Raw genomic sequence first — 142,411 nt, 5'->3', positions numbered from 1 at the left:
AACCACCAAACTGCTCCACACAGTCCTGGATTTGGGATTTGGGCTTGGGCATGTCACAGCTCTGCCAGGAGCAAAGCAGCTCTGGGGAGGGGATGGCACCCTGACCAGGCTGGGCAGATCCCTGCAGGAGCACATTCCTCTTTTCATAGGATTTGGGCTGAAGAGGGGAATGGATCCCAGGGAACAGGGCCAGGACAAGGGGAAATGACCTCAGGCTGGGCCAGGGCAGGCTCAGGGTGGGCACTGCAGGAATTTCCCCATGGAAAGGGGGCTCAGGCCTTGGAACTGCCCAGGGAGGTTTGCAGTGCCCAGCCCTGGGGGTGTCCCAGGAATTCCTGGAGGTGGCACTCAGGGCTCTGGGCTGGATTGGTCCCAGCTTGGACTCGATGATCCTGGAGCACTTTCCCAGCTTAAATAATTCCATAATAATAAATGATTCAATAAATGATTCTGTGCCTTCCATATCCAATATTTCATGATTCTGTGCCTTCCATGTCTCCCTGTTACCAAAACACCCCTGGGGGTCTCTTTGGATTTTATCTCATTGTCCAAACTTCCTGAACAAGCCAGGGATGTGTTCCTCCAGCCCACACAGAGTTAACCTGAGCCTCCCCCTGCATCCCGTCCTGCAGCATATGGAGAGACAATTCCAGGCCATCTGGATCATCAGCAGCCATCAGGAGCTGTGCCTGTTACACCTGTTAGGAAGCAGGATAATTAAAAGGGGGGGGGGTGAGACTTCACTCCCAGCTTTGCTGCATTTTATCAATCCCTGCTTGTCCCTTTTGGCTGCAGGACCAGAGCCCTGCTTTGCAATTTGTGAAACAAAACCCATTTGCATCAGGCAGAAATAAAGATGGGTGAACCTTCGTAGCCCGAGCAGATGTTTTTCATTAGAAAATAATTTGTCAAAAGGTAGAGAGACTCCTACTCATAATTTTCAGAGCAGCTTCTCTCACTTTGGAGGGTAACGAGACTCAATTTAATTGCAAATGGGCTGCACGGCCATGAGAACAAGGGGAGGGAAAGCAGTGAGAACATGTGCTGGGCTTTTAATCAAAATCTGTCCCCAGATAAAGAACCCAGACTCTGCTCTCCCTGGGACAAGGGCTGGTTTCTGATTGAATGTCAGAGCTGTGGGGTACCCCCCTTCAGAGAGGGAGCGCAGGGACAGCACAGGAGAACTTCCCTGCACCCATGAGTCCATGACTGAAAAATGGCTGTGAATGAATACCTGAGGATCCCAGAATCCTGAATATCCTGAGTAGGAGGGGAGGATCAGAAATCCAACCCCAAAAACCCCACCCTGTGCCTGAGGGTGCTGCCCCAGCCAGGTGTCTCAGGCTGGAAATGGGGCTGTGTGTCCTGTCCCCATGTGTCAGAGCTGGGGCAGTTCTCTGCTGTTCTTGGGGCAGTTTTCTTGATCTCTCCCCCAGCCAATCCTCCCTGCAGGAGATCTCTGCTGTCCATGGCCACTGAGTGTCCCTGCAGGGCTGATCCAATTCCAGCATCCCATGGGGAGATGCTGCGCCCAGGGCAGGAGCCAAGCATTCCTACCTGGATCCAATGTGAGCCTGGCACAGCACAGCAGCCTTTGCCCAGGGCATTGCCAGAGGAGCAGCTTCTGCTGCCCTGCATGGCCAGAGGGAGCCCAGGCCCATCTCCAGCAGCCCTGGAGCTGCAGAGGAAAACTCCCCCCTTGTGCAGGATCCCTGCTCCAGCAGAGCCACAGCTGGCACTGCAGGAGGGCTGAGCCCCCATGGGATGGGGCTGTGCCACCCCCTGACCCACAGCGTGCCAGGGCCTGCTCTCACTCTGCCAGGGTTGCTTTGTACTCTTGCATTTGGATTTTTAATTTTCCCTGTCACAGAACTGTTATTCCTGCTCCCATATCTTTGCCTGGGAGCCCCTTAATTTCAAAATTTTAATAATTCAGAGGGAGGGGGTTTGCATTTTCCATTTCAGAGGAGGCCCCTGCGCTCCTCAGCAGACACCTGGCTGTTCAAACCAAGACACCAGGCCAGGCTTTTCCCTCCTTCTGCAGCACCTTAGCAATCAAATTCTACCAAAAAGAGCCCAAATTGTGGAGCACAAGGAGGGGAACCCAAGGCATGAGGTGGTGATGGGAAGGACTAAGGAGCTGCTGGGGAGCTCAGTGCTCCCAGAGCCCCTGGGGATTTCTTATTATCTGCAGCCAAAATTCTGTGAGCTGCCCTTAACAAGAGCATTAAAATCCCTATCAATTCCTGGCTTGAGCTCTCAAAACCTCACTGTGCAGACTTCAAGGGATGATTCTTCCTTCCCTATTCCTGAAATCAGGAGATTTCCCACAGGGAATTCCTGGGGGGAATTTCAAGACTCCCACAGATTTCCAGGAGCCAGGATTCCCCTCCAGAGTGTTTCCAGGACATTTTCACAATGCAAACCAAGCAGAGCCCTCTTTCCAATAGAGACAGTGGCTCCAGTCCCATCCTAAGGAAATCCTTCTGCTCTTCCCATGGAAAATGAGGATAGTGTCATTAAAAACCAGGCAGGTGATCTGGGACATCCTTGCTGACCAAGGAAATGATGGATTTCTGAATGCAAAACACTGCTTGGACTTCCAGGGAATAATTCCAAATTTTCCCTGAAACTTTACATGGAAATAAATTGCCCTGGGTGCTTATTGTTCAAGTTTCGTGTGCTTTTTCCTTAAATTTTCAAAGGTTTTTCTTATCATTTCAGGATTTCTTCTGTTTTCTTATCTTATTTTCAGCACATGCAGATGCAGTTCAGGATATTCTGGGAATATATTTAAGGTGTGAGTTCTACTTCCAGAGCACCTGATTTGTAAGTAAAAATGTCTATTAAAGAAGAGAGACCTGAATTTTCTAAAGAAACAGATAAACAGGGGAAATGCAGCTTTGTGCATTTGCTGAGTCTCCCCAGGTCTGTAATGATGCAAACCAACATTTGGCTGCTTAATCAACCCAGGGAGACTTTGCAGGTCTGTAAAAATGGGGCAGAAATCCCAAGGGGAAATTATTCCTTATTGGCATTCCTGAGCCTGGTTTGATGAGAGAACAGAGCTGCTTAAAGGGGAGAAATGACAAGGGGAAAAAATACCCAAACATTTCCCAGCACTGCTGAAGTTTCACTTAGATCTCTGCCCAGATAGAAATTCCAAACTTCCTGAAAATCTGAGCTATTGAAATCACCTCATTAGATATTTAACTCTTCTGCCACAAAGAAGAGAATTTTCTGGAGAAAATCAGCCAAAGCCTCTCTTGAACATCTTGGGGCCTCCTTGGAACACAAAGCACCAAGAGCTCATCAGGAGTCTCATCCCAGCTCTGGGAATTTGAAGAACTCCTTCTCCAGCCTCAGCAGGCAGGTCTTCCCTTTCCAGTGTTAGGAAAATTAATCCACAGACATCAGAGGTTTATGTCCAAAAAGGAGACAGAGGAGTCCTTTTACTTTATTCCAATAAATGGAGAGGCCATGGGGCTTTCCCCTGGGGTCTCTCAAAGCTTTGGAGGATGCAGCCTCCTTTCCCTTCTCCTTCCCCATTGGCTGAGGTCCTTGAGTGTGGCATTCACATCCTCTGAAAAATCCCTTCAGCCAGGATTCTTCTCCTGGGATGCTGAGAAGCCTCAGAGAAAAGGAAAACAATTCTTCTCTCATTTGCTTCTCCTGTGCTGTGCTCAGTGGAATGTGTTTGGAGATTGTTCACCCACAGGTGATTGTTCCATTGGATTCTGCTGGGAGTTGTTTTCACTCTTTGGCCAATCAGGGCCAAGCTGTGCTGGGACTCTGGAGAGAGTCAGGAGTTTTCATTATTATCTTTTTAGCAGTTTGTAAGTATCCTTTAGTAAAGTATAACATAGTATTCTTTAATATAATATAGTAAAATAAAATAATAATTGAGCCTTCTGACAACATGGAGTCAGATGCATCATTCCTCCCCCTGTCAGGCATTCCCAGCAAATCCAACACTTGAGAGGTTCAGACTTCCTGGAAGGCCTGATACCAAAGATTTCCCCCTAATGTATAATATTCCCTTTTAATTTTTAGTTCTTATGGAATTTAGGGTTTTCCCCATTGTTTCTTTCATCTCTCAATGTCTAATTTCATTTATCAGCAAACCTAAAGTTTATTTGTAAAAGCAAATATCTTTTTCCATTCATCAATCAGTGGAATCCTCCCCATTGTTTCTTTTATCTCTCAGTGCTGGTTTTACCTACCAGCAGAACCATGGCTGGTTTGGAAAGACAAATCCCTCATTCCTCTCACCAGGAAGCCTTTGAGCCTAATTAGGGATTCAAAGAGGGAGTTTTGGGAGGAGAGGAGGATCCTGGCAGGGCTGGGCCCTCAGGTGTCACAGCTGGGCCACTTCAGCCCCCCCACTGCACCTGCCTGGCCCCACTGGCACCTCCATAACCCAGGGATTGCCCAGTTTTCCCATAAATACAGAAATAAATCCATCCAGGAGCGCTGCAGGTCCCAGACAACATTTACTGAAATAATTTCCCACCTGTTTCCCCTGGTTTTAAATTTGCATCCTCTGCTTCCCCTCTCCTGTGATGCTTTCCTTCCCCCATCCTGCACAACCTCCTCCCTCTGTCTCACCAGCTGCCCTTTATCTTCTCTTTTGGGGGGTTACTGAACTACTGGTGAATTAATAGCAATTAATTTGCAAGACAAATGGTTTTAGGGAGTTCAAGGCACCAAGCCCTTCTCTCCTCTGGGGCATGCAGAGTGGGGCATGTGCATTGTGCACTGCAGGATTTTAGGCACTTTGGGGTTTTTTTAAAGGAACCTACAGCCAAGCACCCAGATCCTGCTGGAATCCCATGGATTTGGGCTCCTGAGGCTGAGGCAATGTCAGAGCCTGGCAGTGAGGGAGCTGAGGCTCAGCCTGAGCAGCAGTGGCACACAGAGAGCAGTGTCCCCAGCCAGGGGTGATTCCTGCACATCCCCATCCCCCCTACACTCCTGCAATCCTCCCCAGCCCCTCCTGGCCTGCCCACCCTGGCACTGCATCTCACACTCACTGCCAGTGACATTTCTTATTGATTTCTAAAAAGCTTCTCCTTCCCCACGCTCTGGCACTTTCATAGTCCAGCCCTGCAACTTCTTCATCCAGTACTTGCTTTTTATTTTATTATTTTTATTTTTTTTGGCCAGGCTCTTTATGAGGCACATCCTTCTAATTTATAAGTTTTTTCCTCTGAAAAAATAAATCAGAATAAAACTGGAAGCACTTGTGGCTGGAGCTGTGGGTGTTTCTGCCTCCCAGCTGGCAGCACCCCCTTGCAGTTGCTGTTCAATGGGTGGAGTCTCTTCAGAGATGTGCAAGAGAATTTCAGTTTTAATCAGGTTGGAGCTGCAAAAGCATCCGAGGAGAGCCCTGGCCAGAGACCCCAGGGAAGTGTTTATGTGGTGGTCACACTGTAATCATCCATCAGATACTGGGTGGGAATGACACTGTTTAACTGGAGATGGAGTTTTGCTCTGCTTTGCTTTATTTCTGTGTTTATGTGAGGAGGAAAGGCCACTTGTGTCCCTTGGAGGTGAGACAGGGCAGGGATTTGGGGCTGAGTTGGGCTTGGGCCAGTTCTGGCAGAGCTGGACCTGATCCACACCTTCCCACAGGGAGTGGAGACCTCAGGTGGCACCAGGGGATGGGAAATCCCCCTCCCAATCCAGCTCCTGTGGGGTCCAAACCCCCCTGTGGCTTCCAAAACCCCCATCTCAGCCCAGCCCCTGTGGGGTCCAAATCCCCCCATCCCAGCCCCTGTGGCATTCAAACCAGCCCCTGTGGGTGAGGAGGGCACAGCAGGGAATGAAACCCCACACGTCATGCTCAAATCAGCTCCAGGACTGGCCCTCAAGCACAATTCCTGAATATTCCATTTATCTGTTCTCCCTCTTTGGATTTCTCCAAGGCCACACCAAAATCCCAAATTAAGCTGGAGTTCAGTGCCTGAGGCCTGGCATGGGATGGACAAACTCCTGGCACTGCTGAGGCTCTGGGGAAGGTGTTCCTTGTCTCCATGGTGAGGTTGGAACTGGAGGAGCTTTAAAATCCCAGCCCAAACCTGGATCCTGTGATTTTGTGGGGCTCTGAAATAAGAAGGTGAAATAAAAATGTATCAGACAATCCAGGCTCAGAGTTCTGTTTGGACAGACTGGCTCTGGATTGCAGAAATCCCTCCAGTGCATCTTTCCCTAAAATTCCTGCTGGAAACTCCTGAATTTATTAAACACTGTGATGATAAACAGGACAGATTCCTGTACCCGAGGAGAGAGTGGATTCCACAGGTCCCATGGCATTCTGGGGACACCTCCTTCAACTCCTGACTCTTCCCCTCCAACTCAAAACGCTCCTAAGCTGCTTTTCCCTCAGCAGCGAGGAGAAAGGGATTAGGATCATCTGGAGCAAGGAATGAATGCTCTCAAGGTTTTGTGGAGTGGCAGTGGCGGCAAAGCTGGATTAAAAAATCCTGGCAATTTGGATTTCAGCTCCTTTTAGACAGAGAGAGAGAAATAAAAAGCAGCATCCCAACAAGAAGGGAGCTTCTGAGGCTGTCCTGTGGCTGCACACTGGGAATTGGCTCCTGGAAAATCTGCCCTAAGACAGTTGTGCTGTTACAATGAGCATTAATTAACGAGGGCAAAGCTGACAGGGAGATATCCAGTGACAGATCCCTGCTTGAGAGGCATCCCTGTGTGCAGATCCACGGGGAAAGTGCCAGGCACGTGGGCAGCCAGCTGTGCTTGGGGTGTCTGAGGTTCAGCTGAGTGTGTGTGTGTCCTGTCCCCATGTGTCAGAGCTGGGCAGTTCTCTGCTGTTCTTGGGGCAGTTTTCTTGATCTCTCCCCCAGCCAATCCTCCCTGCAGGAGATCTCTGCTGTCCATGGCCACTGAGTGTCCCTGCAGGGCTGATCCAATTCCAGCATCCCACGGGGAGATGCTGCGCCCAGGGCAGGAGCCAAGCATTCCTACCTGGATCCAATGTGAGCCTGGCACAGCACAGCAGCCTTTGCCCAGGGCATTGCCAGAGGAGCAGCTTCTGCTGCCCTGCATGGCCAGAGGGAGCCCAGGCCCATCTCCAGCAGCCCTGGAGCTGCAGAGGAAAACTCCCCCCTTGTGCAGGATCCCTGCTCCAGCAGAGCCACAGCTGGCACTGCAGGAGGGCTGAGCCCCCATGGGATGGGGCTGTGCCACCCCCTGACCCACAGCGTGCCAGGGCCTGCTCTCACTCTGCCAGGGTTGCTTTGTATTACTGCATTTTTAGTTTCTTTTATTTTTTCCCTAATAAAGAACTGTTATTCCTATTCCCATATCTTTTCCTGAGAGCTTTTTAATTTCAAAATTACAATAATTCAGAGGGAGGGGGTTTGCATTTTCCATTTCAAGGGAGGCTCCTGCCTTCCTCAGCAGACACCTGGCTGTTCAAACCAAGACAGGGTTTTTCCATGTGCATTGGAAAAGAGATGGGATGGAGCCCTCCAGGGAATCCTCCTGGCCAGCAGCAGCAAGAGCCCTCGAGTTTTACTGGAGCACAAAATTATTTTTTTGTGATTTTGCAGCAGCTCTAAGTCCACATATAATATCCACCACTGCAACACTCATAGCACACTATAAAATAATACAATGTTGACGAAATACTGCCTTAAGTTTCTGTTCTGGCAAATGGCTAAAGTGTTACCAATTTGAATTTTAAAAAATACCTTGGTGATGTGTTTATTATATTAAAGAGAGACTTAAAATGAAGACAATATTGGGTCCTATCTAATTTCCTATCCTGGTTTGGTATATGACAGTGGAAAAGTCACTCAAAAGTGCATTTCCTTATTAACATGTTGGGGATAATATTACATGCTTTGCAAAGGTAAATATAAGACTCTTGGATGTGACACTTTGAAAAGCAGAAATATTAAAATGGATCTTGAATGTCTCAGTAGCAGCTTAGGATGCTAAGCCACAAGATAAAGATAGCAGATGTGCTTCATCTCTTCCTTTCTCAGCACCTAATAACACCTGCTCCTTCTTTCCCAACCCTTTTAGTGCCTTTTCCACAGGGGTTTGATGGGTTTCACTTGGATTTTCCCTGCTGCAGGCTTTGCCTGGGATTTCCTGCCCACAGCAGAGGAGCAGGAGGCACATTCCCATTCCTGCACACACCTTTGGGTTGTTACTGCTGTTATCCCTTCCTTTTCTCCTCCCGAAGCTACACAAGCCCATTATTCCCCTCTCCAGCTCTGCAGAGCTCTGGTCCTGCCCCCAGCCCTCCTCTGCTCTTCCCTCCTCTCACTGCTCTCCACCACTCTGGAGCTCATTCAGTGCCCCAGGCTGGACCCAGACAGAGCCGGGGTCCCCCAGAGCCGACCCTGCACCTCTTGGGTGCTGAAATCTGGGTTAGACCGGGCTGAAACTCTAAAATCTGGGTTAGACCGGGCTGAAACTCTGAAATCTGAGTTAGACTGGGCTGAAACTCTAAAATCTGGGTTAGACCGGGCTGAAACTCTGAAATCTGGGTTAGACCGGGCTGAAACTCTGAAATCTGGGTTAGACCGGGCTGAAACTCTGAAATCTGGGTTAGACTGGGCTGAAACTCTGAAATCTGAGTTAGACTGGGCTGAAACTCTAAAATCTGGGTTAGACCGGGCTGAAACTCTGGAATCTGAATTAGACTGGGCTGAAACTCTTGGGATGTGCCAGCAGCCACTGCCTGGCTCCAAACCCAGTCCTGGCGAGCCAGAACCATTCAGGACTGGCACCAGAGCAGAATTGCTGATAAGAGTTTGATAAGAGGCCTCACACAAGCTGTGGCTGCTCTGCACCAGATCCTGCCCAACACTTCAGGGAAATTCTCCTTTCCCAGGCTAATTTGGTGCTTCAAACAGAGAATCTCTGGGTTGGGATGGGAATTTGGGGATTCCTCCACTTCTGGAACTGCACTGTATTACCAGAGCTCACCCATCTTCCTGGGATCACCATTTCCCTTTTCCAGGAAAAACCCACAAATCTGGATAGAAACACCTGAGGGATTTGGCAGTGGGTCAGGCTGCCCTAATCAATTGTTTAATTAAGGAATAAAGGAAGACTTGAGCTGGTTTAAATGAGCTGCAGAGACCCCTGGCACTGCAGGCAGCTCTGGGTGCCACTGCCTTGTCCAGACACACTGGTTCATCATCCCCAAAAAGAAAAGGAACTCTTCAGTGATTTCTGCCCCCAAAATCTGCAAAGGAAATGTGCCTTGGAGGTGTTTGGATCACTCAGAGCAGCAAGGGACAAGCTTTGGGAGTGGATGGGCTGAGTTAATGAAGGGGTTTTCCTGTCTCCACTGGTCTCTGACCCCGGCTGATGAAAATAAAGGACATTTAAACTCACAGCCCTGTTTTGTTCAAATAGTGGCTCTGTTTAGTATTCCAGCCCTGGCTGAGGGAGAGTGTTTATTTTATTCTGGAGTTTAATTGAATCCCCACAAGGCTGTCCATGGGCAAAATCATTGGAGAGCAGGACTCTAAATATAGGAAGTGTGGGGACACGTCTGGGACAAGCATTGAGAGAAGGTGACTTTTCAGAGCCATAAACTCTCCCTCACACCCACCTGAGCTCCAGGCTCTGGCAGCTCCCTGTGAGTCAGAGCAGGATCCTTGTGTGCCTCTCTCCACACTGCCAGGCAGGCACAGCCTGAGCCAGAACCAGCTCCCACTGCATGCCCACGGTCAGTAACCCAGACTTGGCAGGGCTTGGTCTGGGTTGTATGAGCAGAAAAGAAGAATTGTTCCCACAGTGCTGCTCAGGATCAGGATCATTTTGGGGGAAAATCATTATCATGGTGTCATAATTATCGTCATGATCTCATAATCATTGGCATGATTTCATAATCCTTACCATGATGTCATAATCATTATCATGTGATCATAATCATGATTAGTCCATATGGAGGAATCATTGCCATGATATCATAATCATTGTCATGATTATTCCATGTGAGGGAATCATTGTTATGATATCATAATTGTTATCATGGTGTCATAATCATTGTCATGATGTCATAACATTATAATGAATATTCCATGTGAGGGAATGATTGTCATGATATCATAATCGTTATCATGATCTCATAATCAATACCATGATGTCATAATTATTATCATGAGATAATAATCATGATTATTTTATAGGGAGGAATCATTGTCGTGATGTCAAGATCATTATCATGATCTCATAATCATTACCATTATGCCATAATTATTATAATTAGATCATAATTGTGATTATTTCATAGGGAGGAATCATTGCCATGATGTCTTAACCATTGTCATGATCTCATAATCATTGTCATGATTATTCCATGTGAGGGAATCATCGTCATGATATCATAATTGTTACCATGGTGTCATAATCATTGTCATGATCTCATAATTGTTATGATGACCTCATAATCATTATAACGATATCACAATAATGATTAGTTTATGTGGAGGAATCATTCCCATAATGTCATAATTACTGTCATGATATCATAATAATGATTAGTCCATATGGAGTAATCATTGCCATGATATCATAATCATTACCGCGATGTCATAATAATTGCCATGATGTCATAATCATTGCCATGATCTCATAACCCTTACCATGATGATCATAATCATGATTATTCCATATGGAGGAATCATTGCCATGATACCATAATTGTTATAATGGTGTCATAATAATTTTCATGATGTCATAATCATTATAATGAATATTCCATGTGAGGGAATCATTACCATGATAACCTCAGCAGCAGCAGCAGCATCTCATAATCATTACCATGATTTCATAATTATCATGAGATAATAATTGTGATTATTCCATAGGGAGGAATCATGTTGTCATAATCATTATAATGAATATTCCATGTTAAAGAATCATAGTCATGATATCATAACTGTTATCATGGTGTCAATAATAATTGTCATGATCTCATAATCATTGCCATGATGTCAAATCATGGTCATGATCTCATAATCGTTACCATGATGTCATAATCATTATCATGAGATCATAATCATTATCATGATGTCATAATCATTATCATAATTATTCCATGTGAAGGAATCATTGTCATGATATCATAATTGTTATCATGGTGTCATAATCATTGTCATGATGTCATGATCATTGCCATGATGTCCTAATCATTGTCATGCTCTCATAATCACTACTGTGATGTCATAATCATTATCAAGATTATTCCATGTGAGGGAATCATTACCATGATATCATAATCATTATCATGATGCCATAATCATTATAATGATATCACAATAATGATTAGTCCATATGGAGGAATCAATACCATGATGTCATAATCATTGCCCCAATGTCATAATCATTACCATGATATCATAATAATGATTAGTCCTTATGGAGGAATCATTGCCATGATATCATAATCATTACCGTGATGTCATAAAAATGGCCATGATTTCATAATCATTGCCATGATCTCATAACCCTTATCATGATTTCATAATCATTATCATGAGATCAAAATCATGATTATTTCATGTGAGGGAATCATTGTCCTGATACCATAATTGTTATCATGGTGTCATAATCATTTTCATTATATCATAATCATTATAATGAATATTCCATGTGAGGGAATCATTACCATGATGTCATAATCATTATCATGATCTCATAATCATTACCATAATGGCATAATCATTATCATGAATATTCCATGTGAGAGCATGACTGTCATGATATCATAATTGTTGTCATGGCGTCATAATCATTATCATGATTTCACAATCATAGCCATGATGTCACAATCTCATAATCATTACCTTGACATCATAATCATTATCATGAGATCATAATCATGATTATTTCATAGGGAGGAATCTTTGTCATGATGTCAAAATCATTATCATGAATATTCCATGTGAGGGAATGATTGTCATGAAATCATAATTGTTATCATGGTGTCATACTCATTGTTATGATGTCATAATTTTTGTCATGAATATTCCATGTGAGGGAATCATTATCATGATATCATAATCGCTATAATGATATCATAATTATTGCCATGATGTTGTAATAATTATCACGAATATTCCATGTGAGGGAGTCATTACCATGATATCATCATTGTTATCATGATGGCATAATTATTATCATAATGAGATCATAATTATGATTATTCCATATGGAGGAATATATAATGATCATGACATCATGGTTCTGACTCTGATTTCAGAAGGTTGAACAATGCTTTATTGAGCTATTTTATATTACACTAATACTATACCATACTAAAGAGATACTATAGAAAAACCTGTGACTGTCTGTGACAGTCACAACATAGCTTTGACTTAATTGGCCAATCAATCTAAACAACTATTAGTAGAGTCTAATTTCCAAATCACTCTCAGTAAACAATCTCCAGAACACCTTCCACATGTGCCAAACAAGAGCAGTGAATAGAGATGAGAATTGTTTTCTCTTCTCTGAGCTTCCTATTGCCTTCCCCAAGAAAAATCCTGGGAGAGAGAATTTTGTCTCTCTCTGTTCAGAGAATGTGAATTCCACATCCTGAGGGCACCCAAAGCTCAGCTCAGCACTTGGGTCAGCTCCTGGCACACCAGGCTGGGCTTTCCCAGGAGAACAGAGGGGTTTGGGGGTTCAGAGGCAGCATCTCAGCCCCAAAATGCCCAAGGACAGGTGCCAGGCATGGGGAGGGTTTGGAACAGGCACAGAAACAGAAGGAGAGTCACTGGTGTAGTTGGGATGAATTTAGTGGGTTTTTTGGAGACGGGTTTAGCCCCACAGCAGATTTTGTTTGGTTTGGCCCAGCCGAGACAGGGGTTGGGTTGGTTTTGTTATTTGTTTTTAGGTTGGAAGGAACAAGAGGAAGTTTTTGGTTGTTTTTTTTCCTTTAACATGTGTTTCTCACAGAGGCATGTCTAGTTTTTTAGTGGTTGGAAGCTTTTTATTACTTCTTTAAATGTTTCTTATGTAAAACTATGATATTTTGCTCTTTGCCTCTGTGAAATACACATGTTCTCTCGTGTCTCCTCAGTCCTGAGGATCTGAGGGGTTTTCCATTCCCAGTGGGAGCTCTTGCTGACATACGGAGTGGGAAGAAAGGCTCCATCCACCTTTCCCTTGAGGTCACCTCTGACTCCAGCCTGAAGCCCTGACATGGCAGTGCCTGTGCTCCCTCTGCTCACAGAGGGTGACTCAGGGCTGAGCTTTCCTGCCTGGGGTGAACCCCCCAATAAGCTGGATTGATGCCAGGGACCCCAAATGTCCCTGTGTGCCCAGCACGAGGTGACACAGGTGTCGCAGGAGCAGGGACGAGAGGCGGGAGCTGTGCAGGACTCATCCCCAGGCAGGGTCTGAGTGGTCACAGCTCCCCACAGCCACACCTGTCCAGGGCCCCCAACCCCAGGGGCTGCTGTGCCCTGGGAGTGGGGACCCTGCTGCCACCCAGGGCTGTGCCACCACCCAGGGCTCAGACCTAGTGCCATCCAGGGCTCTGCCACCATGCAGGGGCCTGCTGCCACCACCAAGGGCTCTGTCACCATGCAGGGGACCTTCTGCCACCACCCAGGGGCTGTGCTGTCACCCAGGGGACCTGCTGCCATCACCCAGGGAACCTACTGCCACCCAGGGATCTGCCACCACCCAGGGCTGTGCCACCACCCAGGGGACTTGCTGCCACCACCCAGGGCTCTGCTGCCACCATCCAGAGGCCCTGCTGCCACCCGGCTCTGCCAGCACCCCGGGCTCTGCAGAGCTCCCAGCACTCTCCATCCTCCTCAGGGAAGCTGTCAGACACGAGTGAAAAGCCAATCAATTAAAATGCTGCCTGTTTCAGTCTCCTCTAATTGTTCTCATCGGCTGAGGTGACGGGTGGTGATTCATCTCCCTGGCAGCGAGAGGGATGCTGGGGATGCAGGAGGAGGTTTTGGATGAGTGATGGCTGCTGGGGCCGTGCTGCTCCTGCTCCCAGCCCTGGGGGCTCCTGCACCAGCACAGGAACGTTCAGCCTGAGCTGGTTCCTGAGCTGATTCCTGAGCTCACGGGCTCAGCTCAGTGCTGGGCTGTGCCCAGGAGCTGCTGCACAGCCACATCCAGGCTGGGCTCAGGGTTCAGCCACATTCCCATGTCCTGGGCTGTACCAGGATTAGAATTGACATCACATGAGGACCCAGCAGGATCAAAGCTGCCTGTGCCAAATTCTCTCTGCATTGACACCCTGGGGCTGAATAATCCCCACCTGAAGGGTGGAGAGGACAGTGGGATCTTAAAAAGGACATTCCTGCATGTGAGGCACCTGTAAGGAGCACGGCTGGAAGAAAAACTGGAGAGGAAGGAACATGTCAGTCCATGGGTGAAAAATGGAGAATTCTCCAGGATGAATGGAAATGGAGAAAGGCCAGGGCAGAGAGAGACCTGGGAAGTGCTCGGGATAATCTCAGTGACTGTGTGAAGGCAGTGCAGCCCTGTTTCAGAGAGGAAACAGTCCTGGGGGGAGGGAGCATCATCCACCTGCTGTGCTGTCCAAGGGTCCTGCCAAGGCCTCCTGGAAACACTCACAGGGAAACTCAGTGGGATAAAAACCAGGCCATGGATGGACACCTGGCTAAAGGTGGGAAAGAGCAGGACAAGGGCTCTGCTCCTGCAAAGAACCCAGCCCTGGGGAGTTCCTACAGCTCCCAGAGGGTTTGCTGCCTTCCTGATGATCAGGAATCACCCTGAGCCAGGGGATCCTGGTGTCCCACCAGGCTGGGCAGGGCTGTGTCACATCCCAGGACAGGGCTGTGTCACACCAGACTGGCAGGGCTGTGTCACATCTCCAGCTTGGGCAGGGCTGTGTCCCACCAGGCTGGCAGGGCTGTGTCACATCTCCAGCTTGGGCAGGGCTGTGTCACAGCAGGCTGGCAGGGCTGTGTCACATCTCCAGCTTGGGCAGGGCTGTGTCACAGCAGGCTGGCAGGGCTGTGTCACATCTCCAGCTTGGGCAGGGCTGTGTCACAGCAGGCTGGCAGGGCTGTGTCACATCTCCAGCTTGGGCAGGGCTGTGTCACAGCAGGCTGGCAGGGCTGTGTCCCACCAGGCTGGCAGGGCTGTGTCCCACCAGGCTCCACAGAAGGTGACAATTGTGCCCAGGCAGTGCCAGCCTAGCCCCATCTGAGTGAGAACTTCCCAAACGTGAGGAGCTGGTTGGAAGCAGAGGCCCTTCCTCGTCTGTCTGGGAATTGTCCTGTCCTGGCACTGCCAGGGGGGATCCCCTTTCCCATATGGAGAAGTGTCCCTGGAAGCTGCAGGAAGGCCCCACCATCCCCATCGTGCAGCTCGGAGCTCCTGCCCCGGGGCAGGGGTGCAGAGCACTGGGAAAATCCCCCAGGACTGGGGATGAGGGAAGAGGAGCCCCTGCTCCCTTTCCTTCTGCATCCCACAGGAAGGTGGAGAAGGCCTGGCAAAGGATGGGCCTGTTCTGGTGGGCTGGGAGCAGCGTCTGTGCCTGTGGGAGGGCTGGGCCTGTCCATGGCTGTCACTGCCACCCCCGCACCCCCGAGCTCGGATCGCTGAGGAGTTGAGAGTTCAGCCGAGCACAGATTGACTGCGGGGATCAGCAGTTCCTGAGCTCCATTCGTGCCTCATGACCTCAGATCTCCCTCTGCAGCCTCGGGGTGCAGCGAGCCCGGGGTGACCGCGCTGGGAATGTGCAGGACAGGGAGGAGAAAAGCAGCAAAGGGCCGAGGGGAGGGAGGGCTTTAATTAACTTAATTAGCTTAATTTGCGGTGCAGCACCTGCCCCAGCCTCCAGCCTGCGCTTCCCTGGCCCGGGGCCGGGTTTATCTGGGAGTAAATTCAGGATTTAGTGATGACCTGGGCGCTGCCATGATGCTGATGGGGAGCAGCGCCCGGAGCACCTCCCTTACCTGGGCATCTCCCGACAGCTCCATGTGGCTGTGTCACGAACTGCCAGGTGGTGACAGCGCCATCCCTTCCTCCTGGAGCCTCCCCTCACTCCCATCCCTCCCTCCCGGGGCTTCCCCTCATTCCCATCCCTCCCTCCTGGAGCCTCCCCTCACTCCCATCCCTCCCTCCTGGAGCCTCCCCTCATTCCCATCCCTCCCTCCCGGGGCTTCCCCTCATTCCCATCCCTCCCTCCCGGGCCTTCCCTTCATTCCCATCCCTCCCTCCCGGGCCTTCCCCTCATTCCCATCCTTCCCTCCCGGGGCCTTTCCTCCCTCCCTCCCTCCCTCCCTCCCTCCCTTCCTCCCTCCCTCCCTCCCTTCCTCCCTCCCTTCCTCCCTTCCCTCCACTCCCTCCCCTCACTCCCTTTCATCCCTCCATCCCCTCCCCTCACTCCCATCCCTCCCTTCCTCACTCCCATCCCTTCCTCTCGGGGTCTCCCCTCACTCCCGTCCCTCCATCCCCTCTCCCGGGGCTCCCCGAGTGAGGAGGGGGAGCTCCCCAGCCCGGGGGGGACAGGGATGTGTTCTTCATTAGCGTGGTGCTCTTACTCAGAAAATGGGTTTGTGTATTTCCTCCTCGTTTCAATTAAAAAAAAAAAAAAAAAGAAAAAAAAAAGGAAAAAAAAAAGAAAAGAAAAACAACAAGTTGTGGAAGGCTGGTTTGGAATAAAAGAGGCAGCAGCGAATCTTGGAAATGATTCTGCAGGAGCTGCAGCCCTCCCTGGCCAGGAGGCGCCAGTGTCCCCTGGTTTGCAGGGATTCCCATTCCCTGTCTGTTGGTTTTTGATGTGAAGACGGCGCTTCGAGGCACCCAGAAAAGCTGAAATATTTGCTAGATTTTGAGGGAAGATGTGGAATATCCCTGCAATCCTAGCGCCAGCCAGCAGCAGGGAAGGGAACATTCCCAAAGCGCTCCTGGGCTGAAGCTGTCCCGGTGCTGATGCTGCCTCAGGCCAGGTGGGAGTTCTGGATTTGGGATCCTGGGAAGGAAGACACAACCCCGCTGTGCAGAGGTGCTGGGCAAGCATGGAAATTTCACCAAGAATGTCCCCCCGAGCTTGTGAGACCCCCCAGCCCAGAGGCTTTGTGTGACCCAGCTCATCCCTGGGCCCTTTGTGTGGCCCAGCTCATCCTTGGCTGGGCTGGTTCAGAGCCCGTGTCCTGAGCACCAGCAGAGCACTGAGGGTTTTACCCAGAGCAAAACCAAAATGTGTAACTGAGATTTTGCCTCTTGGGAATTCTGCTGAGTGGTTTTTGGCTGGGTTTCATGAACACTTTTTCTTTTAGGGCTACAAAGCCCCCAGGGTGATGTGGCTGTCCAGGCTGGAGCTGTCCCTCAGTGTGATGGGACACTGATCCCTGCCCTGCCCTGGCAGCACCAAGAATGGCCTCATCTGGCAGAGCCAGGAGTGCAGCAGAGCCCTGGTTCCAGCAGCAATCAAAAAAGGGGGAGAAGGAAGGGAAAAAGCCAATTACGTGTAATTGGATTCAGTAAACTGAATTATCTCCCCATTAAAGCCGGGCTTGTTTTTAGATAGTGGGACATTCAAACTATCAAAGGCATTAATTGATTCATCCCCCTTTTCAAGTGCTTTCTCAACAGTGCCTCTATTCAGGAGCTGCAACCTTTTGTTCCCGGGGGGAATGGGAATTATCCAGCCCGTGTTTATATCTTGGGAGCTCTATTCACTCCGGCTTTTTCGTCCTGGTGCTGTTTTAACTCAAAAAACCGAGGCGAGACTTCTGCAAAACATAATGGAAGGTTTATTTCTTCTTTTGTGCTGCCTTCAGTGCTGCTGGAAGTGTAATTGAACCGGGGAGACAGGCAGAGGGGAGTTTGGGGGCTGGTTTGGAGGCAGAGGGGAGTTTGGGGGCTGGTTTGGAGGCAGAGGGGAATTTGGGGGCTGGTTTGGAGGCAGAGGGGAATTTGGGGGCTGGTTTGGAGGCAGAGGGGAGTTTGGAGGCTGGTTTGGAGGCAGGCAGAGGTTGGAGGCTGGTTTGGAGGCAGAAGGGAATTTGGGGGCTGGTTTGGAGGCAGAGGAGTGTTTGAAGGCTGGTTTGGAGGCAGAGGGGAGTTTGGAGGCTGGTTTGGAGGCAGGCAGAGGTTGGAGGCTGGTTTGGAGGCAGAGGGGAGGTTGGAGGCTGGTTTGGAGGCAGGCAGAGGTTGGAGGCTGGTTTGGAGGCAGAGGGGAGGTTGGAGGCTGGTTTGGAGGCAGAGGGGAGGTTGGAGGCTGGTTTGGAGGCAGGCAGAGGATGGAGGATGGTTTGGAGGCAGGCAGAGGTTGGAGGCTGGTTTGGAGGCAGGCAGATCCCAGATGTGGGATGAGAAGGAAGCCAAGGAGCACCAGGAGCTCCTGGTGGTGCTGGGCTGGACGTTCTCCACAGCTCCAGGCTGCACCGAGGCACTTCCTCAATTCCTGTGCCCTCTGCAGCTGCAGGAAACACCGAATAAAGGATGTTCCACACCCAGAGAGCATCCCAAAGGACTCCTGGGCTGCTGCTGACCCCAAGGCTCGTGCAGTGCCATAAATAAACATTTCTGCACTGCTGCCAGGGCGTTTCCAAAGGCAGGGGTGGCCAGGAATTGTCCTGTGCCTCTGCCCCTGTGCAGGACTGGGCATGAGGCCCCTCATGTCCCTGTGCCTGCCCAAGTGGCTGCTGGGTGCTGGGAGAGCCTGGGGAATCAGTCAGCTCCCAGGAGTTATTTAGGCAAATTGAAGCATTATGTCAATTCGATGGGCAACATTTCAGGCCTGAATGGTCCTATTGGCATTTCCCTCCTTTGTAATCAATAACTCCTAAAGGATTACAATTTAATTTTTAAAGGGTAATTCAATCAAGAATTTGAAAACAGAGGACATTCTTAAAATTAAACTTTAATCCAATTTAGTTCTTTTAAAAATTATACTTGCAGAAGAAAGGAGAGCAATTTCCAAACTACCCCTCACCTTGGACTGAAAGGGGAAACTTCTTCTGTACTCCTGGTAGGAATCTGTCCTTTGCTTACCTTGAGTTGCTCTTGCCTTTAATTCTTCAAGGAATTAGTGTTTCCATTAATTCCTTGAAGAAACATCTTCCCAAAATCCCAAGGATCTGGCTGAGTTTGTCACTGGTGACACCACCAGCACCCACTGATTCCTGTGAGGCTCCCCACAGCAGAGGCTGACAGGGAAAAGCTGATTTTTTCCATGAAAATATTCCTGCTCTTTTCCATCTTTTTGCCTCTTTGGGCCAGTCCCAGGCTGCTCTGAAGGGGTTAAAAGAATGGATGGCACAGAAATGACACAGAAATGGCAAAGACCAACTGTGAAACTTCCCCGATTAACTTGCTCATCTTCTCTCCAAGAAGAGAAACTTCATTACTATTTCTTCTCCTGTTTTTCATCCCTTGTTTCCCAGGCCCCAGTCCTGCTGCCCTTTGGGATGAGGAACCTCTGTCCAGTTGGGGACAGCAAATCCCAAATCAAACCATGGGTGACCACAGCAGATCCCACTCTGCAGCACCACTGCAGAAAGCAGAGGGTGACAAAGGGGGACAGAGGGTGACAAAGAGCTGCTGCAGCCCAGGAGAGCAAGAGGGGTGATCCAAAACCCACAATTCCTTTGGATTTCCTTAGGAAAACCCATTAAGCAAAGCCTCCCCTAAATAACCCTGGCTGTCGAGGACACTCCAGGTGGAGCAGGTGACACCTGGCCCAGGCTGACAAGAATGAGGAGGATGATGATCAGGACAAAGCCCCACTGTGCTCAGAGCTTCCCAAAGCTGTCCCAGCAGAGCTGTCCCCATGAGGACACTGCTCTGGAAGAAGTTCTCCCCCTCCAGAACGCTGAGGTCAAAACATTTCCTGCTCATTATTGAAGATAATGCTTTTCTGTAGAGCGCTGGTTTCTGATCCCAGCTGGGTTGTGGGATCTCAGCACATCGTTCCCGATGTCCAGAGATGCCAGGAGAACCCTTGGGGGTCTCGGAAATCCTGGAATGTTTCCAGAAGTGTTTGGTGGCTTGATTTTGATCCATCCACAGAAGTGACAAGAGTTTGAGGACATGAGAATCACTTTAGGGTGAAGGGTGTAAAAGGGACACATTTAGAGGGTGAAATATAGACTTTAAGGTTTTTGGTACAGGGGGGTTATGGAGACAAGATGGAGGGATCAGGGCGTGTCTCGTCCTTCTTTCTTCTTCTTGTCCTCCATCTCCTGTGCTGATGTTGGCACTTGGGGATTGGTTTATGGTGAAGGTGCACTTGCTAACATGGGTGAAAAGCATTGGAAAATAAAGGTAAATATTATGTACGTAGATTTTAGTATAAAAAGACATGACCGCCCCGTGGGTGGTCAGAGAGTGCCTGTGGCTGCTTGCAGATCAGACCTCTGTTGGGCAGACAGAAAATTTTGTAGATAAGAAACAATAAACAATCTGAAGATCGAAAAGCTGAAGAGTCCAGACTCGTCCTTTGAAACGCGTGCCACCCAAGAACCACCCTACCCGTGTCGGGGCAGAGACAGACAGCCGAACCCGACACTGGGTGTCTTGGTTTGAGCAGCCAGGTGTCTGCTGAGGAGGGCAGGAACCTCCCTTGAAATGGAAAATGCAAACCCCCTCCCTCTGAATTATTATTATTTTGAAGTTAAAAAGCTCTCAGGCAAAGATATGGGAGCAGGAATAACAGTTCTGTAACAGGGAAAATTAAAAATCCAAATGCAAGAGTACAAACGAACCCTGGCAGAGCGAGAGCAGGCCCTGGCACGCTGTGGGTCAGGGGGTGGCACAGCCCCATCCCATGGGGGCTCAGCCCTCCTGCAGTGCCAGCTGTGGCTCTGCTGGAGCAGGGATCCTGCACAAGGGGGGAGTTTTCCTCTGCAGCTCCAGGGCTGCTGGAGATGGGCCTGGGCTCCCTCTGGCCATGCAGGGCAGCAGAAGCTGCTCCTCTGGCAATGCCCTGGGCAAAGGCTGCTGTGCTGTGCCAGGCTCACATTGGATCCAGGTAGGAATGCTTGGCTCCTGCCCTGGGCGCAGCATCTCCCCATGGGATGCTGGAATTGGATCAGCCCTGCAGGGACACTCAGTGGCCATGGACAGCAGAGATCTCCTGCAGGGAGGATTGGCTGTGGCAGAGATCAAGAAAACTGCCCCAAGAACAGCAGAGAACTGCCCAGCTCTGACACATGGGGACAGGACACACAGCCCCATTTCCAGCCTAAAGCACAGCTGGCCATGGATGCTCTGAGGGAATTGTGAAGGAAAATGCACAAGAGGCCCCAAAGAGCTTGGAGGGAAACGGCCAGCAAGGGGTTTGTGGAGGTGCCATCTCAAGCCTGATGAATTAATTGCTGTAATTAACCATGGAGGGAATCAAACACAAGGACCCTGCAGAGATTTTGTGTAGGATCTGAAGCTCCTGCAGCCTGAATTAAAGCAGAGCACAAGAAATGCAGGGTAGGGAGTTCTGCTGAACCAGGGGGTGACAGGGGCCAAGAGAGGATTTGCCATGATGAAGAAATTTAAGGAAATATCATCATATCCATAGGGGCGATAAAGCCTTGAAGCAAAATCCAAGGAGAGAGGCACAAGTTTAGGTGGAAAACAGTCTGGGACAGTGAGCAGGTGATGCCCATCCCTCAGTCCTTCATCCCTGAATATTTCCTTGCTCTCCACTGAGCTGAGTGCTCTTCAGTCAGAGGGGTTTGGGTGTCTGCACCTCCTTGTATGAATATATCCAGAATTGCTGTTTTAAATGTAAAAATAATTAATTAAATCATTAATTAGTTAAAAACTATATGTATAAAAGAATGAGAGTAGAGGTAGAGAGAGATGGGTTTGTGGTTTTCTCAAATTATCAAGAAATGAATTTTTATAGTTCTCCTTTTGCTTTATGTGCCTGGCACTTTTCATCTACCAAAAACACCCCCCAAACCCAAAAAATTACTTAAATTTTTTATACATTTCTCTTTCTTGCTGATTATCTGAGTGTGCTGTCAGTTCTTGGCTGCAAACACAGTTTTGTCATAATCCCTTCAGAATAAAAACCACCCAAAAGCCCCAGGAAAGCACAATATGAATTCCAATGATTTCTTCTTTACAATTCATGGCTCAAACAAGCATTTGATTTACAGTCATGGAGACACTTGCTGCAGGCTAATTAAAACCAACGTATTGTTGGCAGATCATTTATTGAGGGAAAACAAATTGACAAAGGATAAATTAAGTTGCCACGCAATTAACTGGGAAAAAAAAAATAAAAATATGCCCAGCTGAAATAGGAAATGAATCCAAACATTTATCAATATCTCAGCCAGGGCTGAATGAAGTTTCAAGTTGCCTGGAGAGAAAAGGAAGAAGATGGTGCTGAAATAATCTTGGAAGAATTCTGGGACTTGAATTTGCAGGGATGGTGGTGAGGGACACCAGAGCAGGTTCCATGAACTTGGCAGTCCAGGGATTTTGTTGGTGCAAGGACAAGAAGGAATTCCTGCCTGAGAGGGTGGGGAGGGGCTGGGCTGGAATTGCCAGAGCAGCTGTGGCTGCCCCTGGAGCCCTGGCAGTGCCCAAGGCCAGGCTGGAGCACCTGGCACAGTGGAGCTGTCCCTGGATGGGCTTTGAGGTCCCTCCTCAAAATACAGTAAAACAGGTGACCCCCAGCTTGGGGGATCATTGGCATCTGACTCCATTGATTCAGAAGGCTGAACAATTGCTTTGTTAAACTCTATTACATTATACTATACTATATTAAAGAGATACTATACTACAAAGAATACTAAAAAATACTAAAAGATACTAAAGAAAATTGTGACAGACAGCCAGGACACAACTTTGAGTGACTGGCCAAGGAAACAAAACAATCCTCAGCAGAATCCAGCTGACAAATCCCTTCAGATAAACAATCTCCATAACACATTCCACACGTGCAAAACAACAGGAGCAGCGAGTACAGATAAGAATTGTTTTTCTCTTCTTCTCTCTGTGCTTCTCCAGAAAAAAACCCTGAGAGAGAGAATTATGTCTCTCATGTGAATGCCACATCCCAACCCATGGTTCCATGATCTGTGTGATCCCAAGCCATTAAAATCACAGATTTGACCAGGGAACCTGTCCCAGGCTCTGAATTGTCCTGAAATTTCACTCTCAGACACATTCCCAGCAGAAATCCTCAGTGTAGGGTTGCTCTGGGCTGGGGAAGGAGGAGCTGCCCAGGCAGGGACTCCTGTGGAACACCAGAAATCCCTTCCAGGTGAAAGCTCTCCTCCCTCTGGAGATTTGAGCTCAGCTGGTGGGAGCTCCTGGGAATGGCAGCCCCATTTCCCCTTCCTGATCCACAGCCCTGGGGGGAATTTGTGTTCAACACCTGCTGGGAGGAGCTGCTGGAGTTCAATGAACAACCTGGAATTCCCTGGCTCCAAAAGCAGAAAATGTTCTCTGCACCAGGAGGGGACCAGCCCTGGGTTTGGGTGGAACACACTGGTTTGTGGTGGGATGCACTGGTTTAGGGTGGGATGCACTGGTTTAGGGTGGGATGCACTGGGTTTTGGGTGGGTTACACTGCTTTTGGGTGGGATGCACTGGGTTTTGTGTGGAATACACTGGTTTTGGGTGGGACACACTAGTTTTGTTTGGGATGCACTGGTTTTCTTTGGGATGCACTGGTTTGGGGTAGGACACACTGATTTTTGGGTGGGATGTACTGGTTTTATTTAGGATACACTGGGTTTGGGGTGGGATGCACTGGTTTGGGGTGGGATGCACTGGTTTTGGGGTGGGACACGCTGGTTTTGTTTAGGATGCACTGGATTTGGGTGGGATACACAGGTTTTTAGGTGAGTCACGCTGGGTTTTGGGTGGATATTCTCCCACCTTGCCCAGAGAGCAGAACCTGAGCTGTGACCTCTGAATCCAACCTTTCCTCCAAATCCAACCTTTTCTGCCTTGCAGAGCTGCTCTTTCCTGCTCTGCTGCTTTCCCTTGGCTTTTCCAGGTGTGACCATGAATGAAATAACAAAACCAGCACCAGGATCGTGCAGCTGCAGCCACTGCAATGCTGTGGGCAATTCTGGATCATTTGGGAAAAACAACTTCAAAAAAAGAAGAAGAAAATTTAAAAAAAAAAATTGTTTTATTTCACCAGGAAAATGAGAATGCCTGAATGAGAGTGGCTTCCAAACATGGAAACTCCTCAGGAAGCCACCTGGGATGTTGTGTGCTGACCTCAGCCCTGCAGCTGGCAGAACTATATTCTGAACTCAATGGGAATGGAAATGATATTCCAAATTATGGAATTGCAGCCAGCAGAGCCCCTCTGCATCAGCAGCCCAGCTCTGGAATAATTTGGGTGGGAATTCAAGGAGTTCCATGGGAGCACCAAGCCCATTCCTGCTTTCAGCTGCAAATGAGAAGGAAATTCAGGGAAACAGTAAAAATATGTGAGTGCAAGGAGGGTGTGAAGGGAGATGAAGCTCTCTGAGATTCTGCCCTGCATTAAAAATTCATCCAGGACGTGACCTGAGAGCAAAGCCCTGAGCCCCCCACACACCTGCAAGGGGAAGTTTGGAGTTCTCTCTCCCACCTGGGACACCCAAAACGCCCCCAAATCCCAGCACCCCCCTGGCATCTGCCCCAGGAGAGTGTGGAGTTTGCTCTGCCTCTGCTCCTCATGCATTTTTTCTGAAGATGAAACAATTTTGAATTATTCTTTCCCTTCTGCTTTTGATCTCTGGAGGTCTTGGTGGAGCTTTTTGCTCAGGCTGGGAGGGCTCACCAGGGGCTGAGTGATTGCAATGATCTGGAGGAGGAGAAGTGGTTGAATATTGCAAAAACCCCGAGTCTGAAGGATTTTTTAACAAGAAGAGTCCTGGTTTTAATGGATTCAACAAGAAAATACCTGATTCTGCAAGTCTGACATCATTTTTTTGCATCAGAACTCCTCCACCATCTCCACTGGAACTGTCTCTGCACATGAGAGGAAAATTAAAGCCCAGATTACCTGAGAGACAGAACCTGAGCCCACAGGTGAGGTGTTCCCCAGGTGGGTTTCTTGGTTAGTTGAATTTCTCTATTTGTGCCTTCAGCCTCTGTTGAAAACTGCAAACAGAATTTGGGGCAGAAAGGTTTGGGTTTATCAGAAAGAAAAAATGGATTTTATCGTTTCAAAGCAGCTTTTCTACTAAAAAATAAAAAGTTTGGAGTAGTGAAAGAAAAGTTTTTTTGTTTGGTTTTTTCAGGACTAAAGGTGCTTCAGAAAAATGGCTGTTCTGCATGAAAATGCAATTCTTATCAAAATAAAGAGATTCTGTAAAGAATGACAAAAAGAGATTCAATAAAGAATTAAAACCAGAGACTCAATAAAGAATTAAAACCAGAGATTCAATAAAGAATTAAAACCAGAGATTCAAGGGGGTCCCTTTGCCCTGATCCTGCCTGGCAGGGGCTGACAGACCCAGGGTTTGCTTCCCTCTATTCCCAACCTCTGTACCTGGACTTTCCTTCTGGCCATGCCTATGTGAAGGTTGAGAAACACCAAAAATCAGACAGCTCAAACCCGATCTGAGCCTTGCAGCTCCGATCTAATGGTGCCAGGAGTCCCTGGGAATTTAAATCATCTTTATTCCCTCCCATGACTCATTCCTGGGCCTGACTCAGCGTCCTCATTAGGATTTTTTCCCCTGTGGAAAACCCAGCCGGGTTTGATCCAGAGCTCTGCCTTCCATTTGATTTAAGGTCACTATCAGGGTTTTTCTCTGCAGCTGCTCTGGCAGCTGTCCCTGCCCTGGCACAGCTGTGCCACTGCCCTGGGCACAGCTGGAGCCAAATGTCACCAAACCCTGCACTGGTGTCCCCAGGCCCTTCCCCTTCCCGAGCCCTGCCACCATTCCTGCAGCTCCTGCTGCTCAGAGCCTTCATCCACACCCACAGGGACGTTTGGGAGCAGAGAGGGGAGAGGGGAGAGCCCAGCCAGGGGACAGCAGAGCCTGGGCTGCTCCTGTGCCCTGCTGGTGACACACTGGTGGCCACAGCCTGGGCATGCTGGACACTGTGCTGGGATCCAGCTGGGGATGGAGCAGAGGGGTCATTCCAGAGCCTGGACCCTGTGCTGGGATCTGACTGACCAGAGGGGTCATTCCAGGGCCTGGACACTGTGCTGGGATCAGACTGACCAGAGGGGTCATTCCAGAGCCTGGACACTGTGCTGGGATCAGACTGACCAGAGCCTGGACACTGTGCTGGGATCAGACTGACCAGAGGGGTCATTCCAGAGCCTGGACCCTGTGCTGGGATCTGACTGACCAGAGGGGTCATTCCCTGGACACTGTGCTGGGATCAGACTGACCAGAGGGGTCATTCCCTGGACCCTGTGCTGGGATCAGACTGACCAGAGAGGGTCCCACAGCCAGGGCCCAGGTGGGCTCTGAGGCCACCAGGAAAAGGAAAGGATCAATGGCAGTCCTGTCAGAGTCACTCAGGTTGGAAAAGCCTCTGAGATCAGTGAGTGCAGCCACCCCCAGCACTGCCAGGGCCACCTCCGGCCATGTCCCCAGTGCCAGGGCTGGGGACTCCCCACTGCCCTGGGCAGCTGTGCCAGGGCTGGATCAACCTTTCAGTGAAGGAATTGTCCCCAGTATCCAACCTGAGCCTCCTTTCCTCCAGGCTGAGCCCCTTTCCCAGCTCCCTCTGGAGCTCTCCAGCCCCTTCCCAGCCCTGCTGCCCAAGGAACAATGGGGATGAATCCCCTGAGCCCAAAAATTCACCAAAATTTGACTCTGCTGCTCAGAGCTGAGAGCGGCATCCCTGAGTCACACAGGTGAGCGAGGCTGGAGCCACCCCCAGGTTCACCTGCAGGGAACCTCCCCCAGGGACTTCTGACCTCTGGGATGGCACTGGCAGCGATCAGGGAAACCCAGTGACCCAACACCAATGGAAAACCTGCTGGCTTCTAATTGGAATATTCCCAATATTGGGGACAGGATGTGCCTTGGCTTGTCTGGCCCTTGCTGCTGACCCAAACAGCAGCACTGTGGTGTTTCACCCCAGGGACACTTTTGCCTGCCTGGGTGTGTGGTGTTTCACCCCACAGACACTTTTGCCTGGCTGGGTGTGTGGTGTTTCACCCCACAGACACTTTTGCCTGGCTGGGTGTGTGGTGTTTCACCCCACAGACACTTTTGCCTGCCTGGGTGTGTGGTGTTTCACCCCACAGACACTTTTGCCTGCCTGGGTGCTGCAGTTGGCACATGGGGACAAGTCCAGGCCTGCAGGAGCTCTGGTGGTGCTGGGATGGAGCTTCCCCCCATAACAGGGGCTGCTCCTGGGGTTTCCCTTTGGCAGAGAAGCTTTAAGGGGATGGTGAAGGAAAGGAGTCGGTTCTGATGGAGGGTTTGGATCCAGAGCTTTATTCTGGCCCTCAGGCCTCTGAATGCAGCACCAGCTCCAACAGAACTCCCTGAGCCTGTGCTGCTGCTCCTTTAACCCCGGGGAGAGGGGCAGGGAAGGGGCAGGGAGGCACCAAGCAGGGACAGGAGGGGAGGGACAAAGGGACAAAGGACACCTGGATGGCCCAATGCCCCCCAGGGGTAGAGGGCATCCTTTGAATCTGCCAATCACTCGATCCCTTCTGGAATGCCAGGAGTGCCAGACAGTGCTGGGAGGGGAGAGGAGAGGTGACTGACACAGCTGGGAGGGAATCCTCAGGGGAGGGACCCGGGGTTCTGAGCTAAACCCTGGAATCACACTGCAACAGGCTTTGGTACTGATAATATTTATTCCTTACTTCATCCTGGCAACCTTCTCTCCTGGAGTATTTCTGGGGGAGAGAGGAACCCGTGGCTGCGAGCAGAGTGGTGAGCATCAGGACAGCGTTTCATTAGCATGGTGATCAGATCTGAGCCCTGATAAACCCGAGCAGAGAACAGCTCCAAATGAAATCCCCGCAGCAGTTCAGGAGTGCGAGCGTTTGAGGAGAGCAAGCAGCTCCAGGCAGCACAGGCCTGGCTCTGATGAATTTAATCAGCAGTGGGAACTTTGTGTGAGACAGAAGGAACTGCCCAGAGCCAGTTGCTGGAGCATATTGTGCTGGAACATATTTTATTTATTACCGAGTGCTGTATCAGAAAGAATTTTCATCAGATCCTCCCTTTGCTCCTTGTTTTTATTTTGTTTCTCTCATCTGTTCATCTCTCCTCAATGTTTGATGCATTTTTCATCCTCTGCCTTCACTGGGCTTTGCCTCTCTCACTCTTTCCCAAAGTTTTCCTGTGTGGCTGTGGTGCCTGGAATTTGGGGTTCTCATGGGGGCTTTTTTAGGGAAAACTCCTCATCAGGGAATTCCTCCCAGAGCAGACCAGTGGGACCAGTGGGACTCTGAGGGTGCACCTGCCTTGAGCTGCATTTCCATGAGAGACCAGCTCCACCCAGCCCAGAGCTCCATGGACGCTCCAGGCATTGGTTCCATGAGGCAGAAGAAGCAGTGAAGGAGACACGAGGGGAGCTCAGCTGCAGCAGAACTCGAGCCAGGTCCAGCCATTCCTCCTCAGGACCCCAGCAGGGCAGAGGAAACATTTGGGCTTTAGGATGGGTCTTTCTAGAGTCAGTTCTGTGGCTGTGTTGGGAAACCCCCAGAAATTGTGGATATTTCCCTTCACTCCAGGCACTTCTAGGGAGCACAGACACCTGCTGAGCCCTGTTTGTGTTTTATCCCAAGGCTGTGGAGGCCTCCTGAGCCCTGGATTTTGGAAAAGCATCTCCTGCTCAGGCTGGGCTGCCCATGGAGAGCTGAGCACTCTGGAGAGGTTTTTCCTTCCACCATGGATGGCCAGAGATTTGGAGATGTTAAAATATCACAACAATTCAACACCAAAAAAAAAAAATCTTCATGATGAAGCAGCCAAAGTCTTTATCCAAGTCACTCCAGAGCCTGTGAGAGAGTCTGTGCACAGGAAAAGTCCAGCCTGGATCTCCTGGGGAGGGTCTGGGACTGAATTTCCTGTGCTCAGGTTGGGAAAAGTCCAGCCTGGATCTCCTGGGGAGGGTCTGGGTCTGCCCTTCCCATGCTGAGCCTGGCAGGAGCTGCACAAGCAGCACCTTTGGGTGGCCTCAGCTCTGCCCTCCCCAGGCTCCTTCCCGGGGCTCCCCAGCCTGAGGCAGCTCCAGAGCAGGTCTGTGAAGGAGCAGGGGCTGAATTAAATGGGGCTTGAGTGGGTTGGGCTTGCACTCAATTAGCACTGTTAATGAGTGTGACCAGCTCATGGCCTCCCTCCATCCCCGGGGTTTCCCTGCACAGGAGCCTCAGGTGCTGGACCAGGCACCCCTGGAGGGTTCCATGGAGCCTCTGGAGCAGGAGGTGCTCAGGCTGTGGCTGTTCCTGATCCAGCTGCAGCATTCCCAGAGCTGGGAGGGAAGCAGAGGAGGCTGCAGCATTCCCAGAGCTGGGAGGGAAGCAGAGGAGGCTGCAGCATTCCCAGGACTGAGGGGGAAGGAGAGGAGGGTGCAGCATTCCCAGGACTGAGAGGGAAGGAGAGGAGGGTGCAGCATTCCCAGGACTGAGAGGGAAGCAGAGGAGGGTGCAGCATTCCCAGGATTGAGGGGGAAGGAGAGGAGGGTGCAGCATTCCCAGGATTGAGGGGGAAGCAGAGGAGGGTGCAGCATTCTTCCCAGGACTGAGAGGGAAGCAGAGGAGGGTGCAGCATTCCCCGAGCTGGTAGGAAGCAGAGGAGCCCAGCCCCAGAGGTCACACCAGGCTGGGTCCAGCCCCTGGGGCTGACTCAGGCTCAGGGAACAAACCCCGGAGCACTGGGGATCCTGACCTGAACCCTCCTGCACAGGGCAGCTGCCTGAGGAGAGGAAGGAAGAGCAGAGGAGATTTGTTCTTGTTTTGAAAGCGTTTGTTCCGAGGGCACAGCAGCCTGCTGAGCAGCTCCTGCCCTGCTGGAGGATATAAATAGGGGCTGCTCCTCAGCTCCTGACAGGACCCAGCGCTGCCGCCTCTTCCTCCTCAGGCCTGGCCACCGCAGAGATGAGGTGACTCTGCCTGGCTTTCATCCTGTTTCTGTTTCATTTCTCTGTTCAGACATTGACTCTGCATCCACGGGGGTCCGGCTTCAGTTGCTTAAATCTTGTTTTTGGTACAGGGATGGTCCTGCATCCCCTCAAGAGTCCTTCTGATTGGATTTCTTCATCCAAGTCCTTCCCCACCCCAGATTTCCATCCCAATCCCTGCTTTCCCCCAGCCAGGGGGGAGTGAAGGTCATTTGGGTGGAATTTTAAAATCTTGGTGTGATGTGGGGAGAAATGACTGGCAGGGAATCAGCTCTGAAAGCTCAAAGTGCTTTATGGGAGCAAAGCTTGCTCTCATTAGGAAAATCCAGATTTGTTGTGGCACTGCGAGGCTGAGCTGGGATGCACACAATATTTCCTTGGGATATCTGGCAGCTGGATCAGTGTTTAATATATCCATTAAATGCTACATCGAGATGTAAGAGCAGCCAATAAAACTTGTTTATTTACCTCTGAAACCTCTGGCAGAGCAGAGCCCATCACTCCCTGGATATATTTCCCCGTTCCCATCTCCCAGCTATTGGGAATGACAGCAATAAAAGGAAGAGCCATAGATTTTCTCTCCTAGACTGCATTTACCGTGGACAAAACAAATCCTATCAAAATGCATTTATTTATTTATCTCTCCCTGGAACGCACCCAGAGTGCAACTCCTGATGTGTTTCTACAATTGCCTGGAATATCCAGGAGGGACCAATCACCCCCATCCTCACAAGTCCTTCCCTGGGATCCATCTCCAGGAAAAATGGAGCATTTTGGCTTTATTGACGTTTATGGCCGTGTTTATTGTCCCCATGCTGGGACAGCCAAGGGTTTCCTTGGCTGGCACCTGCACAGTCCCCCACTTCCAGCACCTCCCAACTATCAATTCCCCAAAATTTCCTCCAATTCCAAACCTGTAACATTTCAAACGGGAGGGGTGGTGAATAAAACCAAGCCCTAAATCAGGCTGGTGGGTTCAGACAAGTGCACAGCCAGCAGAAAAATCTGGAATAAAATATTTCTCTGCTTTCCCTCTTGATGAAGGTGTTAAGAAAATTAATCCACAAACACCAGAGGTTTATGTCCGAAAAGGAGACAGAGGAGTCCTTTTACTTTATTCCAATAAAGAGAGAGGCCATGGGGCATCCCCTGGGGTCTCTCCAATTTTTGGAGGGTGCAGCCCCCTTTTTATCCCAATTTCCAGCTGCATTTCCCTTCTCTCTTTCCCCATTTCTGAGGGACTTGAGAGGTTCAGACTTCCCAGAACACCTGATGCCAAAATTTCCCTCTAATGTAGAACCCTCCCTTTTCATTTTTATTTCTTATGGAATTTAGGGGTTTTCCCCATTGTTTCTTTCATCTTTCAATGTCTAATTTCATTTCTCAGCAAACCTAAAGTTTATTTGTAAAAGCAAATATCTTTTTCCATTCACCAATCAGTGGAAACCTCCCCATTGTTTCTTTTGTCTCCCAATGCTGGTTTTATCCACCAGCAGACCCACAGCTTGTTTGGAAAGACAAATCTGACATTCCTCTCAAAGGTGACAGTCTGCCAGCGCCTTGTTTCAGAGTTTTAACACCTTCTGATATTTTCCCAGTGCTGTCTCAGGCTCTGGACACAGGGAATGGGCTGTGGGTGAGGAGGAGCAGAGGGCAGCTCGACCTTGGTGTAAAATCCCCAAATCCCCACAATTTGTAGGGAGCTGGATCCTGCTGGGGGCTGGCAGAGGGAATGCGGGCAGGGGCTCCTGGTGATTGCCTCCATCTCTCCCAAGAATTAAAGTGCAGTAATTACAGATCCTGTGAACAGAGAGAGACATGGTTCTCCCAGGAAAATCCCAGGAAGCTCTGTGGAAGCTGTGGGAAACTTAGGTGAAAGAATTCAAACAATTATTATCTCTCTTTCTGTAACCATTGTTTGCAGCTATGGTTCTCCAGAGTGTGCTATTCATAGTCACCAACAGTGTGAGAGGTTTCTACTTTGAGACCAATCAAGTCTCGCCTTAGTGAGTCACATTATAAAAAACCTGCTGCTTTCATTAAACAAAACCCTGCTACTTTCATTAAATGCCTTTGCCTTCTGATCCTCCTCAAGACTGGAGCCTTCTCTCCATCCCTGACTCAACAGCATCACTGAAGGAACACTGGGACAAGGGGATGTTTTGTCAGTTTTTTCCATGGCAGAGGGACAGGGCTGTGATCTTCCCTGGCTGATGCTGCTGATCCAGAGCCCAGCTAGGCTGAGCTGGGCCCATTCTGATCTGAACCACTGACAAAACAGATTTTATGAAGACCTGAAACGCTTCCTCCTTTATTTTCCCTGCTCCTGTTTGTTTGTGTGGCTTTACAGGGTCACTGCTCACCCAGGGAAGGAGGGGGACAGGGCAAGGTGCTGATCACCCTCCCGGTGTCTCTCCAGCTAATTAGACAGGTGTTAATTACCAGCTCAGGGCTTGGAGCTGCTAAATGTGCTTATGAAAATGAGGGCAGGGTAAACGCAGACTGGCTCTGCACAGGGGTTCTGTCAGGGGGAGGGAGGGAGGGGGATTTGGGTGGATGCAGGAGGGGTCCTGCATGTGTTTCCATTTCCATGTGTTCCCTGGGGTGCTCAGCACGGAGTTCCCAGTGTGGGAACATTTTCCATCTCACAGCTCCTGACATTGCAGGATCCATACCTGGGCAGCATTTAGCAAAGCTTTGGGATGGTTCCTGCTCTGGAATTTCCTGATGGGAATGGTGGTGGAGACAAAGGCATGGAGGGAGTGAGGCTGAGGGGACACCGAGACGAGCAAACTCCAAAGGTTTGTCCATAACCAGGCCAGGCCAGAGCCAGGGATGAGCCAATAAAACCCATGGTCAGGAGAACTGGGACATTCCTGTCCCCCTGTTCCTCTAAGTTCTTCAAAGCCTTCTGATGTTTACACTCTTGTAATGGAGTTTCTTGTCGCAGACATCTTTCATGAAAAATCCTTTCTTAGGATTTTTCCTTGTGACAAGCTGCAGTTCAGCAACCAAAGTAAACAATGGTTATCTGCTGCTGTGGAATGCAACAGGTGATTGGTCTCCTGTGGGTGTTTGGATTTCTTGACCACTCATGGCAGAGCTGGCTCTTGCTCTGTCTGAGACACAGATCTTTGTTATTCATTCTTTTCTATTCTTAGCTTAGCTAGCTTCTCAAGAAACCTTTTCCTTTCTATTGCTTTTTAGTATAGTCTTAATGTAACATATATCATAAAATAATAAATCAAGCCTTCTGATCATGGAGTCAACATTCTCGTGTCTTCTTCATCCTGAAAACCCTTGTGACCACGGTCACAGTTTCTCATGCACTTTTATGTAAATAATTACTGTTTTTATTATGTAAATAACTATTGTTTTAAAATAATTATTGTTTTTTCTTTATGTAAATAATTATTGTTTTATTGTTTTTCTTCTCCTCTCTGGAGGAGAAGACATTTGATGGACTGTTGGTTTGTCCAGTGTCATTGGAGTGGCGGCACTTTCATCCTCTAATCCACTGTCACTTTTGAAAGCATATAAATATTGGAGTCAGGAAATAAACTTCCCTTCTTCTTACCTTGGAATTCCAGTGTCCCTGTTGTTTTATTTCGTGTCCTATTGTGACACATTCACTGCAGGAGCATCCATTGTTCAGGAATGGGGAATGCATTCCACCAGCCCCAGGTATTCCAGTGGTTATCCCAGGATTCTTAATCCTGCTGGAGCTGCACATCTGGACAGGGTTTGTCTCTGTGGGAGCCCTCAGATCCCACTGAGCCCCTGGAAAATCCAGCTGCTGATTGTGCTGCAGAAATAACAATTCTGGGATGGTGCCGTTTGAAGGAGAAGGATGTTCCTGACTCCTGGGCCTGACAGTGGATTTATCACCTCTCCACATCCCCTGTGAGGCCACATCCACATGGGAAAATCCTTGGGAACAATTAACCCACCCAAACCGTGCCTCCCTTCCCTGCTTCCCAGCTCACCCGGGGGTTCCTTTTCCATGTAAAACATTCCCGGTGCTGACAAGGCTTCTGTCACTGATGAGGTGGAAAATGGCCCCTGCCAGCAGCAGGGAATCATCAGAGGGATGAAAAATGAGCCGTGGAGAGCAGGGCCCGGCCAGGACTGTGCTAATTGCTGTGCTAATTACAGCCACAGCACGTGGAGGTGAATTCCTGGTGGGAAGGGGGATGCTCTGAGCGTTCCTCGCTGCAGGGAGGGAGGGATCAGCTCTGGCTGCTCTCCTGGAGCAGCTGGGTGAGTGAACAGGCAGGAGGAATCACCTGCCACGCTTCAACCATCACCTTCCACCCTGCCAGGAGCTCAAAGAGCTGAGAGGGGCAAACTGGAGGAAAATCCCCCTTTTGAACCACCCTGTGTCCATCCTGCTGCTGTTCCAAGGCTCGAATTCCACATGGCTCCAAGCCCTGAGGAGATGGGGGATGAGGGCAGCTCTGCTCTCTCTGTTCCTGCCCAGGTTATAAATCACTATTCATATAATTAACTATATAAATATAGTTATTTGTAACTATATATAGTATATTAGTATCTATATATAGTATATATATAATTATATCAATAACTATAAATAACTATTTATGAGTCTGAGGTTTCCAAGCAGAAAGGAGAGAAAGAGGCAAAGAGAGACAACAACACATAAAAATGTGAAAAGTCCCTTTCTACCCTGGCAAAATGAACACTTGGCCTTGGTGTGGTGCAAGGGGGTTTGGCTTTGATAGTGACCAAAATTTAACTTTTCTAAAGGTTCAAAGAAACCTCAACCCTGAACTGATTCCTCTCAGTTTAAACCCAGAGTGCTCTGCTGGCTCTTGATGCTTTTCTCATCAGCACCAAACCTGAAACTGTCAAACCTGGAATTGTCAAACCTGGAATTGTCAAACCTGGAATTGTCACACCTGGATTGTCAGACCTGGAATTGTCAAACCTGGAACTGTCAAACCTGGAATTGTCAAACCTGGAATTGCCACACCTGGATTGTCAGACCTGGAATTGTCAAACCTGGAACTGTCAAACCTGGAATTGCCACACCTGGAATTGTCAAACCTGGAACTGTCAAACCTGGAATTGTCACACCTGGATTGTCAGACCTGGAATTGTCAAACCTGGAACTGTCAAACCTGGAATTGCCACACCTGGAATTGTCAAACCTGGAATTGTCACACCTGGATTGTCAGACCTGGAATTGTCAAACCTGGAATTGCCACACCTGGAACTGTCAAACCTGGAACTGTCACACCTGGATTGTCAGACCTGGTGTCACATGAGTCACATTATAAAAAACCTGCTGGGTTTTTTATAATGTTTTTTATACCTGGAACTGTCACACCTGGAATTGTCAAACCTGGAATTGTCAAACCTGGAATTCTGGGGGTGCTTTGGGTGAGGGGAGGATTCCTCAGGGCTGACCAAGGAGCCAAACCCTTGATTGATCATTGTCACTTTTTCCAAGTGGGGTTGGCATTCATTGCACCTCCAGGGAGACTCCCAGGTTCTGCCTGTCTCCCTCCACCTCAAGGAAAAATGGAACCATTAATTCCCTTCAGAGTTAATGGTTAACCAGAATTCCCTTCAGAGGTCTTTCATGAGGATGGGAACAAGAGACAGGAATGGTTTTCCATGGGAATATGGAAAACCTCACTGAGGGCTGAAGGGCTGGGTGCATATCCAATAACAAATACCCCAAACCCCTGAATTTGACCTCATGAATGACTTTCTAGGGAGTGATAAGAGCAAAGCAGGAGGAGAGAGAGGGAAATGGCACCGAGGAGAGCTGGGGCAGGTTTCCCTTCAGCTCCAGGGAACCAGACCTTCCCTCAGAGGTGTTTCCTCTGGGATGTTCACCTGGAAACGCCTCCCAGCTCGGGACATCCTGCAGGAGCAGAACCATCCCTTCCTCCTCTTCCCCCGGGATGCAGGAATGTGGCTCTGATGGAATGAGAATCTCAACTCCCACCAAAAAAAAACCCAATAAAAACCCAACCTCTCCTCAGTACATGCTCGAGCAGCTCCGGGAGCACGGCACAAACTCCTCATGAATATTCTGGCAAGCGGCAGAAGGGCGAGATCGCTGCCTCATCAGCCGGGTAATTAACAGGGGCACAGCGCTAAGTGGGGGCAAATCCCGAGCACGGAGCAGAGAGGAGAGGGACAGGTCCTTCCTGTCCCAAACTCTCCTGCCTGAGGTGTTCTCTGCTGGGCTGGAGCCAGGGACAGGGTGTGAGGGGTGGTTGAGCCTCCCTCACCCAGCTATGCCCACAGAGCTCCAGGTCCCATCCCCAGGTGTGGAATGAAGACAAAACCCAGCAGGAATTCCCTGCAGACACCTTGGGTCAACCCCAGCCAGGAATCTGCAGGAATATTTGCAGTGAAAGGAAGCAGAGGTGGCCAAGCCCCTCAGGGATGGAGAGGGAAGGGCAGGACAGGGCTCCCCTCCCATGCCCCTGGGGCAGGACAGGGGTTCCAGGAAGGTTTTGGGGTCACAGTGTGGAACAGGCTCAGTGTGGGGTGGCCCTGAAGCTCTGCAGGGTTTGGAACTGAGCCATGGAACAAAGGGGTCAGAGGGCAGCGCTTTGGGCCAGTTTCCACTTTTTGTTCTTTTTCTCTTTTTCTTTTCTGCGAACATTTCAGCCCAGTTCTAAGATCTAATCAGGTGATAAAGGTAAAAACCTCGAGGTGAGTTGATCTCAGACTCCTCCAGGCTGCTCCAAGCTCTGTCCACCCTGGCCTTGAACACTCCCAGGGGTGGGATGGAATGGAATCCCATGGAATCCCATGGAATCCCCTGTGCCAGGGCCTCCCCACCCTCACAGGGAGCAGTTTGTCCCCAGTATCCCCTCCAAATTCACTTTTGGTCAGTTTAAAACCATCCCACTCACCCTGTCACTCCATCTATTGTAAAAAACTCAATTTTTAGCAGTTTCCAATAAAAATATGGCAGATCTGGGGGTTGTTGGTCAAACATCTGCTGGGTGCCCGTTTTTTGCCCCAGATCAGAGCTGCACAGAGCTCAGAGCTCCTTCCAAGCCTGGGGTGTAAAGAAATATTTATGCTTTACATGGCAGGGCTGTGCCCTCACCCTGCCCCTCCCACAAAATCCCCCAAACCTCCCCAGAACCCCCCAGAACCCTGCAAAATCACTGTTCTACAGGCAGAGTCACAAATCCCCCCATTTATACTTTATATATTTCCCATTTCCCCCCCTTTCCCCTCCTTTCCCCCATTTCTTGTGTTTTCCTTCATTTTTCCTCTTCTCTCCCTGTTTTTCCCTTCCCTCCCATTTTTCTCTCTTCTCTCTTCTCTGTTTTTCTGCTTCAGTTCAGTCTAGCAGGGAACTCTCAGGGGATGCCAGCAGGAAATTCTGAGTGATTTTGGAGACAGGAGCACCTAAAAAAGGGAATGGAGTTGTTCCCCCAGCCCTGCTCCTCCCTCTGGGCTGTCCCTGTGGGGCCCAGGCCTCGTGTCCTGTGCCACCACGGCTGCCAGGTGACAAATCTGACTCAAGCTCTTGTTGCTCCTCCAAGACAGATTTTTTTTTTTTTTTACTCAGGTTTTTTGTTTTATTTTGGTATTTTGGGGTTTTTTGGGTTTTGTTTTTTTCTGGTGGAGCTGCAGCAAATCCCAGGAAACGTGGAGCAGATGTGAACATCTGGGGGCTCCCCCTGAAGGAATCCCAAACTGCTGCATCTGCATTGAAATGTCAGCCCCGTGGTGTGGAGAGGCCTGGCACCATTTATGTTTAACAATTTTGCAAATGTGTTAGGTTGGCAATCACCCTGTTCTGGGTTTAAATTCCAATTTCACCTTTTTTATTTTTTTTCCTCTTTTCCTGCCATCTGCTGGATGCAATATTCATGTACTGTTAAATCAAACACTCCATTAACAGCAGCAGAGATAAATATTGAATTAATGGAATTATTCAGGTTGATGGGAGATTCATGGGATGATGCTGGAGAGCGTTGGGTGTGAGCTCTGCCAGCAGCTGAATCCCTGCCCTGCCTGGGCTCTGCCTGCAGGAGCCACAAAACCAGACCCAAATGCTGAGATCGAACTGGGGGAGTGTTCCAGGTTGCAAAAAAGGCAAGATGTTTTCCATCACCATCTGTATGGCAGTTGTCTTTTGTCAAGTGGGCAGTTTGCCTTTTCTCTCTCTGAGTGACCACACCCACTCCTCCCTCCAGGGACACACCTGCTGATAACAGCTATGGAATGTCCCTGCATGGCTGATAAGAACTACAGCATCCCATTGGCAGATGGGAGCCCAGAGGGAGGAGCCAAGCATTCCTACCCGGATAGAATCTGGAGATTCTGGAACACCAGCACGGCTTCTGCACTGGATTGCCCAGAGGAACAGCAGCTGCCTCTTGCCCTGGATCTGCAGAGGCAGAGACTGCACCTTTCTCCAGGATCCCTGCTCCAGCAGAACCAGCCCTGGCACTGCAGGAGGGCTGAGCCACAATTCCAATGGTTCTGCTGCCACCAGCCTGACCCACAGGGTGTCAGGCTGGGCTCTGACTCTGGCACTGTTGCTTTAGTTCACTGCATTGTTCATTTTATCCTTTTATTTTCTTCCCTATTAAAGAACTGCTGTTCCTGCTCCCATATTTTTTGCCTGAGAGCCCCTTAGTTTAAAATTTATAGCAATTCAGAGGGGTGGGGTTTGCATTCTCCATTTCAGGGGAGGCTCCTGCCTTCCTCAGCAGACTCCTGGCTTTCCAAACCAAGACAAGGAGATTTCAGCATTCACTGGGAATGCGTTGAGGGCGTGGATGTGAGCAGATGAAGACAGGACAAGCCCTGAGCATTGAATATTTGAGGCTGTCCCGTCCTTCTGAGGAGGAGCAGAATCTACTGGTTCCTGCTGTGGAACAAATTCCCATTTTCGAACCCCAAAATCCATCATCAGCTCCTCCAGCCCTTGGCCCTGCCTGCGGCTGGGCAGGGACCCTGGGCAGGCAGGGATCACTCCAAAGGAGTGGGAAGGGAAACAATCCTGGAATGGTTGGGGTTGGGACGGAATTCAGACTCCAGTTCCATGGCAGGGCCACCTCCCACTGTGCCAGGTGCTGCCAGCCCCAATGCCCAGCCTGGCCTTGGGCACTGCCAGGGCTCCAGGGGCAGCCCCAGCTGCTCTGGCAATTCCAGCCCAGCCCCTGCCCACCCTGCCAGGGAACAATTCCCAATTGCCAAGATCCCATCCAGCCCTGCCCTCTGCCACTGGCAGCCATTCCCTGCCTCCTGTCCCTCCATCCTTGGCCCCAGTCCCTCTGCAGCTCTCCTGGAGCCCCTGCAGGCCCTGCAAGGGCTCTGAGCTCTCCCTGGAGCCTTCTCCTCTCCAGGGGAGCACCCCCAGCTCTCCCAGCCTTACCCAGGACATGTTTATGAACCACCTCTGTGTCCCTAATTTTATGTTTTGACAACACTCTCCAGTCACTTTCCATATTTTTATGCCTCACTTCATGAATATTCTGAGCTGGAAACTCATCCTGAAATTGTTTCCTTTTTGTCTTCTCTTCGAGGAAACATTTGTGTGCAAAGTCTCCCTAATTTATGTAAATACGGAGGCGGCAGAGTTTTCATTTCACTGTTACAAATTAAAAGTTCCCCAACATTTCCAATTAGCTGGAGAGAAAAGCACCTCTAACAGCATCCCAAAGCCAGCAAGGCTGGAGCAAAGGGAGCGTTCCCATCGTGACACCAACGGAGGAGGCTCCAGGGGAAGGGAATGAGGATTCCTGCCAAGGGGTGGCTGAAAACTTGGGGACAAGGGCAAGGAAATTTCTGTCAGGGTTAAACCCAGCTCAGCATTGCCCCTCATAGAACCCTGGAATGTCCTGAGTAGGAAGGGACCCACAGGGATGATCAATCCCAAATCCAAATCGTGCTCAGATCCCCACCAACCCCACCCTGGGCATCCCTGGAGCTCTGGCAGCCTCGGGGCCGTGCCCATTCCCTGGGCAGCCTGGGCAGTGCCCAGCACCCTCTGGGGGAAGAACCTTGCCCTGAGCTCCAGCCTGAGCTGCCCTGGCTCCTACCCTGGCCGTCTCCAGGAATGTCCTTTTCCACTCCCTGGCTGCAGACAGCAGCAGTGCACATGTTCAGACACCCAGGGCAGCAGAACTCTTCTGACAGGGATGATTTTATTGCCTTCACACCCCAGAGCTCGGCCCTCTCCTCCCCAGGGCCAGATAAGAGCTCAGTACTGCTGTTTAAGAAAAAAATCCCATTTTGGCACCGTGGCTGGCAGAAATATTGAGAGCTTCATTCCTTCCCTCCTCCCTCCCTCTCTCCCTCCTCTTTTAATCTTTGATAAAGAAAAAAGTGTTCTCCCAGAAAGGGATGCTAATTAACAATTAATTCTTTTATCTTCCAGCGCCGAGACTGGGAGACCTGAAGAAGATGTAGAATAAAATTAGTGGTAATTAGCTTTTTAGAGCATTAAATAAACAGCGACATGAACGATGGAGAATTAATGTTATGCATTTATTTTTAACAATATTTATCCAGGCGGTTTTTGAACAAGGCCCCGTGGCATTGGCTCCCTGTAACACAGGCAGCACCAAGGAATAATCACATTTTGGCTGCCTTCAGACAGCACCATGCAAATCAAAGAATAATGAAGAGGAGCCTCTTAATAGGGGCCTGGTGGCTGTGTGCTGGAATATCATATCAGGGTTTGCATTCCTCTGGAGAACTCAGGAATTGCCACTCTGCATCATTCCCAGCCACAGGCACTGCCCGGGAACCACAGCCCTGGGATGGGGGGAGCTGCCAGCACAGGAGGCTGCAGGGCTGGGGACACCATGGGGACATCCTGGGGACATCATGGGGACATCATGGGGACACCATGGGGACACCATGGGGACATCATGGGGACATCATGGGGACACCATGGGGACACCATGGGGACACCATGGGGACATCATGGGGACATCATGGGGACACCATGGGGACATCATGGGGACATCCTGGGGACACCCTGGGGACATCCTGGGGACACCATGGGGACACCATGGGGACATCATGGGGACATCATGGGGACACCATGGGGACATCATGGGGACACCATGGGGACATCATGGGGACATCCTGGGGACACCCTGGGGACATCCTGGGGACACCATGGGGACATCATGGGGACATCATGGGGACACCCTGGGGACATCCTGGGGACACCATGGGGACACCATGGGGACACCGTGGGGACATCATGGGGACATCCTGGGGACACCGTGGGGACATCATGGGGACATCATGGGGACACCCTGGGGACACCCTGGGGACACCATGGGGACATCATGGGGACACCATGGGGACACCCTGGGGACACCATGGGGACATCATGGGGACACCATGGGGACATCCTGGGGACATCATGGGGACATCATGGGGACACCCTGGGGACATCCTGGGGACATCCTGGGGACACCCTGGGGACATCCTGGGGACACCATGGGGACATCATGGGGACACCCTGGGGACACCGTGGGGACATCCTGGGGACACCCTGGGGACACCATGGGGACATCATGGGGACACCCTGGGGACATCATGGGGACATCATGGGGACATCCTGGGCACACCATGGGGACATCATGGGGACACCCTGGGGACACCATGGGGACATCATGGGGACATCATGGGGACACTGAGGGGACATCATGGGGACATCATGGGGACACCCTGGGGACATCCTGGGGACATCCTGGGGACACCCTGGGGACATCCTGGGGACACCATGGGGACATCATGGGGACACCCTGGGGACACCGTGGGGACATCCTGGGGACACCCTGGGGACACCATGGGGACATCCTGGGGACACCCTGGGGACACCCTGGGGACACCCTGGGGCCATCCTGGGGACCCAGCCCCACAAAGTCCATCCCCAGTGGGGCAGAGATCATGGGATAGCAGAATATTCCAGGCTGGAAGGGACCCACAGGGACCATGGAATCCAGCTCCTGGCCTTGCAGGACAGGGACAACCTTGGGGACTGTGGCTGGGGGTGACACACACAGGTCATAGGATACCAGAATATTCCAGGCTGGAAAAGGAGCCACAGGGATCATCCTGTCCAGTTCCTGGCCCTGCACAGTGAGGTGCATTATCACAGAATATCAGAATATCCCAAGCTGGATTTACAGGGATCATGGAATTCAGCTCCTGGCCTTGCACACAGGACAGGGACAACCTTGGGGACTGTGGCTGGGGGTGACACACACAGGTGACAGGATATCAGAATATTCCAGGCTGGAAGGGACCACAGGCACCATGGAATCCAGCTCCTGGCCCTGCACAGTGGAGTAGAGGTCACAGGATACCAGAATATTCCAGGCTGGAAAAGGACTCACAGGGACCATGGAATCCAGCTCCTGGCCCTGCACAGTGGGGTGGAGTATCCCAGAATATCCCAAACTGGGTTTACAGGGATCATGGAATCTAATCCCTGGCCCTGCACCCAGGACCTCAGGGACTGTGGCTGAGGGTGACACACACAGGTCACAGGATATCAGAATATTCCAGGCTGGAAAAGGACCCGCAGGGATCATCCAGTCCAGCCCCTGGCCCTGCCCAGTGAGGCAGAGATCACAGCATCACAGAATGTCCTGGGACAGAAAGGGACCCTCAGGGATCCTGAGATGGAAGAGGATCCACAGGGATCATGGAATCCAACCCCTGGCCCTGCGCAGGCACCCCAAAGTCCCACCCTATCCCTGAGAGCATTTTCCAGGCATAATTCCATGTTTCTGTCTCAAATCCCTGCTGGAACACCTGAATGTTGTGCCCTGATTCCCTGCGGGGTCCTGGCTGTCCCCTGGAGGTGATGGGTGCAGAGATCACAGATTTCAGCCCCAGCACATCCATCTCTGACTGACTGCATTCCTTCTTTTCCCTGCTGCTCTGGGCTTTTGGGGCCCCTCTGGAAAGGATTTCCCAGAGTTTCTGTGCCCAGCATGTGTCCACTGCCACCCCAGCCATTCCAGGGACACTGACACCCCTGGAATGTCCCCCATCCACACACTGGGGACACTCAGGCAGGAAGGGCTGTCCCAAAATCTCTGGCTCCAGTTCAGCTGAACACACCTGGGCTCCTCCCTGTCCCACAGCCAGGCTGGAGGGGTGGGAGGTGTCACACCCTGTCTGGGGACAGTTTTACTGCTCAGGGCTGTGCTAAGTAAAAAGGAGCCTCAGCTGATGAACCTCAGACACTATTCTTAATTAAGACTCTCTGCAAAGGTGGAATCAGAGGGGATGTATTGTAAATGCATGGCAGGCCCTGTGGCAGGGAAGAATGATCAATCTGACTCCGTGTTCTCAGAAGGCTAGAAGGCTCATTTATTACTTTATTATACTATATTATATTAAAGAATGCTATACTAAACTGTACTAAAGAATACAGAAAGGATGCTTACAGAATGCTAAAAAGATAACAGTGAAAACTCCTGACTCTGGAGAGAGTCCTGACACAGCTGGGCCCTGATTGGCCATTGAGTCAAAACAATTCACATGAATCCAATGGAACAATCACCTGTGGGTAAACAATCTCCAAACACATTCCTCATGAGCACAGCACAGGAGAAGCAAATGAGAGAAGAATTGTTTGCCTTTTCTCTGAGGCCTCTCTCGCTGCCTTTCAGCTTCCCAGGAGGAAAACCCTGGGCAGAGGAATCATGTTCAGAAAATGTGAATGCCACAGGGCCAGAGGGGACAGGGCAGGGTCCCCCAGCCCTACAGGGACCCGGAGCCTCCTGCTCCACATCCAGCTCCCACCATCCTGCCTTAATTAAGGGAAACCTCATCACTGACAGGCTTCAATCAGGCACCTAACGAGGAGCTGAGGGGTGCTAATGCCATCAGCCCATTGTCACCAGCTGAGGTGACAGCAGGAGGGTGGGAACAGCCCCGATTCCCTCCCAGGGTACCACAGGGAGTGGGAAACCTTCACTGGGATTTGGGAGAAGAGCCCTGCTCTGGGTCAGGGCGAACACAGGGGCGGGCAGGGCTGTGGCCTGGGAGGGACACGGGGACAGGGACAGCCCTGGAGACTGGGGGTGACACACAGAGGGCAGGGGCAGGCCTGGGGACTGCAGCTGGGGGTGACACACACAGGGACGGGGACATTGTGGCCATGAGTGACACACACAGGACAGGGACATCCCCATGGGACTGTGGCTGGGGGTGACACACACAGGACAGGGACATTGTGGCCATGAGTGACACACACAGGACAGGGACATTGTGGCTGTGGGAGACCCACGTGAGGCAGGGACATCCCCGTGGGACTGTGGCTGGGGGTGACCTTGATGGGACAGGTCTAAGGGACTGCAGGTGACCCTGGAGGGCAGGAACAGCCCAGAATTTCCTCCTGCCAGGTCACTGCAGAGAAAGCCCTGGGAGACAGCAGCACCTCCACTTGCTTTGCATGGATTTTCCAGTTTTAGATAAAACTTTACCCCAGCCATGGACTGAGCCCACAGCAGAGCCGGGAGGGGCTCAGTCACTGCAGAAACTCAGCAAATATTTCAACATTTGGGTCCTTGGTTCCTGTTTTGGGTGCCAGGGAGGGGTGTTTGGCTGACTCAGTAGTTATTTGTTTCATAGAGTTGATTTTTTCCCACTAAGAGAGCAGAAATTTGGGAATTCTGGGAAGAGGCATGGATAATGTGATAGGCTATTAACCCTGCAGGAGTTAATTGGCTGGGGATAAATGATGGACAGAGCAGGAGGCAGGGGAGGGCCCTGTTCCCCTCACAATATTAACCCCAACATGATTAAAGCCATTTTTATCCAATTCATGGCCCAGCTCTCTCCAAGGACAAGAGAAGTGAGGGGAATTGGCTGTGTCCACTCTCAATCTCGAGTATTTCCATCAAACTTGTAATTCCTTCCTGTCCTGATGAAGAAAGGCCAAAGCTTTCCCACTCCCACCTGAACCCAGCCATGGGTGGCCAGAGCAGCTGGAATCCACTGGGGAATTGGGGCTTTGTGGAAAGTTACTAAAATAATTTCTCTTAGGCAACCTGTTGTTATCAAAGCACAAGTAATAGGTCACAAAATTTCATGTTACATTTAAAAAAAATAAATTCTATAAAATTTTATAGAATATAAATTTAAAAATAAAGGGGTAAATAGAGGAGGGAAAAAAAAGAAAAGGCCGTTAAAACCAATCAAGCTGAGTTAAGGAGCACGGGTGAATAAAGCAGCGCCGGTGCTGTCTTACACCCGGAGCCGGCATTGAAATGCAAAATAACCCTCAGACAAACGAGCCCTCCCAGCTGCCCTGCTCGCTCAGAGAGGTCTGAGCCCTGCCCTGACATAACAGCTGTGATTCCGTTTGCAAACAAGCTGGAAAATCGGACAGGAAAGACCAAAGGGATGGCGGGGGAAGCCAAAAGCCACCAAAGAAAGCAATGTGTCCCCTGGGGGTGAACCGTCCCTAAACGGGGCCGGGAGGGAGGCTGGGGTTCGAGAATCTGGAAAATGAGAGGATGCTCAGGATTCCCAGAGGAATCTGTGGCAGCTGGAGCGGTGGAGGGGGTGAGGGACCCCCAGGGATGCAGCAGGGCCAGCGGTCCTTTCTCCTGGTGTGATTTATGAGAGAAATCCGGGACAAATTGCTGCAAATTCGGCTGAGGGAGCTGGGCAGGGTCTGGAGCCCCAGGAGAGGCTGAGGGAGCTGGGCAGGGGCTCAGCCTGGAGCAAAGGAGGCTCAGGGGGCCCTTGTGGCTCTGCACAGCTCCTGCCAGGAGGGCACAGCCGGGAACAGGGACAGGAGCAGAGGGAACGGCCTCAGGCTGGGCCAGGGCAGGCTCAGGGTGGATTTTGGGGAAATTCCTTCACTGAAAGGTCGGTTAAGCCTTGGAAGAGGCTGTCCTGGGCAGTGGTGGAGTCATCATCTATGGGAGGGCCCTTTTCCAGCCTTAATTAATTAATTAATCCCGTGGCCGTGGAATCCGGCAGCCCCGGTGTGTCGGTGCCATCCTCCAGGAGCTGCTCCCGCAAGGAAAACTCCTCCAGTCCGTGTTCTGTGAAGGGAATTTCCCTTTCCTCAGGGACAGAGAGAAGTGGCTTTCTCCCAGAGGATGTCCGGGCTGAAGTCAATCCATCCCTGCCCTGCAATATTCCAGAGTGCTGGTCCTGGAATATGTACCGGGAGTTGGGAGCAGGGATCCAGCTCCATCTGGCTGAGCCATCACCATTTCCACAGGAGAGTGAGGGAATGTGAGTCATTCCAGAGGGAATTGGGAGTTCTACCCTGCTGGTTTGAGCAGCCAGGTGTGTGCTGAGGAAGGCAGGAGCCTCCTCTGAAATGGAAAATGCAAACCCCCTCCCTCCAAATTATTAAAATTTTGAAATTAAGGGCCTCTCAGAAAAAGATGTGGGAATTGGAATAACAGTTCTTTACTAGGAAAATTAAAAATCCAAATGCAAGAGTACAAACCAACCGTGGCAGAGTGAGAGCAGGCCCTGTCCCCTGTGGGTCAGGGGGTGGCACAGCCCCATCCCATGGGGGCTCAGCCCTCCTGCAGTGCCAGCTGTGGCTCTGCTGGAGCAGGGATCCTGCACAAGGGGGGAGTTTTCCTCTGCAGCTCCAGGGCTGCTGGAGATGGGCCTGGGCTCCCTCTGGCCATGCAGGGCAGCAGAAGCTGCTCCTCTGGCAATGCCCTGGGCAAAGGCTGCTGTGCTGTGCCAGGCTCACATTGGATCCAGGTAGGAATGCTTGGCTCCTGCCCTGGGCGCAGCATCTCCCCATGGGATGCTGGAATTGGATCAGCCCTGCAGGGACACTCAGTGGCCATGGACAGCAGAGATCTCCTGCAGGGAGGATTGGCTGGGGGAGAGATCAAGAAAACTGCCCCAAGAACAGCAGAGAACTGCCCAGCTCTGACACACGGGGACAGGACACACAGCCCCAGACACATTTCCAACCTAAGACACTCACCTGTGATGGGAATGGCCCCGGGGCACCAGCCCTGCTGGCCTCAGCTTCTCCCTCCACTGCCCCAATCCTTCACCCCATTTCTGTCCCACCGCTCTGGCTGCTCCCAGCTGCTCATTTCCCTCACAGTGACACCAATTGCTCTGACAGGAGCTGTTCCCTCTCCAGGCAAACCTTGTCCCCGTGGAATTGTCAGAGCATCACTCTGAGTTTCCCCGCAGTGCCTCCATCTCATCCATCCTCCTCCAGGAGAACTCCGGCCTCTGCCAGGGCTCCCTGGGCCTGTCACACCTGGGATCATTCTCTGCCACATTCCCATCCCAGCAGCTCCTCAGAGGGGTCAGGGTCAGTGTAGGACCTTTTTTACAACACCTCATGCAAGAGTTTGAAGTCTCTCACCTCTCACTTGCAGTCTCCACCTTTCCCTCTCTTCCCTCTCCTTTCCCCCTGGTCTTCACAAACCCCCAGGGGTGAGGACCAGCACCAGATTCTCTGTCAAGGACCCAAGTGCAGCCAAATTTCTTTGGTTTTGTGTTTTCTTTCAGGTCCCACCAGCCAGGAATGAGCTTTGAGCCTGGAGATCCAAGCTCCAAGCACAGCCCCAGGAGCTGCTCCAGCGAATCCAAACCCTCCTGCCTGGGCTCATTTGTTCCACTTCCCTCTGAAGGCAGCAATCAGAGCGCTCCATCTTCCTCCAAATTGAAACTCAAGGGGAGATTGAAAAGGAGATGCTTGTACCACATAACCACTGACATTCCCCAGGAACTTTAATGCCTGAAACATCCTCGGATTTGTTTTGGCTCAATTCAATCTCACCTCAGCACAGGGCAATCTCTGCACCTGCAGAAGCTGCTCTGAGGCAGCCTGGCAGAGGGGCAGGCTTGATTCCACTTCTCCCTAATGGGATTGATTAAAAGCTTTGCTGCATTATCCCTGACACGGGGGCACTTTTATCCAGGGATGTGCTGGGTTTTATCCCCCTGGGGCTGCAGGTTCATCACTGGTGCTGCTGCTGCTGGGAATCCCAGGTCCTGGCTGGCACCACAGAGCTCCACAAATCCTTTTACCCTCGAGTCCAGCTGCAAATGGCTCAGTCCTCAGCAGCAGAGTGGATGTGGTGCCTCAGTCTGAGGAGTCCTTGCAGGATGCTGGAGGGAATCTGTGCCATGCAGCCCTGGGGGGGGTTGGGGTGAGTCTGGCCCTTTGCTGCAGATTTTTACCTGTAGAAGTGCTCAAACCCGCTTTCCCTGACCCTTTTTGCCTTCTTACCCTTCAGAATCAGCTCCTCCAGATGATTTGAGTGGTCCCTGGTGCTGGTCTGGGGCTCTCCTGCATCTCCGCCCTCCGAGGAGCAGCAGGACCTGAACTCCTGCTCCTTGTCCCCTCCCTGGATCCTGGGTGCTCCTGTGTCTGCTCCTGCTGCCCCCTGCAGTGCAGAAATTCCCATTCTGATCCCTGGATCGTCTCCAGCTGCCTCCTTTCTGAGGGGAAGGTTTTCCTCCCTGGCAGGCCTGGGAGAAGCTGCTGCTCTGCAGCTGAGCCCACTGGCTTGTCAAAGCAATCTCAAAAAAAAAAAGGAAAAAAGAGAGAAAAAATACAAAAGGGTGGGAATGATGAGGGATGGCAGCCTGGCAGTGAGCAGCAGCAGTGGAGTGAGCTCAGGGCCTGGGGTCACCGCGGGGTTGTGGGGGCACACTGTCCCCAGTGCCACCTCCAGGGTCACTGGGCAGGCAGCACAGTGCAGGCTCAGGGATCCCCTGGGTCAAACCCAGCCCCAGCTCGGTGCTGATGGGTTTGGGTGGTGCCAAAGCAGCGGGGTCACCTCCTCTGTGGCTGTGACAAGGACCTTCTGACAAGGCTGTGACAAGGCTGAGACTGGTCCTTACTGGTGCCAGCTACACCGCACGAGGAGCTCCTGGTGCTCTGAGTTCCCGGGATCAGGCTGATCCCTGCCCCAGCTCTGAGAGCAGCATCGCTGCCCTCATTCCTGCACAGACATCCTCATTTTATCCATTCCCTGGCAGGGAGCTGCAGCTGCTTTCCCAGCGCTGCCAGGGAGCATTAGGAGATCTTTGATTGCTGACCTTGCCCCTGCCTGGCTGATTTGCTCTTCCCTTGTACTTCCTGACAGCTGCCTCTTTTCCAGCCTGCTCCGCCCGGGGCTGCGCGCTGCCCTCGGGCAGCTCCGCTTCCTGGGAGCGCGGACGGCTCCGGAATCGCTGATGCTCCGAGAGCTCAGCGCTCCTCTATCCCTGTCCTGCTCACGGATCGTGGATCATCCCTGCGGGCATCCGGGCAGAGCTCTCCAGGAGCCGCCAGAGCCCTGGCATTGCCAAATTGAGTCCCTGGTCCCTGGGGCTGCTCCTCCAGCAGATTCCGGAGCCAGGGGAGCGGCGCCCGGCGCTTCCCGGCCCCTCCGGGCTGCAGGATGGCTGCGGAAGGGAGGGGGAATTTCATCAATAAAAGCGGCGATTTTGCCTCCCCCGCTCTCCTCCCTCACGCCTGGCGTTTGAAAGGCAGGATTGAGAGCTCGCAGCTCGGGGGCTGCTGCAGATGTGGAGCGGGGCCGCTCCCCGGGAGTGCTTCCAGCAGCAGAATTCCGATGGGAGGAAATGGGCCGGCGACACCCTGCAGACAATGCTCCATTGGAAGTCTCCTCTGCAGATGTGCTTCCTCCTCATCAGCACTCGCGATCAGCATTGAGGCTCCTTCCCTCCTGCCCCGCGCTCTAAAGGGGCTGAGATTTCATCTTGGGTTCCTTCCCAGAAGGATGAAAGAAAGGAGTGAAAGGGAAGAAAGGGAAAGCAGCCGCTCTGGGTGGGACCGGCTCCCGCTGAATGGGAATTCTGGGTCACACCGGTTCCACTGAAGGTTCGCCAGGCAGCCTCTGGAGCTCAGATGGAGCTGGGGTGGGTCTGGGCTGGGTTTTGTGCTCCCAATAAAAGGACAGAGCGTTTTTTCCCTTCAGAACTTCCTGTGAGTTGGTTTTCATTGCTTTCCCAAGCTGAGAGTAGCTTTGAGAATCCCAGAATCGCTGAGGTTGGAAAAAACCTCTGGGATCATCGAGTCCAAGCTGTGCCTGATCCCCTCCTTGTCCCCAGCCCAGAGCTCTGAGTGCCACCTCCAGGAATTCCTGGGACACCTCCAGGGATGGGCACTGCCAACCTCCCTGGGCAGCCCCTGCCAAGGCCTGACTAAAAGGAAATCTCCTCCAATCCTCCTTTATCCTGGAGCAAAGGAGGCTCAGGGGGCCCTTGTGGCTCTGCACAGCTCCTGCCAGGAGGGCACAGCCGGGGGGGCCGGGCTGTGCTCCAGGGAACAGGGACAGGAGCAGAGGGAACGGCCTCAGGCTGGGCCAGGGCAGGCTCAGGGTGGGCACTGCAGGAATTTCCCCATGGAAAGGGGGCTCAGGCCTTGGCAGGGGCTGCCCAGGGAGGTTTGCAGTGCCCAGCCCTGGGGGTGTCCCAGGAATGCCTGGAGGTGGCACTCAGAGCTCTGGGCTGGGGACAAGGTGGGGATCAGCTGGGACTCGATGTCCTTGCAGCTCTTTTCCCACCTCAGCTCTGGCATCCTGAACACCAGAATCCCAAAGGCTTTTCCCACAAGGGAATCTCCATCCAATGCAAGCCCCAGCAGCAGAGGTGGCCCTACCCCAGCCCCTTCTGGCAGGGAACATTTCCTGTTCCCCACAGCTCCAAACCCCTCACACCAACAACAGAAAAGGAGCCATGAAAGTCCTTAAAATCCCATTTTTGCATTTTGGGGGAAAATTTCCCCATAGAAAGGGGGCTCAGGCCTTGGCAGGGGCTGCCCAGGGAGGTTTGCAGTGCCCATCCCTGGAGGTGCCCAAGGAATTCCCGGATGTGGCACTCAGAGCTCTGGGCTGGGGACAAGGTGGGGATGGGGCACAGCCTGGACTCGATGGTCTCAGAGATCTTTTCCAGCCTCAGTGATCCCAGGATTCCGTGTTCCCATGAAAGGGATGGTGCCCTGGGGCACCTCCAGCATTTTGGGACCTGCAGCAGAGCAGGGCTGGAGGCAGAGCTGGTGCAGTGGGGATGGAGCTGCACTGGAGCAGTGCTGGAATGTGGGAAATGCTGATGGGTGGGATGAGGGGAACAGAAGGAAATCAGCAATTCCCAGCTCCTGCCAAGAGACCTTCAGGGAGTAGAAATTCCCATTGCTGGTGGTGGTCCCTGTAGGGGTGTGGATGGTCTGGAGCTGTGGAAGGCAGAGCCCCAGAGCCCATCCCAGAGCTTCCCAAGGAAATGAGGCAGGAAAACCTCACCTGCCTCTGGCTGGGCCAGTTCCAGGTGAGGGGAATACTTTGCTAACCTACAGCACCTTTTTAAGGGTGAGGAACAGGGAGCTTTGGAAAACCAAACACAAGGAACTCCCTTGGCTCTTCCAACACCTTGAATGGTGCTGGTTGTTTGTTTTCACCCAAATCTGTGCATTTTGATTTTTTGTTTGAAGCAAAAAGCATTTTTTAAATGTCTCTGTGCCCTTCTTCCCCATTGTCTGCAAACCCAGCTTCTTTTTCCCAAATAACATTATTTTCAGTCCCCAAATCCCAACCAAAACATGCTACATTAATTTGAATTCTGAGTTATTTTCTGATGGTTCTTTCTGGAAAGTGGTTTTTTGGGTTTTTTTTGTCTCTTTTGTACTGGAGTTCAAATATTTTCAGAGCAAAACAGTGGCTAAACATTTTTAATAGGGAGCTCTTTTATCCAAATCCTTCATTGAGGAAACAGCTCTGGTGTGGTTTTATTTCCCTGCATCTAATTTAATGTATTAAACCTTCTGAGCACTGGCTTTCATTTAAATGACCTTTTTTCTTTATTTGATTCAGGGAGGGTGAGTGGGGGGGAAAAAAATCCGATTCTTTTCTGATGAAACAACTGCAGGAAAAGGTTTCTGTCTTGAGCAGAATGAAAATGAGGATCTGAATGCTCTCTCCCACACTGGGACTGGTGAAGGAGCTTTAAAAAACACAAAACCAAAATAAAACAAAACAAAAAGAAGAGACGACCTCAAACAGTTGTTTCTGTTAGAAATGGTTTGGTTTGTTCTTCCCTGAAACAATCCCCAGCTTCTGAGTGCCCAGACTGCTGGGGAAATCATGGAATGAGAGAGCAGTTATGGCTGGAAAAGCCTCCAAGAGCATCAAGGCCAAACTTTGACTGAATCCCTCTGAACCAAATCTCCAAGTGCCACATCCACTCATTTTTGGGCACTTCCAGGGATGTGGCTCCAGCACGGCCCTGGGCAGTCCCTTCCTGTGATGAACTCCTCTTTCCATGAGGAAATTCCTGCTGATGTCCAGCCCAAAGCTCCCTGGCACAACCTGAGCCTGTTCCCCTCGTCCCACCCTCACCTTTGCAGCACACCAGGGCTGGCTCTGACTTTTGGGAGCTCCAGGGATCCAGGAAGGCCTTGGGATGCTCCAGGAAGATATCCAAGTGGTCCTGAAGGGATGCAGCTACTCCAGCTCCAGGGGCTGGATGGGGGCATCCTTTGGGTGCCATCATCCCTTGGACACCACATACCCTTGGATATTGGGTTCCCTTGGACACCTTGATCTCTTGGACACCACATTCCCTTGGATATTGGGTTCCCTTGGGTGCCACCATCCCATGGACACCACAATTGCTTGGATTTTGTGTTTCCTTGCATGTCATGATCCCTTGGACAGCAGAATCCCTTGGATTTTGTGTTTCCTTGCATGTCATGATCCCTTGGACAGCAGAATCCCTTGGATTTTGTGTTTCCTTGCATGTCATGATCCCTTGGACACAACATTTCCTTGGATATTGTGTTTCCTTGGATACCACGCTTCTAGCTGGGCAGAGGCTGGGCTTTAAACAGCCTCCAGGCTCTGGCTGCACAGCCCCAGCCCTTCCCAAGGGATTTTTCCTCCAGAGCAGCTCCCTGCAGGAGCCCTGGGTCTCTCCTGTCACAGCAGCCACCAGGATGGACCAGCTGGGATCCCTTGATGTGGGCAGAGAATGGAAGGCAGGAAAATTGGATTTGCTTTCCCTGCCTTTTTTCTCCTCCTGGGTGCAGATTTCCAGCCAGGACCAAGCAGATGATCCCTGGGATCTGAGCTCCAGCCTCACCCTGGTGATCCCAGAGTTCCAGCAGGCACGGGGGTGACCCAGAGCTGACTCTGCTCTCATCCCACCCTGCCCAGGAGCTCTCCTTGGATCCCTGTTTTCCTCCTTCTCCTGCTGCTCTGGACACAACAAAAACCAAAGCAAAACAAAAAAGAGCACACAGCTTCATTTTGCAATCTCCAGAGATGTCGGAGCAGAGGCAGCCATGGAATGAAGATCTCGCATTCCCCAGAAATAAATCAGATGTTGATTGGCAAGTGAAATCCTGCCCAGCCTGCCTGGAATCCCAGATGAGCCCACCTGCAGCACGGCTGGGGCCATTCCTGCTCTCCAAATGCATTTCTCAATCCTCTGAGCCTGCAGGACCAATCCCACTTCCCAATCCTCCTTTGGACAGAAGCACTGAGCTCCCCCTGGCACCTTGGGCTCGAGTCTGGGATTTCTGGGCAGATCAGAAGGGCCTGGGGGTTACCAGAGCCATTGGCAGCAGATATCTGCAGATATTTAATCTCTATTTTTTCCCCTCTGATGGCTGTGGGCCGTTTTCCTGTGATGTGGGAAACCATGTCATGTAGTTCCCAGACATTTTATGGGGTCAGACTTGTCACACAGCCCAAGCACCTCTGTGAGCTCCAAAGAGAGGGAGAAAGAAGCAAAATGTGCCCTGAGGACATCGAATGTGACAAAATCAGGCGCTGGAGAGGGAATAAAGCCTGAGCCCAAGGATCAGCAGCCCAAAAGACCGGGCATCCCAAAGACCAGCAACCCCAAGGAGGGCAGGAGCAGGAGGAGTATCTCCCATGGGATCATCCTCAGTTTCCCAGGAAAACTGAGCTCCCAGCCTGGAGAAATGAGAGCAGCAGCCCCAGCAGAGAAATGGGGAGTGCAAAGCCCGAGGATTGATCAGCTCCAGCCACAGCCTCCACTGTCCTCTCCTCAAGGAAATAAAGCAGCTTTAATGAGCTGGGACTTAATATCCCAGTATTAATATCCTGCTGCTGGACCCCTGAGCCCTGGAATTGTCACATCCAGGCAAAGCTGGACCCCTGAGCCCTGGAATTGTCCCATCCAGCCCTCACCTGTGCCCAGTTCATGCAGTTGGGTCCCTTTCCCTCCCAGCCTGTCCCTCTGCCCATCCTCATTCCCTGCCCCCAGGGCAGTCCCCTAACCCTGGGAATTCACATCCCTTCCTTCCCTGGCCTGCCCTGGTCACCTCAGGGTTCACGAATGCTCCAGGCACAGGCAGGGCCATGGGAGCTGTGGTTTGGGATCATTGAGTGCCACCTGAGACCCAACACCCCCTTGTCAGCAGCCCATGGCACCGAGTGCCACATCCAGGCTTTCCTCAAACACCTCCAGGCACGGGGACTCCACACCTCCCATCCCAGTGCCCAGTGTTCCCAGTGTTCCCATCCCAGTGCCCGGTGTTCCCAGTGTTCCCATCCCAATGCCCAGTGCTCCAATTCCAATGCACAGTGTTCCCATTCCAGTGCCCAGGGTTCCCAATGTTCCCATCCCAATGCCCAGTATTCCTATTCCCATGTTTCCCATGTTCCCATTCCAGTTCCCAGTGTTCCCATCCCAATGCTCCCCAATCCAATGCTCAACATTCCCATCCCAATGCCCAGTGTTCCCATTCCAGTGCCCAGTGTTCCCAGTGTTCCAAGTGTTCCCATTCCTATATCCAGTGTTCCCAGTGTTCCCAGTGCTCCCATTCCAGTGTTCCCAGTGGTCCCAGTGTTCCCATCCCAGTCCAGCCCATTTGGGCTCATTTCGGGAGGATCCAGCCCCATTTCCCAGCTCCCCGGGCAGGGCTGAGGAGGCGGCTCAGGGCAGGGCATTCCCGGGGCCCGACAGTGCCCGGGATGGCCGGGGAGCATCCCTGGATCCCGGCAGCGCCTCCAGCCTCCCGCAGCCTCCGCCGAGCTGCCTATTTCATTATTTATTTATTTCCTTATTTATTTATTTATTTCCGTATTTATTTATTTATCTGTCCGTTCCACTGTGTTTGCGGCGGGCTAAACGAATCAAAGCTCCGCGCTGCGGTGCCGATGAGGAGCGGCTAATTGCTGCTTTCATTAATTACCGTCAGAGTCACGGAGGAGCCGGGCGCGGGCTTTGGGGGATGCCAGCCGTGATTCGTATTCGCGTGGGGACATCTAGTGACAGCGGCGACAAGTGCGAGCATCCCGGGAGTGGCAAGCCTGGATCGCAGCCGCTCCGGCCTCCCGCGTTCCAGCTCTGGAATCCCTGCTGCTCCCGCACCCTGTCACCCCAGGGCAGCCTCGGGCCGTGTCCCCAGATGGGTTTGGTCTCGAGCAGGGCACCCCCAAGGCTGTGTCACCCCGCGGGATCCCTGCCAGGCTCCAGCCAGCGGGATGTGATGGGAGCAGGGATAAGCCTGGCACAGCTTTGGGCTCCTCTGGTACCCAGGGGCAGCCACAGGGACAGGGGACAGCCCTGCACCCCCACTGACCACAGCGGGGGTGACACCGGGCAACAGGAGGATTCCAGTGCTCCCAGTTCAACTCCTGCAGGTCCCAGTGCCCCTCAGCTCTGGATAAATCCCAACCCCATGGCAGAGTCAGCCTGGCTCCTGCTCCTGTGGCCTCCCTCAGGGCTGAGCCTCGTCCTGTGCATGGCCTGGGCTGTGGTGTCACCTGGAGCTGGTGTCACCTGGAGCTGGGTGTCCCCTGGAGCAAAGTGTTACCTGGAGCTGAGTGTCACCTGGACCTGGGTGTCACCTGGACCTGGGTGTCACCTGGAGCTGTGTCCCCTACAGCCAGGTGTCCCCTACAGCCAGGTATCCCCTACAGCCAGGTGTCCCCTACAGCCAGGTATCCCCTACAGCCAGGTATCCCCTACAGCCAGGTGTCACCTGCAGCCAGGTGTCCTGTGGGCACCTCTGACCCTGCAGCTGCTGCTCGGGGGCTCCCCCTGTCCCTGCTGTCCCAAATGTCCCCTGCTCACACAGACTCACCTGCACAGGACAAACCCAGCTCTTGTTTCATTTTTTGCTGCTCCAGGCCTGGCTCTTTTCCCCCCTGGATCTGTCACTGTCCCTGTCACTGCCCAGCTCCCTGTTCTCTGGGCATCTGCTGTCATCCCAGAATGGTTTGGGTGAGAAGGGACTTAAACCCCACCCAGTGCCACCCCAGCCATGGCAGGGCCACCTCCCACTGTGCCAGGTGCTGCCAGCCCCAATGCCCAGCCTGGCCTTGGGCACTGCCAGGGCTCCAGGGGCAGCCACAGCTGCTCTGGGAATCTGTGCCAGGGCCCAGAGAAATAGAGCAAAGTGTGCCAGGGTAAAAAATTCTTATCCCTAATAAGAAATGAGTCTTTGGCTCTTTGCAGAGCAGGCTGGTGTATGGACAACTGGAGGGTTTGGTGAAATGAATGTGCCCCATGACCCCACAGAGCAAGAGGTGGGAACAGAGCTGCCCTCCAAGCCCCAGTGCCCATCTGGAGCAGCACCTGGGGCTGTGACAAACCCACGTCCCTGTCACTGTCCCTGCCCTCTGGGAGCTCTCTCTTCACTCTCCCATTTCCAGCAGGAAAGGCTCTGTGGGCTGAGGATTTTCCATCTCTGCCCTAAGGGCTGCACTGAGCTCCAAAAGCACTTCCACCGTTACCATTTTATCTCCCTGCCCCAATTTACATCCACCTTAAATTTTTTCACTTGCACCTGCTGCAATCAAGATCTCCCCCATACAGGTCTGAAATTAATCCTTTATTTCCCAAAGCAGACCTTGCTATCAGTAATTAACTTTTTTCCAATTAGCTGCTGAGGCACAGTGGCTAATTTATGGGCACGGTGATAAAATCCCAAATCCAGGTGATTGCACTGGAGGTGCAGGAAAGGACAGGGAGTGATTTTCCCATGGGAATGATTAATTTTGTGCTGTTCTGGAAGGTCCAACAACAGAATCCCTGAGACTCCAGGGAGCCCAGGGGGAACCTCTGAGATCCCCCAGAGCTCTGGGCCAGGAGCTCCCTGTGCCACCTGAGCCCTGCCAGGCTGTGCTGAGGTGCCAAATTCCCTGTTCCCAGCTTGTGAAGAATGTGGAGTTCTGAGTTTCCAGCCCTGACAGCAGCTGGCTCTGGAAGGCAGGAGCAGCTTTTGCCCTGTTTTACACTCTCCAGAGTGGGAACTGCTTCACCAGAGTAAGGTCACACCAGGGGGCACAGGGAGGGGGGCACAGGGAGGGGGACATCCCTGCTGTCACCTCAGGGACATTCCTGCCACCTTAGGGACATCCCAGCTGTGACCCTAGGGACACCCTGTGACCTCAGGGCCATCCCTGCCACCTCAGGGCCACCCTGTGACCTCAGGGCCATCCCAGCTGTGACCCCAGGACCATCCCTGCCACCCCAGGCCGTGCCAAGAGCTGCTGCTGGGGTCATGTTCAGGTCTCAGCAGGCAGGATGGGGAACCAGAGGGTGCTCAGGAGCTGCCTCAGGACAGCCCTTGGTCCCCAGGGCAGGAATTCCTCGTTCCTGCCCATCCCTACAGCCCTTTGAGGATGCTCCCAGCACTTTCCCACACGCTTGGAATTCTTGGGATTCACTTCCTCCAGCCAGGATGGGGGAAAGCAACCTGATCCTGCCCAGGAAGCCCTGAGGGCAGGGAACTGCTCCTGTTTATTGGGATCCCAGCCTGATCCTGCAGGATGGTGGGAGGTGCCAAACACGACAACCACTGCAAACCCCACTGAACAGCTCCTGCCCTGAGCAGTGACTAAAACACCCATAAATCCCAGAGACTGCTTGCAGTACAGAGCCACTTCCAGTCTCTGGCCAGAGCTCTGATCCTTGGGAGGTTCCTCACTGCAGGAATTCCAGGGACTGTTCTTAGACCTGGTGAAGCTTCTTGCTGAGTGAGAAATAATAATTTGCACATGGCTTGGGTTGGAAATGCAAGATGTGGCTGGGGCTGTGTGTCCTGTCCCCATGTGTCAGAGCTGGGCAGTTCTCTGCTGTTCTTGGGGCAGTTTTCTTGATCTCTGCCACAGCCAATCCTCCCTGCAGGAGATCTCTGCTGTCCATGGCCACTGAGTGTCCCTGCAGGGCTGATCCAATTCCAGCATCCCATGGGAGATGCTGCGCCCAGGGCAGGAGCCAAGCATTCCTACCTGGATCCAATGTGAGCCTGGCACAGCACAGCAGCCTTTGCCCAGGGCATTGCCAGAGGAGCAGCTTCTGCTGCCCTGCATGGCCAGAGGGAGCCCAGGCCCATCTCCAGCAGCCCTGGAGCTGCAGAGGAAAACTCCCCCCTTGTGCAGGATCCCTGCTCCAGCAGAGCCACAGCTGGCACTGCAGGAGGGCTGAGCCCCCATGGGATGGGGCTGTGCCACCCCCTGACCCACAGCGTGCCAGGGCCTGCTCTCACTCTGCCAGGGGTGGTTTGTACTCTTGCGTTTGGATTTTTAATTTCCTAGTACAGAACTGTTATTCCTGTTCCCATATCTTTGCCTGAGAGCCCCTTAATTTCAAAATTACAATAATTCAGAGGGAGGGGGTTTGCATTTTCCATTTCAGAGGAGGCTCCTGCCCTCCTCAGCAGACACCTGGCTGCTCAAACCAGGACAGCACAACATAAATCCAGCAGCACCTTCAGCTGCATGATCACTGAATTCCCTCACAGGAGTGAGGAGAGGAGCTTCACTGCTGTTCCCAAAGAACAGGAATTCACTGCTGTTCCCAAAGAACAGGAAATTCCTCCAGCCTCAGACAGATTCCAGGCCCTGGAGAAAAACCTGGATGCTCCCAGCACTTCCTGATGCTCTGAATTCTTGGGGTTCACTTCCTCCACCCAGGAAAGGGGAAAACCAACCTGATCCTCCCCAGGAACCCTTGGGAACAGGGAACTGCTCCATTTATTGGGATCCCCGCCTGATTCCAGGGCCAGGAGGAAAGCCACAACAGTGCCTGGTGCTCCCTGCCCGTTCATTAGCAGCAATTACAGGGTGTGAGTGTTACAAATTTCTGCTGAAAGATGTCAGCGAGCTCCCAGCCCTGGGTTTAATTGAAAGCACTTTTTAATTTGATTACTAATGGCCCTGTGTTATGATATCAGTGCCCTGCAGGAGGAAATGGCTTCTCCAGAGGGAAAAGAGCTTCCCTGTGCCTTGGGGAGCTTCAGGCTTCCTGTGGCTTCAGCACCAATGGGAGGCAAGGGAAAAGCAGCCAAAGACTTTTCTTCCGTGCCCGAAGGACAATAATTTATAAATTATTTTTCCTGAAGACCGAAAGGAACTTGGGACTTTTGGTGGGACAACATTTTATAAATCATTTGGCCATGAGATCTAAAGGAGCTTGGGATTTTGGGGACAATATTTTATAAATCATTTGGCCATGAGATCTAAAGAACTTGGGATTCTGGGAACAACATTTCATGAATCATTTGGCCTGAAAATCTAAAGGAACTTGGACATGGTGGAAAAGTGAAAAGAAGGAGTGGGGCATGTGTAAGATCATGAAGTTATGGAATGGTTTGGATTGGAAAGGGCTTTTAAAGGACATCTGGTCAGTGAGCAGGGACATCCTCAAGGAGTTCAGTTTGCTTCCAACGCCACCCAAACTGGCCTGGAATATTTCCAGGAATGTGGCATCAGCCACATTTTTCTCTGGAAAATCTCCTTTAGGAATGAGGCAGGAAAGGGAAGGGAAAGGAGTTCCCTGTGTGCAGTGGGATCATCTCACTCTCCTGCACCCAGACCTCTCCCAGCCCATCCCACTGGGCTCTTGTAGGTACACATTATAATATTGGCTTTTCACAAATATTGAAGTGGATTTTATCTGTGTGGTGTTAAAATAACTTTGTTCTAAAGACAGAGATTTTGTTTCTGTTGTTCATTAAGCTCAGTGCAGTAGCTGATATCAGTGTGCTGTGTTAAAATGCCTGCTGGGATGGGATCACACCCAGTGCACACAGGATGAGCACACCTGGACAGATCTGCCAACCATCAGCACTCACCGGCTGAAGGCAGGGAGGGCCAGGGCCAGAACTGCAGGGGATGAGAATGGACTGAAACCACAGCCAAGGAATTCACAGGCTCTAAAAAGACAGATCCGAGGAGGAGCCAGGCTAAACAATTCTTGGAACATGTAAATTAATTTGGGGAAAAGTTTACCATGAATAATTGTTTATGAATATGGAACAGGCTGATGCAATAGAAATGGTAAATAAAGGGTTTCCAAAATAGCAGGGGGGCTCCTGGCTGAGTGCCAAGATGCACCCAACTGTAATCTTTGCTTTATTGTCTTTGTCTCCTATTTCACTTTATTAAACTTTTAAACTTTCTTTTACTTACTTTAGTTTTAACTTAAAAACTTTTAAAACTTCTAAATGTTAAACTTTGTAAATTTTCACAGGACAGTGAAGGTGTTTTCCACAGGGACATCAGGTTGGGTTTGGCTGTGCAGGATCCTTTGTTTCCCAGATCAGCCACACTGAGCTGAGGATTCTCCTCTGCCAGCTCCATCCCGCTGCCCTGGGCAATCCATTAATGACGCTAATTAGGACATCAGATCCCGGTGACTAATTGACTTCTAGGCTGGCTTTTGTTGTTTTAAGGGGATGGGAGAAGGGAGGAAGAAGGATTGTTAATTAGTTTAGTTCTGCTTTATCTGAACCACAATATTCCTCACAGAAACTGTTCTGGGCCTGACAATGGATCTTGGCCCTGGAGCACTGGGAGGAAAATTCGTTTAGTTTTTGTTATTTATGGCCAGTTCTGAGGTTGGGCTCCTTGAGGGGGATTTTCCTGGGGGAGGGGTGATCCAGAGTTTAGCTGGGATTGGGGTTTTAATGAGTAATAACCAGGGAAATCTGGAGATTGCTCCCTGATTGATGGAGGGGATGGATGGGCAGAGAAACTCTGGGGAAAATGCAGAGCAAAACATGGATAGAATGGTCTTCTCTCTGTAAAAAACCACAGGGAAGAAGATCTGCTGTGTCTGCACTCTTGAAACAAGGAACTGCAGGATTTAGGGAGGATCCAATGCCCCAGGTCCTGCCTGGAGGTGCCTTGAAGGAACAAAGCTCAGGATCAGGCCGAGAATTGGGATTGCAACCCCTGCCCCCAGGAATGGCCCTGCCTGGCTCAGCCTCCCCAGAAAGGGCTGGAAATTGCTTTCTTTCCCCAAAAAATGAGTTTCATGGAAGTGTTTGGGTTCAAAGTGGGCTGAGTGCTGGAGGCAAAGATCCAGCCAGGAATTTTTCCCATTTCCCAAAAAATCAGGGAAAAGGCTTCAGCTGCAGGATGGCAACAGTGAAACCCTCTAATGTGGGCACTTCCATGGTGCCAAGGCAAGAACTAAAATCAAATCCATCTTCCAGATCCTGAGGACGTTAAATTTTTACTTTTAGGGCATTTAAAGAATAAATAAATAAGCACATAAGGAAATTACTCACAGGAGCTCATTTCCATGATGGACAAAGGGGTAATAGCTGAAAATAAAAGAAAATTAATCAATGATTAACCTCATCAGGTGGGGATGAATTCTGATCAGCTGATTGAAGAGAGAGGAAAATGGAAGAGGAGAAAAACAGAGTGAAGGATAAGAAAAAAGCTGAGAGCCAGAACATGCAGAAACAACTCCTACTGTCCTGCAGGGGTTTTTCTGCTCCCGTTTTAAATATATTTAAGATGGAAAGTGATTCCACATGAGGAAAAGGATTCCTTGGGTGGCAGCAGGGGTGACTGGCTCCCGTGGGAGAGGGGTTCAGGAGGCACCTGCACATCTGAATTTGTTCTAATTTATCAAGAGAAGAGGCTCCGGGGCTCCCAAAGGTGCACTTGGAATAATCCCACAAATGATCACAACAGGATCTGCTCCTGTCAAGACACAAATGTGAAACATCTGCAATTCACGTGGAAAAATAGACAAGAACTCATCCCAAGGAGTTTAGGAGCTGGAGGGTTACCCTGGATCTGGGATATTCAGGATTTGCCTGCCAGGGTGAGGTTTGGCCATCAGGAGCTGCCTGCAGCCCTTGACTCAGGGCCTGACTCATCCCCGCATCTCCAGGAGTGAAAGAAATGATTTTTATTGTAGAAGAGGCTCTGTTGGGAGAGATAGGGCGTCACCCTGTTCTTCTAGAGTTCTTCTAAGCCTTCTGATGTTTACATTTTTGCAATGGAGTTTCTCACGCACTTTTCATGTAAATAATGATTGTTTTGCATTCCTTTCTGGAGGAGGAGAGAATTGATGGACTGTTGGTTTGACCAGTGTGGTTGGAGAGGTGGCAATTTCATCCTCCAATCCATGGTCACTTCTGGAATTCTATAAACATCGAGATTCAGAATAAACTGCCCCTTTTTTACCTCGAGCATCTCAGCGTGTGAGTGTCATTCCTTTCATGATGTATTGCAACAGAAGGGTCTGGACCCTTCTCTCTGGACCCATTTCTTCCCTTTCACAGAGAGAAGAGGAAGAGGATGTGACATGAGATAATTCCCTCCTGCTAATGTGTTGCAGTGTGATTCCAGGGTTTAGCTCAGAACCCCGGGTCCCTCCCCTGAGGATTCCCTCCCAGCTGTGTCAGTCACCTCTCCTCTCCCCTCCCAGCACTGTCTGGCACTCCTGGCATTCCAGAAGGGCCTCGAGTGATTGGCAGATTCAAAGGATGCCCTCTACCCCTGGGGGGCATTGGGCCATCCAGGTGTCCTTTGTCCCTTTGTCCCTCCCCTCCTGTCCCTGCTTGGTGCCTCCCTGCCCCTTCCCTGCCCCTCTCTCCGGGGTTAAAGGAGCAGCAGCCACGGGCTCAGGGAGTTCTGTTGGAGCTGGTGCTGCATTCAGAGGCCTGAGGGCCAGAATAAAGCTCTGGATCCAAACCCTCCATCAGAACCGACTCCTTTCCTTCACCATCCCCTTAAAGCTTCTCTGCCAAAGGGAAACCCCAGGAGCAGCCCCTGTTATGGGGGGAAGCTCCATCCCAGCACCACCAGAGCTCCTGCAGGCCTGGACTTGTCTGCACGTGCCAACTGCAGCACCCAGGCAGGAAAAAGTGTCTGTGGGGTGAAACACCACACACCCAGCCAGGCAAAAGTGTCTGTGGGGTGAAACACCACACACCCAGGCATGCAAAAGTGTCTGTGGGGTGAAACACCACACACCCAGCCAGCCAAAAGTGTCTGTGGGTGAAACACCACACACCCAGCCGGCCAAAAGTGTCTGTGGGTGAAACACCACACACCCAGCCAGGCAAAAGTGTCTGTGGGTGAAACACCACAGTGCTGCTGTTTGGTTCAGCAGCAGGGCCAGACAAGCCAAGGCACGTCCCGTCCCCAATATTGGTAAAATTATCAATACTAATGAGCCTTTGGGGAGGTGCTGTTGTGAGGCAACCTCCTCAGCACTCACACAAAGGATGACACTGGCTTCCCAAATTTCCAGCAAACTTTTAATATTCCCCCAAAACCAAAACACATCTGCTCTGGTGACACTTCAACAGGCCAAGTCACCCCAAAAAGCTTTTCTCACATAGTCTTAAGTATAAATATTTTGATACAAAAAATAAAACCCCGTAAAGAAACCCATAAACCCCATAAACCTCCCCCAAGGCATCCGTGGGGATCCATGGCCAGGTACAGCTGCAGGGACAGGCAGCCTGAGGTGCTCCCAGCCCACATTGCCAGGGAATCCAGGAGCAGCAGAGTCTGCAGGGTCTGGGCTGAGCCTGGGAGGGTGCAGGGACTGAGGCTCTGATGCCAGGGCAGCTCCAGCAGCATTCCCGGGGTGGGGAATGGCTTGGAGCTCCAGCTGAGGGTGTGGGGACACAGCAGGGCACATCTGGCTGGTGGCAGAGTCACACAGGGTCCCTGAGCCTTGTCAGGGTCACCCAGAGCAGGGGAATCTCCTGGCTGGTGGCACTCAGGGCCACAGAGGGTCCCCTGCACGTCACCCAGAGCAGGCTCAGCCCAGGCACTGGGACACTGCCACCATTCCCTGCTGGGAAAGCTTTTCCCATTGCAGTTCCACAGCTCAGGAGGAGCCCAGGCAGGAGCAGCCTGGCCCAGCCTGCCTGCAGAGCACGCTCAGGGTCAGGACTAAACCTCACCTAATTACTGACAACCACCAGGAGCTCAGCCTTGGCCTTTACACCCGGCAGCTGAGGGTGAGTCTAAGTCACTCTGACTTTTAAATTAAATTATCTCATGCATAGAAACAAAAGCTGCAGCAGAGGATTCACAGAACTCATCATCAAGTACTCAGTAACACACTGTATATATATTAAGCTTTAAATAAAAAATCTTTCAAGGTTTTTTTTCTTTGAATATATGCACTCTATAGGATGCAGCAAACTCGAGCCTGGTCTAACTCTCAGTCACATCCTGTGCTCTGCCCTTTATACAAAGTCTGCTCTACTGTAATAATTCTTCCTTTTAAACAAATGCAGGTAGCCTAGACCTTAATAAAAGCTGCCCAGAGCCCTGGGGCTGAGCTGCCCTCCCTGAAAAATGGAGCAGTTCTGGTTCTGTTACTTTGGGAAGGAGGTGAAAAACTGCTGGAGTGGGGTTTTAGATGATCTTGTTCTCCAGGGCTTCAATTCTTTTGGCCACAGCTTCCAGTGAGGAGGAGTTAAGGAGGAAAAGCAGCAATTTTTCTGGGATTGTTGGTAGGGAGACTTTTTATGTGGGCACAGAGTGATGGGCCAAGGTTTGAACTAAAAGAGGAAGATTTAGATGGGATTTGGCAATTGGGAATTGTTCCCTGGCAGGGTGGGCAGGGGCTGGGCTGGAATTGCCAGAGCAGCTGTGGCTGCCCCTGGAGCCCTGGCAGTGCCCAAGGCCAGGCTGGACATTGGGGCTGGCAGCACCTGGCACAGTGGGAGGTGGCCCTGGGCTGCAATGAGCTGGCATTGAAGATCCCTTCCCACCCAAACCACTCTGGCATTCCCATTCCTCAATCCAGGATGGAAAGCAGCACCAAAAACCATTGCAGCAAATGGAGAAAGGAAAGGATAGAATGATTTCCTGCATGGTTCCAGGTGCCCCCAGTGCCATTTGCCACAGGGGTTTGTAGCCTGGCAAGGGCTGGTTCGAGAGGTTTGGGCTGTGCCAGGGTGCCCAGAGCAGCTGGGGCTGCCCCTGGAGCCCTGGCAGTGCCCAAGGCCAGGCTGGACATTGGGGCTGGCAGCACCTGGCACAGTGGGAGGTGGCCCTGGCAGGGCAGGGGTGGGATGGGAGGAATTTTAAGGCCCTTTCCACCCAAACCACTCAATAATTCCCCAGTCCCAGGCTGGGGTAAGGATGGGATCTGTGCCCGTCCCCTCTGGCGCTCCCAGAGCTCTCAGGCTGGTGGAGCTCCCTGCAGGAGGAGCTGCCTGTGCTCACACATCCTCCCACTGCCACGGGCTCACTCCCAGAGGAGGAGGGAAAGGAGGGGCTGACAGAGCCCCTGACCCTGAGGAGAGGAGCAAGAGCTTTTCCTGGCGTGCCAAAGCAATTTTCTGCTCTTCTCACTAATTCCTGTTGATGATGTGCCTGGGAGAGCCACCCACCAGGTGGGAGCTGTGACTTCCCCTGACCTCTGCACCACACAGGTCACAGATCTCACCCGGATCTCACTGCTGGGAGGGGGAACAGAGCTGCGCCACAGCAGGGCCCAGAAATGTGGGAAGAAATCAGAATGTTCCTTTTAAAATTAGATCCTCTCCTGATCCTCAGTGGTGAGACATCTCCCCTGCCCTTGTGAGCCACCCTGAGGCTCCATGAGTTCTGTTTTTCAAAAGTTTTAATCCTACTCACAAGTTTTTGGTGGATTTTTTTCTCTTTCTGCCACTTAGGGAAAGGCCCAGCATGGCAGAACTCAGTCCCACCAGGTGGGATCTGATGGGATCCAGCTCACCTGGCTGGAGCTGCTTCCAGGGAACAGTCCCATCAGGATTTATCTCCCAGCACTGAGTTTTGGCCAGCTGGGACAACCTGGGATGGGTGTATGTGTCCCTCTGGATTAGGCACACCACCCTCCTACAGTCTGAGGTGTTCTGATGTCCCTCTGTCCCTGCAGACCATGAAGAATTCGGGCAGTGTTGGATGTTTGCTCTAAAGGAACCCCCTGCCTCCCATTCCAGCTGCCTCAGGACCCATCTCCCCACAATCCCAGAATCCCAGAGCTTGGAAAAGCCCTCCAGGGCCATCAAATCCAACTTTCAACCATCCCCTACCTTGTCACCAGCCTGGAGCTCTCAGTGCCACATTTGACCCCCAGGTGCCTCATTCCCACCTTCCTGAACCTTCCCCGTGGTCCCTCTGGATTGCCAGCCCAACCCACCCAGTCCTGGCCAAACTTCCAAAGGATATGTTTCTGCTGCAAGGAATTGATGAGCTCTTCTACTTTGGTCTGGAACTTCACGATGGACTTGCACTCACACGGATCTTCCTCTGTGGGTCACAACAGCAAGAGGATGAGTGGCACAAAAAAAAAATAATGGATTTAATCAAAATCCCCGCGTCCAGTGAAACAGCACAATTCTTGTTTTCTATGTCAGAAACAGGAAGGAAATCAAAATATAATTATTTCGAATTATCTGATTGATCTCTTCTGGCTTTAACCTCAGATGAACAGAGAATGTCACATTTTTCTGTTATTCCAGCCATGGGAAGCCTTTCCTGGGTTTCCATCTCTCTGGAAACCCACTGAGCTCTGCTCCTGATGCTTCACATTTGCCCTAAAATTGGAGTCTGACCAAATAAAACCAACCTCTGTCTCCCCAACAAGATCCAGTAAAAACTGGAGGCGCTGCTGCCATCAAGAGTGGTTTGAGCTTTGCTTCAGTAACTCCACTCCTTGAGGGGGTGGAACCATGAGCGTTAATCACTTTGCTAATTTATGTCACTAATTTACATCTGTTCTTCAAGGAAAATTAACTCAGACTGGAACAGGAGGAAAAAAATGCCTGGGAAAGAAAGGGAGAAAGGGAGGGGTTACAAGGCCACTCTGAGCTGAGCAAAAGAGGAGTAAATAAAAGACAGAATTTTTAAAGGAAATTAATCACTTATACCAAAACTCAACAGGTTTAAACCAGCCAGGTGTAACCTAAAGCTGGAGATTAACAGAAGATTTTAAGGCAGCTGTTGAGAAATACAAGCTGGTACTGGGAATGAAAAAAAATGCAACTATCTCCTAGCCTTCATTTTATTTCTAATACTCAAATGTAAACATATTTACCCAAATTGATATTTTACAAACAAACAGTTTTTCTGAAATTTGCTTTTGTTTTTGAAGGCTGAAGCTTAAGTGTATTTGAATGATTTTAAAGTACAATTTGTTGGGGGTTTCATATAGATCCCATCCTTTGTTCTTGGATTGATCCTAATTTCTTGATGAGACTTGTCAAAGAGTCTCTGCCTTGCAATCCTGGCTCTGCAGACACAGGGATTATCCCCCTCCAACTTCTCCAGGAGGAAAGGAAATCCCATCTTAAGGAACCTGGAGACAAATTCATCATTTCTGAAGAAAAAGAAGGGCAGAAAGGTGCAGGAGAAAGGAAGGAGCAGGGGATTTGGGAGAGGGGGATGTGACTGAGGTGTGGGGATTGCTTTGCCTCAGGTAACCACCCAAAATATCAATGTCTCCTGATGCTCCCGTGTGTTCTGCCAGCTCCACACACTGGGAACAGGAGATTTTTATCACATCCACCTAAAAGGGCATCACAACAAATGCTGTGACTGAACCCCTCCATCCCCAATCCCCCTCCCACCAGCACAGAACTTCAGCTGCAGCTTCTCCAGGGGCATTTCCACCCCTCCAGTCCAGCCTTGAACACCGACTGAACCCCTCCATCCCAGCTGTGACAGATGAGCAATGCCATGGCTGACTCTCACAATTAAAGGCAAATATCCTGTATCTATGCCAGGAGCAGTTTTATAGATTTATAGTTGTGTTTTACCCCCCTGTGCTGTTCTCAGGGGTGCCCTGGGTTTGGGACATTTGGGAGGGTCACTCGTTACCATGGCAACAGCTGCCCCCCACTCCAGGTGTCAGGCAGGGATCTCCACCCTGGGCAGGGAAGGAGGAGTCCATGGACAGAACTTTGGGGGGCAAAGGGTTAAAAGGTGAAACCTCCATGGTGTGGGTGAGCACATGGTGGGGAACATCCTCTGCTCCCGGTGCTGTTATATTTTCTCTATTCAGTCTGCTGTTGATGTTCAGTCTGCTGTCTCTATTCAGTCTTGCTGATGGTCCTGTGGTTCTGATAAGGTTTTAATAAACCTTTTACATTTTTGGAAGTGAGGATCATTTTTCACACCAGTCCTCTCTCACCAGCACAGATCGAGGATCTGCAGCTTCTCCAAGGCCATTTCCATCCCTCCACTCCAGCCTTGACTGAACCCCTCCATCCCCAATGCCTCTCACCAGCACAGATCTCCATCTGCAGTTTCTCCAAGGGCATTTTCATCCCTCTGCTCCATCCCATCTCTGCTCCTCTCACCAACACAGACTGATGATCTGCAGCTTCCCCAAGGGCGTTTTCACCTCTCCACTCCAGCCTTCAAACACTGGGACCAAACCCCTCCAACCCAGTCCCCTCCCACAGCACAGATCTTCACCTGGGGTTTCTGGAGGGGCATTTTCCCCCCTCTGCTCCACCCTTCAGATGCTGTGGCTGAACCCCAGTCCCCTCTCACCAACACAGATCTTCATCTGCAGCTTCTTCCCGATCTTGCTGATGGTCCTGAAGTCGGCAGTGTAGAAATAATGCTCAGCCACGGGTTCTGAGGCGATCTCCCTCAGCTCATCCTCCACAGCATTGCCCACTCCCACGGCAAACATCCGAAATCCTGCCAGGAACGGGACCCTGTGAGCACCACGGAGCTGGCACGGGGCCACCCTGCCAGGCTGGGCATCCCCTGAGCCCCCAGGCCCTACACAGCTCCAGATCCTCACTGAGAATCACCCCCTCCACCCCCACCATTCCAGACTCCTTTCAGCCAGGTTAAACAGGCCAAAAATAATTTCACAGGCAGAGATTTTATTAAAATTTACCAGACCATGGGCACTGGGGCCACAAGAACAAGGTTTTGGAGTTGTTCCTTTCATCCAGGTCAAACAGAGGCCAAAATATTTTTGCAGGCAGAGTTTAAGTAGAATTTCCCAGCCAATGACAACAAGAGCGAGGTTTGGGAGATGCAAGAAAGGGCAGGTGATGGTAACATCATCCCATTGATGTGGAAGTGATAATGTAGCAAAAGGGACCTGTGGGAGTTTCCAGAACAGCTCAGCCACTGTTAATCAACCCCTGTTAACGAGCCCCTGAGTGGCACAGTCCCCCTGCAGTGGAGCAGATCTGAGCTGAGTCTCTGTCCAAAACTGCAGCCCCCACTGGGAGTTCACAACTTGTCCTGCTCTGTCAGGAGATTGATCTGCTTTAAACCTTTTTCTATTGAACTGAAATGCAATTTTCCCATTTTGGGAGGTATTAATTAGCCCTGATTTGAAATACTTGTCTCTACTTGTCCATGCCCAGGCATTGGAAATGTTTCCCTGCTCCCCTTTGTGCTTTTCTTTCTCTGGATATATCCAATATGTGTTGTTTTTCCGAGGCTCAGCTCACTGAACAATTTTGCAGTCTCATTTTAAGCACTTGTTTATCCCACAGCAATAACTCATGGACAGATAAGAGATTTCCTTGCAGGGACAAGAGAGGAGAGAGAGAGACAAGGCACAAAGTTTTATCACCAGGGAGGAATAAATTCTATAAATACACTTTATAAGAACCTTTTGTTTTATAAGAGCTGAACAGCCCCATAAGATGTCAGAGTGCTTTGTAAACATTGGTTTTTCACGAGCTCCCTGACCTTTCTGGTTATGTGCTGGCCCCGAGTCCCATCTAGTGGTGGAGAGTGAAGTTAAAAGGAAGGGAAAGATTCAGCAATTCCTGAGTGAATTCCCAGGGGCTGGATCCATTTAACACAGGGGTGTCAGAGCCTGGGAACGTGCTCAGCAGCTCAGCAGAAGGGCAGCTCTCGAGGCATTAATATTTCGTGGGGCTCAGGCACAGGAATCCATCAGTGTGTGGCCACTGAGTGTTTTTCCTACAACAGCAGCTGAGGAAAGTTCCTTGTTAATGTGCCTGGGGTTTCTTCTTAACCCATGTCTGGGCTTTGTTATTGTTTTGTTGCTTTTTCTCTGCCTTTTCCAGGCCTTGAGGCTGATGCAGCCAAGCCCCACTTGGCCCTACAAATCCTGGGGTTGGTTGTGTTTGCCCCCATGTGCCTCTGGTGCTGGGCTGGGCTTCCTGACCAACCCCAGACAAATCCCAGAGTGGATAAGGGCCGGGTTAGGAGGGGCCTTAAACTCCTCTTGCTCCACCATCTTCCACCATCCCAGGTTGCTCCAAGCCCTGTCCAACCCTAAAGGTGCTGAAACCTCCTAATTCCAAATTCCCCCTGCAGCTTCCTTCCACATTTGTGTGGAGCAATTAGACCTGGGTGCATCCCATTCCACAGGGTAAAACTCCACTCTGTCCATCCAATTCCAGGGGATAAAACTCCATCCTGTCCATCCCATTCCAGGGGATAAAATTCCACACTGTCCATCCCATTCCAGGGGGTGCAATTCCATCCTGTCCATCCCATTCCAGGGGATAAAACTCCACCCAGTCTATCCCATTCCAGGGGATAAAACTCCACCCTGTCCATCCCATTCCAGGGAGTAGAATTTTACCCTGTCCATCCCATCCCATCCCATCCCATCCCATCCCATCCCATCCCATCCCATCCCATCCCAGGGGAAGGAACTCCACCCTGTCCATCCCATCCCAAGGGGATGTCCATCCTGTCCATCCCAAACTCCACCCTGGCCAGCAGAAACTCCTCTAAAGACACAGAGGGGAACTAAAACCAGCTCTTGGCAAATCAAGGTGCACCTGACACCCAGACTGAGGTGTTCCAGGCTCTCTGTGAGCAAGGATAGCCAGGGAATATCTCCCCAGAGTTACTCAGTATAACCTGTGTACATCCTAAGAGACAGATCCAGGGAAAAAGTCCAGCCTGGGCCAAGGGAGAAAGAAGCCCAGGGAGTTGAGGAGCCCTACCTGAGTCCTTGGCTTTCTTGGCAGCATCTGAGATATAATCCTGTGAGCGCCCATCAGTGAAGACAATCCCCACCTTGGGGACGCCGGGCCGGGCTCCGTTGATGACAGAGAAGGAGCTGTCAACAAGGTACTTGAGAGCCTGGCCTGTCATGGTCCCCTTCTCCATGTAGGACATTTTCTTCACTGCTGCTTTGATGTCCTTCTTGCTCTTGAACTGCCCCAGGGGGAACTCCTGCCGGACGGAGCTGGAGTACTGCACTAGCCCCACCTGGGCCTGTTTGTCCGACACCTCCAGCGAATCCACGATCTGGTTGATGAATTTCTTCACCAGCTCAAAGTTCTCAGGCCTCACACTCTTGGAGCCATCGATGAGGAACACAAGATCCAGAGCAGACCCCAAGCCACCATTGCAAGCTGAGGGAAAAGACAAGAAGAGGGCAGAAGAAAACAGCAGCAAAGACCTAAATAAATCATGTAGGAAAATAGAACCCTAATGCCATTTATTGCTGAGGAAATGGGGTTAATCAATGAAAACCCAACAGGAGAGCACAACAATGGTTTGAAAGTGATTCTGGCTTCTAAGAGAAGGGTTTCCCTTTCTGCCTTCCCTGAGCAGAACATCCCAGCACTGTCACCACAGTCCCCTCAGGGACCCCTCACGTACCGGTGCAGGTCTTGCCGTCGCTGTTGAGGCTGAAGCCGTCCCTGCAGGCACACCTGTAGGCCCCGGGGGTGCTGACACACACCTGCTCACAGTCGTGGTCCCCCGTGGCACACAGGTCAGACACCACTGCAAGGAGAGGAGGGGGTGGCTTCAAGCAGGGGCCTCCTGACCCACACCCAGCTCTGCACAGCCCCACATTGGCCCCATAACTAAATCTGCTTGGCAGTGGGACACAGCTCATTGAGCCTGAACAGTGCCTGAGGCAGAGTCTGAGGCTGGAAATGGGGCTGTGTGTCCTGTCCCCGTGTGTCAGAGCTGGGCAGTTCTCTGCTGTTCTTGGGGCAGTTTTCTTGATCTCTCCCCCAGCCAATCCTTCCTGCAGGAGATCTCTGCTGTCCATGGCCACTGAGTGTCCCTGCAGGGCTGATCCAATTCCAGCATCCCATGGGGAGATGCTGCGCCCAGGGCAGGAGCCAAGCATTCCTACCTGGATCCAATGTGAGCCTGGCACAGCACAGCAGCCTTTGCCCAGGGCATTGCCAGAGGAGCAGCTTCTGCTGCCCTGCATGGCCAGAGGGAGCCCAGGCCCATCTCCAGCAGCCCTGGAGCTGCAGAGGAAAACTCCCCCCTTGTGCAGGATCCCTGCTCCAGCAGAGCCACAGCTGGCACTGCAGGAGGGCTGAGCCCCATGGGATGGGGCTGTGCCACCCCCTGACCCACAGCGTGCCAGGGCCTGCTCTCACTCTGCCAGGGGTGGTTTGTATTACTGCATTTGTATTTTATTTTATTTTTTTCCTAAAAAGAACTGTTATTCCTATTCCCATATCTCTGCCTGAGAGCCCCTTAATTTCAAAATTACAATAATTCAGAAGGATGGGGTTTGCATTTTCCATTTCAGGGGAGGCTCCTGCCTTCCTCAGCAGACACCTGGCTGTTCAAACCAAGACAGGCACAAAGACAAGGAAGAAATATCCATGAGTCTCCCTGCTCCAAGGCACAGCCAGGACTGGAAATCTTCCCTGAGGGCAAACCCAGCTGGGTGTGGGGCAAATCACAGCACACCTCACTCTGCAAAGCTCCTGGGTGAGGTTTGGGTCCCAGCTGCCCTCCAGGCTGGCCAGTGCCCAATTTTTGCAGCTCTGCAGTGCAATCCTGAGCAGGGAGCTCAGCTGCCCTTCCTGGCCAGCATTCTTGTGTGAACAAACCTGGGATTCACCTCAGAGCTCTCCCTGCATGTGCAGCTCTCAGATCCCTGCTCTCCAAAGCCTCCTGCTGCCCCTCCTGGCCTGGCTGTGGCTCCTGGGATGCTGAGCAAGCAGCCCTGAGTGGCAGCACCAGGAGCCAGCGGCGCTGGGGGTGACAGCGCTGTCACACCGAGGATGGCAAACAAACTCCAGAGCATACGGGGCTGGGGAGGCAAATTCAGCTACAAATGCCAGGGAAAATGTGCAGAAATCCAGGCCCTGGGCTGGAGTGAACGGATGGGAGGTGGAGTGAGTCTTTCTGAGTTCAGGTTTGTTATTTTGAGCCATTTGTGTTCTGCTCTACTCATATTCTGTACATTTTTTTGGCCTTTCCACTTCCCGTGGCTGTGCCAGCACTGGTAGATTGTTCCAGCCCAGATCATTGGGAATTTCAGTGCCCCTGGAGCTGCCTGTGGTTCAGTGCCCTGGTGAATCTCAGCACAGGCTGGAGCACCAAGGGTTCCCCGTTTCCCCATGGGTTTGCTGGGCACTGTGGGAAGCACTTTTCCCTGCAGTCAGTCCCACAGATCCTGTGCTGTGCCCGAGCAGGGGGTCTGGGTCCATCCCTGGGGTGGTTTAGGGCAGCTGCACATGCAGAGCAGGGCAACAGGGACTTGGGCATTCCCCAGGGCTGTCCTCTGCTCCCTGCAGCAGCCCCGAGGGCTTCCCTCACTCCCAGGGCTTTCCCATGGGCAGAGCTTTGCCATCTGCACAGGGAGGCACAGAAAGGATTTTTCCCCACAATTTCAAATCATGGGGTGAGGCCTTGGCACCGCTGCTGCCTCCCAGTCCCAGGGCAGCCAATACAAACTCCACAAATATTCATGGCCTGGATTCCACTCCTCAAATTCTGTCTCTCTCCCTCCCTTTGTCTGAGGTGTTTGTTCCCTCTGCCATGAGCTGCTGCTGCAGTGACACCTGATAATACCTGACTCATTCTGTGCTATCACCTGAGGATAATCCACAGCTCACTCTGTAGCTGAAATTTCCCTCCTTTCCACAGAGGAGCCAAATTTCCATGACAAAAAGCTGCTCCCCTTCATCACTTTCAGCCTGGGAGCTGGACCAGGAGATTTTACACCTGTCAGAAACTGGGAGATCTCCAGGCCCAGGCGAGTGTGTTTGGAGTTCCAGGTGGATCACACCTTTCAGGAAGTGTTGCCACGGGTTTTTCCTTCCAGGGAAAGGCCCCTGGGCCTCTCCTGCTGACAGAAAATGGGAATTTATGGCCCATTCCTGCTGCCTTGGGGCACATTTGGAAGCAATAAAGCATTCCCTGTCCTTCAGCAGCTCCTGTAGGAGCAAAGCTGCATTTGTAGGGTGGTGTTTGCAGGGTGGTGTTTGTAGGGTGGTGTTTGGAGGATGCTGTTTTGTAGGATACTGTTTTTGTAGGATGGAGTTTGAAGGATTGGGTTTGGAGGATGGTGGTTTTATAAGATGGTGTTTTTATAGGATGCTGTTTGTGGCATGGTGTTTGTAGGATGCTGTTTTTATAGGATGCTGTTTGTAGGATGCTGTTTTCATATGATGGTGGTTTTAGGATGGTGTTTTTAGGATGCTCAAGCTCCTTTGATGTGCTGTGCAGACAGGAATCAGATCCTGCTCCAGCCAGGAGAGATTCCTGCCCCACAAGGCTCCCAACCCCAAAAGCAGCATCAGGCAAAGGCAGCTCAGCCTCTGACAGGACCTGGGACCATCCCAGCTGAACTGGGAATTCTGGAGGCAATGCTGATGGGGGGAAGGCAAAACAAATTCTCTCCACTGCCCCAAAAGGGGTAGGATTAGAGTGTGCTGAAATCCTCTTTTCCAAGTTGCTTTCCAGTGCCTCCAGGAGTGTGTGGATCGTGTTTACAAACTCTCCAGTGCCAGTGAAATCTGGAGATTTCTTTAACCAAAACCTGAAATCCCCTGGACAAAACCCTGCAGTTCTGGAAAGGGAACTTCAAAGAGCCCCTGATTCCCACAGGGCTCTGAACATGCAGGGCTTGGAGCAAGGAAGCAGAGGGGTGAAGGGTGGCCACAGGTACAGCTTCCATGGGAAAGGCTGGAGGAGGACTTTGGAAAAGGGTCTGGAGGGACAGGAGCCAGGGAATGGCTGCCAGTGGCAGAGGGCAGGGTCAGATGGGATACTGGGAAGGAATCCATCCCTGTGAGGGTGGGCAGGCCCTGGCACAGGGAGAAGGCTCCAGGGAGAGCTCAGAGCCCTTGCAGGGCCTGAAGGGGCTCCAGGAGAGCTGCAGAGGGACTGGGGCCAAGGATGGAGGGACAGGAGGCAGGGAATGGCTGCCAGTGGCAGAGGGCAGGGCTGGATGGGATCTTGGGAATTGGGAATTGTTCCCTGGCAGGGTGGGGAGGGGCTGGGCTGGAATTGCCAGAGCAGCTGGGGCTGCCCCTGGAGCCCTGGCAGTGCCCAAGGCCAGGCTGGACATTGGGGCTGGCAGCACCTGGCACAGTGGGAGGTGGCCCTGGGCTGCAATGAGCTGGCATTGAAGATCCCTTCCCACTCAAACCACTCTGGCATTCCCATTCCTCAATCCAGGATGGAAACCAGCACCAAAAACCATTGCAGCAAATGGAGAAAGGAAAGGAAAGAATGATTTCCTGCATGGTTCCAGGTGCCCCCAGTGCCATTTGCCACAGGGGGTTTGTAGCCTGGCAAGGCCTGGTTGGAGAGGTTTGGGCTGCCATGGCAGGGATGGGATGAGCTTTCCAATCCCTTCCTACCCAAAGCATTCCAGGATTCTCTGCAGAGCTTTAAGGTCCTTCCCACCCAAACCATTCCCAGCTCCTGGCTGGCAGACCCACAGCCCCAGGCTGGGCACAGCAGCACTCACCACAGAAAGCCTCCTGGAACTTGTGGGTCAGCTTCTCGATGACGCTGTAGCTCTCCACATAGTCCACGTGCTCGTCCAGGGGCTCGCTGGCCATCTGCCTCAGCGTGCCCATGTCCACCCTGCCCACGCCGATGGCGAAGATCTCGATGCCCGCGGCCCTGGCCCGGGCGGACACGTCCTGCACCCCGTCCTGGGGCCGGCCGTCCGTCACCACGATGGCCACCTGCAGGAGGAGGGATGGGACGGCCTGCCTGGGCACTGGGATCCTGGTTTGTGTTCCCAGAATGTTGGTGGGACAGGCAGGGGTAGGAGGGGAGGGTTTGCATTTCTAAAATTAAGGGAAAAGAGAATCCCAGCAGCTTTTCCCATTCTTTGGAGATCACACCAACCATAGTTTTTTGAAGTGGAATTAGTTTCTTTCTGAGCTTGAAAAGTTAAACTGCCAAGGATTGATGGTTTCACTAAGGGACAGGTGCCAAGGATCAATGGCTTCACCAAGGGAACAATGCCAGCGATTGATGGTTTCACCAAGGGACAGCTGCCAGGGATCAGTGGCTTCACCAAGGGACAACTGCCAAGGATTGATGGTTTCACCAAGGGACAGCTGCCAAGAATCAGTGGCTTCACCAAGGGAACAATGCCAGCGATTGATGGTTTCACCAAGGGACAAGTGCCAGGGATCAATGGCTTCACCAAGGGACAATGCCAGCGATTGATGGTTTCACCAAGGGACAATGCCAAGGATTGATGGTTTCACTAAGGGACAATGCCAAGGATCAGTGGCTTCACCAAGGGACAATGCCAAGGATCAATGGCTTCACCAAGGGACAATGCCAAGGATTCGTCGTTTCACCAAGGGAACAATGCCAGGGAGTGATGGTTTCACCAAGGGACAACAGGTGCATCCCCCTCTAAGGAGACTGAATTAAAATTTATGTTGTTCATAGCCAAACTTGAGATCAAGCCAAACTAAAGATCTTCAGAGACACTCAGGACAAGCCCAGCTGAGTGTGGGGCTTCACAGCATCTCAGGAATGCCATGGAAACATGGAACCCTTTATAGGATGGAACTGGAACCATCTCCATGGGGAGAGAGGGAAGAGGCCTGAGGTCATGCTGCGTGTCAGGGCCTGCCAGGATTTGTGATTCTCTGTTCCAAATAAACAGCAGGGATTAAACCCCAACCCTGCTAACCCCAGCATTAAAGTGGCAGCTGGTTTAAGTGGGAACTGGATTTCAGCTTGGATTAAACGGCGCCCTGAACCAGCTAAAAGCCTCCCAAAGTCCTGCTCCTGGTTTGTTCCTTTTCCTCTTTATTTTTCTTCTGAAAGAGACTTTGTCACAAGGCCTGAATTCTTGCTCTTTGCCAATTCTTCTGCCCCTGCCACTTTTCCTTACAACTGATTTATTGTGACACCACTGCTGACTCCAAAGGAATGGCTTGGGCTGGAATGCAGAATGGGGAAAGAGCTTCCCCTCTGTAAAAAACAGGAGAAACAAGAAAAATGTGGAGCTTTGCAGTCTAATTTCAGCTGTTTATTTGCACTTCCTAAGGGCTGCACAATTAAAAATTCCCAGGAGCATCATAATTCCGCAACTGGTGCTTCCATGGGGGAAAAAACTAAACAAATTCAAACCTTGCTCTTCTAGCGTGGCAAAAAAAAAAAAAAAAAAAAAAAAAAAAGAAAAAAAGAAAAAAAAGAAAGGCAAAGCAGCCCCTGTGGCAGGTGTGGGGGGATGGATGTGCCCAAGAGCTCCGGGGTTTTCCTGGGGCGGGAGTGGATCCATGCGTGCAGTGGAGCCTTTTGCCAGGAGAGAGAGCCCTCGGCTCAGGCTCAGCTCCAGCCGGGCTGCTCCGCCTGAGCAGCGCCAGCAGCACCGCCCGGGGCTGCAGGGAGAGGAGGAGGGAGCCCAGAGCACTGCTGGCAGGAGCAGGGAGCTGTCACATCAGGGATCACAAGAGATAGCCATCAAATCAGGGATCACAGGAGATATCACATCAGGGATCAGAGGGGTTATCAAATCAGGGATCACAGGAGATATCACATCAGGGATCAGAGGAAATATCACATCAGGGATCACAGGAGCCATCAAATCAGGGAATGAGGAGATATCAAATCAGGGATCAGAGGAGATATCACATCAGGGATCACAGGAGCCATCAAATCAGGGATCAGAGGGGTTATCAAATCAGGGAATGAGAGGAGATATCAAATCAGGAATCAGAGGAGTCATCAAATCAGGGAACAAGGAGTTATCAAATCAGGGAATAAGAAGTTATCAAATCAGGGATCAGAGATGTTATCAAATCAGGAATCAGAGGCATTATCAAATCAGGGAATAAGGCATTATCAAATCAGGAATCAGAGGCATTATCAAATCAGGGAACAAGGCATTATCAAATCAGGGAGCAGAGGCATTATAAAACCAGGGAATAAGGAGTTATCAAACCAGGGAATAAGGAGTTATCAAATCAGGGAGCAGAGATGTTATCAAATCAGGAATCAGAGGCGTTATCAAATCAGGGAATAAGGAGTTATCAAATCAGGGATCAGAGGCATTATCAAATCAGGGAATAAGGAGTTATCAAATCAGGAATCAGAGGCATTATCAAATCAGGGAACAAGGCATTATCAAATCAGGGAACAAGGCATTATCAAACCAGGAATCAGAGGCATTATCAAATCAGGAATCAGAGGTGTTATCAAATCAGGGAACAAGGCATTATCAAATCAGGGATCAGAGGTGTTATCAAATCAGGGACCAAACCCTGCTGGCAGGTCCTGTCAGCAGCCATGTGTCCTCCTGCAATTCTCTTCCTAAATCAAGAAATTCTCCAGGTTTTATCAGCTCCTCTCCATCTTCAGCTAAGCCCAAGGCCAGCTAAACCTAAGCCCAGATAAGCCTGAGCCCAGATAAACCCCAGATAGTGTGGGGCTGCAGTGTCCACCACTGGATGTTACTAAGATCCTCATAATGCTTCTGTGTGGAAATCTGCCATAAAGGACTCAAAATTCACAATGCTTTCTGCTCTGCTGTTGGAGAAAACAAAACTTCTAGATACAGAGTTGGGATTGGGAATTAATCAGAGAACCCACAGAGAAAATGAATGTAACAGTGAGAGGAAGCCAGGGCACCTGTCTGTTACAGCCTGACAGAAAGAGTGTAAAAATATCTCTTAATATCACATTTGGTTAACCCAATCATCAGGAATTCCTGGTTTTTTCCTAGGATTCCTACCATAGATATTTTCCCTGCATCCAGCCTGAGTCAATGTGAAAAAATGTCCCTTTTTTACTCTTATTATTTTCAAACCTACCTCCAAATTATTTGCAGTCTGAGGATCTCCATAATTCCCTGCCATTGAAAAAGCTGAGTCCTGGTTTGGGAAAGGCTTGGAGGGAAGGAGCAGCCTCTGGATCCTGGGGAGGCTAGCACTGCTCAGCCATGTGAGGGGAATTATGAAAAGGTGAAGCTTCTCCTGCCTCCAACAGCTGGATTTTTCCCTGATCCTCAGTTTTACCCTGGGAAAATTCAGAAATTTTTCTTTTCAAGGTCAAACCTTTTGCTCATTTAACCAGCAGCTTTCCCTGTGAATTCCTGACATTCTGGATCCCTCATCCTTCTGTCAGACAGAAATCCCACGTGGTCTGATACAATTTATTCCTGGTTATCTCAGACACCCGAGCATTCCTGAGCATTACCGGGCATTCCCAGCTATCCCCAGCCCAGGCTGGTATTTCCCAGCTAATGAGGGAGTGATGGCTCATTATGCCCTGGGAACGTGATGTTCCAGCAGCACTCCAAGGAGAATCAGGCAGGAAGCTGCATAAAACCCTGGATTTGCTCAGCAATTTGCCAATTTATTTGTTGTTCTTCCCTAAAAAATAAGGTGGAAGTAATTGGGCTCCCCGCGGGTTTTGAGGAAGGTGGGAGCAGGTTTTTCTCGGAGCTCCTCCAGAAACAAATTGTGCTTTTCCCTGCCCTGGGGTGACATTTGCTGTACAAAGCAAGAGCAAAGCACCGTGTGATGTTTTGGGATGTTGACAACCAGATTTGCACGAGGATTTGTTGGATTTCTGCTGTGGGAAGGAGCAAAGACCGTATCCGATGTTTCCAGAAGCTTCGCCTCCCTAAATCCCTGTACGATCTGTTCCTCCTCCCAGGCAGGGGATGGGGTCACCCTGAGCAGAAGGGAAAAGTGAAAAAATAACCAGGGAACCAAGAACACAAAGGTTGTGGAGTTTTCCACCTTGCAGACATTGAAAAGCCCCCTGGGCATGGTCCTGGGCAGCCCCACTGGAGCTCAGGGTCAGCTCCAGAGACCCCTCCCCACCTCTTCCTGTGATTCTGCCTCTTGGATCAGCTCCAGAGTGGAAGGAAGGAGGGAAAAGCAAGACGTTATTTCCTTTTTTCCCCTTTTTTTTAAATGCCTCAGATAAATCATTCCAAAGCTCACTGCTCCCAGCTCCTCCAGCTGTCGAGGAAAGGAGGTGTCAGGCAGACCCTGGAAATCCAGGAGAGTTTGTTCCCCACAACCAGAGGTGACAGGGAACAGCAGGGCTTGGGGGAGCTGTCTGGCAGCAGGAAAAGAGGGCACGAGGAGAGGGATGTTGAATGGTGTGGAAGAGATTCCAGAGATGAGGACCCAGCACTTTCATGCACAGCTCAGTGGAAATGTCTCTCCAATCTGCAGGAGTGGCCAATGCTGTGTGCAATTGTCAGACTGCATTTAGAACAAAAACTGAGACTAAGACTGACAATCTTATAATGAGTTTTGTATTTTCTTTCACTAAGCCCCAAAGATGAGCTTCAAGAAGAATTAAGATGTTTAAACCTCCCACAGATTTTTCAAGAACTGAGAGATTTGAAGCTCCCAGAAGTTTTCAGGAATTTAGAAGTTTGAACTTCCCAGAGGATTCCAAGCAGAATTGAGAGGTTTGAACCTCTTGAAGGTTTCCAAGAATTGAGAGGTTTGAACTTCCCAGAGGCTTCCAAGAATTGAGAGGTTTCAACCTCCCAGAGGTTTGCAAGAAGAATTGAGAGGTTTGAACCTCCCAGATATTTCCAAGAAGAGTTGAGATGTTTGAACCACCCAAAGGTCTTCAAGAATTGAGAGGTTTGAACCCCTCAGAGGTTTCCAAGAATTGAGGGATTTGCACCTCCCAGAGGTTTCCAAGAAGAATTGAGAGATGTGAATGTCCTGGAGATTTTTAAACCTCCCGTTTGCACCTCGCAGAAGTTTCCAAGAAGAATTGAGAGGTGTGAACTTCCTGGAGGTTTTCAAACCTCCCGTTTGCACCTCCCAGAGGTTTCCAAGAAGAATTGAGAGGTTTTCAAACCTTCCTGGAGGTTTTCAAACCTCCTGTTTGCACCTCCCAGAGGTTTCCAAGAAGAATTGAGAGGTTTTCAAACCTTCCTGGAGGTTTTCAAACCTCCTGTTTGCACCTCCCAGAGGTTTCCCACCTGCAACAATCAACCCTCAGGTGTTACACACAACCAAAGCCCAGAAAAAGACACCTTTCTGCTTTTCCCAACCACTCCACGACGAGTCCCAAGCAAGGAGCTGGAGGAACCAGCCCCTTTTTACCTTTTTGAAGTTGGGCGCGCTGCCCCTGGCGCCCTCGGCGGCGCTGAAGGCGTGGCTGATGGCGAACTGGATGGCCAGGCCGGTCATGGTGCCCGTGGAGAGGGGCTGGATCCTGCGCACGGCCTGCAGCAGGGCTGCCTTGCTCTGGGGGCCCTGCAGGGACAGCTCGCTGCGCACGGCGCTGGCGTAGTTGATGATGCCCACGCGGGTGGCGTTGGGGCCCACGTCCAGCGCCTCGATGACGCGCGACACGAACACCTTGATCTTCTCGAACTCGTGCGGCCGCACGCTGCGCGAGCTGTCGATGATGAACACCAGGTCCGTGGGCTTGGTCCTGCACAGGGTGCCTGGGGATACCAGGGACAGAGGGGAAATCAAAGGGAAAGTGTCAAAGGAAAATTGTCCCAAGAGGGGGAGATCAGTGCTGGTAAAGCAGCACCGCGCAGAGAGGAGACGCAGGTTGTGGTCCTTTCTCTGTTTTACAGCTTTAACAGAATATTTTAAATGCTCTTAATGTTTTTGTAGGGAAGCACCTTTAGGAAAGCAGAGTTCCTGGGGACTGACACCGACTTGTGGTGGGTAGGGTGTCCCTTGTCACCTCAGGACAAGTGTGTCCCTTGTAGCTGAGGAAATATCATTCCCCAAGGACAGCACAAAGAGAAGGAGGGATAAATGTGCGGAATGCCAGCACAGAGAGAGGGAAGGAGGGAAAAACAGAGGGAGGGAGGGAGGGAGGGAGGGAGGGAAGGAAGGAAGGAAGGAAGGAAGGAAGGAAGGAAGGAAGGAAGGAAGGAAGGAAGGAAGGAAGGAAGGAAGGAAGGAAGGAAGGAAGGAAGGAAGGAAGGAAGGAAGGAAGGAAGGAAGGAAGGAAGGAAGGAAGGAAGGAAGGAAGGAAGGAAGGAAGGAAGGAAGGAAGGAAGGAAGGAAGGAAGGAAGGAAGGAAGGAAGGAAGGAAGGAAGGAAGGAAGGAAGGAAGGAAGGAAGGAAGGAAGGAAGGAAGGAAGGAAGGAAGGAAGGAAGGAAGGAAGGAAGGAAGGAAGGAAGGAAGGAAGGAAGGAAGGAAGGAAGGATAAAGCTGTGGACTGAAACCCGAGCTGCATTTCTGCATCCAAAAACGTCTGGAAAGGGATTACTGCACCTCAGACCTGGATAACCAATCCCTATCGGTATCAGTCAAAGGGAATGGGACCAGAACCAGGCACAAGACTCAGCAATCCCAAACCTGGGATTGGGAACAACATTCCCAGGTTAAGGGATAACATTCCCAGCACAGCAGGAATCAGAGCCCTGTTCCACAGTGATGGCACCAATAATAGACCCCAGTAACAGCACAGAGCTGGTTCACATCTGTCAGGGTGAAACAACAGAGAAATCTGGAACCCAGAATTGATAATTAATAATAGATAATTAATCTCTACAGCCCCATGAATACCCACAGTGAAAAGGAGAGGCTATCAGGAGGCATCAGCAATGCAACAAACTGAATAAATTGTTTTTATTATTTTTATTTATTATTATTATTATTTTAATTATAATAATATTTATTATTATTATTTTAATTTCTTGCTTTCATGCCATTTTCCATCTTCATTTTCAGCTGTGACAAGACATAGAAAAAAAGCCTGGTGTTTTTTTATGATTTCCTAAATGAATGGCCCCATTTCCCCCAGCAGATCTATGGCATCCTGTTCTTTTTAATTTTTTTCTTCTCATTTAGCCTGTCTCTGTCAAGTGCTCTGTTAATATTTGATTTCTGCAGGGCCCAGGGAGTTCCTGTCATAAAGGAGATTTCTGTGGACAGATTTTTAAATGGGAGCTTTTGGGCCAACAAATCTGCTCCAAATGATGGCATAAATATTACAGCTGGTCCTCAGTGTGAGATCTAATGGGGCTTTCAGTCTTTGAGGCAGATAAAAATAAATGCTCAGTGATGGATCTGTAAATGAAATAATCAGGTTTGTTTCCTGAGGGACATCGAGGCTGAATCTGCCCCAGAAAGGTCTGGGAAGGTGGGAGCAAAGCAGGCAGTGGTCACTTTGTCAGGAGCTCTAATTCCCACTACAATCCAATCTAACATTTTCCCATATGGAAGAATTTCATTTTTCCCCCATAATTCATTGCAGAGGAAGGAAAACTCCCAGGAAGATCCATCTGCAACACTGGAAATCCCTGTTCCAGGGGTGCCCAGTTTACAGGTGAGAAATGAAGGTCCAGGGAAAGGCTCAGTTAATTCCTCCAGAAATAAAACACAACTCCCCCTTTGTGCTGATGAATCATCCCTGGGTTTAGTGACAAACCAAGCAGGAAAGGTTATTTTATTTCCCTAAGAACAGCTGGAGCCAATAGAAATTTTGAAGTCTATCTATTTTATTTATTTCTGCTCTGTGATTTGGCCCTAAATAACATTTTCAAGCTCTTTTTATGAGAGTGGAGTTTATTTCAGAGAAGAGAAGAGTAAAGGAGGGATATCAGGTGGGAGATTTTTGGGATTTCAGCCTCAGTCAGGGTCTGCAGGACAGGCCCATTCTCTCCAGGGGGTGACAGTCACTTGCTCTGATTGACACCTTGACCCAGCATAGTTTAGTTCAAACTGGAATTAAACCAGAAATAAAAGCTTACCCTATATTTACAAATATCCACACTAGGAATCATTCAGGAATAGCTGAATTAATGCCCTGACTTAGCAGAAAATTCCTCTCAGGGCATCTTTGCCATATCCATTAAAGCACTGGGAGAAGAGCACAGTAACCCAGAAGTAAAAGGGTTTATTTTAGAGAGCTGACTGCTCACAGCAGGGCTGAGCTCAGTCACTGCTCTGTTTCTCTTTGCACAGCAAATAGAACCCTTTCCCAAATTCCTGTGGAGAAAGAGCTCAGTTTATCTGAAATCCCCCTCCCTCAGCCCCAGGTGCCTCTGCAGTCACTGTCACACCTGCACAGCTCAGGCTGCCCATGGCTGTGGCTCAGCCATCATCATCACACGGTCCAAACATTTTGAATTCTCACAAGTCTGTCTTTGCAGCTGAGTTTGCATCTCCTGCAGTGATTTCTGGAGAAATCCAGGAATCCCTGGGCTGCCTGGAGCCCGGGGAAGAGCAGAGATTCTCCTGAAGACCAGACCCTCCCTTCCATGGGTGTCCATCCCTACCCTGAGTGTCCATCCCTGCCCTGAGTGTCCATGCCCGCCCTGAGTGTCCATGTCCACCCTGGGTGTCCATCCCTGTCCCAGGTGTCCATCCCTTCCCTGAGTGTCCATCCCTGTCCCAGGTGTCCATCCCTTCCCTGGGTGTCCATCCCTGTCCCGGGTGTCCATCCCTGCCCTGAGTGTCCATCCCTGTCCCAGGTGTCCATCCCTGCCCTGGGTGTCCATCCCTTCCCTGAGTGTCCATCCCTTCCCTGGGTGTCCATCCCTGTCCCGGGTGTCCATCCCTTCCCCAGGTGTCCATCCCTGTCCCGGGTGTCCATCCCTTCCCTGAGTGTCCATCCCTTCCCTGAGTGTCCATCCCTGCCCTGGGTGTCCATCCCTGCCCTGGGTGTCCATCCCTGCCCTGGGTGTCCATCCCTGTTCCAGGTGTCCATCCCTGCCCTGAGTGTCCAGCCCTGTCCCGGGTGCCCATCCCTGCCCTGAGTGTCCATCCCTGCCCTGAGTGTCCATCCCTGCCCTGAGTGTCCATCCCTGCCCTGAGTGTCCATCCCTGTCCTGGGTGTCCATCCCTTCCCTGGGTATCCATCCCTGTCCCAGGTGTCCATCCCTGCCCTGGGTGTCCATCCCTGGCCTGGGTGTCCAGCCCTTGCTGGCACTCATTCCAGGCTGGGTTTTGGAGCCCGTGCAAGCTGCAGAGCAGGCAGTTCCCCTGCTCCTGGCTGCCCATCTGGGAAGCCAAACAGAGCAGGACTCGCTCAGGATCGGATGAAGGAAGTCCAGGGAAAGTCCCGTTCCCAGCAGCCCGACCCAGACCTCGTGCTCGGGAGGTGACCCCGGTGCCCGGCCAGCTCCTGCTCCACCTGTGGAGCTGGAGAGGGGAGGGCCGGCAGCGCCCTTGTCCCACCTGGGCCTCCTCCAGCGCCAAGGGGTGACCCGGGGCCACCCGTGCTGTCCCCACGGGAGCCATCCCAGCCCCAGGTCCCGCTGCCTTGGGGACACAGCGGACACAGCTCCTGCCCTTCCCTGGCTCTTGCTGGGCATTCCCTCCCCTTCCCCGTCCCCAGCGTTAGGCCCGAGGCACAGAGGGACCCCCAGCGCCCCAGCCCCCCAGCCCCCGGTCCACACTCACCGCGGGGCTGCGGCGGGGCCCCGCAGGCGGCCGGGCTGTGCAGGAGCAGCAGCAGCGAGAGCAGCAGGGCACAGCAAATCCTGGCCATGGCTGAGCCGGGCTGCGAGTGCGGGGCAGAGCGCTGGCCCCGAGTATTAACCTGCCCTTCTGCGGAGGCTCCGAGCCAGCCCCTGACACGGCGGGGCCGGGGGGGCAGCGAGGGGAGAGGGGCAGGAAGAAGGAGCAGGAGGAGATGCTGCTGCAGGGTGGGGAGGGGGCGATGCCCAGCCCTGCCCTGCCCCCTGGCCCCCAGCCCCCCACAATGGCCCCATTGCTGCCGAGGGCACGGGGAGCTCTGGGGAGCGGGGGAAGGTGGGGAATGCGGGGCTGGAACAGTGGCAGCACTGAGAGCAGCCCTGGGAGGGGCTGTCCGCCGGCAGGGCAGGGGAACAGGGCCGGGGGGACAGCAAGGGGACAGCGGCGGCGTCACACGGTCCCCTGTCAACCCCCGCTGTGCCAAGGGCAGGACAGCATCCTGCGGGACCAGGGGCTCTGCTCAGAGCAGCACCGGAGAGCGGCACAGCAAAGCAGAGGGCTCAGGGTGCCAGGCTCGTGTCCTTCCCCTGGCAGAGCCCAGGGAGGGGACAGTGCCAGTGTCACACGGTCCCCTCTCAGTCCCCGCTGTGCCAAGGGCAGGACAGCATCCTGCGGGACCAGGGGCTCTGCTCAGAGCAGCACCGGAGAGAGGCACAGCAAAGCAGAGGGCTCAGGGTATCAGGGTACAAGGTTCGTGTCCTTCCCCTGGCAGAGCCCAGCGAGGGGACAGCAGCAGTGTCACACGGGTCCCCTCTCAGCCCCACCTGTGCCAAGGGCAGGGCTGGAGATCCCTTTGGGATCCCTGCCTTGGGGGAAGGCTCAGAGCAGCAGTGGAGAGAGGCACAGCAAAGCAGAGGGCTCAGGGTGCCAGGCTCGTGTCCTTCCTCCTGCCGAGCCCAGGGAGGGGACAGTGCCAGTGTCACACGGTCCTCTCTCAGTCCCACCCGTGCCAAGCCCAGGGCAGCATCCTGCGGGACCAGGGGCTTGGCTCATAGCAGCAGAGGACAGGGGCTCAGGAAAGCAGAAGGATGGGGGTGCCAGGCTCGTGTCCTCCCTCCTGCAGAGCCCAGCGAGGGGACAGTGCCAGCGTCACACGGTCCCCTCTCAGTCCCCCTGTGCCAAGCCCAGGACAGCATCCTGTGGGACCAAGGGCTTTGCTGCCCTCAGAGCAGCAGAGGAGAGGCTCAGGAAGGCAGAGGAGGGTTTGGGAGCACGGTGACAATCCGCGATGCAGAAGAATTTTCCTGCAGGGAACAGGCGCTGCTCTGTGTGGCTGAGCCCCTGTGAGCAGAGAGGGCTCCACAGCCCACAGCAGATAAACAGGAGAGGCTGGGGACGGACAGACAGACAGCTGCGGGCTTTGACTGAGCCGGCAGTGCAGCGTTCAGCTCCGCACACACGAGGGAGATGCAGCTCCTGACAGAAACCCAACAGTCTCGATCAGCCTCCAAGGCTGAGGGTGCTGCAAATGAGGCGAAATTTCCTTTGTGGAGGAGCAGCAGGGAGATTTGGGAGTGGGGGAAGAGAGATCTAATGATGGATTTGTCACAAAGCAGTGCATCTTTTCCTGGTTTTTTGACGACTGTTTTACACTGCTGTCACTTGATTAAAGCCCTGCTCCTCGCATGGATTGGGTTCTGCTCACCTTTTCCAGCAGCACATCCTTGGATCCCTCATCCATTTAATCTGCATTGCGTGAGTGCAGGGCCATGCAAAGTACCTTTACCTCAAAGCACACTTTCTCTTCCCTTATCCAGAGTCTTTCTTCCAAAAGCTCTTCAGCAGCCTGGGAGCTCCCTGGGAGAAAGGCTCTTTGATGAGGGGAAAGAAGGACTTGTCCTCACTGAAGCTCCCAGGCCCCTCTTAATTCTTTAACATTAAACATTTTAATTAAAATATCAAAATCTGGCAATGTTCTCATGTAAAATCAGCATGGAATTGCCCCACTGTCTCCCACAGCATCAGTCCCAGGCTTTCAGCCATCTCTGGAGCTGACAGATTTTCAGCCAGGAGGAGGAAATGCTGCAGGTGAGGATGGAGCAGCTGTGCCATGAGGAGGGGGTGGCAGGATTGGGGTTGCTCAGCCTGGAGAGGAGAAGGTTTGTGGTGACCTCATTGGGACCTTCTGGTGCCTGAAGGAGCTGCAGGAAAGACGGAGAAAGACTTTGGACAAGGGATGGAGGGACAGGACACAGGGAATGGTCTCAAACTGAAAAAGAGTAGGATTGGATGGGATATTGTGATGGAATTGTTCCCTGGCAGGGTGGGCAGGGGCTGGGCTGGAATTGCCAGAGCAGCTGTGGCTGCCCCTGGAGCCCTGGCAGTGCCCAAGGCCAGGCTGGACATTGGGGCTGGCAGCACCTGGCACAGTGGGAGGTGGCCCTGCCATGGCAGGGGTGGCACTGGGTGGGGTTTCAGGTCCCTTCCACCCCCTTTCCTTCCTCTGTGGATGCTTTCATGGTTATATTTATAAAATCAGGGATTTAGGGCAGTGCAAACACAGCAATCCCCTCGCGTGTTCACACGCACAGAGTTTGCTCCCCAAATACATAAAACTGCCCCCATCCATTTATGACTGTCAGGGCCCACAGTGAAATAAAAGCCTGAAATTTGGGAGATTTTGCCCTGGACCCGTCTGGGCTGGGGTTTCTCCTGTTTTCCTGCCCTGCACACAAGGATCTCTTGGTGCAGACAGCACTTGCTCCCCATGAATGGGGATCATTCAGAGCCCTCTGTAAATGAAGCCTCTATGGCTGTTCTTGCGGGGAAAATATAAAGTTGCTCTGTGTCATTCTGCTGTTAATTAGCAAAGATAAATACATTTCAGGTGGATATTTTCACCAGCAGAGCTTGTGGCACACAAGCAGCATTAAAGCTTTGAAAAAAGGGCGAGAGGCAAAGGTGTGCTGGGAGCTCTGGGGCTGCATTGACGCCTCTGGAAAAGCAGTGTTTATTTTTAAAATATGAAACATCATTTCTCCCCAGGCCCCTGAGAAGGAGAACACTGGAGTCAATATTTCAGGAGGAAAATATGCATTTTGAGCTCTTCCTCAGCCTCCTGCAAGGTAAACACACGAACTGTGAACGGCCCGTGCTGGCCCCAGCGTGGCCCTGCTGCTGTTGTGGCCTTCACATGTCCTGGCAGGGGGAGGCTTTGCCTCTCCTCCAACACCCTCAAACCCATGGGCCCTGACTCCAAAAGTGATGCTCTAATGTGGAAACCCAGGGCACTGGGAATATTTCTCTGTCTGCTCTGGGGTGCCCTGACCCCCAGGGCAGCACTGACTTTGACCCTCATCCATGGAGAAAGTTTCCCAGACTTCAAGATAGACTGGAATCCACAAGAGTGTGAAATAGATTATAGAGAGCAGTGCACGTGTATCACTTGGTGAGAAATTTGGGTTTTGGAATTTTTAGTAAGTTGTGGATGGAAGCAAGATGGAGGGCACAGGGTGTTGTCCTGGGTTTCTTCTTCATGCTGCTTCTTCCTCCTTCTTCACGGGTGGCATTTTGTAATTGGGCAGAAAAGTCCCATTGCAGGCTCTTTGGGATCAGTTATTGGCTTAAAAGGGAAAATAATCCAGGTGTCAGTTCTTAATTGGATGGTTTAGTCTTAAAAGACCTTGTACCAAGATATTGTTGGCCATTTTGTGCCTTCTAATGAAAAGTGCCAAACTCACAGCAGTGAGACTGTTTTACTGATCAGAAATAACAAATACCTGAGTCCCAACATGAACTACTGTCTCAAGTGCCTTCAATCCAGACCCAGAGAAACCCACAACTGGTGTCCCGCCACTCTAAAACACCAAATCCTCCCTTTCCTTCCACTGATGGAGAACCAGAAAATTTTGGTGTCACCTTGCTCCTGCTGGAGGCAAAAGGTTCAGAGTCCCCATGCTGGGCATTGGTGAGGTCACACCTCAAATTTTGGAGGCAGTTTTGGAAAAGAAGGACCTGGAGGGGCTGAAGAATGTCCAGGGAAGGGAACGGAGCTGGGAAGGGTCTGGAGCCCCAGGAGAGGCTGAGGGAGCTGGGCAGGGGCTCAGCCTGGAGCAAAGGAGGCTCAGGGGGCCCTTGTGGCTCTGCACAGCTCCTGCCAGGAGGGCACAGCCGGGGGGGCCGGGCTGTGCTCCAGGGAACAGGGACAGGAGCAGAGGGAACAGCCTCAGGCTGGGCCAGGGCCGGGTTTGGGTATTTGGGAACGTTTTCTCAGGAAAAGGGTTGTGAAGCATTGGCTCAGGTGGAATCAAAGAACTGCTGGAGTCCCCATCCAAGGAATGTCCTAAGAGGCCATGGAGGTGGCCCCTGGGGACACGGTCAGTGGTGGCTGTGGTGGTGCTGAGGGACAGAGGATTTGGTGATCCCAGAGGTCCTTTCCAGCTGAGGAATTCTGTGATTCCAAGATCCCAGTGCTGCAGTTTGTCCTCCCCAGCGTGGACAGCTGGGAATCATCATCTGCACCCATGCAGGACAGAGCTTTGAGTTCCCCTCACTTCCGAAGCTCTGCAAGATTCCCCAAATTCCTCATGGTTTCCCCATGGTTCTGGTTGTCCTTCGGCTCCTCTGTTGTTTTCCAGACAAATTTCCTGGTTTGCAAATCCCTGGTTTGCCAATTCCCCATGGTAGAATTCCACACTGCTGGACCCCTTCACCTCTAAAGTGCCAAATCTGCCAGTCTTGGGGCAGGGAAAGCAAAGCCCAGCTTAAGGATAAGTCCTGAAAGCACTAAAATGAAAACATTAGAGCAAAATTAAAGCTGGGAGAGGTGGCAACTCCTCATTTGTCATCACACAAATAACTGATGGAATAAATTATGTAAATGAAGATCTTCCTCCATCACAGCCCTTCCCAGGAATGCTGATCAGCTGGGAAAAGCCGGGAAAAACAACAATGGATTTTTCATGGGACTGGAAATTCTTGTTTAGAAGCAGCATTGCACTCATGCCATTTGTTCTGCTCGAGTTTTAGTTCAAAAGTGCATTTTAGCTTTGGATTTCCCTATTTCCAGTAGACACTCCTGACTGCATTCAATATCTCGCTGTAAACTTCACCCTGCAGCGAGCCCAAGTGTTAAAATCAAAATGCAGCAGCAGTCCCTGAGGCACTGCTGTGGAACTGACCCAGAAAAATGGGAAGGTTTTCTTGGGAGGAAAAAAGGAAATCGGGGATCTCAAGACATTCCCAAACTTCCAGTGGAGCTCCAGCAGAAGGCAGATTAGGAAATCGTGTCAGGTTGGACCAGGAGAGGTTTTAAATGGATACTGATAAAAATTTCATCATGGAAAGGATGAAATTTTCATCATGGTCAGGAATTGGCACAGGCTGCCCAGGGCAGTGGTGGAATCAAATCCTTGGAATTGCTCAAAAAATGTGTGAATTGGGCATTTTAAGATGCGGTTTAGTGGTGACCATGGCTGGACATGAGGATCTAAAGGTTTATTCCCACCTTAACAATGCCATGAGTTAAATACTGGGTTTTTCTTTATTCTTTGTAGCCCTGGACCAGAAATTCTTCTCCAAAGGGATCTGGAGGGTGCCTGAGTCCCACAGATGAGGCAGAATGAAAAGGCTGGGAAGGGAGCAGCAGCCAAACTCTGAGTTGTTTGCTGTTGGTTCTTATTTCTTTCTAAACAAACCTAGGACTTGTAGTAAACACAGCTCTGCTGCCCTCCAGCCTCCAGAAAGCTTCAAGGTTTTACAAAATGGTCTGTAATTTCTGCCTATTTCTGGTTTCCTTTGATGTTCCAGGTGGGTGCTCCAAGCTGGATTCCCAGCTCCACTTTTCACCCACAGAGAAATGATGACAAAAGCTCCAATTCTTGTGTTTTACCCCCACAGTGTTTCTATTTCACTTTGAGGGATGGAGGGACCCCTCCCAACCTCCTGCATCCCTATTTCCCACTCTGGCAACGTGGAATTACAGCAGTGGGGGCAGAGCAAAGCATCCAACAAATGATGCAAAGGAAAAGCTGGGGAGGCAGGAGTGGCTTTGAAAATAACCCCTGCACCGAGTCAGGATCAAAGGAATTTCTGTTTATCCTTCCAGCTGCAAAGAGCTAGCAAATATCCCTGGGGCTGCTGCTGGAAATAGCAAATGCTGTTTATGGCTGGGCCTTGTTTGTGTGTTTTATGGGTCACACTTATTTCACAGGGATTACTTTTTGTTTGTTCCCCGTGCCCACAGCTTCCCCTGGGACTGAGCTGCCTCCTGGGCACAGTTCCTGCCTCTCCTGCTGGCCACCTGCAGGGCTCTGCTCCTCCATCCCTGCCTGCATTTCTGCACCTGTGCAATTCCTCACTTCTGGCCTGGACCAGGAGGCCCTGAGGTTGTTTCTGTGCTAAAAACGGCTGGGATGGCACCAGAACTTTGTGCAATTTTGGGTGGCACATTAGAAAAAAGGTCTAAAGGTGTTAGAGAGTAGCAAAGAAGGGACATGGAGATGGGGAAGCGTTTGGAGGAGCAGCTGAGGGCATTTGGAGTGTCCAGCTGGAGCAAAGAGCTCAGGGATCTGCAGCTCCTCCCGAGGGGCAGCTCCCATCCCTGCCCTGGGCCAGGGACAGCAGCCAGGGCACGGCTGGAGCTGGGCCAGGGCAGCTCAGGCTGGAGCTCAGGGCAAGGCTCTTCCCCCAGAGGGTGCTGGGCACTGCCCAGGCTGCCCAGGGAATGGGCACGGCCCCAAGGCTGCCAGAGCTCCAGGGATGCCCAGGCTGGGCTTGCTGGGGGCTCTGGGCAGGGCCAGGGTTGGATCCATGATCCTGTGGGTCCCTCCCCACTCAGGATATTCCAATATTTGATGATCCTATGAAAGAACAGCAGGATAAGATTCACCGGTTGCAAATGTGGTCACTGTGTGGGCAGCTCCTTTTCTCCAAGGGGAATGACCCCAAACACCTGATGGATCAAGGCAAGGCACACAAAAGCCCCAGGAATCAGAGGATCCCAGAATCCTGGGGTAGTTTGGGCTGGAAGGGATCTTAAAGCCCATGCAATGCCACCTCCTGCCATGGTAGGGTCACCTTCCACTCTCCCAGGTTGCTCCAAGCCCATCCAAAATCGCTGTAAAATACTTCCATTGGCAGGAATGTTCTACAAAATCCTCTTTTCCACTGAAGCTTTTGCTGAGTGGAAAAGCCACAGGGAATTTAATGGTCATCCCTGGAATCCAGGAACATCTCAGACTCCGAGAGATGTTGTTGGTTCATTCAAGACCCTCTCATTTAACTGTGCTGAGATCTTCAGCTCAATCATCAGCTTAATCTTCTCCTACAGCAGAGAAGTGCTGCTCATTTCTCCTCTGCCCTGACTAAATCCAGCTTGGAGCAGCACTGAGATCTTTGCGTGAGCTGGGCCTGGGCTGGGGACACATCCATAAATCAGTTTGGAGAAGCCAAACCAGAATAACAGGGGCATTTAAAAGGGTCTTTTCTCAGTCTCCAGCCCAGCCCTGGTGGGGCTGTGGTGGGGCTCAGGAGCAGCCTGGGCCAGGCTGGGCTCAGTTTGTGTTGGCCGAGCCCTGTGGCACTTCAGAAACCCAAGCCCACGTCCTGTCTGCAGCTCAGCCCTGGCCTGGCTGGGAACTCACAATAAATCCACACATTTTATCAGGGCTGGGGAAACTGGAATGCTGGAATGCTGAACCCTGGAGGGAAAGCTCTGCCCCAGGCAGGAGATGGGCTGGCTTGGTTAGAGCCAGGCTCAATTAGACCAGGTGTGAATCCACACTGAAACCAGCCCCAGCTCTGCCAGGCACGTCCTGGCCATTTTTTAGCTACTGCAGCTCTATTATCAAAGCCAATTAAAGCAAGAGGCCCAGGGACTGATTTACCCTGCTGCAGCCACTCAACAGCCAGGAACATTCCCCATTATAAGCAGGAATTTAATTAGAGAGAGCATCTGAACCACTGAAAGAGGCGGAGGAGGGGTTTGAACAGGATTTAGCAGGACCACACTGAGCAGCCCTCCTCTGGTTTGGAAACCAAGAAAATTGCCAACATTTCACATTTGGGCAGCCCCAGTTAATGGAGTTTTGGTGGGAGGAGCCTGGTCAGATGTCCCAGAGCTGTCCCACAGCATCCCAGGCTCTGACAAGGAATATTTAGGGCAGGATGTGCTTTTCCAAAGGGAAGACCCATCCTAAGGCCTCCTCCAGGCCTGGCTTGGAGCAGCCAAGAAGGGAAATGAGAATGGCTCCAGCACCCAGCCTGGTCCCATGGCTGTGAGCAAGAGCAGAAGTGTGGAATGTTCTGTCCCAGAGCTGTCCCACAACATCCCAAGCTCTGATAAAGAATGTTTAGGGCAGGATGTTCTTTTCCAAAGGGAATCTCCACCCTGGCTGCCCATCCCCAGGCCTCCTCCAGGCCTGGCTTGGAGCAGCCAAGGAGGGAAATGAGGACAGCTCCAGCACCCAGCCTGGTCCCGTGGCTGTGAGCAAGAGCAGAAGTGTGGAATGTTCTGTCCCACAGCATCCCAGGCTCTGATATGGAATATTTAGTGCTTTTCCAAAGGGAAGGCCCACACTGAGGCCTCCTCCAGGCCTGGCTTGGAGCAGCCAAGGAGGGAAATGAGAACGGCTCCAGCGCCCAGCCTGGTCCCGTGGCTGTGAGCAAGCGATCTGTAGAATGTTCAGAAACCAATTAATAATTCAAAGATCACATTTAATCTCTCCACAGAGTAAAGCAGGAAACTGGGCTGGGCCTTGCTGCAAGGATCTAGGCTCTCCTGCAAAGTTTCCTGGTGGAATTTTGAGTTGCTCGCTTGCTCTTTGGTTACAGTTAAACAATTGGCAGACGTGGGGGCAGAAAATTGATTTTCTCATAGAAGAATTTGAGTGGTTTGAGCTTTTGGGGGGATTTCTGAGCATGTTTAAAAGTGCTGGAACCACTGAGATGTCATCTGGGGCACCCTTCCAGACTCCAGGTCTGCTGTGGAGCATCCTGGTGCCCAGAACAAGGAGATGGAGCACAGAAAAATGGAATTATCCTCCCTTAATGGGAAAATCAGCTGGAAAATATACAACCAACATTATCCTCTCCATCCCCATTACAGAAATGCACATTGAGTGAAAAGAGCAGGGGCAGCAGCACATTTCTTATTCATCCTCAGCAAATATCCCATTGAAGTTTGCTGATAAATATTCCATTGAAGCCTGGTTTGTGCTGGTTCAGAGTGGAGCAGCCCCCCCAGGCTGTGATCTGAGCTCTGCATGAGGCTGGAATGGAGACTTTATTTAAGACTGAGAAAACCCCACTTTTTTCCCACCGTGATGTTTGAAAAGAGCAGGAAATTATCCCAAAAGGGGAGCAGGTGTGGAATTCCAGGGACATCAGCAGCGCCATCGGTGACATCTGCAGGGCCTGAGCTGTGCAGAGTCACTGGTGAACAGGCCACAGATCCTTATCACTGCTGATAAGGCAGAGAGGCAGGTTTTGAGAGGAAATTGAATGAGAAATATCAGCTTTTCCTTTGCAAGCAGCACAAGCATGAGAAAGATCAGGCCAAGGTCAAAGCACCATTTTTTGCTCACTAATGTTTTTTAGAAATCAAATTATTTCTTCCTTCGCTTAACAATCAGACACGCTCCGAAACCAGACTCACAGTTTGGAAGCCATTAACATTTTTATTTTAATTGAAACTCATCTTCCAAGTGACATAAAAGCACAGAAAAATGCACCCACTCAGGTATGAAATGGCAGAGCTGGATATTCTGGGTTGTGTCAATCACCACAAGCAGACAGGGTGAGAGCTGCAATTCCTGGGGAATTTTTGGCTGATGCCTTTGCTGTAGGAATTCTGCTGGAGCAGCTGCAGGGCTGGGTTATCCCAGAGAAAATTCCTTCCCTGTTCATCCCTGTCACAGTTTGACATGGGATTTCCATGTCCCATTGAACATTTCCATGTCCCATGGAACATTTCCATTTCCATGGAACATTTCCATTTTCCTTCCACGTCCCATGGAACATTTCCATTTCCATGGAACATTTCCATTTTCCTTCCATGTCCCATGGAACATTTCCATTTCCATGGAACATTTCCATTTTCCTTCCATGTCCCATGGAAACATTTCCATTTCTATGGAACATTTCCATTTTCCTTCCATGTCCCATGGAAACATTTCCATTTTCCATTTTGGCCAGAGGGACTGATAGGGGACTGAGCCAACCCACCAAGGGGACTTTTCTGAGTTTGTCATCTCTTTTGGAGTGGCAAGAAGTTTTGTTGTTTAATATTGTTAATTTTTTGTGCTGATGAATGCTTTGCCTATTAAATAAACAGTTTTTTCCCACTTTTCTCAAGGAAATCTTTTTCCTGAGCCAGTTAGGGGAGGAACCATTTGAATTTGTTTTTCTAGAAGAAACCTCTTTAGAAGTTTTTCTCCCAAAGTTGCCCTAAACCAGGACCATCCCTTAATCCCACTTGCTAAAGGTTTCCCTGCTCAGCCAGAGGAGAGCCACCATGGCAGAGGGCAAAGCTGGCAGGGCTCAGGCCAGCCCTGCACCCACAGCAGCCAAATCCCAGATTCCAGGGATGGCAACCAGAGCCAGAGTCAGGAAATTGGGGTGCCAGAGTCAGGAAATGGGGGTGCCAGAGTCAGGAATTTCGGGTGCCAGAACCAGGAAATTGAGGTGACAGGGTCAGGAAATCAAGGTGCCAGAGTCAGGAAATTGGGGTGCCAGAACCAGGAAATTGAGGTGACAGGGTCAGGAATTTGGGGTGCCAGAGTCAGGAAATTGGGGTGCCAGAGTCAGGAAGTTGGGGTGCCAGAACCAGGAAATTGAGGTGACAGGGTCAGGAAATCAAGGTGCCAGAGTCAGGAAATTGAGGTGCCAGGGTCAGGAAGTTGGGGTGCCAGAGCAGGACAAGACTCCAGCAGGTCCCTGGCAGGATGTGGCTGGGAAAGGCTGGGAACTGCTCTGGGTGAGCACTGGGGCTCTGCTGGGAGAGGCAGCAGCAGCACCCAGGGTCAGCTCCCCCCAGGCTGGGCTCAGATGGCCACGTAGGGAGGGGGACAATCCTTGGAAGGCAATTCCAGGGCTTCCTCATAGGATGGCAGCACAGCCTGGAAGAGATCAAAGGTTATGAGATCACAGGGAATTCATCCTGGAGTTCATTAGGAGTTAGAAATTGAACTTAAAGTAGAAACTAATTTTAGATTTAGCTGAAAAGTGCTGTTTCAACTTGGTGAGTCTATAGTTTGCTAAACGTATTTAATCTACTAACTTACTGTGCTCATAAAAAGCCTACAGAAAAAAAACCAAAAAAACCTAAAGTTACTTAAAAAAATACAAGTTTCTAATCTAAAGAGAGATAAGGAGGGGCCCTACTGACCTTAAAAAGAAAACTAAAGCTGAGTTGCAGACACAGCGACGTTACTAGAGAGCTGCACAGGCTCATAAAAACTGATGAGACAGTTTTAATATGAAATGGGAAAAAAAATGGGAAAAAAAGTGGAAATAAATATGCATGAACCTATCGTGAAACTTTATGCATATGCAACGGGTTAGGGGATAAACTAGACTCAGGAATTCTCGGAGGTACACGTGTCCTTTGGGGGAGCTATCCCACATGTGACCAACCCTGAAAGAAATCAGACCAACTTTACAACTTTTACACGTTGTAGAGTTGGTTTTTTCTGCAAATCATGGTTCCTCTGCCTGGTTCCAAAGGGAACCAGGGATAAAGAACTGCTTGGGATTTAGGGCACAAAGGGCAGAAATGCAGCAGGGTTTGGATGCACCTTGTGCCAGTGCTGCCCCCATTCCCTGGACAATGAATGGCCCAGGGCTCCAGAATGTGCAGAATCCCAGCCTCATTCCCAAAGAAAGCTGAGGAATTTTGCAGAGGGGCACAGCTGGGGCACTGCTGCTGGCAAGGGAGGGCCCAGCAGATTGGCTGAGATAAAACCCAAACCACAGCATTCCAAATCCCCCAATATTCCCTACCCTCAGCATTCCCTATCCCTCAGCATTCCCTATCCCTCAGCATTCCCCATTCCTCACCATTCCCTATCCCTCAGCATTCCCCATCCCTCAGCATTCCCTATCCCCTCACCATTCCCTATCCCTCAGCATTCCCTATGCCTCAGCATTCCCCATTCCTCACCATTCCCTATCCCCTCACCATTCCCTATCCCTCACCATTCCCTATCCCTCAGCATTCCCCATCCCTCAGCATTCCCTATCCCTCACCATTCCCTATCCCTCACCATTCCCTATCCCCTCACCATTCCCCATTCCTCACCATTCCCTATCCCCTCACCATTCCCCATCCCTCAGCATTCCCTATCCCTCAGCATTCCCTATCCCCTCAGCATTCCCCATTCCTCACCATTCCCTATCCCCTCAGCATTCCACATCCCCTCAGTATTCCCTATCCCTCAGCATTCCATCCCTCAGCATTCCCTATCCCTCACCATTCCCTATCCCTCAGCATTCCCTATCCCCTCAGCATTCCCCATTCCTCAGCATTCCCTATCCCTCAGCATTCCCCATCCCTCAGCATTCCATCCCTCAGCATTCCACATTCCTCACCATTCCCTATCCCTCAGCATTCCATCCCCCAGCATTCCCTATCCCTCACCATTCCCTATCCCCCAGTATTCCATGTCCCACCCATCCATACAACACTGAAAATCCCATCCTCTCAGAAGAAAAGTGAAGAAAAAGCTGATTTTAAACACTTTTAGCTATGGAAACCAAAGTCCCACTGGAATTGCCCCCAAATTCCTGGGTCAAGGATCACAGGGAATCCATTCCCATTTATCTGCTGTGCCTGACTTTCACCTTCTTTGCACATTGACTTTAAAGATTTTATGCAGAAAATAAAGAAGTAAAATTAAATGTATATATTGTAATTAAAAGCTGATTATTACCACTTGCTACTGGGGATTTGAAGGGTTGGAAATTCTCTCAGATCCCAAAAAAGCAGAGATAAGGATCACCACTCTGGAGGATTCCTGTTCATGGAATAAATTCACTTTTTCTCACCTCTCCCACTGCTTATGAGTCCATTTTCAGGAATAAATTCACTTTTATGCCCCTTTTCCACTTCTTGTGGAAGAGGAAGTGCAATTCCTGGGGAAATTTTGGCTGATCCCTTTGCTGTAGGAATTCTGCTGGCAGAGCTGCAGGGCTGGGTTATCCCAGAGAAAACTCACTTTTCCACTGCCTGTGGCTCCACTTCCAGGAATAAATTAATTTTTCCTCACCTTTTCCACTGTTTTGGGTCCACTTTCAGGGGCAAATTCACTTTTCCTCACCTTTTCCACTGCGTGTGGCTCCACTTTCACCTCCTCCCTCCTGCTGGCTTTGATGAACTTGAAGCAGCTCAGGACACACTTGAACATGTAGGCCTGGAAAAGAGGGAAAAGGGAAGGAAAAGGGCATTTTCCCATGGCACTGCAGGGCAAAAAGGGCATTTCCCCTTTTGCCACCAGCCTGGGATTTTCCTGCTCTTTTCTTGGGAGAGAGAAGTTTGGGACCACGATCCCATGGCCTTAAATCAGAGTCTCCATCCTTCTCTGGGAATGTGATGATTCCATGAATTCAGAACAGCACTGGGTGGGACTGGGATCAATAACTCAGTAAATATGAAGTGATTAAACACAAACCCCATTAAACTCAGCACTGAGAGCTCTGAGAGCACAATATCCTGAGCAGGAAAGGAAAGCGTGGCCTTGATGTCATTTTCCAGAGCAGATTATAAAGTCTGGATTCCATGAATTCAGAACAATAAAAGTAATATAAAGCGATTCATTAATAGAAATATAAATTTATAAAAATATAAATTGATTAAAGTGATTCATTCCATGAATTCAGAAGAACACTGGGATGGGACGGGGATCAATAAAATAAATAAGTAAGTAAATAAAAAGTGATTAAACATAAATCCATTAAAACACAACATTGAGACCTCTGATATCACAATATCCCAAGGTAGGAAAGGAAATTGTGGTTTTGATGCCACTTTTTGGAGCAGGTTATGAAGTCTGGATTCTATGAATTCAAAACACTGAGGTGGGACTGGAAATCCAGTAAATAAAAAATGATTAAACATAAAATAATGGGACTGGGATCAACAATCCAGTAAATATAAAGTGATTAATCATAAAATCCATTAAAACACAACATTGAGACCTCTGAGATCACAATATCCCCAGGTAGGAAAGGAAATCGTGGTCTTGATGCCATTTTTCAGAGCAAGTTACAAAGTCTGATGCCTCAGGAAAGCACCAAAGGCACCACAGAGATCCAAGGACTGCCCCAAAAATCCCTTCATTCAGCAAAATCCCATTTTTGCACTTCCCTGACAGGACCTCCTGGCACCCCACGGATTTATCCATGCAATAAATGGATATTTATCCATGCAATAAATGGATATTTATCCATTTCTGAGGAAAAAGGGCTGATTGAGGGGCTGTGGCCCAGGGAAATAAGCGGGGTCTGTGGGGCTGGCCCTGTTAAATCAATATTTTCCCTGCTCTGAGCAGCACCAGTCGTGTGCCTGGTGTTTGTGTTGGCCTGGGAAGGGGCTGGGAGCAGTGGGGATTTTCAGGGAACACAGGGAGCCACAGATCCCAAAGCAGGGCTGTGCAGCTGAGCATGCCCAGGACAATGAGGGCTCTTTGTGCTGGCCCCAAGCCAAGAGAAAGAGAAACGAATGAATGAAATATCTGAGGTGAAAAAATCCATCTCGACATTGCAGAGATCGGAGGCAAATCCAAACTTTGGGCATCTTTTGGGAATGTTGCAAAACCCTTCCTGTTTCCAAAGCCTCTTCATGCAGGGAGCAAACCTGGAGCTGCCATAGAAACTGGCTAGAAACCTCCATTCATCCATGGGGAAAAAACCTAGAAATCTGAAAAATCTAAAAAATAAATCTAAGAAATTAATAAAACTACACAGCAAAGGAATGCACTCCCTGAGTTTGGTTTTCAAATAAAAACTACACAGAAAAATAATGCACTCTCTAATTTTGGTTTTGAAATAAAATCATACAAAGGACTTCATTATTCCCTGATTTTGGCTTTGAAATAAAATCATACAACAGAGGAATGCATTCTTCAATTTTGCTTTTGAAGTATATAAAAATCACTCAACAAAGGAATGCATTCCTTGATTTTGGTTTTGAAATAAAATCATACAAAGGATTTCATTCCCTGATTTTGGTTTTGAAAAAAATCATACAACAGAGGAATGCATTCCTCAATTTTGGTTTTGACATAAATAAAAATCACTCAATCAAGGACTGCATTCCTTGATTTTGGTTTTAAAATACATCAAAATCATACAACAAAGGAATGCATTCCCCCATTTTGATTTTGAAATAAATTAAAATCATACAACAAGGAATTCACTTCCCAATTTTGGTTTTAAAATAAATCAAAACCACAAGGAATATTTTATTCCCCTTAATTTCTGCTTTTTTATCTCCGTGGTGCTGGAGGTCTTTATGACTCCAAAGTGAGATAAAGATTATTGTGGAATTATTATATTCCACACATTATTGTGGAATATTTGCCCACCTGCCACCCCTGGAAGTGTCCAAGGCCAGGCTGGAGCATCTGGGACAGTGGCAGTGAGATGAACCCAAAGGTGCCTCCAGCCCACCCCACCCCATGGATTTAGGATCACTCATGGCTGCAGAGTGGAATTGCCCTAATGGCAGCATCACACTGCCCTTGGAAGAATTTGTCCAAGGAATTTTGAACAACAGATCCTGTCAGAGCCCTACAGGCAGCAAAGACCCAGCCCCACACTGCCCTTGGAATATTTTTTCCATGGAATTTTGAACTGATTCTGCCACCACAGATAATGCAGAACCAACCCCATGCTGCCCTGAGCCAGGAGGCTGCAGGGAGAGAATTCCATGGGATTTTACCCATGGAAGAAGAGAAGGATTGGCACTGGGATTAAAGGATGGGGGTCCTGATGGCTTTTTGGGGTTTTATTATCCCACCCCACCCCTCCTGTTACAACCCCAGCACAAAAACCCATTGAAATTCCAGCATTTTGTGGGTAAAGCTGTGGAAAATTCCACTGAATCCATGTGCCAGGTCAGGAAGATTCCTGCCAGCCGGGGCTCGGGGTTATCTTTGCTCCAGCTGCACACTCCACACAAATATTAAAAAGAGATTTTAAAGCCATGCTTGAAATGCATCCACACAAAACTCTCCACTCCCCACTGGCTTATCTGGCCCACCTGGAGGGCTCGGAATATAAAATGGTTTCCAGCTTACAAGCAGCACTTTCTGTCCAAGCACCTGCAAGATTCTGGTTTTCTTCATGATGCTGAAGGCGAAAAATCAGTTCTCTGAGCCACTGAAGCAATAAAAGAATACAACTCCTCTCTAGTGGAGCTTCCTGAGGCACCAGCAGGGTTTAGCTCCTGGCTTTAATGAACTTTGGGAGTGTCAGGGTGGAGAACCCTGCTCCCATCAGAGAGGACACAGCCACTCACCCCGTGAAAGATCTCACCTGCTGCTCAATAATCTCATTTATTTGGGCACTTTACAGCAGAGCACTTTGCTGCGGTTTTTTTCAACCTTTTTCTCCTTCTAGACAGGAATGGACAGTGACAATTTGGGGCTGTAAGAGGGATTTTGCTTGGTAACTCACAGAGAGGAGCAAAGGCAGGGATTTGGATAAACCACATAGAGGCACAGCTCCCACTGTGCCCGAGTGTTGGATTAAGCTTTTTTCTGACCTAGAGATGGGGTAACTGAGAGGTGTTTTAAAAACTTTTATTCTATTTTCAGTCTCATGTGAGGGGTGAGACAATACAGATGCTATAATTCACACCATCACAAAAAAATCAGAAGCCAACTATTTCCTAATTAATAAATATATTATAAGTGTTTCTTGGTTTATCAGCTTTAGCCACACCGTGCTGTAAATGCCTTAAAGCCAATAATCTAAAATTACCCCTCATGGGTGCCACTAAAATGCATCTTTCACAGTTCTGTTTCTCCAAAGTATCCAGCCTTACTTGCCAGGCCATTCTTTGAAACTTGTTCCCAGTTCCATTTCTCTCTCAACAGTGTCTGCCCTATTCCATGGCATTTCTACATCAGCATTTCTCATCTCAAAGTTTCCCACACCCAAGGAGAGCCCAACAGGGCAGATCTGGGAGAGAATTAAAGCTGAATTTCCTGGGGAAGCCTCAGTTCAGAGCCTTTTACCTTGAGGACGAGCACAGCCACGAAGGCGATGGTGAAGGTGATCATCACTTTGGCATATTCCTCTGCTGGCAGCTTCTCCAGGGCTGGCAGAGAGCCCTGGGGGAAAAGGGAGAAGGTCTCAGCCCAAACCACTCAGGTCTCAGCCCAGAGCACTCATTCCCTCTGCCAGGGGCACCCACAGAGAGGGGTTCAGGGTTCAGGCAGAGCAAGGAATGAGGGATTTTCACTGGCAGCAGGATCACAGGGATGTTGTCTTACACCTGCTGTTTACACTCCCTGGGCAAAGCCCTGTTTAAATGAACTTTTAAAATTTTAATTTCCACTTTTGCCACCAGCCTGGGATTTTCCTGTTTTTTTCTCTGGAGGGAGAAACTTGGGACCGTGATCCCAGGGCCTCAAATCAGTGTCTCCATCCTTCCCTAGGAATGGGATGATTCCATCTGCTCATAACAACACTAGGGTGGGACTTACTAAATATTATTAAATATTAAATATGACTGCTTAATAAAGATGAAATTTGAGGCATTTTTCATGCCAGCAGCTCCACAATTTGCATCCATCAGATTCCTACAAGGAGAAACAAGGTGTATTTTTAAGGAACACAGGAACTGTCAGTCAGGAGCAGTGCTGGGGAGAACACAGAAAATCCTCTTTGTTGTCAGCTGAGCAGTTCTGGATGCTCCAGAGGAGCTTCACAGCCATGGAATGGGAATTCATAGGAGTTCCAGGGTGGGAAATGAGCAGAGCTGGCTCTAGACCTACCCCGCTCTCCACAGGCTTGAGGCTGAGGAAGGTGGGCACCTCCATGTAGGAGCTGCACAGGGTGAGGATGCTCAGGCAGAAATCCAGCAGCTGCAGCGCCAGCAGGGGAGTCCTGGAGTGGCCCTGCTGAGGGGACAGGAATTGGGTTACAATCACAGGGTTGGGTCACTTCTGCACATTATTCACACTTTACACAGAGCCTGTGGCTGGTTCACATGGAGTCTAAACCACTAAATTCCCTTAAATTCAGCCCAAAGCTTCCCTTCTGCTGGCCCAGAGAGTGAGCAAACTGTTTGTGGGGCTTCATCCGAGCTCCAGAGAAGCCTCTGGCCAGGGCAGTGACAATGTCAGTTTGTCTCCAGTGATGCCTTGTGAAGGCTGACCTAGAACAGAGACTGGACAGAACTAAAGAATAAAGCCGGGATTTATGGAAAGGATCTCCTCAATGGATGCACCTTGGGCAGCACCAGAGCCCAGTCAGGGCTGCACCCAAGATGAACCAAAATGGCCCCAAAATGCACGGCCGGGCACGGGGTCTCTCCCTGGGATCAGTTCTGCTCCATTTGCACCTTGCAGTTCATTGTCCCATTCCAGCTTTAGCCCCTGCAGTCCCACCCTGCTTGTTTTTCTCTCTCCAGCCCACGGGGTTTGTGCTCTTGGGCTGAGATTTGGATCATTTGTCCTTGGTGCCCAGCTGGAGCAGGAATTGTTTTGTCTCCCTGCTCTGTGCACAGAGCTCAGCATCCCATAATGTGAAGCCCAGACCCACACACTAAAGCAGCACAGAATCTGAAAAACAGAAAAGCTGAACCTGAGGTGTCACCAGCAAACCCTTCCTGCTGGGGGCACACCCAGAGCCACCTCCCTCAAAGCCAGGAGGAAATCAATATTTCAGGACAGGGGAAGATAAATATCCCAGCTGCCACTGCTTTCCTTCAGCCTCCAAGGATTGCCTCCTGTCTAGCCAGGAGAAACCACCTCACATCTGGGTTCAGCATCCTAAAAGTCTTTTCCAAACTAAAGGATTCCATGACAAACCACAGCCCAAGATAACAACCCTTTATTCCAACCTTCCAGGATCCTAAAGGTCTTTTCCACCTTAAATGATTCCATGACAAACCACAGCCCAAGATAATGATCCTTTACTCCAACCTAAAGGATTCCATGCAGAACCCAGCCCAAGGCAATGACCCTTCATTCCAACCTTCCAAGATCCTAAAGGTCTTTTCCATCCTAAAGGATTCCATGAAGACCCATGGCCCCAGGGTAACCATCCTTTACTCCAACCTAAAGGATTCCGTGCAGAACCACAGCCCAGGGTAACCAACCTTTATTCCAACCTTCCAGGACCCTAAATGTATTTTCCATCCTAAAGGATTCCATGACAAACCACAGCCCAAGATTATGATCCTTTATTCCAGCCTTCCAATATTCTGAAGGTCTTTTCTACTCTAAATGATTCCATGAAGAATTGTAGTCCAAGATAATGATCCTTTATTCCAAACTAAATGGTTTCATGAAGAACCACAGCACAGGGTGGTGATCCTTCATTCCAACCTTCCAGGATCCTACAGGTCTTTTCCATCCTAAAGGATTCCATGCAGAACCACAGCCCAAGATAATAATCCTTTATTCCAACCTTCCAGGATCCTAAATGTATTTCCCAACCTAAAGGATTCCATGACAAACCATATAGCCTGGGGTAAAGATCCTTCATTCCAACCTCAATGATTCCATGAAGAACCACACCCCAAGGGAAGGATCCTCCATTCCATGCATTCCCCACCTCAGAAAAGCCAGAAGCCCCCAGAAGGTGAGGAATCTTCGCTTCTTTCACAGTCCCACAAACCCTGAGTTCTGCAGCACTTCACTCTCACACACTGAAAATGGAGCCCTGTCTCTCTGTCTACGAGGCCTTTTAAGGATAAACTGTCCAATTAAGAAATGACACCTAAATTATTTTTACTTTTAACCCAATAACCAACCACCCGTGCCCTGCAATGGGGACTTTTTATCCAATTACACAAAACCACCCAAACCCATGGAGGAGAAGGAGAAGGAGAAGGAGAAGGAGAAGGAGAAGGAGAAGGAGAAGGAGAAGGAGAAGGAGAAGGAGAAGGAGAAGGAGACGGAGAAGGAGAAGGAGAAGGAGAAGGAGAAGGAGAAGGAGAAGGAGAAGGAGAAGGAGAAGGAGAAGGAGAAGGAGAAGGAGAAGGAGGAGAAGGAGAAGGAGAAGGAGAAGGAGAAGGAGAAGGAGAAGGAGAAGGAGAAGGAGAAGGAGAAGGAGAAGGAGAAGGAGAAGGAGAAGGAGAAGGAGAAGGAGAAGGAGAAGGAGAAGGAGAAGGAGAAGGAGAAGGAGAAGGAGAAGGGGAAGGAGCCTCTGCCCCAAAACCTCCATCTTGCTTTATATCTATCACGATATTCTAAGACTTTAAGTCTCCCACCCTGTGATGTGATTCCACTTCTATCCAAACTCCACACCCACAATCCCAGCTCTGTCATTCCATTCTGGAAGCTTCTCCACGGCCTCAGGTCAGTGCAGTGTTCTCTGGGGGTCAGTGCCTGGCAGCACAGAAAGTCTGGAATTCTCAGTGACCAGGGTTCCAACACGGAGGAGGAGCTGCCACCCACCCAGAGCCCCCAGGAGGAGGAGCTGTCACCCACCGTGTGGCCCAGGGAGGACATGGAGATGATGGCTGGCACCTGGATGTAGGAGCTGAACATGGTCAGGAGGCTCAGGAGGAAATCGATGACTTGCAGAGCCAGGAAGGGGATCAGGAGCCGCTCCCTCATCTGAGGAGGAAAAGCAGTGCTAGTTATTTCTTATATAACCATGATATATAATGGTTATTTCCATTCCAAGTGGGAAATGAGACCAGCTGGCACCTTAGATAGTGCTCCAAGAATTAACACTTCCCTGGAATTTCTGATTTCAGTGACAACCGATCCAGAGAAAATTATCAGAGCTGAATTTTTTTCACCCCTTTGGAGAATTCCTGTGAATTCTCACTCTGTGACATTGGCACTTCCCATCAGAGCTGTCATCCCACTGTCCCTGAAATTCACCTGTGCAGAGGGAGAACTGGGTTCAGATTCCTGGGATTTCCAGCCCCAGGCCTGGCCATTCCTCCTCCTGCCCTGGGAAATGAGTCCCCACAGTTCTCTCACAGTGACAGTTCTCTCTGACTTGCAACAGGGCAAGGAAATGAGGCAAGAAAACCTTTCTAAATCATAAAATCTCCTTCCTTTGACACCAAACATAGCCCTGATGGAAATGCTGCCCAGATTTGGTAGATCTGGGTGTTTGAAGCTTTTCCCAGGAACTTGAGGCTTCAAACCAGTCCCTCTCCCCCTGTGGAACCAGAAGACATTTTCACCTGCCTTTTTTCCTGTGTGATTTTGTGATTCTGGGATCTCTATCTGCCTTTTTTTTTTAATGTCTGATTCTGGGATTTTAATCTGCCTTTTGTTCCTGTGTGATTCTGGGATTTTTATCTGCTTTTTTCCTGTGTGATTTTGTGATTCTGGGATTTTAATCTGCCTTTTTTCTTTGTGTGATTCTGGGAATTTTATCTGTCTTTTTTATCCTGTGTGACTCTGGGAATTTTATCTTTTTTTCTCATATGATTCTGGGATTTTTATCTGCCTTTTTTCCTGTGTGATTTTTGTGATTCTGGGATTTCTATCTGCCTTTTCTTCCTGTGTGGTTCTGGGATTTTTATCTGCCTTTTTTCCTGTGTGGTTCTGGGATTTTTATCTGCCTTTTTTCCTGTGTGATTCTGGGATTCTGGGATTTCTATCTGCCTTTTTTGTCTATGTGATTTTGTGATTCTGGGATTTTTATCTGCCTTTTCCCCCTTGTGTGATTCTGGGAGGTTTTCCTGCTTTTTTTGACCACAATTCCAGTGATCACCATCCAAACCCTGAGTGTCATTTGTGGGGAACATACCTTGAGCACCCCGAGCAGGAGGTGGAAGCTGATGACAAACAACATGAGGATCAGCAGGAAACTGGTGGTGATATCAGCTGAAAAGGATAAAAATTATAAAATTAATCACCACATCCCCAAAAGATGTCCCAACTCCATCACACCCCTAAGGGAGGGTTCAACCTGGCACAAAGAATTGTGTCTGTGCAGGAATTATTGCCACACAGCTGGCATTAACCCTCTTTTCCATTTTTACACCCATTTTTATCTCTCTATGAAGTTCCTGTATCCATCAGGCACTGTGGGTTGTGAGCTTGAGGGAACCAAGGCCTGAAATGTTAAATACCCCAGGCTAAAAAATTAAGAAATAAAAAAACCCAGAGGGCTTTTGGCTCATAGCTCTGAGCTGGAAATCATTTCGAGGCTGAAAGGCAGATAAAGGAACCAGCAGTGAAATGCTGAAGGATCTTCAGAAGCTCTCAGAGAAGAGTAGGAATTTTCACCCTTGGGAGGGTCGGGGGATCTCTCCCCCAGCTCTGCAGCTTTGGGGTGCAGGGGACACCTCAAAATGCCATGTGAGGGGCTTTAGGGTGGTTTTTGGCAGCTGCTGTGGGTGCAGGGAGTGATGTTTTATATCCACAGAGTTCCTGCTCAACCTTTGCCTGGAAGCAGCTTTCCCTCCTGGAATCACAGCCTGCCCTGCTGCTGATTCACCTCTCCAGAGGCAAAACCCTGCTGCTTTTTTTATCTGTCTGCACAACCTTTCCCAGAGCTTCCTCCAACTCCTTTCCTTCTGTTTCACCTGGGTTTAAATCAGCACTGGCCAGTTTGGGTTCTTCAATTCCTAAGTGCTTCAAGAAAGGTTTAATTCTGCTAGAAATGAGCCAAAGTTTTAATTTTTCTGGGTTTTTTTTGTTTTTTTTTTTTTTAAACAGCTGATCCTTCCCATAGGTGCACAGGACTGATGGTCCTTGGGAGTCCCTTCCAGCTGAGGATATTCCACACAACCATGAATAAATCCAGCGCCAAACTCTGTTTTATCCATCACCCCGCCACTGTTTTCATAAAGAACTCTGGGAATTGTGCCTGTAGAATCCCTGCCACATGCCAGCTGCTCTGAAATCCTTAACTGCTCCATGTCACCCTTTTTTCCCCAGGAAAATTCATCTCCATCTCCCCCAGCTCTGAGTGTTCACCTGGACCTTTGGTGAGGGAAGATTTCAGTGCTTGGGCAGACCCCAATTCATCCTTTATTCCCTTTCTAGAAGTGGACATTCTTTATTTCAGTTAATATTTCTTCATTAAATATATTTATTTTTAGTTGGTTGGTTTTTGGTTTTTTGGGTTTTTTTTTTGGGGGGGGGGTGTTTATTTGTTTTGTTTTGGTTTTGGGTTTTTTTTTGATGCCAAGAGGATAAAATCATTCCTAAGAAGTCAAGGAATGATTGGAAGGAACAGGAACCTGTCCCTGTTTTTCAGACAGGTGACCCCAACAAAGATAACTTTATCAGAATTTGGACATTTGCTGTGTTTAGGGGGAAATGCAAAGATTTCCCCTGGGGTAAAGTGATTCAAATCTACCCCCAGCTCCAGAAAGGACTGAAAATGTCACTGGGAAGCTCTGGAACAATTCCAGGTTTGCTGAAAAACTTCCTGAGCCACATCTGGGCAGGTGGCAGCAGCAGTGCCACCCCTCCCATCCTCCCTCTGCTGACAGAGTTCATTTAAATGCAATTCAAATTCATTTCAATTGATACAAAAGAGATTTTCAATTCCCCTGCTGTCTCCTCTTTAAACCTCCTCCAGAAATGAGCTTTGCTGATGGGAAATTTCAGCGAGCAAAGCCCTGCCCGGCACTTCCTCCCCTCAGCACGAGGAGCCTCTTCCTTCCTCAGGCTCTGGGGAGGTTGCAACCCCCCAGGAACCAAAAACGCTGATCTGGGGGGGGACTGGAGCCATCTGGAGGGGTGGGATACAGGGAATGATCCAAATTCTCCACCCACCCTGCACCAGGAAAGGAGGGCTGCGATGGTGCAAAGCAAGGAAAAGGATTTTCCTCATTACCTGCTAAAACCCCAGTGAATTCAGAGCAGCACTGGGTGGGACTGGGATCAATAACTCAGTAAATATGAAGTGATTAAACACAAACCCCATTAAACTCAGCACTGAGAGCTCTGAGAGCACAATATCCTGAGAAGGAAAGGAAAGCGTGGCCTTGATGTCATTTTCCAGAGCAGATTATAAAGTCTGGATTCCATGAATTCAGAACAATAAAAGTAATATAAAGTAATTCATTAATAGAAATATAAATTTATAAAATATAAATTGATTAAAGTGATTCATTCCATGAATTCAGAACAATGCTGGGATGGGACTGGGATCAACAATCCAGCAAATATAAAATGATTAAACATAAATCCATTAAACACAACATTGAGACCTCTGAGCTCACAATATGCCCAGGTAGCAAAGGAAATCGTGGCTCTGATGACTGCTCTGTGATGGCTGCTCCTCCCCAGGCCGTGGGAATTGAGACCCAGAGGAGGAAGAAATCTCCTTAAACAATGAAATGAGAACTCCCAAACCCAGCAAACCCCGAGGAGAGGGGGAAAGGGCTTTGTCTCCTGGAGAAAATCAGGAACACAAAGGGCAGCTCCCTCCAAAGGCAGCCAATGCTGCTTTCCTTCTGCTCCCACGGGTGTGGGAAAGGGAATTCCAATTGGAATTCCAAGGCAGAACAACAACCCCAGCTTTGAGGAGCAGGGCAGTGGAACCAAGGCTGGGATGTGGTGCACACAGAGCCAAAGATTAACAGGGAACAGCCTAAACCCAAAACAGATCTTAAAAAAAGGAGCCAGACTCAGCCTTTGTGAGACCAGTCCTGAAGGAGCCAATCCCAATCCCATTAAAAGCCAGGCTCCCAAAGCCTTTTCCCTAAAGGAGTCAATCCCATTAAAGCCCAATCTGCCAAAACCTAGTCCCTAAAGGAGTCAATCCCATTAAAGCCCAATCTCCCAAAGCCTTTTCCCTAAAGGAGCCAATCCCAATCCCATTAAAGCCCAAACTCCCAAAGCCTTTTCCCTAAAGGAGCCAGTCCCAATCCCATTAAAGCCCAATCTCCCAAGGTTTTTCCCTGGGTTTTGCCCAGCACCAGCACTCAGGAATTTGTCCAGAGAGGATTTCCCTCCTTATCCCAGGATTTTCTGGGGTCCAGCACAGCCACATTTTCCTGCCTCTCTCTCCCCATGGGCTCCTGCTCCAGCTCTCTGGCAGGATCCCTAATTAATTGGGAAGCAGCCATTGCCAGCTAATTGCCCAGCTGGATTTTCCAAGCAGAACCTGGAATAAACCCCCCCAAACAAATCTCCCACAAACACAAAGGGATGGAAAGAAAAGGAAAATGAAGGGAAAACAACTTTCCATGAGCTGGCTGCCTCCTGTTTGTTCCCAGGGAACAGAGTCATCCTCCCTGCTGGCAGCAGGGGTGGGTTGGTGCCATGGACAAAAACCCAAAAAATGCAACAAAAAAAAAATCCCCAACCCCCTCCAAACAAACAAAACAAAAACCCTCAAACAAACAATAAGCCAAACAAAAACACAAACAAAACCCCAAACAAACAAGAATCCAAACCAACGAACAACAACAAAAAAACACCAAAAACAAAACCAAAAAATCCAAACAAACAAACAAAAATGCAAACAAACAAAACCCCAAATCAACAAATGAAAAAACTCCAAAAAACAAAACCAAAAAATTCAAGGAAACAAAAACCCCAACAAACAAAAAACCCAAATACACAAGCAAACAAAAACCCCAAAGGAACATAACCCCAAACCAACCAGCAAAAAACCCCAAAAAGCAAAACCAAAAAATCCAAGCAAACAAAAGCCCAAATATACAAACAAACAAAAACCCCAAATAAACAAAAAACAACCAAACAAAACCAGAAAATCAAACAAACAAACAAATCTTCCAAATGTACAAACATTAAAAAAATAAAAACACCAACCCAACCCAAAAACCAAACCCTGAAAGAGGAAGGAAACCCTTGAGGTCACACTTGCATCAAGTTCTTCAATTCCCATCAAAAAATGGAAGTGGGAACACATTTTACAGGAATGGATGGATGGATGGATGGATGGATGGATGGATGGATGGATGGATGGATGGATGGATGGATGATGGATGGATGATGGATGGATGTATGGATGGATGGGGGATGGATGGATGGGGGATGGATGGATGGATGGATGGATGGATGGATGGATGGATGGATGGATGGATGGATGGATGGATGGATGGATGATGGACGGATGATGGATGGATGATGGATGGATGGATGGATGGATGGATGGATGGATGGATGGATGGATGGATGGATGGATGGATGGATGGATGGATGATGGATGGATGACGGATGGATGGATGGATGGATGGATGGATGGATGGATGGATGGATGGATGGATGGATGGATGCTCCTGGTTTCCTTGTGCTGTTCCCAGCCCTAGCTCTGGAGCCTTTCTGGATCATTCCCTGCTGGATCATTCCATGCTGGGTCATTCCCTGCTGGGTCATTCCCTGCTGGGTCATTTCCTGGGAAAGCTCTGCATGAAGGGGTTTGCACTGCAGGAAGGGGTTTCCACCCTGAACTGGGGGCTGAGCTGAGCAGAGCAGCCTCCAACCCATCCACAGGAATATTTGGGAATATTTCTCCATGGGAGACATGGGAACCATTGCACTGCCCCTTGCTCAGGTTCCTATCAGCAGGACTCACCCAAATTCCCATTTTTTGCTCACTGCTGATGCCCTTCCCCTTGGAACCAGGTGATTTATGTCCCTTCCAATCCAGACACTCCATGATTGTGTTGGATGAACCAAACCTTTGAGTGCTGATGTCAAACATCCCTGGGCGATCCCAGTGTTCATTTTTCCTTGGAAAAAACTGAAGCCAGTTTTTATAACTTCACCAGGCAGTACCTATTCCTGGTGTGGTGCTTTACCCTATTTCTGACTCCTGTCCTGTGGAACAATGTGCAGGAACCTGTACTCAATCTCCTTTTCCTCCACGTACAGGGAGTTTTCAGCCCAGGAACAGCCTCTGGAAAACCAGGGAACAGCAATTCCTGCCTACCAGGGGTTGTGTTTTCCCTCCATGGGCATGCACGGGGCAGGGAGGGGGCCTGGCTTCCTGATTTTGCTCCCAGGGTTCTCTCAGCTTGTGGTTTTTGACAGAAAATGACTCAAGAAAGGAAAACCCCCCCTGCACTTGTTTCCAGACAGCTCCGGCAGAACATCCTGGTTGGGCAATATTTGAGGGCTTTGGTTTTTAGATGGCACCTCATGAGACAGCTCCGGGTCTTTTCAAGGATCTGAGCTGGATCCTTCTGGAGAAATTCAATCCTTGAGGAATTGTGAGCTACGGGACAGCTTGGCTGCCTCTTGCAGCCACCAATGTTCTGGAAAAATACACCAGGGGCTGGGAAAATCTGGGAATGGGGGTCACAGGGGGAGGGAGGGGTGGTGTGGCTCTGTCCAGCTGAGAGGCAGGAGATCCACAGGAATGGCTCCATGGGATTGTTTCCATGGGGATGGCTCCATGGGGATGGCTCCATGGGGATGGCTCCATTGGAATGGCTCCATGGGAATGGCTCCATGGGGATGGTCCCATGGGAATGGTCCCGTGGGGATGGTCCCATGAGAATGGTCCCATGGGAATGGCTCCATGGGAATGGTTCCATGGGAATGGCTCCCATGGGAATGGCTCCATTGGAATGGCTCCATGGAATGGCTCCATGGGAATGGCTCCATGGAATGTCTCCATGGGGATGGACCCATGGCAATGGCTCCAATGGGAGTGGCTCCATAGGAATGGTTCCATGGCAATGGTCCCATGGGAATGGCTCCATGGCAATGGCTCCATGGGAATGGTTCCACAGGAATGGTTCCATCGCAATGGCTCCATGGCAATAGTTCCATGGCAATGGTTCCATGGCAATGGCTCCATGGCAATAGTTCCATGGCAATGACTCTATGGGAATGGCTCCATAGCAATGGCTCTATGGGAATGGCTCCATGGCAATGGCTCCATGCAAATGGCCCCATGGCAATGGTTCCATGGCATTGGCTCCATGGGAATGGTTCTACAGGAATGGTTCCATAGCAATGGTTCCACAGGAATGGCTCCATGGGAATGGCTCTATGGGAATGGCTCTATGGCAATGGCTCCATGAGAATGGCTCTATGGGAATGGTTCCACAGGAATGGCTCTATGGGACTGGTTCCATGGCAATGGCTCCACGGCAATGGCTCCATGGGAACGGCTCCATGGGAATGGCTCTATGGGAATGGTTCCACGGGAATGGCTCTATGGGAATGGCTCCATGGGAATGGCTCCATGGGAGTGGTTCCATGGCAATGGCTCCACGGCAATGGCTCCATGGGAACGGCTCCATGGGAATGGCTCTATGGGAATGGTTCCATGGCAATGGCTCCATGAGAATGGCTCTATGGGAATGGTTCCACGGGAATGGCTCTATGGGAATGGTTCCATGGGAATGGCTCCACGGCATGGAGGCATGTTGGGGTGCTGGTGGCAGTGTCCCACAGCCCACACATCCACGGGATCAATATGGGGTGCGATTTGTCCCCTCTCTCCATTGAGGAGTTCTGGGACACTTCAGTGTTTCCCTGGAAATGGCCAGAATGTGAAGGAAGTCAGGAGTGTGTGTGAGGCTGGAATGATCCACACCTGGGGAAAAGGGAGAGGAAGGGAAACCAGGATTGCCAGGGGAATCCCGGGAGATTCCAGAGGGAGCTGAAGGACTCTGTGAGTGCTGCAGAGTTTGGACTGATCCTCTGAAATAAAAACTTCTCTGGGCTCCACATTGATCTCCAACACAGCCCTGGCCTAAAGCAAACCCCAAACAGAGCCTAAATTCCTTCCTGAGCTTTTGACCAGAATTCCAAACTCTTTGATGGAAAAAGCAGAGGGAGCAATGCAAGAGTGAGGGATCCCTCCCTGCCCCACAGCTGCTTCCCAGCATTCCCAGGACCCACCAATTCTGTAGTAATCCTTGTCCAGGTCTTTGCAGAAGCCCTTCCCGTTGGCCACCTCCAGGGAATACTCGATCAGCAGCAGGACACTCATGACCTGGAGAACAAAGCAAAGAACACAATTCAGGGGCCTTGGCCCAAATTCCCAGCAGTGAATTTATTTCCAGGGGATGCTGGATGGACGAGTCTCCAAGTGAGCCAAACACAAAGGGTTTAAATCCCAGGAAGTTCTGAGACAGCAATTATCAGTTTATGAATATTTTGGAATTAACTGCCAGCAGAAGGAAGATGGAGAAATGATAGAGGCAGTGAGTTTTGTTTCAATGGTTTTTATCCTGGTTTTATGTTTGGAAATTCCCTTTTGCTCCAGAGTTGAGGAAAATGCAACACCAGTATTCCAAAGAGTAAAAAGAAACACAAAAGAGATGAAAGATCTCCCTGTAAGTGCAGCTGTGCCACTCCACTGACAAACCATTACTTTCCTTCTTTTATTATTTGAGGAAAATCCCCAAATGTTCTTTTTTCACAATGAACTGGAATGATTTTCCCCAAGTTTTCCAAGTGGACCATCAAACCCCAGCCTCCAGGGCTCATTCTGTTCGGAGTTTAATGAGCTGGGAGATGGAGGGAGGTCCAGAGCTGTGGGCTCAGTCCCGGCCCTGAACTTCTGCACTCAGCCAGGAATGTCTGAGGAGATCTCCATGGAATCAGGGAATCCCAGAAAGGATGGAACTTGCTGGGTCATTCCCTGCTGGATCATTTCCTGGGAAAGCTCTGCAGGAAGGGGTCTGCACCCTGCACTGGGGGCTGAGCTGAGCAGAGCAGCCTCCAACCCATCCACAGGAATATTTGGGAATATTGCTCCATGGGAAACCTGGGAACCATTGCCCACATTGGAAGGGATTTGCCCATGGGCTGGAAGGGATTGGAAAACTCATCCCATTCCACCCCTGCCATGGGCAGGGACACTTCCCACTGTCACAGGTTGTTCCTGGCCTGTCCAGCCTGGCCTTGGGCACTGCCAGGGATCCAGGGGCAGCCACAGCTGCTCTGCCCATCCCTGTGTGTCCCTGTGTGTCCCTGTGTGTCCCTGTCTGTCTGTCCCTGTGTGTCCCTGTCTGTCTGTCCCTGTCTGTCCCTGTGTGCAGGGCTCAGAGCAGCCCCAGGCTCTGCTCCAGGCCCAGCCATGGCCCCAGAGCCACGGGCAGGGCCTGAGCCCAGGAGCTGCCCCTGCTCAGAAGGCAGAGCTGCCCTGGGCAGTGCCAGCCCTGAGCAGAGCCCAGAGAGGGGCTGGAGTCTCCTCCCTGGGACATTCCAGAGCCACGGGGACACTGCTGTGCCCTGAGCTCTGGGATGGCCCTGCTGGAGCAGGGGGTGGCACCAGTGACCCCATGGGGTCCCTCCAGCTGCCCCTCTCCGTGATCCCGAGCCCTCTGCCCCGCAGAGATGCAGAAGCCAGGCCCTATCTGCCACCCACATCAGCACCAGCTCGGGCAGAGATGAAACGATTTTTCCACCAGAGCTGCACCAACCTTTCACTTCAACCACAGCCTGAGCAGCACCGTGGGCGAGGAGGAAGTGGCACCGCTGTGGTCTGGGCTTGTGTTTGCAAACTGGGGCTGCTGGAGCAGCACAGAGCCAGCTGCTGCACGGGCTGGGCTGGGCAGAGGATGGGGATTCCAGAGGGATCCAGACACACTTTGGGCAGCTGGATGCCCAGCCAGGGGAGCTGTGCTTGCAAAGGAGCTATGGGAGGGAAGGCTCTGCCTTGCCCAGAAAGGGGGAAGGGAGGCTGGGAGGTGACGGGAGCTGAGCACAGCCCCTCCCTCTGCCTCTGCGTCAGCTGCAGAAGACCTAGAAATAATTTCAAACCGAATTCATCAACTTTCTGAGCCCCCAGCTGCAGCTCCCTGAACTGTGGCACCCACCAAGCCACGCTGTGAGGGGACTGGGAGCCCCTGTCCACCCTGTCCCTCTCAATTTAAAATCCTGTCCAGAGTCTGAGTGAGAAAGAAGGATGTGTCAGGTTTTCCCTGGGCCTGTCTGATACCAGCTTGTTCAAGAGTCACTCTGCTGTCTTCCCTTTTTTCCAATTAAGTAAATGAACTTTGCAATTTGCTCATGAGCTGGCAGCAAAAGGAGGAATATCCAGATCTCATTACACGAGGACACGACAAAGTTGCACGAGTTCAGCTTAATGGAACAGCATTTCAGCTCCCAGGGCATCTCTGAACCCTGTCAAGGATGAAATTGCATCGATCCAAAGTGTCTTTACAGCTGCTGGTGCCCCTTGGGAGGAGAGGGATCTCTTAATGAAGACACATGGAGATCACACCTGACTGCAAGGTGGCTGAGAGGTTTTGTGTTCAGGCTCCCAAACACATTTTGCTTCCTTTATTTCTGCTGTTGGTCCAACCCCTCAATTGCCAGCTTGGGAAATACGGGCAGAAATTGCTTTTTCAAGCTCCACTTAAAAGAAGGCCTGAGCAAAAGGGATGAGCTGGGCCCTAAATATCAGTTTTGTTCTGAAGGAAGAGTGGGTGAGAGCAGGACAGCAAACCCCAAATTCCCCCATGCCATCCAGCAGATCTGGAGGCTGAAGCTGAGCATGAGGAGCCCTCTCTGATGTGTGCCAGAGAAGAACAAGGCCCTGGTTTCCTTTCTGGAGGAAGTGAGCCACACAGCCCAAGTGCAGTCACACAAGATAAGGACATGGCAGGAAACTCCAGCCCAGCCTGGGAGATTCAGGAGACTTTTAAGGCAAAAGTTGGTTTAAATTTTTCCATTTTGTGTAGAAAGAAAGAAGCCCTGAGATGTGAGCAGGCAGAGTCCTCCAGGCCTTTCCCTTGGCAGGGAGAGCCAGGCTGGCACAGGACACCTCTGCAGCAGCTGCCTTTGGCACGCTGGGATGTGGAGCCTTCCTTATTCCTGCAGGGAATGCACATCCAAGGGATGAACCCTCTGCAGAGGGGCCTTTTGGGGGAAGGCAGAGGAGGATGGATGTGGTGCCTGCCCTGCACTCCTTGCTCAGCTGCTCCCACTGCAGATCCACTGCTCAGCTCCAGCAGGAACCAAAAATTTCTCATTTCACACAGAAAAATACCCAGTTCCCTTTCCCTTTGCAATGCCACAGCAGGACAAATGCAGGTTTAAAATAGAGGATTTCACTTCCAGGTGCTCCATTCCCAGCCCCTCTCCAGCCCCTCATCCCTGATCTCCTCGAGCTGGAACTTTTGTTGCTGCCTGTCTGTAAAAGGAGCTTCACATTTCTGGGTGGAAGAAATTTGAATCCTCAGAAAATGAACAGCTGGAGCTGGGCCAGGGCAGCTCAGGCTGGAGCTCAGGGCAAGGCTCTTCCCCCAGAGGGTGCTGGGCACTGCCCAGGCTGCCCAGGGAATGGGCACGGCCCCGAGGCTGCCAGAGCTCCAGGGATGCCCAGGCTGGGCTTGCTGGGGGCTCTGGGCAGGGGTTGGATCTGGGATTGATCATCCCTGTGGGTCCCTTCCAGCTCGGGGCGTTCTGGGATTCCATGATATGCTGAAATAATGTAGGACTGAGATAAATCCAGTCATTAAATCAAGGGAGATAAATTAGGGTGTCTTGAAGGCAGAATCTGACACACAGAGCCCCCATTCCCTGGGACAATCCTGCTGCAGCTGCAGTGGGGTTAAACTGCTCTTTGAGGTCACCTTCTGCCAGTTTTTTTTTTCTGAAATATTTGCAGCTTGACTGATCTCCAGGTGATTTATCTTTGTGCACATGGCCCTGGTGCGAGGCTGCTCCTCTGCTGCTTCACAGGAGGCGTTTCTGCCAGGGGAGCTTGAAGGCCTGAGGAACAGGGGCCCCTGGGGACAGGAACAGGGACAGGGACAGGGACAGGGACAGGGACAGGAACAGGGACAGGGACAGGGACAGAGGGACAGGGACAGGGATAGAGACAGGGACAAAGACAGGGACAGGGACAGGGACAGGGACAGGAACAGGGACAGGGACAGGAACAGGGTGCTCTGGGCGCTGGGGTGTTCTGGGGACACCAGCACAAGGAGCACCACCCAAACACAATGCCCTGTCAGAGCTTCTCCTTTTCTGTCTTGAATTTCTGAGTGGCTCTTGTGGCAGCCGAGGGTGAAGTGAGGAGAGCTTTGAGTTCTCATCTGGTTCCCTTTCACATTTCATCTTCTCCTGCTGCCTCCTTGGTTGAGCTGCTCCAGGGGAAGCAGCTCAGGCTCTGTGGGGCCCCTGGGTCAGCAGAGCCTGGTGAGAGCTCAGTGAATCCCTCTGAGTTCACCTGAGTCACGTCCAGAGGTGAGGACAGGGCCTGGGAGGGTTCCAGAGGGGAACTTCTGCTCTGTGAGTTACAGAGCTGCCAGAAGAGGAGCTGGAGTGCAGCTGAGGCCAGACAAGGTGCAGACGCTGCTTCCCGAGGCTCCTCTGGCTCCAATCAAGGAGCAGCAGGAAGGGAATTCTGTTCCTGCACTGGAGCAGGTTTCCAGCCCCGACCTTAAATCTCTCTGTCAAACACCTCGAGGCCTGAGGAGCAGGACAAGCTCCCCAGTGCTGTCTTTGAAAGTCACCTGCAGATCACCTCCCCACACCATGGAGCTTTGCTGATCACACTCTCCTCACTCCCCCCCTCCTTCCCTGTCTGTTCCAGAATGCCCAGGATTTATTCCAGTTGTCTCTGAAGAGATCAGCAGTGAGGCAGAGCTGATTTATGGGAGGAGAAGACCTTGCCACAGAGCCTGAGAGCTCTTTGGTGGGACTGCTGTCACCCAGCATGGCTGGGATTCATCCCTGGCACCTGCAGCAGGAATTTATCCTGACCCAAAGCCCCAGCACTGATGGAGCAAATCAGCCAAGGTATAAATCCCCTTCTCCCTTTCCCTCCCCCTGCCCAGCTGCAGCTGCACCATCAGAAAGGGAGAGAAGAGGCAGGGGTAGAAATGATGGGTATTGTGCGACAGCTCTTAAAGTAGGACAAGACCTATCCAAAAATCACCCTGTTTTCCAAGGGCAAGAGGGATGGTACAGCTCTTGGAACCTTGGAATGTCCTTCCTGTGCCACAGCTGCCATTCCCATGGGATTTCTGCAGGCTGCAGCTCTCCCCAGTCCCCTCTGCTGCACAAGGAGTGCTGAGAGCCCCATTATCACCCCGAGGGCCCAAAACCCTGACTGTGCACACCCAGAGCTGTGGGGAGACCATGGAATGTCCTTCCCGTGCCACAGCTGCTGATCCCAGGATTTCTGCAGGTCCCCAGCTCCCCCTCTGCTGTCCCAGGAAACTGTGACAGCCCCGTTACCACCCCGAGGGCTCCCAAACCATGACTGTGCACAGCCAGGGCAGCACGGGGTTTATTTTAATAACCCAGCCATGCAAGAAACCACATCCTCAGGACGGTTGAAAACACCTAAAGCTCCTCAGTGCCACCAGGAGCGTGGGAGAGAGAGGTCTCCAGGCTGTCCTGCTCTGCCATCCCTGCCCTGAGCAGCTTCTAGACACGGCCATGATCCCAATGGAAACCAAAAGAGACCCAGAGGAGGCAGCGCTGCCCATCACCCTTTGCTTGTCCTGCTCCCAAATCCCTCCAGTGCCCCATTCCCACATTCCCACTGCCAGGGCTGCCCATTCCCACCCAGCAGGCTCTGGATACACTCAGGTAGGAGCTCCTGCACTGAGCAGAAAATCAGGAAGCAGAGCGAGTTTCCCTGAGCTCCAATTGGCAGAACCAGGAAAAAATTGTTCAAAACCCCTCCCAGTGCAGCAAATTCCACTTCTCCCTGTCCCCCCTCACCTTTTGTTCATCCCTCTAAACTCATTGGGTTTTTCCTCTTGGGAACAGAGAACATTCCAGTGTCAGGGAACCCTGTGAACCACAACAATGCACCCTCCTGGAGAGGTTCCACCTCTGTTTTCCTGCCTCCCTGTCCCCCGTGCAGGACTCACCATGTGGAAGATCCCCAGGGCCACTGTTGCTGTCTTGATGTTGAAGCAGCAGCATTTGGGGGGCTCAGGGGGAGTTTGGGGGGTCATTTTCGGGTCTCTGAGCGCTCCTGAGATAATGAGGTTGGATTTGCAGCTGCCCCACGGAACACAAAATGAGAGCAGCTCGGCTTCCTTCCTGCTCTCTGAATGTGTGAAGTCATCTACAAAGTCACATGAGGCCTTTGGGTTTCTCAATCACAAAGAAAGCAAAACTGGGGGGCTTTTTGAGCACATCCAGCTGGGAAATCGGAGCCCCAGTTCTGTGTCCAGCACGGGGTGTCAGGAGAGGACCATCAGGAGCAGGACGGGGGCTTTGTCCTACAAAAATCCTCAGGAACAAAACAGGGGCCAGGAATTTCACCTCAAACTCACCCTGCTGTTTTTGCTGTTTTTGCAAAGTTCCTCCCTTTGGAGCTGGCGTTCCCTGCCAGCAAAGGCTCCGTTCCCTGGAGCTGCTGCTGGAGCAGCCCTGGGCTCTGCGAGGAGGAGGAGGAGGATGGCAGAGGGTGTTGGTGCCTCTTTGGGGCTACCTAAAAACACAGGCCAGACAAAACTAAGGGAATAAAAAGCAGTTATATTTATTGAAGGGCCTTTTGGGCAGACGAATTCCCCCAGGGGCTATACCCAAAAATGGACCAGGTGTCATGGATTTGCACAGTTTTATAAATTTGGGCCATTTGCACATCGGGGGTTACTCTTCCAATTACAGCTTCAGGTAATGAAGTCATTTACCCCAGATTTGCTGCCCCCAACTCACTTTTGTTTCCATCTCTCGGGGCCTGAGGCAGTGAGGTGTCCTTGATTGCCAGGCCTGGAGAGGAATTGTTGTGTCTGCCCAAAATGGGGAAGCAGCAGCTCACACTGTACATGGAGTTTAGAGTTACACACTAAGGAACTGCAGGATTTCAAATGTATGAAAAATATAAAAGCTAAAATCCTAAGGCATCAGTGTTGGCTGGAGGATCTGCAGCTCTGGTCCCAGCTCCTGGGGACGTGATCTGTGCCCTCATCTCCTGGAAGGGAAACCAGCGGGATCTGAGTGTGGTGGCTTTGTCACTGTGCAGGACATTGGGGTGTCCCCCTGCTAACTGAAATGTGCTCTTTGACAGGAGATTTTTTACTGTTCTCATAAAAAAACCCATTTTAGATTCTCTTTTCCTCTTTCCCCACCCCATGGGACAGAAATTCCCTCTTTAGACCCCTGTGGAGTGGATTGTTCTGAGTTTTGGGCTTTCTTACAAAGGTTTGATGTGTCCCAGCAGGGGAAGCTCTCCAGGAGGGAAATGCAGGTAAATAAAACGAGAATTGGGCTCACATGAGCTCTTGTGGGTGTCAGAGCCCAAACATGCTCCCTGGATTTGCTGTTTGATGCCTCCAGGAGCGTTCCCAGCACAGCATCCCCACAGTGATGCAGCAGAGGGGCTTCTTGGTGGTTTTTATGGAATTAAATGCAGGGATTCCACCTGGGTGCTTCATAAAAACAATCCAGATGCAAACACTCCTTGATGGATCCTTGGCAGAGCAGGAAGGTGAAATCTCTTCACCAGCAGGGAAAGCACAGAGCTGCAGGTGAGGACTGAGGGCACCGCATCCACCCGTGAGAAACAGCCTTAAAAATCTGGTTTATTTTTACAAATAGATCATTTTGAGCATCTCTCCTTTACAAACCAGATGCAAACACAGGCTTGGTTTTGCCTTCCCCACATGAAAAATGTTTTCTTCAGGGGCTGCCTCCACCCCTGATAAATAGGGCTAAAAATAAGGTTTATTTTTTTTAATAGATAATTTTGAGCATCTTTCCTTTACAACAGGCTTGGCTTTGCCTTTCCCACATGAAATGTGTTTTCTTTAGGGGCTGCCTCCCCTCCAAGCTGGTTTGTGGAAGGAGTTGCAGGAGGATGAAGGATTTTCTGCAGATCTGAAAAGCTGGTTTATGGTCTGCCCCTGCCCCTTGTCCCCTCAGGGGCACACAGAGCTCTCCTTGTGTGCCCGAGCATTCCGGACCCAAACTGAGCTCTGGCTGTGGGAAAACAAACACAAACAGACACAAGTCTGTTCCATTTCTTTTTGAGTTGGTGCTGCAATGAGCAAGTCATCCAAGGTTTGGGTGGGAAGGCAACTTAAAGCTCTTCCTATGGCCCAGGGCCACCTCCCACTGTGCCAGGTGCTGCCAGCCCCAATGCCCAGCCTGGCCTTGGGCACTGCCAGGGCTCCAGGGGCAGCCCCAGCTGCTCTGGCAATTCCAGCCCAGCCCCTGCCCACCCTGCCAGGGAACAATTCCCAATTGCCAAGATCCCACCCAGCCCTGCCCTCTGCCACTGGCAGCCATTCCCTGCCTCCTGTCCCTCCATCCTTGGCCCCAGTCCCTCTGCAGCTCTCCTGGAGCCCCTTCAGGCCCTGCAAGGGCTCTGAGCTCTCCTGGAGCCTTCTCCTCTCCAGGAGAGCACCTGGATGTAGTGTAAAATGCTTGACCATGGGTGTTTTGTTGGGCTGGAGACAAAGCTTTTGCCATGAAATATTGGCAAACAGTAGGCAAACTTTTCATCCCTTGAGGCAAAACTGTCCAGTGGTAAAACCTCGCGGTAAAACCTTTGCAGCGGTTCTCCTCTATTGATGGCTGGAACCAAAAAGGCAAATCCAGGAGCATCCTCTGGATGCAGTGGAATGTTGAGAACACAATCTTTTAAGTTGATGACAAGAAGAGGCCAGTCTCTTGGCACTGTTAAGTCAGAAATGACACAGAGTTAGTCAGAAGGCTGAGTTGAACGAGCACGCTGTTTTCACTGAAACTGCTTCTTTTATAAACTGGTCCGATACAGGTGGAGCTGATTGGTCATTTAATCAATACATTTCACATGATTGGCTAATTAACAAGACACCCATTTGTAAACAATCTTATGAGAATAACAGGAAAACAGAAAAACATGACCTGCAGGTTGTTTTAATGATTGGCTATCATTGTTTATCTCCGGCTCCCTAAAGCTTCCCAGGCCAATTCTGGGAAAACTTATCTGGCTTTCTCTCTCTCTGACCAGGCTGCCACATCCACATCTTGGAATCTTTGAAAGAGAGGGAAGTCCTGGCTGCAGAGGCCCCATGTCCTCTGTGAACTCACTGATGTTCCTCAGGCCATGGAGCAATCTCTGGGAATCAGAAGTCTTCTTATGAATGATGAAAACTGGGAAAAGCTGGGCCTGGGGTCCTGCTGGAGCCTGGAGGCCACTGAGGCCTGGCAGTGGCACCCCCATGTCCCCTCTGGGGACTCCAGGTTTTAGGAGGTTGCTCTGCTCAAAGGGACACAGCCTTGGCTGGGCATGGAATGCCGGACATGGATTTGAGGCGTTTGGTGCTGCTTTGTCTGTGACTCCCTCCTGGCAGCAATTCCAGCCGGAATTTCTCCTTGGAGAGGTCATCAGAGTATCTCCCACCAGGAGAGGCTGGGACCAGGTGCTGTCCCTTGTCCCCAGAGCAGGGAAGAATTCCAGCCCTGTGTGAGCTGCTCCTCAAGGAAAGCTGGGCTGGAGGGTGGGGCAGCCATTGGGAATAAATCCAATAATAAATAAATAAATAAATAAATAAATGTAAACATGCCAATAATAAAAAATAAAATAAATAAGGATAAAAATAAATATAATATCATCATATGATAGAATATGTGTTATATAATAGTTTCTATATAAATATAAATAAAATATAAACATCAATATAACAATATAAATATACAAAAATAAATAAAATATAATGGATATAATATATATAATACCTACAATATGATATTATTGAAATATGTTGATATTTTATATTTATATAATATAAATAGATAAATATTTATATTATAAATATAATATGTCAGATAAAATAAATAAAAATAAATATAAATGTATGTCTTGGTTTAGGGCAAATTTAGGAGGAAACTTTTGAAGTGGCTTTCTTGAGAAAATAAATTCAAGCTGGCTCTCCTCTAACTGGTTCTCCTCTCTTTGCTCTTGGAACCAGGCTTAAATGTTAAACTTGGTATCCAGCATAAACAGAACAGAATGGGGATACAAGTGTCATAAAGTCACCCTAAGACAATATAATAATGCATTTTGATAGATATATTTATCATATTATCTAAAGATATGTAAATATAAAACTACAAATAAATATCTATGCCAAAAAAGTAAAGAACTATAAAATCCGTGGGGGGATTTGAGGGAGATTTGGGGTGGATTGGGGGGTTCAGGGGGATTTGAGGGGGGCTGAGGGGTGTTTGTGGAAGTTTGGGAAGATTTCTGAACTTTTGGGAGGGCTGAGGGGGTTTAGGGGGACTTGGGGAGGATTGGGGCAAACTGAGAGGGTTAAGGGGGGATTTGGGGGGCATGGGGAGGTTTAGAGGGGATTTAAGGGGGTTTGGGGGAATTTTGGGGAATTTGGGGAGGACGTGGGAGTAATTAGGGATTTGGGGGGCGTGGGGAGGTTTAGCGGGGATTTAAGGTGGTTTTGGGGAGTTTGGGGGAATGTGGGAAGGATTGGGGGTTTAAGGGGGGATTTAGGATATTTAGAGGGGATTTGGGTGGGGTTGGTGGAAAATTTAGGGGGACTGGGGAATTTTTGGGGGGTGGATTTGGGGGGAAATTTCAGGGTTTGGCAGGCACTCAGGAAATTTCCCTGCCTAACCCTTTCTTCTGCCCATTTCATAGGTGGCTTGGGGCATTCATTGCTCTGTGGAAGGGATGAAAGGTGGGGTTAGGACACAAAGCTTTGGGTCCATGCTGCCATCACAGGTGGGCAAACAGAGCACGGGGAAATTCCTGAGTTTGTCCCAGAGCTGAGCTGGGCTCAGCTCCTGCCCAAATCTCCTGTCCCAGCTCCCAGTCCCCACCAGCCCTGGGAAATATTTCCTCTGTCCTTCCTGTGAGAAACACAGCTCACTATTGAAAATTTTATAAAAGTTTATTAAGGGATAAAAGGGACAAAATCCAGCACTGGGACACTTGGCCCTTTGCCAGAAGCACACTTTAACTTAATCCATGTTCTCTGTATCCTGTTACATCACAGGATGCATGTTCATAAAGTGCATGTTCATAAAGTGCATATTCATAAAGTTTATACATATTCAAACATTCCTTCGAGTTTAGATTAGTTTTTAGTTTCGTTTTTGACTTCTTTTGCTTCGTTTTAACCATTGACTTGTCTTCATGCCATCCTGTAGATTAAACTGATACATTTTATTTCTTCTTGTGGTTCCACCCTGTTGTATTTTCACTCCCTGATAACGAGGGTCAATAGATTCTTCTTTTTCTTTTTCAGTGTTCTGGGTTTTGTTTCCATTATCTTGTCTTTCAGATAAGATAGTCCCCAAATGTGGGAAATCACCCAATTCTCTTACACCATTTCCTGAGTTATTATATGAAGAAGCATTTCAATATTTCACACTCTATATTATGCTATGGTCTAAAATAATTATATTATTTTTATAGTGTATTACACTGTATTTACACTATATAGTAGTATAACACTATATGACAGTATATATTACACTATGTTTACACTATGTAGTAGTATTACACCACATAATAGTATATATTACACTATATTTACACTGTATAATAGTATTACACCATATAAATTACACTATATTTACACTATATAATCATAATACACGAAATAATAGTATATATTACACTATATTTACACTGTACACTAGTATTATACCATATAATAATATATATTACACTATATTACACCACTATTTATAAAAGCTATACTGTGCATACATAAACTGACAGATTATATCAAAAGCAGGAATTACAAATTGTACTATATGAGGTTTATTGTGATCAATAATAACTTGCAAAACAAAAGTTATATATATAAATTAAATATTTAACTATTGGTGAGAGCTAATAATTATATTTACATTATATATATTATAAGATGATATATTAGATATGTATTTATATATAAATATATACATATGTATAATATAAATATATATGACAAATAATATATATATAAAAATATATATTACAAATATATAATATATATTCTATATATTTAATATTTATAAAATATATATCTTTATACATTTGTTATTTATTATATATATATTTATATTATCCATAAATATCTATTATATATATCATACATATAATTATTTCTTATTATAGATAAGAAATATAGATACTATAATATAGATAATTATATATATATCATATATATAATTATTTCTTATTATAGATAATTTCAACATAAATATTATAGAATTATATTATGTATATAATTATATTATTTTTAATTAATATATATATATGCATATTTATAAAAAATATATTTGTTATATTTTTTATTTATAACATTCCTAATTGGTTTCTCCCAAGGTTTCGCTTGGTGGATTTACCCTCCACGAGAAGCCAAACAATGTGAGAGCCCTAATGAGGGGAATGTTGCATTTATTGCCAGCAATAAATGCAATAAATCCCTGCCAGAGCTTGGCACTGGGGCTGCCACCACAAATTTCTGCTCCAATTTGAGGCAGGCTCAGGCTCTGCTGCTGCCAGGGAAAAGGGAGAGTCTGGGTGAGTGGCTGGGAAATGGGTTCTGCTTCTTGAGTGCCCTAATTAAATGAAATGGATGTTTTAAAATCCCAAATGGATTTGCACAGGGAGGTTGGTGCAAAGGGTGGGATGGAGGTGGGGAACTGTGCAGTGATGGAATCACAGGATCTGCCAGATCCCAGCTGGAAGTGTTGGCGGGACAGGGGGGCAGGTGGGGCTTTCTCCAGAAGTCACAGAATTATAGGATCATGGAATGGTATGGGTGGGAAGGGATCTTCAATGCCAGCTCATTGCAGCCCAGGGCCACCTCCCACTGTGCCAGGTGCTGCCAGCCCCAATGTCCAGCCTGGCCTTGGGCACTGCCAGGGCTCCAGGGGCAGCCACAGCTGCTCTGGCAATTCCAGCCCAGCCCCTGCCCACCCTGCCAGGGAACAATTCCCAATTGCCAAGATCCCATCCAGCCCTGCCCTCTGCCACTGGCAGCCATTCCCTGCCTCCTGTCCCTCCATCCTTGGCCCCAGTCCCTCTGCAGCTCTCCTGGAGCCCCTTCAGGCCCTGCAAGGGCTCTGAGCTCTCCCTGGAGCCTTCTCCTCTCCAGGGGAGCACCCCCAGCTCTCCCAGCCTGGCTCCAGAGGGGCTCCAGCCCTGTAGCAGCTCCGTGGGCTCCTCTGGGCTCTCTCCAGCAGCTCCAGGTCCTTGATTTTGGGGGCTCCAGGGCTGGAGCAGCTCTGTAGGTGGGGTCTCACCTGAGAGGGCCACAGAGGCACAATCCCCCTTTTCCTGCTGCCCCCTGGGATCAGCCCAGGGCTGGGGGGTTCCTGGGTTGGGTTATGTCCAGTTTCACCCACCACCACCCCCAAATCCTTCTCCCAGGGCTGCTCCAGCTGGATCCATCCCAGGAATTTCTCCATCTCAGGGGCAGCACCGGACTTGGCCTTGTTAAACCCGAGTGATTCCCATGGGGAGGGGACTATGCACAGCCTGGATTTTCCAATATTCCCAGTTTTACCTGTGCATCTACAGCATGGCATAGCAAAAGCTGATAGGCCAAGAAACGCTTTTAGTGTACTATAATTAGGAAATAATTGGCTTCTGATTGTAATAGCATGAATTATAATGTCTGTCTCACCCTTCTCATGAGAATGAAAATGGAATAAAAGTTTTTAAAACACCTCTCAGTTGCCCCATCTCTGGGTCAGAAAAGGGCTTAATCTGGCATTTACCCCCCCAGGACCTGGAGTTGCTGTCCTGTCCCTGCCCTGTGTCCCCAGCCTGTCCTGCTGTGTCCAACCCCCCCTGAGCCCCACACCAAACGTTCCCAGCCTGGCAGGGGTTTGGGGCTGCTCCTAACATCCAGCAGAAGGATTTGCAGGTGTCAGAAATCATTCATTGCTGAGTGAGAAATCCCAACCCCTCCCACAGCAGCCAGGAGCTCTCTGAGGGCTCCAAAGAGAAAATTATCATTTTGCTTATTGGGAGTGACAACAGAACCTCTCCATTAATGTGACTTTCAGCCAGCAGCTCATTATGCTTTATGTCTGTGCTGATGTGTGTTTGGCCATTTATTATTCCTTTTCTCCTCACGCTGGGCCCTGCTTTAGGATTTATGACAGCCTCTTCCCTGCTTTATTCCTTCATTATATTTTATGGCAGCTTTGCTATGCTTGATGTCCACGCAGCCTCCCCGTGGATCCACCTTCCTGGATTTATCCATTACCTTGCACGGCTCCTGCCTCACTCAGAGATAAAAAATCATAATCTGGAGGATATTTAAGTGCTCACAGAGGTGAAAGTCCATTGTTTTCATTCAGCTGGATGGAGGGAGCTGCTGCTTTGGCTTTCCCTCACACAGCTCTTGCAAGGACAGGACCATCCTCTGGTTTGAAGGGAGGCAGCAGCTTCCCTGCAATATTCACCCAGCAAGGATAAATCAATTAACCACTGCAGCTGTTTAATTGTTATTAATGGGGGATTCATGGAGAGATGCCTCCCACATTGACAAAACCTTAAAAAATGAAATGCTGGGTTCAGCTTCCCACACAGGATCGTGGGATGGTTGGGGTGGGAAGGGATTTGAAACTCAACTCATTCCCATGCCATGGACAGGGACACTTTCCACTGTCCCAGGCTGTTCCAAAATGCTGCTCCTTCACCTGGAGTTGATTCCCATTCTGAGTGTCCAGACTGAGATATTTGGGATGATTCCTGCCTGGATGAGGAGCCTGGAGCAGCACCTTGCTCATTAACAACTCACTGGCAGAGAGGGATCCCTTTTGCAACGCCCCAGAGTCCATGAGCAGATCACCCCAAAATGGGGAGGATTTGGGGCTTTGAGTGTGTCCCACAACCCCTCAGAGCCCCCAGGGCTGGGAGGCTGTGCCTGGGAGGGGCTGGGATGTGGGGGATGATCCCATGGGCAGCCACAACCCCAAAAAGCGCTGCTGGAACCCAGCTCCAGGCTCCTGCAGCACCAGCTCATCCCTGGGAGCATCCACTGAGCTCCAGAGCACTGGGAATGCTGGGGAGTGCTGGTCCTGCTCCAGCACAGGGATCAGCTCGGGCCAGGAGACAAAACTCCACAAGAGGGTTCACATGCAGAGCCAAACTCACCTCATCTGAGGGCAAAGAGCAGCCCAGGGCTGGGCCCTGCCCGCTGCAAACCACAGGACATTTGCTCCATTAGTTCTTCCCACAGTGGGAAAACAAGATATTTCTGGGATTTAATCACCAGGGAAAAACCTTATCCCTGCCTGAGCTCTGTGCCCAGCCTGCCCTCCTCTCTCACTGTCCCATCCGCAATTCCCTCCCATTCCCACCTTTCCATCCCTGCTCTGCTCTGGAAAAGGGAAAACAAGAAACCAGTGGGTTACTGAGCTGGAGAGGGAGCATGGCTGCTGCTCTGCCCTGCAAACCCCAAAAGATTTATTAGGAGACACCAAAAAAGGTGAGAGTTCCTGCAGAAAGCTTGGCAGGACACCCTGTGTGGGTAACTCAGCGATCTCTCCAATGTTTCCACGTTCCTCAGGCCTGGGGGAGGGAGGCTGCTCCTGCCCCCATTCCCAAACAGATTCACAGCAGGGAGAGAAACTCCTGATAGGTTTTCATAACAAACCAGCCACAGCCAGCAGCAATAGCCAGGAAATGTAGGAAAACAGGGATTTTTGGGCAGCAGAGTGAAGCCTCTTCAAGCACCGGGAGCTGTAAGCCAAGCTAAGAAAGGCAAAAAGCTCCTGGAGCTGTCGTGCTGGTGGAGTTGTAGGGAAGGAGGGAAAATGGGTAATAAATCCCCCCTGTCCTGAGTGGAAAGGGAAGCTTTGCTGTGCTAACATGAGCAGCTGGGTAAAATTCCACAGGAGAAGGAGCAGACTTCACCCTTCGATCCCTGCACTGTTTTCTCCCGGGAAATGGGAAGAGGACCCAGCTGTGCACTTTGCAGAAACAACATCTTTTTTTCCCCTCAAAAGCTCAGTGTGAAATCCTTCTCCAAGGCTGGAGACCCCGCTGTGCCTCTGCAGGGCTCCATCTCCTGCTCATCCCGGCCTGCAGGGGCTCCCCACCACAGTAAATCCCATTTTTGGGGGAGTTCCTCAGCACAGCCCCATCCCTGCTCTGTTCTGCCTCAGTGCAGGGGGTGTTGGAGGTGGCACCTCGGGGTCACCCTGGGCTGTGTCTTGGCCATGGGGATGTCCCTGAGTGTGGCACTGCTGTCCCCATCTCCCACTCCAGGAGCTGGCAGAGTCCCCAGCACAGCAGTGGCTCTGGGTGTCCCCACACACAGCTGATCCCAGCTGGTCCCAGCTGATCCCAACCCTCTGGGTCTGCCTGGGAGAAACCTTCCCAGCAGTTTCACCCACTCCTACAAGGAAACATCAACATTATGGGGCTGTGTTGAAGATTGCAATGCAAGATGTTTTCAATCACCATCTGTAGGGCAGATTACCTTTGTCAAGTGGGCAGTTTGCCTTATCTCTCTCTGAGGGACCACAATCACTCCTCCCTCGGGAGGGGACACACCTGCTGATAACAGCTATGGAATGTCCCTGCATGGCTGATAAGAACTACAGCATCCCATTGGCAGATGGGAGCCCAGGGGGAGGAGCCAAGCATTCCTACCCGGATAGAATCTGGAGATTCTGGAACACCAGCACGGCTTCTGCACTGGATTGCCCAGAGGAACAGCAGCTGCCTCTTGCCCTGGATCTGCAGAGGCAGAGACTGCACCTTTCTCCAGGATCCCTGCTCTAGCAGAACCAGCCCTGGCACTGCAGGAGGGCTGAGCCACAATTCCAATGGTTCTGCTGCCACCAGCCTGACCCACAGGGTGTCAGGCTGGGTTCTGGCTCTGGCAGTGTTGCTTTAGTTCACTGCATTGTTCATTTTATCCTTTTTTTTTTCTTCCCTAATAAAGAACTGTTATTTCCTGCCCCCATATTTTTGCCTGAGAACCCCTTAATTTAAAATTTATAGGAATTCAGAGGGGTGGGGAGGGTTTACATTCTCCATTTGAGGGGAGGCTCCTGCCTTCCTCAGCAGACACCTGGCTTTCCAAACCGACAGGCTGCAAGTTCTTGTGGCTGTCCCTGCTCCCACTGATCCCAAATTCTTGTTTGAATTCTGTGTTTGTGTGCTCAGATCACACAAAGTCCATCTTTTCTGCGAGGATAAGAAATCCATGTTCTCCAAATATTCCCACAATTAATGCTGACAGAGCCCCTGTGCAGGTGCCGCACCTTTAGCATAGATCACACAAAATGTTGAAGTCTAAACCAAAATATTTGAAGCCCAAACCTCAGCTGAGGAGAAGCTGGGGCTCTCTATAAAAGCATTAAAACTTTGCAGAGTTTTTAAAAAGAAAATTCATCCGCCCACAAGTACAAGAACGAGAACATTTTGTTTTGCAATTTTCCAAATGAAACATTTCACCTCCTCAGGTTGAGAAAACATTTGACCTCGGAATATGTCTCTGAGTTATATATGGGAAAAAAACCCTGCAGCAATCAACTCAAAACGTTTCACTTGACCAGATTTTGACAGCCTGGTTTTTCAAGACACCACAGCTTTGAATCCTTTCAGGCTGATTTTTTTCTTTTTTAATTCCAAATTTCAGCGCTGCCCAAGGCCCCACAGTTGAGTCATTCCCAGCTGTAATTAGCCAGAGCTCTCCAGAACCCAATCAATGATTACACGAGTGAGCCACAGAGGCCTTGCAGGGATTGAAGCAGGGGAGAGGCCTTAAGCTGATTTCCTGGCCAGAGATTAATTCCACCTCAAGTAGAAACAAATGGAATTTATCCTGCAACCCCTTGAGAAGGGGCTGAGATGGCAATTCCTGCTCCCATCAGGTTAATGAGGCCTTGGGGTGGGATTTGGATTTGAATGAAGTGGGTGCAGCTCTGGGGTTTGCACAGAGCCCTCCTTTGTTCTCCTCATCTTGCATCCCAAATATCCACATCCCAAAATCCTGCAGGGGTTTCAGTGGAACAGCTGGAGGTGCCCCCATCCAGGGCAGGTCCCACAACCCTCATGGGATCATGGAATGGGTGATGTGGGAAGGTATTAAATATTAAGCCCCGAATGTTTCGGGGTGTGTCCTGCCTGGCTTCGTCTGGCCTCGCTGCTGGACCAAAGGCGGCAGCTGTGGCGTTTTTCACCCCAGAGAAGCCTTTGTCTGGCTAGTTGCTGTAGCTGGGCGCTCAGAACAAGTCCAGGCAAAATAGGAACTCAGTTTACCTTTGGTGGAAAAGATTCAGGCGACGGTGAAGAGAAAAGGAGCGGGTTCTACCGTGTAGCTTAGATCCAGAGTTTATTGTAGCATGGTAGATTTCTGAATCTGGCAACAGCTCCAGACAGTCAGACACGAGACCACAGCAGAGACCCCGACCGCATGGTCTCGTGTCCTTTTTAAGCCCCGGGGACAGGGGGAGGGGACGGACAGGTGAGGGCCAACCAGGTGTGAGCAGGGGAAGGGTCAGGGGATGTGGACGCTGGGACAAACCAATGAGCCCAGACCTGGGGGGCATCTGCCAATCACATGACCCCTTGCTGGAAGGTGCCAGGCAGGAGGGCAAAAGGGGAGGGGGAAAGGTTGGCATCCTTGAGGGGGATGGGATAGGTGAGACAGGAAATGGCAACGCACTGCAACAGGAAGGGAGCTCCCAATGCCACCATTGCAGAGACACCCTCGCTGCCCCAGGTCACCACAGCCCCAAGGCCACTCTGACACTCATTTCTGAAGGTGCTTTGCTGCCTGAAAAACACAATTTGGGTGAAATTTTGTGGAGAAATTTTACTCTAATAGGAGTTTTTCTAGCAAAATCAAGTGTTCTGTGTGGGGATTCTGGGTAATGTCCCATTGTCCAGTATGTCATGCGTTGGTTGTGCTGGAGAACAAGACAAGGGCAGAAGCAGCTGCTGGGTCACGAGTATTTAGTGGCAGCTTCAATGGCTCATGAGTGGTGGGATTTTGAGATTGATGGGAGGATGGTGAGTGTGCTGATTTCAAGGCCGGTCCAGGCCATAATTCAGTGGTTACTTGAGATAGTAATGGCTGTTCTTAGGAGTAGGCTAATGATGAAGATTAGATTTGCCTGGGGGTTCATTAGCAGGGGAAGGAGTTGCACCATCATTTTTGGGGTATGGGCCCCATAGCTTGTTTAGCTGACCCTACTAGAAAGTAATATAAAGGAAGTCTGGAGGGTTTTGATTCCTCTAGTGTAGGTTCGATTCCTGCTTTTGGGAATGGAGCACTCAGCCCTCACATGAGTACCTTTATTTGAGTCATTTTAGTGCTTTAACCTAAAGCAGAAACCTGAATGCAGAACAAAATCTAATTTGATGGTGAATTTTGGGATGGAGCTTGTTCAGATAAATTCCAGCTGGAGTCAGGCAGAGTGGAGATGTCAGCTTAGACTGGAACTACCTCAGGCTTAAACAATTCCTCATTAAAATGGACCTTGGCTTAAAAACCTCAGTGATCACAGGGAGTTTCACTGCACTGGACCTTGGGTGAAGCTCCTCAATGATCAGAGGCAGTTTCATCCCCAGGAGTGGAATTTATAACAATAATTTTAAAACCATGATCAGGAGTTCTTCAAAATGATTGAAAGGAATTTCTGTGAGAGCTTCTCGATGCAGTTGTGGGACTGTGGAGTTGATTGGACCTTTTTTAAGATTTCAGTGAAGGAAAAGAAGGAAAAATAGCTGGAAACATTTGGCAATTACTGACCCATTCTTTGCAGCAGCACAGCCTGAACCAGAACAAAACACAGAGCTGCTTCTTCCTCTCCTTTCTGCACACCAAGAAAAATGATCTGAGCAGAGTTTTTTATAAACCCAGCAGGAGAAAGCAGTGGAGATTCTATGAAATTCACTGATGACTTCATTTGTTTTTATGGATCCAGTTGGGAGGGCCTAGGGGTGGGGCTGATGGGAAGTTTTTTTAATAGAAATATCCCTTCTTCATGTACCCATTGGCTGTTCCTGTGGATTTTCAGTGTTCCACAGGTTTGGGAGCAGCTCAGGAGGAGCCCCATCAGCTGGAAGTGTCCTCTGAAGTTGGTGCCTGTCCAAAATCCAAGTTTGATTTACAGGTTTTCTTCTCAGAGGTTGAAACTCAGCCCAGGAGCCTTGGAAGAATTTAATTCTGGCAATTCCTCCTTTCCGTGTGCCTTTTGAACCTGAGGAAGGGTCTGGGTTTAACCCAACCTTGGCATCCCAATCCAGCCTTCAGGGCTGCTCCCTTCCCTGCTGGATTCACTGAATGAAAAGTTTGGCAAACCTAATTTTTAAATTCTAGAATTAAGTTTTTATGGGGAAAAGTTTTGTTCCTCTAAAGCAGCTGTAATAAAATGGGAATAAATGGAGTTTTTTTTCCCCCCAATGGTTTGATCTCTAAGACCAAAAAAAACCTCCCTAATTTATTCCAGTGCCACCTTTGTGTCCACCTGCCTCTTTTTTTGGGATGGTGCCTCAGGATTCCTGGCTTCTCTTGTTTCCAGGGATGAACCTTGGAGATCTGAGCCCACGGGACAAGTTCTCTGCTGGCTCTGGTGGTGCAATCCCTGGGCACAAATCCACCCATCCCATGGGCACAGGGAATTCCTGCTGAGGGAAAACCCCATCCTCACAAGGGAGTGACTGCAGGAATTATGGACAGGGCAGGGAGGGGACTCTGTGCTCTCCCTGGGACTGGAGCCAAATTTTGGGAGCCAAATTTTCCCAACCTGGCTCAGCTCCACAGCTGCTCCACGGCTCCAGCAGGGAGGGTTTGGTGCCAGGGGCAGCTTTCCCTGGAGGAAATCCTGATTTATACTCAGAGGAGCCTCTGCTGGGAGAGCTCCACCCCTGCCAAGCCAAAGGGTCGGGGTGGGAATCCCGGGAATCCCTGAGCTGACCTCTCCTCACTTCCAGGCCACCCGTGGAGAAGCTGCTCTCCAAAACCTCACACACCGGGAGAGCTGCAAAATTCCAAAAACAAGACTCCTGTAGAGCTCCAAACCCCAAAGAGGAGACACCCAGATAACCCCAAAGACTCACAGAGGACACTCCTGGAAAACCCCTAAGAGGATATTCCTGCACCAAAACCCCAAAGAGCACCAAAACCCCAAAGAGGACACTCCTGGAAAGGCCCACTGATACTTCCAAGGCAGGATCACAAATCCACGTTACAGGAATCCTGGGAGGAGCCTTGGTCTGACATTCCCAATCACCACCACATTCCCCACAGACAAAACATTCTGGAAGGGTGACAGGAGCTGTTCTGCCTTGCTGATCCCAGATGGGCCCTGCTGCTGTCACAGCCATTATTTAGGGCTCCAATTTATCTAAAATCTGCTTTTGAGGGGCCAAATTCTGTTTATTTTCCATTGTTGTCCTCCCAGTTCTTTTAATAGTGCTCCATGAAATCCAGGATTGGGAACACAAATGCCCCTTCTCCAATCCCAGACATCTGAACCATGAATTCCCTCCTTTTCCTCTTCCAATCCCAGATATCTGAACCCTGTATCCCATCTTTCCCCTCTTTCCCGTGTCCTGCTTTAACTGGGAATGAACATCAAGAGTATCTGGCACAGCTGGAGTTCCATTATCCTCTGGTGCCTTATTCCCAAAATCCAGAACCTCAGAAGTCGCTGGAATCTGCTCTGGAAAACACAGAGCAGAGCCTGCCCCTGGTGCCATCTCCACTTCCCCAAAATTCCCTAAATCCCAGCCTTAATGGTGCTGCTCACAGAATGGGACATTTGGATGAAACCTTTTGCAGCGTCCTCGGTTGCAAGGTGTCTGGGGCTGTGTGTCCTGTCCCCATGTGTCAGAGCTGGGCAGTTCTCTGCTGTTCTTGGGGCAGTTTTCTTGATCTCTGCCACAGCCAATCCTCCCTGCAGGAGATCTCTGCTGTCCATGGCCACTGAGTGTCCCTGCAGGGCTGATCCAATTCCAGCATCCCATGGGGAGATGCTGCGCCCAGGGCAGGAGCCAAGCATTCCTGCCTGGATCCAATGTGAGCCTGGCACAGCACAGCAGCCTTTGCCCAGGGCATTGCCAGAGGAGCAGCTTCTGCTGCCCTGCATGGCCAGAGGGAGCCCAGGCCCATCTGCAGCAGCCCTGGAGCTGCAGAGGAAAACTCCCCCCTTGTGCAGGATCCCTGCTCCAGCAGAGCCACAGCTGGCACTGCAGGAGGGCTGAGCCCCCATGGGATGGGGCTGTGCCACCCCCTGACCCACAGCGTGCCAGGGCCTGCTCTCACTCTGCCAGGGCTGGTTTGTACTCTTGCATTTGGATTTTTAATTTCCTAATAAAGAACTGTTATTCCTGTTCCCATATCTTTGCCTGAGAGCTTTTCAATCTCAAAATTATAATAATTCAGAGGGAGGGGGTTTGCATTTTCCATTTCAAGGGAGGCTCCTGCCTTCCTCAGCAGACACCTGGCTGTTCAAACCAGGACACCCAAACAAAAGCAGCGGCTCCATCGGCGTTAACCAGGGGAATCTTCATTGACCTCTCCAAACCTAAAATTCCTGAGCAGCACCTACAGAATAAAAATCAGAATTTCATGTTTGCTTCAATGAACATCGTGGAGTAATGGAAGGAGTTAATGTGGAATTGTAGGAGCCAGGGAATGGAGAGCGCGCAGAGAGGAGATAATTCCCAATTTTAGCAGTGAGTGTCCTTAGGAGCCACCAGTGGCGGAAGGCTGGGATGGAGCAGCAATTTGGGACAGGTTTGGGATTTCTGAGGGGATGCTTTGGGTGGTTCTGATGTTCCTGCCAAGGTCCAGGTGATCCCAGCAGGATCTGGAGCAGGGAATGAGGGCTCTGAGTGCATCTGTGGGATGCAGGAGTGCCAAGGTGGGGAATGAGATGCAAATTGGGGGAGTTGGAGGAGATAAAAGGGGATTTGAGGTGTACTCAGAGCTGTGCACCCAAGATAAGGCCACAGAGCTGCCAAAGCAACCTGGAACATGAGTTATCCAAGATTTTCCTCTCTCAGAACATTCCTGAGCCCCAGGGCACAGAAGGTTCTGAACTTGTGTCCTGTCTGCCCTTTATTCCTGGCTTTTATTCCAGCAGATCCAATAATTTTCCCATTACTCTGAAGAAAAGGTGGGGTTTCCCTGGCCTGTGCTCCCCACAGCAGCAGGGACACTCCGGAATGGAACCACACACTTGGATTCAGGGATTTTCCTCAATCCCATTCCTGCAGCCAAGAATATAAAGGTGACAGAATTCCCCACCCTTCTTCCCAAAAGGAACCTCCTGTGATCCATAGGAACCTGGATCATGACCCCTCCTTTGCCCAGCTCTCCACACAAGGAGTTGCCTACGAATGGGAAATTCCTGATGAGGAGATCCCAGCTCTGCACATCCCAAAGGCACCAATCCCAATTCCATCCTGGCTCTCACAAACCCCAGGGCTTTTCCAGGCTGCTCAACAAGTGGAGATGGGCAAAGGAGAAAAGGCAGAGTTTGATTGGGAAAAAGGGATCCCAAATATCCATTGGTGTGGAACACACTGGAGTCAATGCTCCCAGGGTAGGGAGTCCTATTTAGGATTTCTCCTATTTAGGATTTGCCCTATTTAGGATTTCTCCCTAAAGCCTTTCATGGTGCCTCAGGTCCTTTCTGGGGCTGCAGTTCAACACAGCACTGATAAAAAGGCAGGATTGAGGTGGAAATGACTGAAGAAAATGAGGAAATTTGGGGTTTTACATAAATTGGATCTTTTTTCCACCAAGATCTGACCTATGGCACCCACTCCGTCCCTGGGGAAGAGGCAGCTCTGTCCCTCTGGGAAATATTCCCAACATTTTGTGCCTTTCCCCAGAGCAGAGGTGACTGCCCAGTCTCCCTGCAGGATCTCTCAAGGGCTAATGAGGACAGGTGAAGCCATTATCTGCAGGTGTAATTAATTGTGATTAATTCCACCTCTAATGAAGCTGGGTTTGGCCATTTAGAACCTCAAAAATTCCCTTCATAACAAAATCTCATCTGCTTTAATTTTCTGCTGGGGGAAGAAAGGGAAACAACCAGAAATCCACAAAAAATGAAGGATTTGGAATGGTAAAATAATTCTTTATGGCTTTATTTGGGGTTTTCCCTTTAAGAATTCTCCCTACAACCACAACCCCTGAGTGGAAACAAATCCGACTTCATTTTCCTTTCCATGGGCAATCAGGCTCTATTTATTTCCTAAATTTTTTTACCAAGCTAATTTATTTTTGGAGAGAGTTCAAGTTGTTCCTTTCCATTCCAAAAAGGGGTTCCAGTCTTTAATTTCCTCATTGGAAAATCCAATTTCGTCACCTCAGAGCAGGTCCCTCTGTTATCCCCCACAGCTGCAGGCCAGCACTGGAGATATGGAATTATTCTGGGGAAGAAAAGCCTGGAATATCAATAACTTTTTCTCCTCATTCTTAAGGAGTTTGAGGTTTTTCTGTCACAAAACCAGAGCAAATCCACTCTTTTGGGGGATGGAGTGAATCAGATCCTGTGCCAGTTCTTCCCTTGGTGGTGTGACCCTGGGGACACCAAACCTCCACCAAAGCTCTCTCAGAGCTGGACAGGGAGAGAAAATGGAACAAAATCTTGTGGGTTGAGGTCAGGGTCAAGAGAGATCCCTCCATCATGGGGAAACCAGGCTGGAATCAGGGATTTTAACTGGATTCATTGCTAAGAAAATAATAATGAGAAGTAAAACCACCTTAAAAAACTTTTCCCCTGCTCCTTCCCACCTCTCCCTCTTCCCCATCATCAGTTCCACATCCAGGCCTGGCAGCCACAGGATTTTTGGGTTCCCAACCAGCTGCATTTGAGGTCTCAGGGGATGGGGGATGAGGAATTCTGCCGATTTTTGGGGTTTTCCTCACATTTCCTCTGTCACCCCCTTGTCCTGCGGCATCCCATGGGAATGCAACACTCCCATACTGGGAAAACCACGGGAAAAATACACGGGAGAGGGCAGCAAAGGGTTTAATTTCCAGCCTGCTCAGACATTTCACCAAAGCCCCTCATTTGCAGCCCTAAATTCTGCTTTTCACGGAGCTGAGGTGAGAACCTTGGCTGCAGGGCCAGCTTGGAGCAGCGAGGTTTGGGTTGGAGAGCAGCTCTTGGCCTCTCCACGAATTCTCACAGCTTTTCTTGGTTCTGCAGCTCAGGCTGGGAATTCACCTGGCATTCCCAGAAGCCAACAAGGACACAGAGGGTGGGAGTGGGTGAAAATGGATTTACAGGAGTTTGTTTGTGGTTAAGCACAACCAGACATGAGGCAGAGGGTCCTGAACTCACCACAGGGTTTTGGGGTTTTGTTTTTTCCTTCTGCTCTCACCCCCTGGGCTCACAGCAGAATTCCCTCTTCACGGGTACCTTGGATCCAAACAGGACAAACAGGCTGACCCAGGAATATTTGGATTTTATTCGTGCTCTGACTGTACCAGCCAAACCTTCCTGGCCACCACAAGCCCCCGAGTGGCTTCTCCTCGTGCCCCATCCCTGTCAGGGATGGAATTCCTGCCCTTCCCAGTCACTCCAGCTTTCCCAGCTTCCCCCCAAGCCTTTTCCCTCAAATCCCAGAACTTTGCTGCCCCACAGCCAGAGGTGCCAGCTGTTTGCTGGCTCAGCCCTGGGCATGAATGAGCTGCCAGTGTTTATCAGCAGCCTCTGGCAGGAAAACAAGAGCCCTTCCCTAAAAATCCTGCACATTCCCAGGCCTCTGGAGCCCATGAATGGAACCTCAGTGTGGATTTTCCTCCGTGGTGCCTTTGACTCTGATCCCAACAGATCCCAGCTGTGCTCCCAGAGGGATTTGTGGCACTAGGAAAAGGTCCTAGAAATGCAAAGAAAAGTCCAAGAACACATTCCCAGGGATAGGGGCTCCTGGGGGGATATTTTGGAAAAGCAGCTCCAGGACACACAAAGGGGGATTTGTGTCGGTCCCTGTGGATGTCTGGAAGGGGCTTTGGGACATCTTGTTCCATAATAAACCTGTTTGAGGAGGGAATTAACACCTCCTGCTGCTGCCTGCAGGGCAGGAGCACGTTCCTGCTGCTCTGGGCATTCCGAGATGGCTCAGGGACAATTCCAGCCCCAATTCTCCTGGAATTTCTGCTGAACCCTCACAGAACCATCTGGCTTTGCCCAGGGACAGGCCTTGATCCCATTGTTCCCACATCAGAGCCCCCTCCACATTAAGCACATTCTTCCTGCTGCTCAGGGAGAATTGGGAAAAACATGGGAAAACTGCTCAGGAATGGATCAGCCAGTGCCTGATCCAAAGGGAGATCCAGACAGCATCAAAATAAGGGAGAAAGGAGCAAAGGAGAGGATTCTCCGTGGCCATGAACAGCCTCAGGCAGAATTGGGAAATGAAACTCCTGCCATGATTGTGGAGGGAAGGATGGACAAGTTCAGGGATGAGAAATCCACATAAATCCACTTTACAGGAGCAAAGGAGAGGTTTCTCCATGGATATGAACATCCTTGGATAGAATCAGGGTGTGAAACTCCTGCCACGCATGCCATGAGTTTTTATAGAATCATGGACAAGTTCAGGGATGAGAAATCTACCTAAAAACCACTTTACAGGAGCAAAGGAGGTTTCTCCATGGATGTAAGCATCCTTAGGCAGAACCAGGATGTAAACTATCACAATGGAATATCGAATGGAGGGGAAGCACTGCTGTGCCTCCAGGAGTTCCATGTATCAATGGGATTGTCATGGAATATCACATTATCCCAGCTTGCAAGGCAAGATGTTTTCTATTCACCATCTGGATGGCAGCTGTCTCCTGTTCATGGGCAGTTTGCCTTGTCTCTTCCACACCCACTCCTCCTGCTGATAACAGCTATGGAATGTCCCTGCATGGCTGATAAGAACTACAGCATCCCATTGGCAGATGGGAGCCCAGAGGGAGGAGCCAAGCATTCCTACCCGGATAGAATCTGGAGATTCTGGAACACCAGCACGGCTCCTGCACTGGATTGCCCAGAGGAACAGCAGCTGCCTCTTGCCCTGGATCTGCAGAGGCAGAGACTGCACCTTTCTCCAGGATCCCTGCTCCAGCAGAACCAGCCCTGGCACTGCAGGAGGGCTGAGCCACAATTCCAATGGTTCTGCTGCCACCAGCCTGACCCACAGGGTGTCAGGCTGGGCTCTGACTCTGGCACTGTTGCTTTAGTTCACTGCATTGTTTATTTTATCCTTTTATTTTCCTCCCTAATAAAGAACTGTTATTCCTGCTCCCATATTTTTTGCCTGAGAGCCCCTTAATTTAAAATTTATAGCAATTCAGGAAGGGGGTTTGAATTCTCCATTTCAGGGGAGGCTCCTGCCTTCCTCAGCAGGCACCTGGCTTTCCAAACCAAGACATACATCCAATGGAAAGGAAATGCTGCTGTGCCTCCAAGAACTCTGTGTATCAATGGGATTATCATGGAATATCACATCCAGTGGAAAGGAAATGGTGTTGAGCCTTCAGGAATTCCATGTATCAATGGGTTTATCATGGAATATCACATCCAATGGGGAGGAAATACTGCTGAGCCTCCAAAAATTCCAGGTGAGCTCCAGTGGGAAGAGCCAAGAACATCCAGCTCCTGGTGCAAAAATCACTAATTAGCAGATCCTGCCTTATTTTTGGAATGTTTTCCCAAAACTCTGCT

At 50.3% G+C, this 142,411-nt stretch overlaps 2 protein-coding genes across 3 annotated transcripts; both read right to left on the bottom strand.

Annotated features, from left to right (window-relative positions):
- Window positions 1-64,613: 64,613 nt before the first annotated feature.
- Window positions 64,614-85,827, bottom strand: MATN1 (matrilin 1). The gene is made up of 8 exons (XM_066564945.1): window positions 85,740-85,827; window positions 81,467-81,813; window positions 75,877-76,099; window positions 71,799-71,924; window positions 71,135-71,548; window positions 68,727-68,879; window positions 66,399-66,479; window positions 64,614-64,663 (listed from the first exon to the last, which is right to left on the bottom strand). Exons 1-8 carry the CDS (start codon window positions 85,825-85,827, stop codon window positions 64,614-64,616), a joined length of 1,482 nt encoding a protein of 493 aa, XP_066421042.1.
- A 9,578-nt stretch (window positions 85,828-95,405) lies between these two features.
- Window positions 95,406-120,813, bottom strand: LAPTM5 (lysosomal protein transmembrane 5). 2 transcript variants are annotated; one of them, XM_066564873.1, is made up of 8 exons: window positions 120,682-120,813; window positions 114,740-114,833; window positions 107,703-107,779; window positions 106,418-106,546; window positions 103,754-103,879; window positions 102,992-103,087; window positions 99,071-99,163; window positions 95,406-96,871 (listed from the first exon to the last, which is right to left on the bottom strand). In XM_066564873.1, the coding sequence occupies exons 1-8, from the start codon at window positions 120,766-120,768 to the stop codon at window positions 96,797-96,799; spliced, it is 777 nt and encodes a 258-aa protein (XP_066420970.1). In that variant the 5' UTR covers window positions 120,769-120,813; the 3' UTR covers window positions 95,406-96,796. The 2 variants fall into 2 exon arrangements, with proteins under 2 accessions (XP_066420970.1, XP_066420971.1); XM_066564874.1 differs by having other exon boundaries at window positions 103,754-103,876.
- Window positions 120,814-142,411: the final 21,598 nt, after the last annotated feature.

Source organism: Molothrus aeneus, chromosome 23 (genome assembly GCF_037042795.1).
Source record: "Molothrus aeneus isolate 106 chromosome 23, BPBGC_Maene_1.0, whole genome shotgun sequence".
Lineage (NCBI taxonomy): Eukaryota > Metazoa > Chordata > Aves > Passeriformes > Icteridae > Molothrus > Molothrus aeneus.
Note: the sequence above shows the minus strand (reverse complement) of the source record. Positions and strands in the feature narration are given on the sequence as shown.

Bases quoted from the DNA above. Each gene is read 5' to 3' on its own strand.
- LAPTM5 (XM_066564873.1), bottom strand. From the start codon at position 120,768: ATGACCCCCCAAACTCCCCCTGAGCCCCCCAAATGCTGCTGCTTCAAC. The intron at 103,880-106,417 runs GTGGGTGACAGC...CTGTCCCCTCAG, and splicing joins TGTCCTCCCTGGGCCACACG to CAGGGCCACTCCAGGACTCC. The intron at 99,164-102,991 runs GTAAAAGGCTCT...CCTCTTTTCCAG, and splicing joins TGGCTGTGCTCGTCCTCAAG to GCCTACATGTTCAAGTGTGT.
- MATN1 (XM_066564945.1), bottom strand. From the start codon at position 85,827: ATGGCCAGGATTTGCTGTGCCCTGCTGCTCTCGCTGCTGCTGCTCCTG. The intron at 81,814-85,739 runs GTGAGTGTGGAC...TGGTATCCCCAG, and splicing joins GGCCCCGCCGCAGCCCCGCG to GCACCCTGTGCAGGACCAAG. The intron at 71,549-71,798 runs GTACGTGAGGGG...CTTTTCCCTCAG, and splicing joins CGACGGCAAGACCTGCACCG to CTTGCAATGGTGGCTTGGGG.